Here is a 144179-nt window from a genome sequence, read left to right as displayed (position 1 = left end):
TTGATTTAAAAACAAATTTTATTTGTGTTTGTCTAAGACACTGCTTCACAAGTCACAAGAAGCACTGCTGCTGCCTTCAGTAGCTAGCTAGCAAATTTTGAAAATATAGTAGTCAGTTTAAAACTATGGTCATTCCTTCAAAGTCCACTCCCATTGTATAAGCTCAGTCAGTGTAACGTGCAACTCAACAGTTATTTTCAGATGAGATAAAACACCAACAAAATCTAAATTAAAACAAATAAGTTTATCATCAAAAATTCTTGAGGAAACAAAATGATTTGAGTACAACTACAATTATACATTAAAGTAAATTATATTTTCCTTCATAAAACACAGACTAGCCCTTTTATTGAATGTTCTCTTTGAAGCTTCCTCCCCAGAACCAGAGCTCCAATATGAACAAATGCACACATAACAGTCTTTATTCCAATTGAAGCCTTCTCAAAGCCTTAGCAAGATCCAGTGTACCAACATGTGAAATAAAACAAAAACAATATAAACCTCAACAGAAAAATGCCTTCAGCATCTAACAATCATTCAGCTTTATGATACTACCCATAAAATATACCCATTTAATAATTTACATTGCATGATATACCCTTTTGACAGAAACTTTAAAAAAAAACATCAGCCTGAAAATAAAGATTCTTTGTTGCAGACACCTCACTTCACAAATTAAGTCTGGTTGAGACTTACAATGAGTTTTCCTGACCTTGTCTAGAGGTAGACTACTCAAGAACAAAACATAAAACAGCAGCTAAAATGAATGGCTTTGGCTCTAACAATCACAATTTATATTAATGGAGCCTTTCAGTGACTACATTATATCTGCTCACAAACTCTCTCACCCAAAGCACTCCCTGTCCACCAACCTTTTCTTGTTTCTTGTTCCTTTCCCATCCAAATGTTCAAAAAAAAAAAAAAAAAATCAGATCTGTGACAGTAGGTAAAATGGAAAGATAATCCCATAACCTTTTGATAATTGAAGTGTGAGGTATTACTGCATTTTTCTTGGAGTCACTTTTCTGTGAGGGCTGAGCCCACATTCTCTCCCTCACTAACTTACTTTCCCCAACCTCTGCAGAGTCAGGTACCCATTGTCCAATGTCAACAGCTGTGCTGACACTTGTTATAAACCAGCTGAAGCCTCTTGGCTGTCCATATCCCCTCTGCAGAGTTAAGACAACCTCAATAATCTAAGATGTATGGAGATGAGATTTTATGGTTAATAGCACATCGCCTTCTATACATAGCTTTATTTGGCACATCTTTGTCAATTGCTTGCATATAGTCCTATACAGTTAGTGACTCAGGCCCTGTATACATGTAAATTGAACGAGGACAACTCCATTTACCTGCTACTCGTGGAGTGCTAGCTGCACTTACGGCCTATTCGCCTATTCAGATTCCGCATGCACAGAGCTCATCGGTCTCCATTAGCTTTCCGCGACTGGCAGTGGGGACTTCTACTATTTTTAGAAGTGGCGAAAACCCAATGGCATGTCAGTGAAGGTAAAGGAAGGCTAACTACTTCCTATTGTCACCTCGTTCTTCCTTCGAGCTGTCATCTCGAGGCGTCGATACTTAATTAGGAAGTGATTGTCTCAATGTTAGGTATTTGACCCTATTGTAGTCGATCCTGGCGTGATTGCATAATTACTAGAGCGGCATAGGAGATGAAGAAAATAAGCAAAGGAGCTGGCAAAAGGAATTCTCAGAGTAGATGAGTTTGTGATAAGTCAACTACAAAAGCGAGTTGCATCAGATGACGATATTAAATGTGCAAAAATTTAAAATGTTTATTAAATAAACATGTGAGCAATGCTAACTTCAGTGTTTCAACATTGCTTGTGGAGATCTCCCTCAAGCACTATGTTTTATTTGGTAATCATGGTGACACTGATTCAACATAAAAAAAAAGAGATTTCATGGGGAGTCATCACGCAAAAGGTGAATGTTTGTGGGTTGGCACAGAGAAGTCTCCTGAATGCAAAGATAAATGAAGAGCCTTGAAATGTAAATATTTACAAATATAGCCTGTTCAGTCAAAGCTTGTATTAAATTTGTTACATCATTACACTGATAACCCAGATGATGCATTATTTAACAGTTGAGAGCAAGTGACTAGTACACACCTCTCGATGGAGGAGTTAATGGCATTTAAAGAGTGTCTACACACATGCTAAACACACACAATGGCGTTTGGAGAGGGCAACATTGTAGTATATATTGACAACTGCTTAATAAATTTACTGAACATGGTGATCTGAACACACAAAATATAATGTCATTGACAAATGACAAGCATTATTAAATAATTATTAGGTTAACTATAAGTCTGCTAAGTTACAAAGCAAGTGCTCAGTTATAAAAAAAAGTGGTACATCATAAAAGAATGGCTTGTAAAAAAAAAATCCTACATCTAAGACCATACCCTTCACACACATACACACCTTTCACTTACTATTTTGCAGTTGAAATGATAAAGGAAAGGATTTTGTATATATTAAGTTTTCTGCATTGTGGCATAGCGTAAGGCTTGCCAATGATCTTACAACTAACATGGGCAATAGTGTTCAAACTGTTCCTATCATTAACCAGTGTTTGTATTTGTGGGAATTTGATTTGATAACCTTTTACTTAGTCTTTAAGAATTCTTGAAGAAATATTTTGTGTAATCTAGCAGTGCTTGTTTCATCCCTTACGTCTGTATTCATGCACATAGTTCATGTTTTTCAGGGTGTCATCACTTTCTGAAGCTTATGATTCAAGAATCTTAATTTTTTTCATCCTTTAAAGGGAATTGAGATATTAAAAATATATATATATATACATTCACACGTGTTACTGTATATCTTTATATGCAATGTCCCTCACTCACCTACACACATATTCACTGGTGAGTTTGAAACAGTTAATACATTAAAAGCTAATTTTTTGCCTCACTCATTTGTTCTTTCCTTCTTCTAGCCTTTTAATGCGTATCACATCACTGCATATGTAATCAAATAAATCAAAGTATATTAACATGTAAACAAAAGAAAAGTTTTGGAGGGAGATGTTTCTGCCCCTCTATGCTATTCTTACCTAAACACAGATGCATGCACATATATATACATACTTTTATCTGCTTATATATATATAACCCTTATGCATACACCTGCTTATATTTATATTTACCCATGCTCCACATGCATACTTATATCTGCTTATATATATATATAAAGTTAAACCCACCCCCACCCCTGACATTTACATAGATTTAACCCCTAAACTCATAGACTCATATCTGCTTATATATATATACCCCCCCCCCCCGACACATACTCATATCTCTATATATATATATGTGTATATATAAAATTCCCCCCCCACCACCACACATACTCATATATTTGTATATATATGTATAAGCCACATACACACACATATATATGACCCCCCCCACACACACACCCTATGTATATACAGGCAGTCCTCGGGTTACGTCAGTCCCGAGTTATGATGTTTCGTGGTTATGACACATCTCCCATTTACTGTATAAAGCCTTGTTTAAGTGGTTTTGTGTTGTAAACGTCACGGGAGCGCTTGTTTGGGGCAGTGGGTACCACTAACAGTGCTTGTTCCCTCCACCCCACATCCGAAATAAAATTTATTTTGAGTTGGAGCCTGAATTCAAGTTACTCAAGTTACTGTTGATAAATCCATTACTTTTGGAAATTCATAGCCCTGGTGTGTCTGCATCTTTGTCTTTTCAGCACAACCTTGATACGGTAATAAAATTTCTTTAGGCGCTTGCTGATACAAAACATTGGTGACTCTTGCCACAGTATGACTAATAATCGATTTGTATATATCAGTAAATTCGCCACACACTTCTTGAAAGCTTGATGTGGCAAAATAATGTAGAGTGATAAGCACTTGGAGTAAAGATGTTAGTGTACCTTGCAGATTGGTGACAGCGATCTTGCATGCCACTTCAGCGGTCAGTGCTAGAATGTTTCTCGTCTAAAATGAGTTTTGTAATGCAATTCTAAGTCGTCAAACACTTCAGACAGGTGTGATCTATCCTGAAACACCCGGTTTCGTCTCAACAATAGGCATTGTTGCCACTGAACACAATGAGGGTCGCCATGTTTCCTCTCAAGTAGCGAATTATTCTGCCCTGAAAGCACCAATAACTTTAAACGCAATCTGCCAGGCTGGAGAGGTTCTCCGGACTCCCATGCATACAAATTTTTAGCTGCTATTCACCCTGATCAGCGCTACATTCGTTTAAACCCCTTCTCTGGTCTACATGCATGTGGGTCCAGGTGTGAATTTACCTGGACTTTCTTTGGTTATAACTATAAAGAGAACACAATGTTTAAAGCATTTAGAGATGATTGTTGGTCAAAGGAAGACAGTAACAATATCAATCTACTTTATCATTTGGCAAAATTAGTTGATGTTTCATCCTGTTTTTGTTTGTATACAGTACAGCTGCACATTGTACTGTGTGGTGACCTTTAATGCAGGGGACATTGCCCCAGAACCTGCAGCTACCTGTACTTCTCCAACTACCAGTATCCATGAGTTAATCACCTACTTGCAGAGTCTTGAGTATGTATAGTTTTCCAGCAGCTCACCATTAAATAAAATGATGCTTATGCTCAGCTTCACACTTTGTTTTTAAAAGGGTTGACAGAGGCATAGAATATAGCTAGAAATTTTGGTTGAAAAAATAATGGTGCCATTAGTTAACAGTTTAAAGCATATTATCATTATTTATAAAAAAAACTGGCATGTTTTATCCTTAGGTATAGTGACTTATTAAAGACCAACCTGAATGGTTAACGTTTTTTGCATTACAAATAAGTCTAGGGTCTTAGACATCGATGATAATCGGTAACTATGGATAATGTTTAGTCTTGGTGTTAGTCTTTCCTACGCTTAGAGCCAATTTCTACCAACAGATAGCAATAATATGCTTGCAGCCTTAGACAAACATCTGTCTTACCTACCATGAGGTCATGTGAAGTCATTCTTTGTTGCCATCGCTATCAATTTTTAGCTCGGATGTGGTCTTTAAGATTTTAAATTTATATCAGACAAAGTATGTACATGCATGTGCAGTTTAGAGATTAAGGTGTCCATGGTTAAGTTGAAGGCATTGCATCTTCAGACTTGTTGGTGGTGCTGGACAAGGAAGCAGCCATATTGCCGAGGGACTCAGTACAGCTCTTCAGGTGTTTGATAACATCAAGACCATACGATACACAGGGTAAGAGGCCTTTAGGCCCTTTCAAAAACAGGACACTGAAAACCATGTTGGCTTTGTTTTAGTTTGTTCCTTGTTGCTCCTCTGAGGAGCATAGGGGCTTGTTTTGTTACTTTATATTGAAGAGGCAACATAAGCAATGTTTCTCTCATGGGTACATGTCTCGTGCATATATTTTTTATGAATTCATATAATCATACACAAAAATCTCTTTAATGCATTGGTAAAGCATAACTTTTGTAATGTATTTGTGAACTGCTACCAAATTCCACCTGCGTACAACACTTAACCTACTCTTCTTTATTACACAACATATTCTCTGTAGAGTTTCTTTGTTTAATTTGTTTTAAAGACCTCTTTAGTCTCACACGCTAAAGAAGTAAAAATAAATGTACCACTGTGTAGAAGACCAAGTCATTATTTCTCATTGTATTCTGTTCATGCAGAGTCACCACTCAGCGGCACTGCATCCTTGTGTGCAATTCACCACCATATCACATGGGAGCAGAAGAGAGCAATGATTACCGTGGCTTCAACAGTGAACAGCTTGCCAGTATGTTGGGAAAGGTAAAAAGAATATTTACGTTATTTACACAGATGCCATACAGTCCAGGGTTTTTGTGCTTGTCAGCTTTTAAGTTTGTGGATAATTTAAATATAGGATATTTGAATGGCCACTTTTTATTCCAGTTAATTCATTAATCCAGTCTTTCCATATTGATCTTTGTGGTTGTGGTGCTAGAGAGATCACATAAATCATCATTTATGCATCTCACTTGTTACAGCGTGGAATTCACTTCTCCATTATCTCTCCTCGAAAGATTCCAGTGCTTCAGAAAATGTTTGATGCTGTGAGTATGAAAGTTTCTTTTATGCCTAATTATTAAATACTTGTTTTTTTGAAAAAATTATAATTAGTCATTTCATAACAATTTAATAAAAAAAAATTTTAGAATAGTATTTGTAGTCTGGAGGTTACGTTGTCAGACGACCTCTTTCCTGCAAAACAAGAACCTATCATAGATGCAATAGTTACATGCCTACGATGGGTATGTACATTGCAGTTTTCAGGATAGCGATCATCAGCTTGACAGACCTGTTACAGCCTGAAGATAAAATCTAATCCGGAACACTTTTTAAGAATGAAACATTCTAGAACTTATAAACCACTTTATGAAATATGATTCAGTGGTAAATGTGTAAGAGATTAGGTAGTGTTAAAATTGCTTACAAGGAAAGAGATAAATATTTCAGTAAATATTTTCTCTTTATTTTCAGGTCTGTTTTATTGATGAAACCCATAATTGTCCTGAAAACTAACTTCATTGTCCTGCTGCTATTCTTTCACATTTTGCACAAGTACTAATGCTAAAAATTAATTTTAAACCTGTAATTTAAAAATAGCATTAATCACAGGGATGCATAGTTAAATGGCTCTGATCTTCAAAGATTTCCACATGTTAGACTGTGATAATATGTTTTTCCTGTGCATGCCTTTCCTGCTGTAACATGCATGGGAAAGAATATGCATAATCAAGAGTGCTGTTCTGCCCACTTCTCAGTTCTTGATAAACACTTTTCTATGGTGTTACTTGTTTACTGACACTTATGTTTATTGTATGGATGACTGTCAGTTAGTTTGTAGTCTTTTGTGTGCAGCACATTGAGCTCATATCCACATGGGAAAATGTGTTTTATAAATCCAATTATTATTAAGTGTACTTTGTTAGGCAGGAGCTGGGCAGGGAACATATACAGCTCATCCTCAGAAAGACTACACCACAGACCCTAGACATATGGTTTTGCTTCATGGATATCAGTTGCAAGGTATTCTTTTAGTGACATTTCTTTTGTTGTAACGTAAGAAAGAGTTTATTAATGGTGAAACAATAGCCTCCATTTCCTTTCCCATATTTTGAAGCCTCCTTTATTCAAAGAGGAATATTGTTGCCATTGATTTAAATGCACCTTTTCTGACTGAACCAGGTAGCTTTGAAGGGGTTTTTATTTTTGAAAAATACAAAGTGATGTAAGAGATATATCAGTTGCATTAAATTAGTCTTTGAATTTTTGTATGTGATAATTTACAACTGAGTTATGTTTTCTGTACATAGTGCATGCTGATTTAAATTAATTACTAGCATTTCAGTGGACTTTTATGAAATAGCTACAATACTATGTTATCAATGCTATATTAATTTGTATTGGTATTCCAGAGCAGTCTCATAGTCAGAAAGGTGAGGAAGACAAGCAGAGTGAGGTCAAGCTGACTGGACACAGTGGTGAGCATTTTTGCTCAACTTCTGTACACTTGCTTATTATGAGTAATGGGAACTCTCTTGCTTCCTTAGAAGTTACAAAAAGTATGTAACTTTTCACTAATATTGTCCATGAGGCTATAGGGGAGCAGATGAAAATAATGACCATCATGGCTTTAACAGCAAACAGTTAGTCAGTATGTCTACCTAACTAAAAAATAAAGAAAATTCATCCTTGAAAGCTTTTGTTGAGAGATGTGGTTTAAGATACTTGAATATCTCCTTGGCTGAGAGCCTTATAAGGATGTTTTACCTTTTTGGGTGGAATTTGTTAATTTTAGCTTCACAGTCATACAGCAGTATTGTGACTGAAAGATGTGAAGTGTTTTGTTTAAAAAGAAAAAGTACTATTTTATCTTCTGTAGACTGAAGTGGTTTCCACAAGTTTTGACAAAATAACTTTTATAAACAAAATATGGCTTTAGCTGTATAGTTGATCTCTTGTTCTTTGAATCATGTAGTTAATCTGAAAGATGTTGTCAGAGTCTCATATGCCCCACTCTCATGACACTGTTAGATCTATCTCACTGGCTGAACCTTTTTTGTTCCTCTGTTGTGAATGAATTCCAAAAAACAATCAGAAACAAAGAACTACTGCACTTCAAAGCATTTTGTAATTTCGTCTATCAGTCAAAGCTGGTAGTGCTGCACATTACTCTAACAGTGTTGCACATTCAGTGTAGTGCTAAGTAAGCTGTTTTCTTTGGTGTTAAGAGGTTAGTTATGAGACGGTTATCACTAAATGTGTATGCATGGGTTTGTATCTGTGTTTGTGTTTCCAGAAGCATTTTTGTGTGGGTCTATGCATATGTGTGTACATGCAGATTAATGTGTTTCATTGTGTTGCAGTTAGATACCACGGGTTTGTATGTGTGCCTGTGCGCGTGAGTGTGTTTCTTTCTGTGCATTGTGATTACCAAAGTATCAGTGAAATGTTTGTATATGTGTTTCTCAGTGCACAGTCCTGCCTCCTCACTGGCACCTCCTGATGCGCAGTTCAAAGTCCCGTCCACAGTTATTTCCAGCCAGCCCTGTGAGTCTATGCAAAAACTTGTTTCCTGTGCAAATTGTCATCTAGCCCCAATTCTCTTTGTGTTGCCATCACCACTCATGCGGTTAATTTTGAAAAAAGATTTCAATTTGCAATCTTCCTTTTATTTTGTTTTGCTTTGCTTTATTAGGCAGTTTGTAAAATTATATAACTAATCATTTTGCCTATGTGTTTATCCAAGACACAAACACCAGTTATATGTATGCATGTATTCTGTTTTGCTGTTGCTATACATACAGATAAACGTATGCAGGCATGCATGGAGTAAGTGAATTAAGTTAATAAATTCATGATGAATAATGACAACACAGATCATTCCATTAGTCTCTACCTAGAAACTTAAGTTTGTCAGCATGTATTTTCATGCAAACAATTTTCTCTGATCAAAATCTTTTGTCTAACTCGACTAGCTGTCTATGCATGTTGCTATTTCATTTTCCTTTAGTTTCACAAAATCACCCTTAGAAGACTTTTCTTTTGCAGTTGATTCCACTAAAGCGTTGATTTAGATTGAGTTTTCCTTGAGTTTAACTCTTCATTAGGTTTTTTCATACATTCTTATTCAACTTTATAGCACAAAGCATTGTTGCTCATGTTTGTTTCTGTAAATGTTCACTTCTTTTATGTTAACTGGACTGGTTACTGGAGGGACATTATGGTCCAGTTGTTATTGGGTGGTGATGGAGAGTGCAGTGACATTTTCATTGTCTGGTATGGCACAACCAACTGAAAGGTAATGTTTAGCTGGAGCAGCTGATGCATGCAGCTAGCAGAAGTACTGTCTTTGACCTACTCTCTGTAGGCACGATCTGTGCCCAGTACTGTTTGTGAAGGGCATGTATGATTGTGGCTAATGAATCACACCTAGCCAATGGCTTATTTTGTCACATCATCAGGGTCAGGCACAAACATGTAAAGGCCAGAACATCCAACCTGAGAAACAGTTTTTATGCTAATGAAATGGCCTCACTGAACTCCTCTCTGGCATGAGTTAGGGCCATGTCTCCTTGAACTCTATGGAGACTGCATATAGTGCAAGCGTGTGAGTGAGCATCCATGTGTGGATGCTGGCATGTGTGTTTGAGTGTGTGCATACAGTCAGTGGTGAAACTTAAATATGTGGATAGTGTATAGTGTATGCAAGAAAGTGAGTGTGTATGATGTGCATGCATATTCGCGTGTGCAGAAGGGGTGTAAGTTGCATGTGTGGGACTGGATTGAGAAGAAGAATTTTCTTTTTTATTTTCTTTTGCATTTCATTTCTTAGGTGTACATATAGTAGTGCATGTAGTGGCATCTGTGAGACTGTGTGTGTTTGTGAGTGTGATTGACATTTTTCAAGTAAGTGGGGACCATCATTAAGAAATATTGTGCTGTGTCTCTTGCCATATAAATAAGTTCTGTTCTTCTTTTTTGTGCTTGCATTAACTATGAAATGGCTACATGCATTACTGTTACCTTCATGGCCTTCCTCTAACATATTTTTCTCAACGATCAACAACTGATCCAGTTAATAGGTTACTCTATTCAGTTAGTTTTCTCTGTATCATCTTCTCACTATGTCATAATCACAATTTTTAGTTATTGTGCTGCAAAACAGCCATCTACCTACCATTAAATCTATTAACCGTGCACCTCAAGCACATTTGTTCAAAGAGCATTACTCCTTACACCAATCAACATACAGTCAAATCTCGCTACTATGCCACCTACCGGGACCGAGCAAAAGTGGCATAGTAGCGAGAGTGGCATAGTAGCGAGGGTTCATAAAAACAGCTTTATTTGTTCAAGTTACCTGTCAGTTTAAAGCTCTCAAGAATCGTCGTTCTTTCGGCGGATCTCATACATCTCGTTGTCTAGTCCAGTGGTTCTCAAAGTATTTCTGACCGCGGACCACTTTACTTAAGTAAAAATTATGGCGGGCCACCAAGCTCGTTCTTTGTAATTAAAATATTAATGCGAGGAAAGCATCACTTTAAACATCACTTTGCTGACATATGACGACTGTCAGCCACGGACCACCTGACATGCCTGCGGACCACACTTTGAGAACCACTGGTCTAGTTGATCGCACGCTTGCATCACACCGGGCTTCCTGCTTCTCTGTTGTAAGAACGGTGCTCCAAGCTAGCTGGGCTTCCTCGAATGGAACAATTTCCTCCTCGATCTCGTCCTCTTCGCTTTCCTCCCTGCACAGCATCTCTGCAATCTCCTCCATCGTGAAAGACCCGCCAGATGCGACGCGCTTCGCGGAATTTCACAACTCGTGCCTTTACAATAGTGGCATAGTAGCGAGAGTAGGAGGTGGCATAGTAAATTTATTTTACATTGAATTTATAGTCGGGACCGAGCAAAAGTGGCATAATAACGAGAGTGGCATAGTAGCGAGATTCAACTGTAGTTGTCAAAGCTGTGATTATAGTCAATTAACTTGTCTTTCTGCTTGTCTTTGTTTGGGATGGCACACAGGTCAATTTTTAGTTACTGTGCTGCAAAACAGTGGAACTCATCTGTTCCATATCAGCCATTCCACGCATTACAGCTAGCACACCTTAAAGGTGATAATCTCTGCCTTCGAGCAGACAGAGGTGACAACTCCCCCATTCCTAACAGTCTTCCTCTGCAAATTTATGACACTCTCCTTCACTTACTATTTGCTCCCTCATTTTTTTTTTTATTTCTTCTGTGTTTGTCTTTTATTTGTCTGCATAGTTGCCTCTTCTTCCATCCCTCATAATTTATGCTGTCCATGTTTCCTACTTAAGCACTGAGAGCATGCTCCTTCATGAATGTGATTATGCATACCTATATAAATCACAAATTTAATATTTATTATTTCATTTAGTAGATTTACCTCTTCCTCATACTCCCTGCCTCATCTCTCATGCATGCTTTGTGGGCATGCACTGCTTCTGATCTGATATTACTATTTTAACATGCTTTGATGTTCTTTGTTACTATCCTTTGTTTCTTGTATATTTCTTGTATCTTTTTAATAAACTGTTATAAAAGACCTTCCCACTAAGATAAGCTAGTGAAAGCTGCATTTTCAGAAAAAAAGTGTTTTACATTGCTACTTATAGACCCTGATTTCTTGGTAGCAAGCACCTGTGTACCAATTGTTACAAGGTCAAAACATGCCTGAGACAAATTTGAATTCATAATCTTTGAAAGAAGCAAGTGTAAGTTCTACCTTTTATGTTTCTGTTGTCCTTTTATTTATGAGGCAAATGTGAATAACAAGGTGTTTATTTACAGATCACATATGGCATGTGTTTATCAAAACAGTTTGGATTCATGTATGGTTGCAGTATGTCTAAGATTGTAGTACATGTAAACATAAGACGAAGCAACTGAAAACTTTGAAAGTACAGGTAGTCCTCGGGTTACGATGGTCTCGAGTTACATCGTTTCGTGGTTACCACAGCGCTCATTCCAACGTACGAGGTTTAGCGTCGTACACTGTTTATTACTGTTACAGCACTTACAGTACAGTATTTCATTATTAAATGTACTGTACTGCACAATATTTTACTGTACTTATGTTTATTGATAATTATGTAGGGTACTGTGTTAGGATAGGTGTTTGGATAGGCTAAGTGTTTGCAGTACTGTACTGTTATTATGGTACAGTACTGTATGAACGTATGATCCGTCTTACGTCGAAATTCGCTTTACGATGCCACGTAAGAACGGATGAACATCGTAAAAGGACTACCTGTATAAATTAATGATAAAAAAGTTCAGTGTGGCAAAACATGTCTGCCACTCCAACAAATAAAGTATTTGTATTGTGGATTCCAAGGTAGTTGACTCCCAAAATGAAGGAGTGATGAGTTGGTGGGTCATAATTTTTGTGATGAACCTGAAGATGATGGCTTCCTGTAGATAGTTGGGATGGATGAATAAAACCTAGGCTTACTACCTTGAAGCTAGGAGTGTCATCCATAGACACCAGCTAATCCTCCTCTCCAACCAAAAAGATTCTTTTGGTTTAATGCTACCAGCAGATAAAGTCACACTCTCATTTGAAACAAAAATTAACCATTTGTGAAGCACATGTCTAGGAGTATCACCATTACCAGATCTACTCAGGAAACATTGACAACCTGCAGTCAGATTGAAGCAGCATAACATTTGCAGTACAGGTGTTTTGTTACATGTCTTTTGTACTGTCAAATACTTGGTGAAAAGGACCATCTGGACAGGTGAAGAAATGCAACAGATAATGCATCAATGGAAAGATTTTGTTTCTGAAGGAATTCATGTACTTTTTAAGGATTGGAATAATTGATGAATGAAACAGAGATTTTGTAGATAAGTGATATTAATTTGTAAAATACAATGTAAATTTTAAAAAAATGGGATTTTCAGTTCACTCCCTCTTGTATTTTGTGTATTTCAGCCATTCATCAAAACACAGTCTCCCCAAGCATGATGCCTCCAAACATTCAGGCACAGTTTAACCAGGTTAATGCTTCTATCATACACCCTAGTCAACATCCATCCAAGCAGCCCCAAGGAATTTCACCCCAGATATCGTCCTTGCTTGCCCAACAACAGCCACAGCAGGGAGTGCCACAACTTAGCGAAGCACAAGCAGCTGCAGTTCGTGCCAGCATGATGGTGAGGAACATATTATGGGGATAAATGTTGATGAACATCATGATACTGAAATATGGTATGAAAACAGCTCTCATTGACCAAGTTAATAACTGTATTGACAGTAGATGTTCACCTCCAAGGTGAAGTTTTTGCCTGTGAATGAAAGTTAGTTCTTAATTATTTTTGTTTGGCTGTACCTCATTGTAAATTGTTCAATGGTGCTCATTGTAAGTGTCTAATCATTTCAGCCTAAAGGAGACATTACAAACCAGCCATACATGAGTAAGTGATTACTATGACTAGTCTCTTAATTTTTTTGTAAAAGGCATACTTAGTCTTAAGTGTTTAGATATGTATTTAGTTTTATACCCTTATTTTAATCTCTTTTTTAAAATAAGTGCTGCTATGCAGCTTAGTTATTTACAAGACTTTGTAGATGTGTTGACAGAATTGGAGTAGGAAAGTTAATATATAAATAAGAGCAGATGGACACAGAGTAGAAATTTTGTCATTGAAAGCAAGTTTTTTCCTATCTGATTTCACAGCTGGGGATGATTCATGTTTTGTGACAGCTCACCCGGGAGGCATGTCTCAGTCACCCATGATGGGTATGGGAGGCACTATGGCCATGTCCACCCAAGGAATGATGACTGCTCCTGTTGCACAGGTGGCTATGATCTCACCAGCTTCAGTGTTAGCACAACAGCATTCACAACAGCAGCAGCAACAACAACAACTTCTACAGCAACAACAGGTACTTGTCGCTATATGTTGTAGCCTTTCTACATTATTTTCTTTGCTGGCTCCTGGCCTATTTCTTGGAACTTCCCTTCCCATATGTCCCAGCTAGACAAGTCTGCTCCTCATCTGAAGACCGTCTCCTAACTATTCCTGTCACCAGAACAACAACATATGGTCACAGGAGTTTTAGTTATTGTGCAGTAAAACAATGGAACTCTCCCTTTCCATATCCACTATTGAATCCTTTAAATGTGTACTGAAAACACACCTCTTCCTTACTTTTAACAACACAATGCTAGTCTTTTTCACACCCTCCTCCCCTTTTCCACTTATTGCTACTTCCCTGCTCGTCTTCCTTTTGAAAAGTCATGATACTCTCCTTGTTTTATATTCTCTTTAGGTTTTTACATTTGTCTTTTATTCATCATCGGTACTGTTGTTTATCTTTCCTTCGTTCATATGTTATTTGCTTGTTCTTCTGTCCCTTGTATGTTGTCCATGTCTCTTGTTTTTAAGTGCTAACAACATGCTCCTTACAAGAGTGAGTATTCACTGTATAAATTTTCCATTTATTATTATTATGTGTTGTAGCCTTTTGGTGCTCATGATTTGTTTTCTAGTCTTATAATCTTGATCTGTTTATAGAATCAGTTTTGTTTCCTATTTAAACAATATCATTTTCTGGTTTGAAATGTAAATGTAGCCCCTGTTATAAACTGCAGCACCAGCAACAAATGAGTGTGGGCACCTCTCTCCCCATGTCTACCCAGCCCGTGGGGATGTCCATGAGTCAGCAGCCGTTTCAAACTATGACCAATATGACCATGCGACCTCCTGGTCCCCAGCAGGCTGTAAATCCCAATTTTCCTTCAGGAATGGCAGTCAGTTCAGGTGCAAGCAGTGTTTCTGTGGTCAGTAATGTTGGGCCTGGAGGGACTGTCGTGACCACAGATGCAAGGCAGTCACTGCCTCCACCAATGCGGGACCGCAAGATAGTGTGGACAGGTAAGGGGAGATACATGTGTGTGTCCAAGTATTTTATTGTTGTTTTATTTTCAGGGAGCATGTATAATTTGATAGTCATACAATTTTTGGGCAGTTCACTGTATCTTTTCAATGTAAATGATGCGTTAAAGATAAATCTCATGTGTTGAAAGATGTAATGCTGTTATTTTTCACACAAAATGAGACTCTGTAAACTTGTCACAGATGAAAGCATCATGTTAGATGTTGTAAGCATGTTGCAGGTGCCCTTGAATACCATGAAAAAACCAAGACAGCTCAGCAGCAAAGAATAACATGGCTTTTGACTTGTCGGATATCCATTGCTACCAATGAGCCAGACTTGTACGTTCATAGTTCTGTGCAAGATTATGGTTTTATTTCTGTGGCTGCATTAGGATACGAAATAGTCAGGAGCATACAGGATCTTATCCACCAGTTAGCTGTAGAAAAAGGTATCTGCTAGAGTTATTAAGTCAGGCACAGGTAGATACCATAAACTGTGCTTAGCTTAAAATAATGATAAATCAGATGATACCATAAACTGTGTACTTCATGTATTTAAAGGCAATATGCATTGCTAAAAATAGATGAGAAAAAGTACCATTTTTGTTGGTGAAATTCCTTTCTTTTTCATACTAACTAGATGATATGACTAATTGAACTTCACCCTACTAGCTACTTGATTCCAGCTGCCAACTCCTAGTTGGTCAAAGTTGACTAATGAACAGCAGTGCTACAAATTCAACATATCAATCAGTTGTAGCCATCTGGGAGTTGAATGGCTGCTCATCAGAGATGAGAAAACAGAGTTCATCTGGGTCCTACACTTTATAGGTAAAGGCATTGTTAGTGTACTCCTCTTGCCGAAGATGGGCCTCTGACTAGAAATCATGAGAGAAAAAAGCAGCAAGCTTTATTATGTCCAAAGGGCATACATAATCATCAAAGTCCAGGGTCACAGATTGTAGGTTAGGACTGCCTGCTGCCTTGTTGCTGATTATTACTCTGATCCTTATTGGTACCAGCACAAACAAGCCAGAAACCATCATGCTGACAGAGAGGCAATGCTTCTAATAATAATAGTAAATGCAAAATTTGTAAAGCGCATACTCACACTCCTAAGGAGCATGCTGTTAATGCCTATGAACAAGAAAGAGACATGGACAGCATACAAGGGTTAGGAAAAAAGACGAATAACACATGAACTAAGAAAGAATAAACAACAGTACTAATAATGAATAAAAACAAGTACAGAAAACGCAAAGAGGAACCAAATAACAAGAACTGAGAGTATCATGATAAAGACGAGCAGAGAAGTGTGTGAAAAAAGACTAGCATGGTGGGAAAGGGTGTTAGGAGTAATGTTTATAGAAGAGGTACATTTTCTGTGCACATTTAGAGGATATAATTGTGGATAGGTGGTGGATATGGAAAGGGAGAGAGTTCCATTGTTTTGCTGCACAATAAAAATCCTGTGGCCATATGTTGTGCTAGTGACAGGAAGAGTAAGGAGACGATCATCAGACAAGGAGCAGAGTTGTCTAGCTGGGACAAAGTAAAGTAGGAGAAAAAATATCTACAGCGTATTGAAAATCCTCTCTTATTGTGCCCCCTCACCCTCTACTACATCATATGCCTATTTTAAAGTCAGAACAACAAACAGGTGGTGGGAGGTGGAACAAACCAAGCAGGCTGCACAGCTACCAAAAGAAACAACATAAAATACAAGAAAGGTACAGTCAAGAGGATGAATGTTAGGACCCAAAGCCACCCAATTACCTATCAAGACTCGTAAGAATAGAGTATTAAAGTCTGATGCTGCTGGGGTTCCTTGGGACAGAGAGGAGGTAAAAAAGAGGAAGGTTTGAGCTGTTGTGCCAACATCCCTAGTCCCTCAGATGGCTGTAGTGATGTCTTCAAACTGCTGTTACTTGCTGACGAGGGACAAAGTATTTCTGTCTAGCCTTTTTTTTTTATAATCTTTTTCCATAGCTACATAATGAGACTGAATAGAGTGATGTGTTCTTTCCCACTATGGTTTGTTCCTGACCACCTTCATCTGTCTTTGGACCTGGAACAGCAAACATCACACACCGAGTTGACCGAACATGACAGGCAGTTGAGACAGTGAACATTTGAGTTGACAGGTGACTTCATTTCACCACAGGCAGGCAATGCAAGACTTCTCTATGACACTCTGCTAAGAAAAGGCAACTGAAAACATGACTGAGTTGGTTGTAGCCAAGCAAAAGACTAGCTAGACTGGGTGGGATTGGGAGATGAGTGGATTTTGTGTACTGTCTATTTATTGGTCAGCTTTGACCAATAGCAAGCAGACAGCTAGAGTTGGGTGACTAATAGGGTGGACTCTACATAATCGCACCATCTGGTACAGTACAAAGAAAAAATGTGAATAAAGGCTAATGTAAAACTATATCATCATCGTTGCTGTTGTTACTACTACTACAATCTTTGAAAATGTTGACTTAAGTGAGATAGGAGGGCTAATTGTGTCAGTGTGTGACAGCTTAGAACTCCTTCCACACCTACTTCAGAGTAGCATTGTAAATAGACTTATAACAGTAGCTTGATGTTTAAAAACTATTTTTAATTATTCAAGCACTGACCCAGTATGAACTATTTCAGGTCGACAGTCAACTGGCCAGAGAAGCTGTCACTACAGCTTCTTCCTCAGAATATGCTCTCAGAACTTCAGGCTTTGTGTCGGAATTCTCGCCAGGTTGCTTTTCATTTCTCCAATACTGATCAGGATGCCCTCAGAAATCTCCACAAACTTATGGGAACTGGATTTGTAAGTGAACGTGCATAACTTGAGTGATTGTGAACATTTTTAACAGTGCTGATGACGTTTAAGTTAGATCTGGCTCAGTGGGGTTGGAGATCACTCAGTTTTCCAGTCTTTTCCTGAAAAATGCACTAAAATGTTGATCAGCCTGTGTTATAGTCAACATCAAAAGCAACTGTAAAATTTAGTAGAAAGTCACTTTTGAAAAGAGAAAGGTAGACCGCTGGTGAGAGTACAACTCCTAGTAAGCAGGCTGTGGGAAGAAAATTTACCACAATGCACTGATTGGCTGAGAGGAGATATGTTAATGTTAAAAAAAAACTTTCTGTGGAATATTTTGGTACAGAATTTTATTTGCTGTTTTTGGTTCTGGAAAGGGTGTCTATAGTTTGCCCCTTTACATACTATGAATTTAGGACTACTACCTTAACTCTTTCTGTACTTAGGGAGAAAGTGCGCTGTGGTACCAGTAGACGAAGCTCTAAATGCCCGCAAATAAAATTTTGACTGGTACTTTAAAAAATTTATATCTACAACATAAACAATCATCTGTGATACTCCGTTTCAAAGAGCATTTTAAAAACTTTTACATGGTGTAAATTTTAAGAAATATAGGTTTTGTTTTCTGGTAGTAAAATTAAATGAAAGATTGTAACTTTATGTGACAGAGAATTCACTAATCGGGAAGTAGGTCAACCATTAGAAATTAACAAAAAAAATTATTTACATGATATAAACAAACATAAAGTACCAAACAAACATATTTTATTAAAATATACATTAGAATTTAAATATCACATGCTATTTTATTCTTATTTTCAGTTGTTTAGTACAAGTCCATGTTGAATTAAGTAACCGGTGACCGACTTTAGCATGCACTTGATCACAGAATCTTTTGCCTACTTTCAAACATAATGAAATACCTGATTGGCTGACTCCCCACCCCCACCCTTTTTCAGCTGTTGAAGGGAAGTAATCTATAGTGGAACAAATCCTAAATGTTCCAGAACTTGCCTCCCTTATATATTCATTCATTTACGCACAGGGTGATGTGTTCTAAGATGCCACCCCTAGGTAGTACATATCTGCACAAACCGGTCCGGGCGGCAGGGTGCCGGGTGGGGTCAAATATAAAGTCACCGACGAGTACAAGTTAAAAAGGTGTGCTCTCATGACTATATTGAGTCCAGTTAATCCTGGAAAAAGGTACTTTGTAAATGTGATTATTATTATGTCTGGGCACATGTGCTTGCATGCAGCTGCTGATAGCTGTCTTTGTTGTTGCTGCTGTTCAGGCTGGGTGCGTCCACTTTCCACCACAGTCAGCATCGGAAACTCGCATCATCCTTCTTTTGTTCAGTGCCAAGAAACGAGCATTCATTGGTCTCATTCCCAATGATCAGAGTGCATTTGTGCAAGGAATCAAAACAGTGCTGACCCAGCATAAGCAGAGAGTAAGTTGTGTACAAGTTCTTTTGTAGAATGTGTATGGCATAATGTGTCAGTGTACTGTTTGGAACTGCTATTAGCTTCAAGAAATAATGAAATAATAAGTAGTTTGATTTTGTTTTAACTTTCATCTTGTTTGGTGTAGCATTATATACATTAGGTAATCATGTTTCTTGCTTTGACAGAATACATGTCACTTTTGCATGAATATCTGTGTTTGTGTACAAATCTTTACATGTAGGACATTTTATATATTTTTGTGGTGCATACACATAAATACATGTAAATATACAATAGTAATAATAAGCACATATAGCACCTTTCTCTGGCAACAGCAGGACTCAAAGCTCTTTACAGTAATAAGAGTGCATTTGTATAGCGTTCTTTCCTGTCAAAAAAGACAAGCTTGGTGCACTACACAGGAAGGTTAAATAACAGTCCAATGGAGAAACAAAACACAAAGATGAAGCAGTGATGTGACACAACACCACAAAATGTGATGAGAGCCAGTTTCTCTTAGGAATTGGTGTGATGTAGCCTTAGTTGCTGGCATGGCATAAAACATAAACAACCAACCTTTTCTTAGGAAGAATGCAGTAAGAAGATCAAGCCAGGTGTAGATCAGTGTGAATAATACGAGTAGAAAAAAGTGATCTTCAACCAGTTAGCAGAAGGGAGCTCACCCCAATCACTGACAGACTATGGATCTGAAGATAATTTTTTTTATCAAGGCATCAAAGTAAAAAAGTTGAAGCTGAACTGAACCATTACATCTTCTAAACAAGTGTTTACAAAGCACTATCTTGATGCACAATGTCACGAAAGGGCTATAGTGTGGGTTTAAACATCTGTTCTTTTCTCTAGAAATGACGTAACTTTTCTGTAGAAATGACGTAACACACGAAAGAGCTGATGAGAACTTAGTCTCGTGAAGCGTGATTGGTTGTGGTGTGTCATGTGGCGTGACTGACCAATTGAACGCAGGTTGCCCTGCAAAGATCTAGAGGCAAGCTCAGCGCTTTTTGCTAGAGACTTTTGGGGAGAAGACATCAAAGTAACTTCGCAGTTCAAGTCTTCGCTTCCTTGTGTTCTACCATTAGCCTCAGACGACAAGAAATCTTGAGGAAATAAGGACACAACCCAAGATAGCAATTTAAGCCCACACAGACGTGCCTTTGTGTACCGGGAGAACAACTTTCAATCTACGTAACAACATGATGGACAAGTTGCTCTGGCCACCGGAATCGGCACTGATGTTCATGTGAGGAACGTCAGGCCTACTGGCAACCGTTCAAGGTGCAAAGGGTGCACGGGGACGATTCATGTGAGGAATCGTCCCAACCGTCTTCTTCGTACCTCTCTTGTCGCGTACTGGACAACAGAAGACCGATGTCCTAGAACACTATTTCTTCTGCGCCGCGATGAGAGAATTCTCCATACAGTGATAGCCATTGGACGAGTTCTCCATATGGCGATAGCCATTGGGCAAAAACAAGTGACAGAGTGTCTGTGTGTCCTGCAGAGACTAAGACTCCACGCAGCAAAGGCACTTGGACAGAGCTAAGTGGCGTGTGCATGAGAGTCATACAGGAAGAGTGATTGTGCAGTGTTGTGTGTGACAGTTAAGGATAGATCTGACTCACTAGTTATCTAGATTAGGATTAAGGATGTAGTTAGGTAATCTGAACGACCTAGGTAATTAGCCAAGTTAGGGAATCAGCTCATTTGAAAACTTACCTGTTCTTGTGTATTCCCTTTTATCATTGGCTATTTGATTAATAATTTCTTAAATATACTAAATTGTCTCTCGTTGTTATTTGGGGTGATGCATGCTGGGGGATCAACAAGTGCATTATCCTGTAGTAAGATGGCGGATGGGTGGAACCTACTTTGTCTTCGGTCTTGCCTGATGTGTTATTGTTGCTTCCCAAGGCTTTGCTGTCAACTTTAATTTGAAGCGTGCCTGGCTGCGACAGCTTGGATATGATGCTCTTTCCATCCTGGTGACCTCTGTTTTGGTTCTGTTGTGTGGGAGATGATCAGTGGTGACCGTTCTTTACAGTTTCATTTTCACTTTCGATCAGTGGAATTGTGTGACATAGTTCTGCTTCAGACAGATAGTATGGGTCTATGTGAATCTCTGTGATATACCGATTTGAGAGTGAATTTTCTATGAGTGTGGTGCCTACAGGCAGTAGTTGTGACTCTGTGGTCTTATACTTTATCAACATTTATTTTTGTGTGTGCTTCAGTACCCAGTCCGCTGCGTTTCTACGTCATTGTACATTGCCGTCGCTGATGACATCACCACATGACGGAGTAGAGACCGAACTATAACACTGAACCACTTCATGCTGAGCTTTTGAACTGTGTATAACCAACACCCGGTTACTGGCAATTGTTGCCCTTTCCGTCCATCCGACTATATCTCGTGTGTCTTGTGTCACGTGTCATAGTACCTGTCTCATTGTTTATCCACTACCGCTGTACTATCATTGTAACATTGTACTGTCAACATGAATGAGTTATCGTCATCAGAGGTGGTCATTGTGAAGTTTGATAGTGTGGCCTGTATCGATCAGCTATATACAGGTCACGGAGATACGACCACAGTGCATGTAGCTCAGCACTCATTAAGAGGACTGAAGACTGTACTGCAGGGCCAAGCACCTGATGATCTTACCCTTCATTTTTCCTACAATGCCCATGCGAACACCTGTTTTTCCTTTTCCTGATTTGTGGACCAGTGTTTGTGAGTGGTGTTCATGCGCTTTGAAGCAGCAGATCGTCTCTCACAATTGTGGTCCTTTTTAGCCGTCGGATCGTTTGATACTGTATAGATTTTGGTGTGAACTTTCCTTTTGGTTTTCTGCAGCTGCTAATGTGGATTTTATTGGTGTACTTTTATGTAAAATTTCGGCGCATTGAGCGTTTCTCCATGATACGGATTTTGCGCGTTATAAAACTCCATCATCATCATCATCATCAAGCTAATTAAAAAGTGTAGATCAGCAATTTAGTATAGGGGCATGCGGGAAATGTCGACGTGATTTGGTGGGGGTATCGACAGTGTGTTAAACCGGGTGACAGAGATCATACCCCCTACCAAATCCACGGACTCCTGCTCCAGAGTTTACAAACACAACAATTGTATAAGTGAATGGTACAAATCACATACTGTAAAGGAAGTGGCAGAATATGGAGACAGTCAACAAAAACTTTGACCTCATCTATTTCCATAAGGAAAAAGGCAGAAACCTACAGTTATTCTAGCACACAGAGGGACTAAAGGAAGATGAAGATCTGCAAGTTGATAATAATAAAACTAGGACAGATCATAGACAAAATAGAAAAAACACAGAGAAAGCTGCCCCATTCAGTCTGTTAGGTGAGGGGACATCACATGTACATACATGTACATCTGCAGTTCATTTAGCTGTCATCTGTCCAGTGCATGACCATTATCTATTATCTTTCTAGCTTTTAACTCTCTTGCATGTAAGTTACTTGTGTGCATAATCATTTGCATCTATAATCCATTTCTGTAGACAAAAGTGCATGTGTTCTTAGTAATTCATTACATATGCCGCGTGCGATACCATATACAAATATGATGTTACAAGTTGTGAGCATAGTGATATTTGTAGGCAAGAGAATGAAAGGGGCTGTTCACTCAGATGTTTGGAAATAGTATCTTGTATTGAGCTATACCCACTCATTCAGTCCAAAGTTCACTTCAAAAAAAAAATTAAGTAAACCTTTCATGCATTTCAAGGTATAGTGGGGTATACCTTTTTCCTAATGACTGGGTAAAGTTCTAGGATACACATCTACAAAAATCACCATGCATAGAATAATAATAGAATAAACCCTGAATGTCACATTTGTGTACAGATATATCTAATTAACATATGATTCCAGTTCTCTGGGTGAAGCTTTCACTATGTAAATGTATTCATGCACAATTTCTGACATCTGTTTAGTTGTTCTCTTTCTGTGCATGGTGATATTTGTACAGATGTATCTCAAGAGTGGAAGGGGGTACTCCCCTAGGTTTGTATTGTGCTTTACTCAGTCATCATTTTAAACCAATTAAACAAATTAGACCATTAAAATATTATATGCCCTCCACTTTTGTTATCTTGCCATCATAAATTGTAAATGTTGGGCAAGAGGCAAAGGTGGCGAAATAAAGGGGTAGGTAGTAATGATTCATAACTAGATTACCTCTAGTTCAGGGAAATCCATTCTGCTACAAATTGTAGAAAGAAGTAGGATTGGTGTATTTGTAAAAATGCCCATTCTAAATTTGTGTAAATCATTATATAACTTGTTCCTGGGCTATAGGAAAAAGGATTTTCAAACCTAGTAAAGTTGCTTCGAAAGGTGCATATTTTATCCAATTTCATAAAGTAGGGAAGAATATTTAAAGGTCACAGTGAGATAAACTCAGCATTTACACATTGCCTATGGAACACATTCTGCATGCAGTAAACAGAAAAGAAAAGAAGTGCAGTGAACTCAATCTCTATGTTTAGAGACCTTGAAGAGAAAAAGATTTTCAGCATTAATGACTTTCATGGAAGTATGAAGAGTTAAAGATTAATGTTTCACTTATTGATTGATCTAACTGCTTACTGACCTTAGAGATAGCAACTGATGTATTTTGTTTTTTGTAATATTTGGAAGTCCAAGAATGCTGGTTGATTACTCATTCTGTTCTTTTAGGATTGGAAACATTCTGTGCTCCATTTTGTTTTCTATTTGACCATTTTGTGGTAGATTTGTGTATACATGTCCACATTACACACTAGATACAGTTCCACTTGACTAGTTGATGGTAAATGTATGCATGTCCAGATTATAAAGTGAACAGACTAGATATGTATGTGTCTTGTGAAGTAGGCATGTCAGCATGTATTGTGATCATATTAGTAGATATTTGAGTGTTTTTTCTTTATTTCTTGAGAAGTAAATGTGAATGGAGTTATTTTCAGTTGTAGTGAGCTAGCAGTGTTGCATGTAGTGTTGTCTGTCTCTAGGCACAGCCCAAGCTACTTAACCAGTTGCATCTGGGTCTGGCACAGCCAGCTATGTCCTCCCTGGGCCTTGTTCACAAGGTAGGGAGGGAAAGTGTGCAGAAGAAACTACCTCTGTATTCATGACATATATGTAGCACTCTAGTGCCTTTTTAACAGGTTGCATTGACAGATGTATGGCTATATTTAGCAACATCTTCCATGACAGTCTTTTGGACATGGAAATGTATTCTTCCACCAGGAAAAGATCCTAATTATTACTTTAACATGTTTTTCGTTTAGTGTTTTCCCATAAACAAACATATCTAGAATTGCTTAATTGGTTTCATTAAACTTTTTCTTGCCAACATAGACTTGACACCTGAATGTTAACTGTTACAAAAACCATCCTTGCTAATGATACATTTATGTGTCCTTCTTCAAATAATGCAGTATTGTAGATATAAATTCTCTGGATCCACATTGACTCCTGAGTAGCCAGTCAATGTTTTGTTTTCTGTGTGCATTTCTGAACTGTATCTCATTAAGTTCAACAAGATTTGCTCTGGTTTTTTGGAGGTATGATGGGTGTTTTATACCTTCAATTGTTAACAAAATTATAGAAGATTTTAAAGAGGAGTTGGATAATCTCTAAAAATCTTATGGCTATATACCACTTCCTTGCTGTAAACTAGATGGAACTTAATCAGAAAAAAAAATAAAACAAAACTAAGCTGTGACAATCTCTGGGACATTTCTTATTGGTACAAAATGGTCACCAGACAGATCTAGAATTATGCAGTGTTCAGTTAAAATGCACTTGGGAAGTGTTCATCTGGATTTACCATACTATCAGCATCCTTGATGATGTGAAGGGTGAGTTTCTGACTGTTAAGTCCTTCTGGGATCCTATGCTGCATGAGTACTTGTTGGCAGGCCTCATTGTGAGTAGCCTGTGTAGACCAGAGCAGCTTGTAAGTGTGTAGGATTGATCACCTAATCACTTACTTTCTGCTGTGCTTTATCTTTCTTGCTGGCTGTTATACATACTATGGAAAACTGTTTTTTTCTTGCTTGACTCTTTCACCTTAGTTCTTGTCTAAGTTCTTTAACTTCAACATGGCCTTGTTAACTCATTTAGCTTGTTTAGCCATTCATTTTATAAGCTGCTGCAAACCATGCTTGTGTAATAACCCTATTTGTAGCATAATACTCCACAAGCTGCTTCTATTGTCTTTTGAGTGGTGTAAGAAAGATTTGGCCTTGTCACTTGTGTGATGTTTGTGGATTCAAATAGGTAATATTTTTAAACAATTGCATGAGGGCAGTACATGACAAGATTTGTAGTCTTTGTTGAAGAAAGGTATAATCAGTTACATAAGATCAATAGAATGATCAATAATAATGAAGAACAAAACAAAAATCTGTGTATAAAATAGTCTAAAAGTATAAGTGCAATAAATTCTCTAGGTATGCATTTCAAAGCATGATTGCTGCTGATCCATGTTAGGGTTGCTATATTAAGATCATTTATGCACACACCTATTAATTTTAATAGCTACAATTTTACAGCTTTGGGGAGAGATCTTTATGTTGGTTTTGTTTTCAGCAGAACATGCCCCAAGGTCAGGGTGCTGTGGGTCTGGATGCCAGTCCCCTTACTGGTGGCCAGGCAGCCATGGTCACTGCCACAGCAGGTCCAACAGGTGTGGGGGGACCAGCACAGGCCATGCTCAGCCCACAAGGACCTGGTGCTGCAGTGAGTAAACATGATGCTGTTGATACTTCTCTATTTTTTTTTTTTTTTTGCATATGACCATTTGGCATATGAGTGGGGCAATTAAACTTTCACAGTTTAGGCTTGTGGTTTGATGAGGAAAATGTTATTTTTGTTATGTATGTTATGCACAAACTAGAAACTGGTGTCAAACTTATTTTTGCTGGAAAGTCAAACTTTCTGGTTTTAAAAATGTTTGCACAAAGTTCAGCTAGATCTTTTAAAGGGCAGTTTTATTAGTGATGTAGCCCAGAAGAATAAACTATGATATCTAGGATAGATTAAAGAAAAACTTAGTGTATATAGTGCAAGCTTGCTTGCTTGGAGAATCAGCTTGTAGAAGTTCTGGGATTTCTTTCTTCTCTTGCTTTAGTGAATAGCAGAGTTACTGTGTCACATGCTGAGTATCTGAATGTTAGCATTCTTGCTTGATGACTGTGCTTTAGAGAGAATCAGGCTGCATTTATTAGGCTGACTAAGAGGTACAAGAAGAACAATAGCCAAGGTACCATTGCGAAACCCAGATGTCGATTTTGTGATAGAATCATGATTTTTATATATGGTCAATCTGGTGGTGCAACAGTTAGCATCTGTCACCAATACAGTCACAGCTGTCTGTCCTGGCTTCATTTTTTTGTCTCAGGCATGCTGTTCTTTCTTTGCGTGTGACATCTCTTGGCTGCATTTCTGTGATATAGACTTAGTTGCTGGCTCGACATAAAACACCAAATCTCCCCATGTTCTTCATACCCAGAATTGGGCTGAGTGTTCTTACAGTTAGGTTCACATCAGTCAAAACTGTTTTAACATTAGTTACATGTGGTATGATAGATGATAGACTGGTCATTTTGACAAGTCATTTGTGCAAGTTCATCATATTATCATTTATGTTGTAATGTTTCTGTATTTTGACACTTCCTGGGCTACATGTTTCGGGAGTTACATTGTTACCATGAAAGTAATCTTTTTCTTATATAAAATGGGGGAAAATTTGAACTTTTTCAGCCGAACATGCAGCTGATAGATCGCAATCTGCAAGCTGCCAAGCAGCGGGAGCTACAGTTTCAGCAACAAAAAACTCAGCAACAACAGCAGCAGCAAGTGGCTGCTGACCAAAAGAATCTGACCATGGCACGACAACAGCAGCAGCAACAACAACAGTTTATTGGTATGTACTTCCAGATCTACACACCCTGTCTGCTTTTGTGCAGTACGTATATTGAGATGTACACAGTCTGGCTGTGTTGTGCAGTCAGCATCTTGGTACTGTTGTGCATGCGCAATACAAATGGTGTGCAATTCAGATCAAAGGTTTGGAAGAAAAGGTGAGCAGTTAATAGACTGCATTTGGGAGTCTTGCAATTATTTCATTTTGTGTTGTGTGACTGGAGCATTAGTCTGAAGAAGTTTGATTGGAAACACTTTCCACAATCTTTTACAGCTGCCTAGAAGGCAGGCAGGTATATAATACTAAGTGCCTCTACAGTCTCTATGCACCGAAAAACCTTAAAGATGCACTAGCTGCCATACTATAAAGCTGAGGTCTTTCTGTGACTTATCAGACAGACTGCACCACAAATTCAACTTGCAGTTTCTTAGAGACCGCAGAAAGCAAGAATAGTTCAACTGCGAAGTTAAAAACAGGTTTGAGGTGCTGGAGGGACTCCTGGAAGAAATAGTGGCCAATCACTGGATAGGATTACAGCAGATGTGAAAGACTGCTTGCACAGGGGTTCTGGGAAAGAAAGAAAAAACAGCACAAGGAATGGCTGACTCTAGGGATCTGGCAAAAGATAGAGGAAAGGAAAGTGCTGAAGCAGAAAATCAACCAATGTCAAGACCAGCAGGAAAAAGTAGAGCTCAGAGCAAAGTACTGGGAGATAAACTGAGAAGTGAAGAAGAGTGCAAGAGGCAACAAGAGTCAGTTCGCACACAGAATGGCAGAAGAGACAGAACAAGCAGCTAGGCAAAATAACACAAAGAGACTATACAAAATTACAGGAATTCTGTATTGAAGGAAAAACACCAATGGGCGCAAGCCAGTTAAGAATAAGAATGGCAGCATCATTACCAGGGATACAGAACTAAGATCTCACTGGGCAGAACATTTTGAAGAAATACTGCACCAGCCACCACCAACAACCACTTTTGACCTTGCCCCAGCCGCCAAACAGCTCCAAGTGAACTCCAACCCACCAACCAAGGCAGAAATCATCAAAGCCATCAAGTCCTTAAATTTTGGCAAGGCGGCAGGGACGTCCAGAACCTATGGCTTGGTGTAGTTCCAGCCCTATGCTCCACTGGGGGTGATAAGGAACAAGAAGCTGCCATACTGAAATGAAGGCTGTTATGTGCTATTTGATTTGTCTGGCCTGTAATGTATTTTGATACAAGTACAAGTGTAAGATCAAGCTTTGTGAGCTGGTCTTATGTGGCATGTTCAGTTCTGATGTCACAAGACATTGCATGCAGTGGAATTTATGGAATTTGCTGTAAACTGTTTTAGTTTTATAAACTTTGATAGGTTAAAAAGCCTCAAACCATTATGGTTTTAGATAGGGAGAACAGTTTATTATAGGAATATAAAGAGGTTTTTATGGACTGGGTTTTTAGTATTTCTAGTTGCACAGCAATATAAAAATACAGCATACTACATGCCGTCATGCAGATTTTTTTTCATATTGCTATGAGTCTGAAATTAACAAGCAAAAGAGATATATCATGGCTGCTAAAAATCTTTTATATCCTTGCATTGTCAAAAACCTGGCATTTAGAATGATTCTGTTAAAGGTGATGTACAAAAAATGTTTTAGTTGAAGCACATGCAGTGACTTTATGCTTATAAAACATTAAAACTCATGGAAAGTGGTGTAGAGTAGGAGCAGAGGAGAGAGAACTAGTGAGGAAAAATGTTTTGTATATGGCACCTGATGTCACTGTAAAGCATCAAGACCACCAGTCAGGCCATTTTTTGGTAACCTGCGTTGTTCTGTGCTTTCTGTTTGCAATGTGTAGATCATGACATGCATTACCCAGGCCATCCATATATGTATCATCATGGTATGTCATTTACCTTATTCTCAGGTACTTTGGGTTTGTCTTTAAACCATTGCATGGGGGAAGGCTGGACTGTTTCAGTGCTGTTACCATATATTCTTTCACAGATTTGTGTCTTGTTGGTTGGTACTTATTCTCTGCTTGTTCTCACATTTTGAACTTTGAATGCTTTTTTTTCATATTCTTTCCCCTTGCTTGCATCCAGGGAGATGGTTTGAGAGCATTACTTAGGAACAGGGTATGGACTTTCAAAGACTGGAGCTGGTTGTGGAAACAGATGTGATATTAGTTGTGAAGGTTGTGTTGTTGTAGCTCATGGGCATTTCTTATATGAGGAGAGATTAGGAGATGCTTTAATGTACCTGAACAAACAATGCATGATTTTTTTCTTTGAGTGAGGTAAGTTGAAGGGCTGGTTTGGCTTTGTGGATGCTGGTGGGTGGATGGAGAGTCAAGACATGGTGTCTGTGGTGGAATGTAGAGAATGCTGATGAGCTGTAGAAAGGTATGGCCTTGCAAAAACAGTAGCAGCTTGTAGAAATAGAGATGGTGTTGCAGAAGAAAAAAAAAGCAGTTGGGAAGGGTGGAAGGGGTAACTGCAAGTGGCCATGAGGATGATAAGAACTTTACATTTTTGTGAATGAGAGAAAACTAATCAAGTCTTTTACAAAAAAAACCAAACAAACCCAGTGTTTAATCAGTGTTTCTCATCACAGCAAAATGTGCATTATACAATTCAGCATTTCAATAATTTTACTTCTGGATCTGGTGTGAGAATGAAAGCTGCCAGTCAGATGAAATGGTAAAAAAAGATCAGAAGATATATTCATGGTTTTTAGAATAGATAAGCTGTTAAGCATACTCTGCCATTTACAGTTTCCTCTATTGTTTTACGGTGATGTCATGTTCATGTCCTCTTGATGTGGCAGTGCTACCGATACTATTATAATTCTGCCTATAGATTTACTTTCAAAATATTGCTGACAAAGAGATAACAACTTTTAATGACTGGAATTTGTTGTTGGGGTAGGGTAGTTGTTGAATGGCCTTAGAAAGCTGATGGTGCTACCAACATGTGTTTGAATAATTGTGTGGGACTATATTGAGAATAGGGTTGGGAGTAAGGAATGTACATGTAAGAAATGTACATGTCAGGAGTAAAGAATGTACATGTTGCTAATATGTGTTTAGCCCAGCAGCAGCAGCAGCTGCGTCAGCAGGGTTTGGCAGCTCAGCGCATGCCTCTTCAGTCTGTACAGCAGCCCAATGCACAGCTTCGTCACTTGTTAATCAGTCAGCAGGTAGGTGCATTTGTGGTGGTGGTTTCTGTCATTAGCACATCTCAAGTTTGTAAAAGCAGGAAAAGCTGTTTCCACCTGTTCATTGTCCAGTGCTTCTTAACACTTGTGATAGTCTCACTCTCCTTACCCCCAACTCAATGTACACATATAGTTAATGATAAGTTAATAATTGATCTTTAGTTATGGCCATTATGCAGTTGTTAAAGAAAGTATAAAAAGTGTTTGTATATTTGCAGCAGCAGCAACAACAAATGCGTCAGCAGTTGCTTATGCAGCATGGGAGAGCACCTGTACCACAAACACAGCAAGGAGTCATGGGACCTGGTAATGCAGCACCTTTGCAGGCTATGACAATGGCACAGATGAGTGGACAGGGAACCCAGAGTTATGATGATTTTGCTTTTACAGACCTTGTGTAATGTGATTTTTGGGGTGGTGGTTCTGCATGGCACACTAAATGAACTGATCTTTGAGTAGGGTGAAAAAATGGAAGTGTTTTCCATGTTAAACTGCTCGAGAGAGTGAAATAAATTGTGTAGCAGTGAAATAAACTTGTGCATTGGACGGGCTGAGTTACATCTTGCTGCTGTATTCTGCTTATGTCTTTAAAACTTTATGCTGTCATTTGAAACTGCTGTTTCTTATAACACATATGCACATAAACAGTCCAGTCCATTTCATAGACAAGCACCATTAAAATGCAGTTGTATTAGTTACTGCAGACACAATAACCATTTCAAGCATGGGAGTCAGATGGGATGTTAGCATCTGATATTAGATGATGTGGAAAGGCTGCTGGAAGCATGTGGCATGGTAGTGTCCAATCCGAATATAAATCGTAGGTAGGTGGTGGTAACAGACTGGGAGAGCTCTGTTGTAGAACTTGAAGTAGTCTTATCAGAAGTTGTTTGATCTCTAATGGTCTCAGAAATAGTCGCAGATGAAGTGAGAAGATTATGGAATTTCTGCAGATTCCTTGCTGTCATCAGCAGCATTTGTTTTTGCCGTCGCGGCAGTACTTGCTGCTGAGTTGTCTTCAGAGCGACAGATACGCCTGTACGTTAGCACATCATTCTCTTGTCATACGCACTTCTTTGTGTTCACAAAGTCTAGGGCTCATGTGGAAAGCGAGTCACAACCCTCTCGCTCCACCGCCTTCTCCCCTCCTGAAGCAATCGAGCATCTGAGTGTTTGGTGGACGAGCCAGAAGCCTTTTTTCTTGCTTGCAAGTAGTGGTCAGTTTTTGACATGATAGTAGAGAATAATTCTCTCGTGGTCAGGTTATGGCGTGATAGTAGAAAATAATATATATCTCGTGGTAATAAAGTGACATGTTATGACGGGTAATTGAACGTTTCCCAAGAAGGAAGCATTGAACCTTGGGGGTGGGGTCCGATACAACAACTGAAAAGCTATCCTTACCGTTACACCTGGTCGAATTCTAGCAAAGGTAGTAAAGCAAGATTTGCGCCATGGAGTTGAAATCCTGAAGCCGAAACGTGTCCGTTTCATTACCAGTCACATTCACCATCTCCATGGCAACGTCTTCCGCGCACTAGAAAACCACAGGTGGTCGTTCACCACCTCCTGTGTAGCTTCCCAGTAGTAAACCGACTTTTCTGACCGCGAGACAAGGCAGTCCGTGTGTAATAAGACAAACGGCCACTTACCGTGCATACGCACGACGTATTACACACCAAGCACAACGCTCGACGAGCCCCTGTAGGTGACAATGAGGATGAAGAGATTTGTAGGTGAATCGAATGGAATAGGCGCAAGTTCAGAGGAATGTCACTGAGAGAGATATAAGATGATGAAGATTTTTTTTCCTTCACTAATTTGGCCATTTTTAGAGCAACTGCTTTTCTTATACATGACGTCTTTTTTCTGCTTCAAGTAACGTGGATTAAATGACGCACACTCTTGGCGACGAGCGACAACTCTCTGCTTTCATAGACGCCACCTCTAGGGGACAGATTATACAAACCACAACTTTCTTCCTGTCTTGCTAATCTTGGTTAGCAAATTCTTCCTTCTGGGTTACACTACAAATACTAAATGGCATTTGCCGGGCCCAAACATTCTCGAACCCAATCTCCATGGCCCATCTACCGGCCTAGACTGCGCCTATTGACAGTTACAAAAACCCCAACAAATTACTATATGTCGTCTGCCAGCTGTCCAGGCGATATACGTTCATGATAGCAATGGCATAGAGTTCATTAACGTACTACTGGTGGAAGCCCTAAGATAAGATAAGACTTTATTTGTCCCAGAGGGCAATTCTGTTGCAGGTCGATTAAAATTAAAATTCATACACAATTGCATGCACAAAACTATTCATGTCTCATTCATTCGCACAGCCCCATTCAAAAGTCGCACGGCTGAAACAACAAAAGACAGCCGCAATCTGTTTGTCCTGCATGCAGGCACACAAAATTGGCGGCCCGACGGGAGCCGGACAATTTCTGTCGACAGAGCATGCCTGTCATCACGAAGGATGGCAGAAGAGTCCGCCTATTATACAGATTTTGAAGAGAACTCTGAGTTGACCCATTGACTTTGGAGCAGGTGGATACCACACGATGTAAGCTGCTGAAATAAAGCTTTCGCCTATAAAACAATGCGAAGTTTATTGCTAGCTTGGAAAACTGCTGTTTATGGAAAGACATACCATGATTGAACTGTGTAACGACATCTCACAGAGTTAATAATACTCATTTCTGATTTCATTATGCTGTTTTTTAATTTTGAAATTTTTGGCTCCTGTGATGTTTTATGCATTTAATGCCTCTTTTTGATCCCGGAAATGCTCCTGTTAACGCTGTTTGTGATGCAAACAGCACCGGCTGTCTGCTTAGGTATCCTGGGGTTTAGACAGTGTATTAATATCAAACCGCACCTCTATCGATTATGCGTCCACAAATAAATATATGCATGTAATTTCTTTCCCGACACTTTTTTTTATTATTAATAAATAAGGAGGAAATATCGAACGAAAAGAACAAAAAGTAATCGTATGCAGTCAGAGCAGCAAAAGCCCGTGTTAAGATGGCTGCCGTTCGATCACTGAAAACCGGCCTACGATGCACGGCGGAGAAAGTGACGAAGGGCAGAAAAAAAAAATCAGATCCCGCACAATCTTGGTGATGGCGACGAGAGGTCTTTTGAAGCTGTCTGTGTGATTGTCGTAACAAGGGCCGAGTTCCTATAGACAGTTCATGGAGTGTACAATGTAGTCAAGCTTTGCATGAGGTCAATACTGGTGGCGTGAACACTCACCTTCAAAAGCCACGTTTCTATGTCATCGCACCACATGCCACTCTTGACTTCCGTCGTAACTGTTATCGCCTAACACCAGCGATTGTTCACAAAGGCCGCTTTTCCAGTACATTTTGTACATTTTTTTTCTCATTTACACACATCAGCGCCAGAAGTGTTATAGAGGTCTGGATTAGAAACAATAACACAAAATGCAGGACGCGCTCGGATAGGTGCTGGAGCGGTCGCTAAGGAACTGCTTGAAGCACAAAACATCTCAGTACCTCCTGTTTGCTGATGACAGTGGAACCAGAGCTAAAACAGCAGACAGCGTGTGTCAATAATCCCCTGCAGAGAAACAGTTTGCACCATCAGGGAGAGAGGGACCACAGGATGCTGTGTACGCTGATTGATCGTGCACAAAAGTAGACAACACGGCCGTCGTCAGCAAGACGCGTTATGTGCAGAACACACTTTTGACGACATCATCGTCGCCGCCGCCATCATCATCATCATCATCATCATCATCCAGATCAACGTGAAAATCGTTTTTGCCATTGCATATGCTTATAGGTACACACGAATTAAATCACGAGGTAATGCTAAAATTAAAAATCAAATATGATCATATAACAAATAAACCTGCATATTTCTCTAAAATTCTAGTTATAACATGTGAGAATCGGAAGAACACAATTGTCCAATTGCTGGAAGGTATCTGGGCGATGCTACCTTTATTACTCTTCTCAGCTAATCGTAAAATCTACTTTGTAGTCTTCGTGTCTAGTAGTTAAGCATAAACTTGGATAATACTGACATTGTGATGCCTAGCAGTGATGTGAATGTAGATAATCTTCCGGATATGAGTGTGCAACCGACGACGGTTCCGACTACTTTTGTACTGTTGTTTTCCTGTCAAGTCTATATTACTGAGCTAAACACAAGCAGTTGTCGATAAAAATTCAAATGCGATGTGAGCATTTGTTTTGCTAATAGTCGAAAAAGCATTATTTGGAATGGCAAAATACTTAATTTCAGATATCTTTCAAGGGATTTTGATGTGATTTGCTGTGGGATATACTATAATAATTTTTGCCAATGATGTGCTTATAAATCAGTAAGGAAGAAACTAAAACTGATCATTATGAAGCCATTATAGACTTATATGATTGTAGTTATAACAAGTTTGAGCAAGATTTGTCGGATCTGGTTTAGATTTTACAGGTGCTTTTTTAAAAAAAAATATGTTGGACGATTATAAATTGTCATAGAAGGGGGACACGAAGTTAACGACTCGGCACAGAGCTGTGGCCGAGTCGCACATGTTGAATGAGTAATAGTTTTTTTTTTTTTAAAGATAGCTGAAAGAGAAAGGAGGAAGACAATAATTATAATTAACCATCGCCGGCCAGCGCTTCAGAGAGACATGGATAGTGCAAAGACACTTCAAGTGGAGGCTGCTTCTTCTTAGATAGGCGCGGTATTCACATTTCTTTCGTACTTCACAAGTTGAATTTTTTCTTGTATTTTTATGTAGATTTTTATTAGTAATTTGTTGGGGTTTTTGTAACTGTCAATAGGCGCAGTCTAGGCCGGTAGATGGGCCATGGAGACTGAGTTCGAGAATGTTTGGGCCCGGCAAATGCCATTTAGTATTTGTAGTGTAACCCAGAAGGAAGAATTTGCTAACCCAATCTTAACACACATTTGCATGCTACACCTGAATACACATTCATACACCACTTAGCTTTAACATAGAATTGATCATTGTTGCATGGAGCATAATTGTACTTTACTTCACAGAATTGCTCTTTACTTCACGGAAGGCCCTCTCGATGCTTTATAGAAGAGTTGGTGGTGCGCGGACCGTTGATCTTTGTTGCTTGTCGACGACTTTTCCTTCGCACAAAGACCAGGGACACATGTCCTAGGGAATCGTGACGACTATTCACATTAGAACAGTACCCAGTGTTGTTACTCGAGCAGCCATATCCACAGAATAATCCCTCTTCCAAAGCAGAACTGCGACTGGTAGAAAAATAGAAACTCAACACTGTCTTAAGAGTTTGCTGCACACCTGTTGGCAAGTCGTGCTGTAACAATCACTATACCAAGTCCTTGTCTGGTGAGAAATGAACACACACTTACAGCAGAAACTTGACCAGTTAGAGTCATCAAAGTCATTCTTACGACTCGTGTGATACAAGAGCAAGGTGACGAAACGCTGGTTCGAGTTCCAGCACAATGTTAACTCGAGGTTTCAGAACCTTCGTGGAATTTAATTGGTCATTCTTACATCTACAGTCAGCTATTTGTACAACTTTTATAAACCATTCATGCTAGTATAAGACAAAGCCACCCAGCTTTTAATGTCCTTTAGTTACTCGAGATCCCCTTACTGACCCTGCCTTTCTAACGTGCGGCGGAGCCGATGACCTGTTATCTGTTAAATGGTTTATCTGATAGATGTGCATGTCCCGCTTCACTGGAATAAGCAGCCGGCACTAACACGTCCATTGATTACCAATCATCAAAACAGCCCGTCTGTCTAGAGTTGACATCTGTTCTGCTCAGGGATCACGTGGACCGGCATAAGAATATATTGCTCTTTTGTTGTTTTTTTTGTGTGACGACAATAACCTTGTTAATTTTCCCATCTTTTATTCAGCTGAATGTAGCAAAATTTGTAAGAAATCAATATTTTTAGTTAACAACAATGGCGCAGCCATTTTAAGGTTAAAACGAAACTCTCAACAACACTCAGATTATTTAAATATGAACATTGCATCATCTCTCTCTAATCTTTTACTTTTTCAGTATTAGAAAATATTCTCCATATTAGAAATACTCTAAACATTAAAACTAAGATTTTTCTAACCCATCTGCTTATAAGATAATCCTCTCTATCATATAGCTAAATTTAACACATATTTCACTTCCATAGCTACAACTGAATAACATCTCGCAAGACTGTTATACAGGGTGGGCTACTCTGCCACGCTCGGACCAGAGGCGAGCTACTTTTTAAATGGCCCATCCTGTACCAAAGCAGATTCTTTTTTCCCACAAAATCTACGATAATCCTAACCAGAGAAAGTATAAACCAATTAAGTATATGACATTATACATATTCAGATTATCAACTTATTTATTAGAAAAATAGAAATAAATGCTCATTAGGATAAACGTCTCAAAAAAACAAAAAAACAAAACAAAACAAAACAAAACAAAAAAAAAAACAGAAAAAAAAAAAAACAGAAAAAAAAAAACAGAAAAAAAAAAAAAAAATCAAGAAAGATGGTGTCCACACCGCATTTACCTTGTCTTTCCGTTCAAGGTTGGGCTTCAGTGGCATAAGAGATTGTCAGGAAAAATCAGTCAGAAATATACTCCATTGCGCAATAAAATAATCTTTGGATACCATTTAAACAACGTTTAAGTCTTAAAATGCGTATAACTCTACAAGTATATTGACATTTTTGGGTGTACCACAGAAGATATTTGAAGAAATTGCACAAACACTTTACAAATCTTATTCCAGTAAGACACAGTCACTTTACGATTCACACAGTCTTAACACAAATGTCATATTACTCGTCTTTATCTTGCAATACATGGCTTAAAAATAATCAATGTCTTTAACATTATTTTACTTACTCTTCCGACTTCATTCAACCCTTAAGCTTCAAATAAAAACATTACACGATTTCAACAAACTTAACCAAATTTTATGAATATCAGTGAATATCATGTCATACAAGATCTGTTTCTAAGAATCATAGAATATCTTTCTCACACTTTAAAATAGATAATAAATATCAGTGTTTTCAGTATTGTGTTTGAATGTGTGAATGTTTGAATGAATGAGAACCTATGGAAAAACATGCGAAACAGCTGTTTTCGTCAACTTCTTGTAATATTATCTTGTATGCAAATATTTTCACGAACACGAGTCTGTGTGTGTGTGTGAAAGAAATAGAGCGATTCAGCGACAAAACGATGGTAAGGATAAGTGAACAGTAAAGCCGCGGTTCTCAAACGGTGAACATGACTGGCCAACGGAACGGTTGCTGGACAAAAAGATCCAGAGTTGCAAGCTGAGCGTTTCGACTGAAAAAGAAAGATCTGGACGACAAGCTGGGCTTTTGCGTTCAAACTTCTAGGGAGAAGACATCAGTGATTTTCACATCTCAAGTCTTCGTTTGCACATGTCCTTCCATCAAGCTTCAGGCGAAAGAACCACCGAGAGAAAAAGGACATCACCCTAGGAAGTGAATTAAGCCACACAGTCGTACCTGTGCGTACGGAAGAGCAACTCCGTCCGACCTGATAACAACGTAACGGACAAGTTGTTCTGGGCAACGGGATCGGTGCTGCGTTCCATGCGAAGATCGTCAGGCGTCATGGCGACCCTTCGAGGTGCACCTTCCTCGTACTCCTCACGTCGCGTACCGGTCAACAGGAGATCGAAGTCTCAGAACAATATTTCTTCAGCGGCGCAACGAGAGAATTCTCCATACGACGCCAGCCATTGGGCAGACACGTGACCGTTGTGTGTGTGTCCTGCGAGACTAAGACTCCACACAGCAAAAGCTTGAACACAGCTAAATGGCGTGTGCATGAGGAGTGTACGGGAAGAGTGGGTGACAGTTAATTTTAAGGTTAGATCTCGCTCACTAGCTATCTAGACTAGAAGCAAGGGAAATAATTAGGTAACGGGGCGACATTGAGAACGAGCTAGAAGTAAGGAAACAACTCAGTTACAATTCACCTGTTCTTGTGTATTCTTTTTTTTTTTTTTTTTGTCGTTTGGTAATAATAATTAACGTTCTTTTAAAACACTAAATTGCTTCGTGTTTTCATTGGGGTTATGCGTGCTTGGGGGCTCGAGCTAACTAAAAGTTGATAATTAATAAGCAATTTAGTGTGGTAGCACGCGGGAAGTGTCGACGAGAATTTGGTGGGGGTATAGACGATGTGTTGGACGGTGATAGAAATCGTACCCCCTACCAAATCTACGGACCCCGCCCCAGGTTTGCGACATATGCTAACAAGGGGGGCGCGAAGGTGGTCATTTTTTAAGTTTCTTATACCGGTATTAGTGAAATTAGCTTACATTGCTGGCTAAGGGGGGCGTGCGGACGTACATTTGTTCGTCAGGGGGGGGGGGGGTGTCACAAGTAAAAGGTTGAGAACCGCTGCAGTAAAGGGTTAACAGAAAATGCATGAAAAATAGAGTTCTTTTAAAATCATTGCCGATTTGTAAGACGTGCGCGCGCGCGAACACACACTCACACTCATCACTACCAAAGCATGAAACATGCATCTTAGGCTGAAACAAATGTTACTATATTTAAACAGTTTCTACAATGTTTATATTTGACTAGAGCTCAGTGAAGTTAACATAAACTGCTGTTCAATTTTTGAAACGGATACGTCCTTTTGCGAGTGATGAGTGGTGGTGGTATGATGATGATGACAATGACGATGATGATGATGAAGACGACGACGACGACGACGACGACGATGATGATGCAATTTTAGGCTGATTTACAAATTAGTTTTAGAAATCATTGTTGATTATACGCCTCACTGTACAGCTGATAAATCTCACTGTAGGAAATGTAATCATTTGAATGCAATTCAGGAAAAGGATGTTATATTGATGTTACATTGTGATAATATTGCCTATGTTGTTGTGGGTCACACACACTGATGTCACAACGTTCAGTTATTTGCGTCCTTTTTTCGGCACTGCCTTTATCATATACGATGATGACTAGTAGTGAAATGTTATCATGTACTATTTTCATTTCTACGATTCCACAATCTGAAGGTACACTTCGCCAGTCTACATAGTGACTACACAAACTGGTGGTAGACACATGGCGAAATCTTAGCTACTACAGCAATGACCGTTTTCAGATCAGTGAACCGCGCACTGAAGTTTTATGTAGCGATAGAGAAAACGCACGACTGGACCCACGTCAGGTGTCACAACCAGAGCGACAAACACCACCAGGCACACCACACCGACACCTCCAGTCACAATGGCCGACGGTCGCCAGTCCTGGGCGCTGTTGTACTTGCGAGTCTGTTTTGACAGGGCACTCTTTTGCAGCAACAGCTCCTTTATAACCAATTCGGCCTTGGCCTCAGCTGTGTGAGAATGGTTCGCAGCGACACACGAACAGGCACACCTGTTGCTGGCTCGATGCGTCTGTCCTACACTTGGCTCCTTAGAAGACGTTCCTTGTGCATCCTCATAAGAACTCGATGTTAAAGATATAGGAGGCAGAAAGGATAATGTAGTTTGTGTACCCGAAGGTCCTTGTACCACTACACGCTGACCTGAACACAGAAAGAAATAAAGCGTTGAGTATCACTGGTTCTTATTTATTTTAAAGTATACAACATATGTACCTACCGCTCAACCTAGAGAACCTTTTCTCATAACAAATCGTGAGTGTTATATCACTAAGAGCATCGTATAGCTTGAGTAATGGCAAAGGTTGGAGGAAATATTACGTGAGGAATAATTTACGTAATGGGTCGGGTCTATAACCGTTTGGTTACTGTGCCGCATTCCTGGATATTGTACAAGTGGGTCCAATAACAAGCTTTGACCTTTGATGGTGTGCATGGCATGAATATCATGACGGGGTACCCTCTGGACAGTTCAATGGATCACAAGAGGCAGGGCTCTAGAGTACATTAATTTTATTAACGTGGGCGCCATTTTGTTCGTAAATGTGTGATGGGCTGTCAGGCAGACTGAACCAAATACGCACTGTCGCATACCCTTGCTCACCACTAGAACCTGGGTTCTTAAGAGCTAAGAGCATACTCCTCACTAGCAGAGGCGGCGTTAGGACCACGCGGGGCCTGGGGCCGACCATCTGCGCGGGGCCGGGGTAATGGAGTACGTGTATCAATATCCCTATTGATATGATGCCGGAAGCACTGATTTATATACAGTTAGATAGGCTGGATCAATTTCGCGAAATAACGCACGAATTTAGTGTTGTAATTGTTCGTAACCTTTGCCACCGTTTGTGACAGTAGCGGTTTTTTCTTAAAGCGAAATAATATGGTGACGACAACTTAATAAACTGCTTGTTATTATTGTCGGGTTTAACGTGAAGACATGGGTTCAATAATTTGCTTCATTAGAACTTAGAAGTGTTTTCTGAACGTCAATTGTTTTGTCACAACTTGTTTAACACAGCTGGCAATAATTCATAAAGATGACCTCGGGGCTGAAGCACGGGGCCCCTTCGAGAGCGGGGCATGTGGCGGCCGCCCCATTTGGCACCCCCAAACGCCGCCGCTGCTCACGAGTGTGAGTAGGCGCTTTACAAATTTTGCATTTATTATTATACAGTAAATATCACGCAAAATAATCACCGTTCTATGTAATAAACACCCCACTGTGTGAGAGATCTACTACTACACATTCAACACCCCTCAATGGAATGAGGGCCAACTGACCAAAGAAAGCTTTCTAGCGGTACCTGTAGTTGTTAAAGTCATTTCGGAAAATGTCTAATGAAGGGAGTGCTACTTTGTGGCTTGACACCCCCCCCCCCCCCCTCAGCTCACTTTCGTCCGTCACGTTTTTTATCTTGTTTGATTCCTACTGGAATTTCACTTCTACCGGCTTGTGCACAGATGGACATAAGTGGTACTGCAATGCATCTGACTGTGTGGAGTATCGTATTTCTGTGTGTTAGTGTCCGTGTACGTGTGACGTTTTTCTCTTCTCAAAGTGCGACTGGTCAAACTGGCGACGTAGCCATGCTGGTTTACACTTGAGGCTGTCTACTATCGTTCCGACAGAAGGCCACACAGGCCCCTGATGCCAATTTATGTGACATTCCAAAAAAGACCGGAGAAAAAAAAAAGAACTGAGAGGATCTTGAAGAGCGATAAGAAACAGACTGAGAAGGAGAGGGTGTCGACATACATTACCAGCCATCAGCCTGTCCAATGTGCTCACTTCAAAATAAACAGGACGAACTATCTGCACTGATTAAATTTGATGGGGACTACCGACGTTGTGACCTCTTTTGTCTCACTGGAACATGATTAACAGATGAGGTAACATTCGAACTAGAAGGATACACAACGATTTGATTTGACAGAAATGCACAAGCAACAAGTAAACATCTAAAGGGGAGGTTTGTGTATGCTTGTAAGTGAGAAATAGGCTACGAGCTACACAATATGGGAACAGTAAAGTACTCCCCATTATGAAATACTGACAGTGTCCTTCAGGCTACACTAACTCGTGAATTCGGCCAAATCACTGATACTAACCTGTGTGCCCGACCCAGACTTCAATCTCGCAGCTGAGCACATCGCGGACACATACAATCAAGCGGCGACGAGATCAGTAAACCAGCCTGTATTTTTGCTCGAGGATTTCAACCGCTGTGATGTCAGTAAGCTGCTTCCCTGTCTACATCAATACGTCATATGTCCCACCCGCCTTGACAGAACGCTTGACAGGTGTTTTGATTATGTGCTGGATGCTTATATTTCAAAGTGCCGGCAACCGCTTGGCAGATCAGACCACAACCTTGTTCATCTGCTACCCACGTACAGACAACTTCGGCGCGAAAAGCCAACATACTGTATTAGGAGCTGGACATTTGAAGCAACTGAGATGCTTAGAGGCTGCCTCGAGGCCACCGACTGAGATTTATTCTTCTCTAGCTGTGGAGCCAGCCTTGACTGTCTGGCAGACACGATCACATCTTATATCACCTGTGAAGGGTCTGTCATCCGTACCTAGCAGACTTGCAGCTATCCGAATAACAAACAATGGCTGAGTAAAGAGCTGAAACACTGTCGCAATGAAAATAAGATAGCTTTTATGCAGGGAGACAGAGCAAAAGAAAAAGAGGAGTTCAGAGCGAAAGCAAAAGCATCTAAGGTTGAATGCAGAAAGAAGGTAGAAAAGCGATTTATGAAGGGCAATGCAAGGGAAGAATAGAGGGGCCTAAACACCATGATGGGTAGAAAACAAAAGAAACAAACAGTGAAGTGTGCTGACCCACTCACGTTTGTTAATGAGCTCAACACTTTCTACTCACGATTTGACGTGAGAGACTTCAGTGAGGAAGTCGATAATGTCTGCTCTTCACTATCGGCAGCCTCTGTCACAGTCTTTGAAGGGGATATCATCAGAATTCTTTCTCATGCTAACCCACGTAAAGCCTCTGAACCTGACCAAGTGAGAGGCAAGGTTCTAAAGGAGTGTGCTAGTCAGCTATGGGGTGTCTTTACCAGACTTTTCCAGCTTTCCCTTGACTCTCAGTGTCCCCCGCTTATGGCGCACATCAACAATCATACCAGTGCCAAAGACGCTGAATGCTACAGACTTAAAAGATTGTAGGTGCCCCTCAAGGATGTGTGCTTCCCCATATCCTATTCTCTGTATTCGCAGATGAGATCACTATTAACAGTGCTATTCTCAGACTTGTTAAGTATGCAGATAACATGGCCCTGGTGGTCTGCTTCAAAGACGAGCAGTCCCTGTCACAGTGCCTTTCCTGCGTGGGAGAGCTGGAGGACTGGTTTGACCGCAGCTTTGGGAGAGCACACGATGGAAGAGATGGCAATACCCCACCTCTCCCCACTAATCCAAATGATGATGATGATGATGATGTAGTTTTATAGCGCGCCAGTATCCGCATCACAAAGATGCGCTCAATGCGCGGTGATCCCAGCAGCCACCAAACTGCAGGTCAAATGAAAACTTCAAAGTTTAAACAAGTGAGTCTTCAGATTTTCTTGAAAGATCCAATACTATCAGACTCCTTGGTCGAGAGGGGAAGCGAGTTCCACAAAAGCGGGGCTACATTGGAGAAGGATCTGAAACCCGCAGTCTTCTTATTAGCATTCCCTGACTGAACACTCGGTCGTTCAAGTCTGAAGTGTGCTGCTGAACGAAGGTTCCGCTGGGGTTGGTAACAGCGAATGAGTTCTTGCAGATGCAGGCGCAAGGTCGTGAAGACAGCCATAGGTTAAGGTTAACAATTATGCTCAATTCGCTTCTCCACAGGAAGCCAATGTAGGTCACGAAGTACAGGAGTAATATGGTCAGTTGTTTTCTTTCCTGCCACTATCCTCGCAGCCGTATTCTGCACTCGCTGTAGCCTCGACAACTCGCTCTTTGAAATCCCCCAGAGGCAGCTGTTGGCATAGTCTAATGTAGAACCGATGAGACACAGCAACTGCATTTGCAGTCTTCTTATTAAGACTGGGTCGGAGTCGTCCAAGAGTGCGGATATGGAAATAACATGCCTTGACTACAGAACTGACATGATCAGACATAGTTAGAAGATTGTCAACATAGAGTCCAAGGTTCCGTACGGAGCTGGAGAGAGGAATTCTAGCTTGACCCACTTGGATGGAGTCTAGAGAGACTTTACTAAGGCTAAGCTTGGAACCACATAGCATCGCCTCTGTCTTCTCATCATTAAGCTTGAGTTTATCCTCAGCATCCATGACTTGACCTCTAAGCAACAATCTTCTACAGCACAAACTGCCTCACGCACCGACTCACTGTCAGTACTAAATGAAAATAGAGTTCAGTGTCATCTGCAAACATCTTACGGTTCACATTATGCTTCTCAATGAGAGGACCAAGCTGAGATGTGTAAATAGAAAATAGAACCGGGCCAAAACAGAGCCCTGCGGGACACCGCACAGCAGTGGAACTGTCACTGAAGAAGCTTGATTGACCATCACCCTTTGTGTGCGATCACTGAGGTAGGAATGGAACCACTGCAAGGCGGAACCACCAATGCCCACCTCCATTTGGAGACGAGTCAGTAGAGTGGAGTGATCAATGACATCGAAGGCCGCACTCAGATCAAGGAGGACCACAAGAGTCACTTTCCCTGCATCCGCACTGCACAGAAGATCGTTCATAAGACGCAGAAGGGCTGTCTCACAGCTGTGCTTGGGTCTATACGCCGACTGGAATTTATCCAATAAGCTGTAGCGGTCCAGGTGGAATGTCAACTGCTGAGGAACGACACGCTCCACAAGTTTCGAAACAAAAGGCAAATTCGAAACAGGTCTATAGTTTTTACACAAGCTAGGGTCCAAGTTGTGCTTCTTTTAAGATAGGCTTGATCACAGCTGTTTTAAATTGTCTGGGTACAGAGGCAGAAAAGGCTAGCATTGACTATGCGAACTAGTACAGGAAGTAGAATGTCAAGGTGCTGGAGAAGAACACTAGTGGGATAGGATCATCCACAGACGTGGTTGGGCGACAACGCCGAACTAATTTCAATAGTTCATCCTCTGTCACTGGTTGAAAGTTAGAGAGGGGCATGCCACAAAACAAGTCACTGGTTTGCTCCACAGTAGCAACCGAGTCACTGAAGCTGTCCATGATGGTCTTTATCTTGTCTTCAAAGTAAGCACTTAGTGTACTGGCAGCGATCTGATCATCCATCTCTGGAAGAACAGGCTGAGTCACATCTTTACCCAGGAGACCATTCACAACTGCGAATCAAAGGACAGCAGGTACAGAGGGTTGCCTTGATACAGTGATAGACGGAAGAATATCCTTTAGCGATCACATGAACCAAGTGCGCAAAAAGGCCAAACAAAGATTGTATTTTTTGAGAAAACTCCGCAGCTTTAACCTCAGCTCTGGGGTGCTGGAGACTGTTTACATGTCTCTTGTTGAGAGCGTCCTGACATTTCACATTGTCGCCTGGTATAGTCACTTCCTCGCAAAAAACAAGGCAAAGCTGGCCAGAATCATTCACCAGGCAAGTAAAATTACTGGTACACCACAACTGTTACTTTCTGACTTGTATCTTCATGCAGTCAGAAAGATGGAACATAACATCATTTCAGACCAAACACACCCCCTTCATCCCAAATCTCAGCTGTTGCCCTTGGGCAGGCACTACAAAGCGCCACGTGCACGAAAAACTGCCTACCAGAGTTCCTTCGTACCAGCAGCCATCACCATCCTTCCTTCCTAAATGAGAGGCATAAGGACTCGTAGTACTTCCATACTACCTGGCATCCTCCTTAGGAGATTTCACAGAGAGAAGGTGTAGGTGTGCATGTGTGTTGAATGTCTTGTATCGGTATCTCTGGCAATTATCTTGTGTTATGCTCATATTATGCTTGTATATGTGGTTGGGCTTGTGAGAAAAAGAAAAAATTCTGTCTTTTCTTTCCTCGGATATAGAATAAAATTTGATTTGATTTGATTTGTCTTTAGAGAGGCAGATGTAGCAGAGGTGGTGCTTGTGGACGAAATACCAGACACAGCTGATGTGAAAGTTGATGTGAAAGTAGCAACAGCTGACGTAGATGATTCTATAGTACCAGCAGCAGCAGCCGTTGACATAGTTGATGTACTGGTTGCAGCACTGGAAACAACAGAAGTAGCTTTCGAAGTTATAATGGACGCCACAGACGTAGAGGATGGCGTAGTACCAGAGAGAGAAGAGGCTTGTATCGTGGTAGACTTCACAGAATTAGTAGCAGCAGCAGCTGACGTTGACCTGGTAGTCCCAGAACTGCTTGATAATGGGGCTGCTGGAAAGAAGACGATGATACTTTCATACCAGTCTGCACTCACGACCTCACAGAATGACAGTAAAAAAAATGTGAAAACTGTAAAGGCGTCGAGATGTTTAGAAATTTTGGTGACTGTTTCTGAACATTTCATTAAATTAAATTTGCCAGTCTTCCGTCGATTGGGCCACGCAAGTTTGTCGGTGGCCCATTTTTGCGACTTAAATTTGGCTTGCAGACTTAAATGTCAAACATTTTTGTTATGAGCCTAACAGCAGTTGCATGTTACTATATGTTACACATGTAAGTGTGTCGCGAAGAAACTAACCTACATTAATGGCTAATCGATGTACAAAATTATTCATTTAAAATGAGTGCGTTTAATTCCCAGTAAAACATCAATTATCAATTCAAATATTCTCTGTTAATTTTGCAATCTGGTTACCTTTTAAAAGGCTTTGAAAACAATGGTTTCGCAAAAAAGACAAGTAGTTTCTTTCACTTTTCTGCAAATCTTTGACCAAAACGTGTCTAGGGTGGCAAGAGCGAGGTTTATTTCTTTGTAAATCCGTTGTCACTGCTGCTCGGTCTGGCCAAAAAACGACTGCTCCTGACGCTGTCAGGTTGAACTTGGGGGCTTGGTAAAGCTTATATTCATTCCAAGCTTTTTTCTTTTCAAGGTGTTTCTTACAGGACAACAGGAGTGCAACATTTTTTCGTTATGATTGGGTTAAGCTCATTTTAAAATAATAATTCCCCAAATATAAGTAAATAATTAAAATATAAGTACATCCACTGGTGTTTGTTGCCATTATCTTTAAAATTTCCTAAATGAGTACGAACTCCATCTGAGTGTCGAAGAGCATATTCAGCAACAGCACATTGTGTCCTAATCGGTCTTCAATTGCATTTTTTCTCTTCGAATTCAGTTCATACACACGATGCTATTTTTAGAAATACCACTCCTGCGTCACGTCCTGTTTTATCTATAAATCCAAGTATGATTAAGAGAAAAACATTAACATCATATTTCTCTTACATAAAATACCACCGGAATGTATTTCTTATACTTTGTGCTCTATTTCTAGCGATTTTTGCTGAGAATTCGTGTTGTCCTTTAAATTTGCAGTTTTGCAGAAAGTCTTTCGCTGAAATAGGGCTCAAACGTTTTGAAAAAAATGAAAAGCAAGTTTTTTCATGAATGTTTTTAAGACGAAATATAGATCAGGTTTTTAAAAGCAGCATTTTCTAAGATAAAGGGAATTTATCAAACATCAAAAATGAGAGATTAGCATCTACTGTGCCAAAACTGCGTTGGGATACCTGTAACACAGAACTTCCCAAAGCTTGTTTTTGCAAACTTTCCTTACCTCCACATGCTTCTGTACTCTGGCAGAGGTAAGAAAACGGATTGTCGCAAGACCAGTCTTGCAGTCTATAGGTCGTGTCGCCGGATACCTTGACTTTTGTCATGGCCACACAGGCCTCAGTCTTCTTTGCCGCGCTCGACCATAGTCCATCAGGCACTGAAGCGTGTGTAGTTGTCCACTGATAGGCGCCTTAAAGCAGTAAGAAACTTCTGTCAGTTAGTTTTGTCATTTAAACGGCACTCGCTGCAATACCGACTGACCGACTCACGTATGCATTCACTTGCTCGCGCGGGGGCACACATACACACATTTAAGTGTGCATACAAACAAATCAGAGAAATGCACTCCTGCTTGTACAAATCTACATACTAGAGATGAGATTCAGAGACAAACCTTAACAATCAGGTAGAGACTACAGGACAGAAAAAGTACAAAAGTGCAGACAGGCAAAGAGATAGCTAACTAATTTACCACCTGATTGCACTTGTTGAGCACCCACCCACACCATTGAGTACTCCTTGCTTTCCGCTAAGGCGTCTAGAGTGCTGATGTCTGCCACTGTACTAGCCCAGCCTGTCTTGCAGAAACTCTCAAACTGATTGCCTTTTCTGGTCTGCTTTGCAACTCCGTAACAGTGGTTATCAACCCAGAACCAGTCTATGTCGTCTGCTACAACATGAACTGCAAAGACGATTGGAGTAGAACATACTGGGACGTGTTATCAGGCTTATTCTTACAATCATTTATTCAGACAGCACTGGCCAGTTTATTAAGAAGTCGTTTATACTTTTCTCTCCATCTTTTCGGTTCAGCTAACATTTAAAAAAAATCACCGGCAAGTTAGAACAAGGTGAAAGTTTATCTACTTTAGCAAACTAAGGATAAACTGGTTTATCTACCGTAGAAAATTAGATATAAATGAAACTTTTTTTTTAATTGTCAGAGACACGATTAATCGACTAAATTTTTCGGACGAATTCCGTCAATAACTGTTATTTTATTAAGGCCTAGATGTTATGCCTGTGCTATCTAAGGAAATTATTTACCTGAGGTAATAAACGACCACACCAAAAGCAGCGCCGTCATCCTGGATATCTCGGTAGACACTGCTGTGTGAACCCAGGTGCTGTCAGCATCCGAGACAGACGTCATTCTGCTGCTGAAAATAGCCTGCACGTTACTGGCTGGCCCGCTCGCTCACTTGCTTAACACGAGGTGCCAGCAACTGCCATAGGGGCTCAGCCACATGTAAAGGAGACAAAAGAAGTTTAAATACAAAAACAAAAAACAAAAAAAACAACAAAACAAAAAAACCCACAGCGACCTTTAGTCATGTGTTCATAAATAAAATATTGATTAAGCTGTCAACAATAGTGGCATAACGTTTCCTGTCGGAACCCTAGTAACTAAACGCATAGAACTGTCACAGGAATAGTGTATCCAGACGGCGCATGACTGTAACGAATTGTCTGACTTCACGGGCGCAGGTAGAAGCGCTTTCTCGATGATGAGGATAGGTGGACCTTGCCAGCGGTCGTCAATAATATCACTTGGCAAACTGTATTTGCCTCCCTCCGAGATGTTTGCATCCATAAAGAACCAGTTGATCAACTCACTCTTCTATCGATACTAACGTCTGCTCTCTACGTATATTTTCTCTATCGTCCTTGTTCGACTGAATTTCTTCAAACATCTCCGCGCTTCACGTTTTATTTAAGTAAACCCAAGTAAACAATTTGCTTTTTCTCAAAGAACACAGCATTGGGTCTATTAAAGGTAGCGAATTTAAAAAAAAATCTAGTTAACTACACACTTAGGAAAGCGGATAGCCGATGGTTAGAGCGCTGGCGTCCAAAGTGAGAGGCTCGTTGGTTCAATGCCCGAGTATCGCAGCAAACTTTCCCCCACTCCACCCAGCTGGCGGAATTGGGTAACTGACTCCACTAAAGGTTGGGGAAGGTAACGAAGCGAGGGAGAGGGATGGGCACCGCCCTCACGTAAAACTAGCCCCGAGAAAAATGAGGTCTTTAACACCACACTCCCTAACGACCTGAAAAGGACAGCTGACGAATTTACATTTTCTTATTTTTTTAAACAACAAACAGACAAATAAAGAAAGAAACAAGAAAGCAATAAAAATCAATATTTAGAAGTCAGAATGTTTCCAGTTTACTTAGCATAATGTTTTGTAACCATAGTTTAAAAAATTCAGCAAAGCACTTCCATAATAAACACTTCAATAAACGTCTTCAATAATTCAGTGTGTATGATTTACCACCTCACATGTGATAGAAAAGGATTGGAAATCGATCTTCATCAGATTCTTTAGAAAGTAAAAAACATAGGCCACCTATCAGTAACAGACTAAATAGAAATTAATTTTACTAACTGCACAGCTGTGAATGTATGATTGGGGTGTGCCTGTGTGTGTGTGAGATGGAGAAGTCGACTTTCTACTTAATTTCCAAGCATATTTCACATGGCTAGAGCTGCTGAGGAAAAAAAAGGTATTTAATTAAAAGGCCTCATCAAAGCATACATCCATCATTCTGACAGTTGTGATGCTCCATAGACAGTTTATTGAAAAAAATGATTGAGACTTTTATTGAGGGGCGTGAGCACTGGACAAGTTCGGGCTTGAGGTGGCTGTTAGTTGTTCTCAATCTCTTTGACGTTCATGCCTAGAATGCCAGGCTACATCTAAAAATTCTCTGTCGATTTCTCCGAAAGTTGGTTGCTTATAGGGTTAATAAGTTCAGCGCTTTCTGAACCAGCTTCCTATGATGACCATCTATCAGGCCTTCAGGCACCTTCACTAACTAGGTTTACGGACCTGCAGTTCGATGGTTTGCATGGTTCTCTGAGTTTATTGCAATCCACACCTGGGAAAAAGCACTGAACAATTGAAGATTATCCTGTCTAGAGGAATGGAAAATAAAACACTCAATTAGATATTCTAAAGTTAGTAATTATAATGTTTAATTAAATTACAAGTTACCACCAAATTTAATTTAAAAGCTGTTGTTCTCTCTCTTCTACCCGATAGCCTTAACTTTCATTCCGCATTTACTTCTCTTGGTATTTTCTTCTCTTGTCATAGAGATTTTTTATCTTTTATCTTAAACTCTAAGACAGGTTTGTCCACGGTTGATTTAGACGATACTGTCTGCGATGTAGATACCTGTAAACTGTAGAGACTACATATGAGGTTGTCGAGAGACAACTATTGACGTAGAGATAAGTATTGACGTTGTCGAGATAACTATTTGGACTCAGCAGACACGTGTTCACCATAGAGACATCACATTTTTGTGAAAATCTGTCTCACAATCTCTGCCAATATCGTCACGTTTTCAGCAACTACTTTACTGTCCTAATTAACATGAACTTTATGCGAATCCATGACTCGAACAGCGGCTGGACATGTCTGCACACAGCTCTGCAGCTCGCAATTACGATACTCCTCTAGTTTTTCATATGATAAAACGCAGATTTTGCCTCTGATTAAGCATCAACAGGCCTGACGAGGGGGGGGACAGGGGGGTCTGGTGTACCCGGGCCCCCGGCTGTCAAGGGGGCCCGGCCTTGGTCAGTGGATTTTTTTTTCGTCTTCTCCTTTTCTTTTTCTTTTAAAGAAAGGTCTAAGGACAGAACACCCAAGCATTACACATGCAGAAGTTGAGTTTGAGTGTAGATATTGAGATTCGAATTGTAAACATACATTATATACTGGGAAAATAATTTACGATTACAAGTACAAGGGGCCCGGAGAGGTCTGTCCCGGGGCCCGGGCTGGCTCTCGGCGGCCCTGAGCATCAATTGCCTTATCTAGGGAAGGGTTGGCCAAAGTTTTCTTTTTGTAACCGGTTTTAGAATTGTAGACTATGCGGAAAGCCTGTTACATGGCAAAAACTCACGCCAAGCAGCTACACAACAAATTTTGTGAAATATGCGTATATAATGTGTTCCCTTAAACACTTTTAATGCGAAAAGTGAAGCTGTTTGAATTCGCTCATGAACCTTTCACAATCTGGCAGCGCTTTCCGATGTGGCAATTCGCAGAACTGCAGCCAAATGCTCGCCTGTCATTTCCCCGCAAACGCAGATCGAACTTTTTCTGCTTCATGATTGAAAAAGTCAGTTCGCACACACAATTCAAACATCACCACGAAGGGTGAGCTGTTCTCAGCTGAGCACGTTGGACGGTTTCTTTCAAACCTTATAATTTTTCAGGAGTTTTTGTCTAATTATCTAAATTTAAAACTATTATGCAGCATATATGGTGTATATCAAAGTTATAAACAGCATGCCAAGGCATAATCTCCCGTTTCGAGCGACATGTGGCTCTTATCAGTTGTATGTGTCGCCGAGCTCGGTTCAGAAGTAAACACTATGCAGCCTTTGTAACCATCGTCTTCATAGTGGGTGCATTACTTCGATGTGGAGACGTAGAAAGCAACCCAGGCCCTGCAAAAAGATAGGCTCTGCTTACGAACATCAACATCGTTACCTAGACAGCGGGATGAACAACATGACTTGTCCACTAACTGCGTCGAAAACACATCACCAGAGCAACCGTCCATAGCAGATGTAATGAAAACTTTGAACTCCATAGACCAAAAAACTTGACAGCATGAATGATAAAGCGCAAGAACGATTAAATTAAATTCAATCCTCAGAGACATGACGGAAGTGATGAAAGAAAATATGGCATCGAAGGAGAAAATCTCTCAACTAGAACACAAACTAGACGACATAGAGGGAAGAAACAGACGTGAAAATCTATTAGTCTGTATATAAAATGGCACCATTGGTACTACATATCTTTGTTTCTTTGTACTGTTACAATTCAGCTGAAATGGGCCAAACATTTCTATTTTTATGTCATTGTCAGCAATAGAAGGGAAGAGAGACGAAGATGATATACCGTCATATGAAAAGCCGAGAACGGCAGACTGGACAAATATACTCACTTATAGCCTGATACATTTTGACTCAACTAATTCATTGTACAACATATCAGCAGTGTATACTGCTCCGTACATAAAACATTTATGTACAGGTACTTCCTATACTTTTTATTATTTGTGCAGATATACCTCAAAGACTGTCACTAGTGACAGCGTAACTTGTCAAAACTATAGGCAACTGTCACTGGCGATTTGTATTTTTTTCAGTTTCTCGTGACTCGGTTAGTAATTCAGTCAGCCGTTCTTTGGGAGACGCCTGCTAGATCTGAACACATACACACCACACTAACACAGACCACACACACACATTCTGAAAGGTACCCGTTGCATAAAAACGAAGGGCAAGACACACTTGCAATGTAAGTGTGACATTGGCCCCCCAAGTCCGCTTGTTTGTCGTCGACGATCTCCAGGAAGTCATTACATCGAAATCTTAATCTTTGATAGAGAGCTAAGTCATTCCATGAATCAGTGGGATTAGTTCGATCGCGAATTATTCTGTTTCTGCGAAGATTTCTTTCCGCTTATACAGTATCAAGTATGCCGCAGACATCTTTAGCGAGCCTCGCGCGAGTTAGAGGCGGGGAGGGTCGCCTCTACACTTACGGGTGGAATCGCCCGCTAGAGCATCCGACACTTGACACACGACTCAACCTTTACTGCTGGGCGGACCTCGAGGCGCGATGAAATTTCAGCCCCTGGCTCTGAGTGGGGCTCCAGCGCTGACACCCTCCCCACTTTCTCTCGTCCAGGCACAGTTTCCCCGGGCCCTCTGTAGGTGCGAAACCTGAGCAGCCCGTTGGTCACGTGGGCCCCTGCTCGCAGGTTCGCACCCTCGCTGCTCCGCAGGAAGGCGTGGCCGTACCCGGGCAGAGGAGGGTCAAGTGTCCACGCGCTGACAGGGCGTTGATGGTGCAGGTGGACGGGCGGACCTTGATGAAATGGCGAAGTGGGAGAGTGGAGATAAAAACTTAGACGAAGCTGAAGAAGGGGGGAGAAAGTGAAAGGGAGGGGATGCTGTCCAGTCCCGGAAGGAAGAGACTTGCGAAGGCGTTGCGAGCAACTGACGCGTGACGACAAGCGCCGCGGGTCAGGGCTCTTCGGCTCGCGAGACGGGTAGGGCTACGCACGGACGAGGTGAACTGTCCCTTGATTCCACCCCCACCCCTATCCGCGCGCGCACACACACACGACGACAGGCCAGCAAAGTACGCCAAGCACAGCACAAACAGCAAAAGAATCGTCGACTCGCGACATCCTGTAGCATCAGTTCTCATTTATATACGTTCTACAGCAGACGATCTCTTAGGGGCTGTGAAGATCAGCCATGTCAACGATCCTAGGATAATTATTAATTGGATGGACCCTCATTCCTCAACGATTTGGAGGAATCATAATTTCTCATCACAAGAGCTGTCATTCCTCAATCATTCAAAGGACACCTCATTCTTCAACAGTTTGGAGGAACTTTCATTCAAAATACTCAAATACCGAAATACTTAGTCATTCTTCATTTCTCAATTACAAACAGTATGTATGGCTGGAAAGTATTTCTTTTTTTTTTTTTTTTTTTTTTTTTACATTTTCATCTAGTCCCTCAATCTATCCATCTCATCCATCTGGATGGACTCCAAATAGGTAAAGATAAACCTCACAAACTCAAGGCTGAATTAACACTGAATTGTACGTGGTCCACCCTATCTACAACATGATGTGTTCATGGCTAATGCATGCTCTCTTTGTATACGGCCTTTAAACATCCCCGATAAATCATGTAGCAACTTTTGCCGACAGAACCCAGTAGAATCGTTTGGGAATGCCGTACTCTGTGCCCCAGTCATTCAAAAATAATACTAAACTGAGGTAGCCTACAACACAAGGATCGCATTGTCAAGTTGATGAACCTCCCGTATGCACCTTTAGGAGAGCTGTGACATTGCTGAATTTCCACGGCTGTATCCTCACATTTGGAGTAACAATAGCAATATAACACTACGGTTCTAATGACATTGCATTGATGCTGTAGTGCTACTCTACTACTAATTCTAGTTGTAGTAATATTACTGTCAAGTTGCAGCATCACTTCGTATGATGGGATTATTGACGAGAATCATCAGTTGAGGGAAGAGCACTGTTCTCTCAAAATTGTAGTCAGACGTAACTCCTACTGCAGGGCTAGATGGCGTTGTGTCTTATGTTACGTTAATGTTCTATGACATAACAGCTCAAAGTCTGGCCTAACATTCAGTATTTGTTCGATCCTGCTGCTGCCTCTGCTAACACATTGATGCCACAGTTTCCAGCACGACCATCGTAATTTTCATGGTGAAAAGTTGAGAAACTGCGTCTCCAGTCCAGTACCACACTGAAGTGTACAGCACCACACTGTGTAACACAACACTTAAGTATACAACACCACACTGAAGAAGAAGTCGCAGCCACGAGTACAGGAGTACTGCACCCATTCGGGTGTGCTTCATCCTCCCAGGTATACATCACCGAACTGCAGTGTACAGACAGACACGTGTACCGCAATTGGGGCATTACTTGGCAGCTTCAGTAGAGCGGAGAGAATGACTCTACACAAAAAAGCTATGAAAGTGAGATTGCCTAACACCGGCCCTGACCATAACCAACACCACAAGTGTAGAAAACCACAACCTAGTGTACACACTCAGGTGTACAACCAGATATACAACACTGTCCTGAGGTGTACAGCACCACACCTAGGTGTGTATTGCACTATATTCATTCATGCTTATAAAACTGCATGCTGTCAAAAACAATTTATCACAGAAGAAAGTCATGAAAACTTTACTCCTCCCTCCATTGCCATCATAACTCACAATTTTCTCAATAAGTCAATAAGTAATACCTAGCAATATCATTAGTCTCAAGTGGGACATAGAATCATCATTAGTAACAGACAGTACCATCATTAGTAATACATAATGTAGCGGGAGCGCTTGTGTAGGGCAGCGTGTACTGCTGACAGTGCTTGTTCCCTCCCCCTCGCATCCCCTTCCACCCAACGGCGCAGCGCGAGACGGACAGCAGCAGCGGGTGACGCAGCACCCAAACTGTCCAGTACAAATAGTGGGCAAAAATCAGTGCTTGCACCTGTTTCCCGGCACGGGAACTGGTCCTGCTTGTTGGATGATGGCAATGCCAGTGACAAGTACGCAAACACACAACTTGGGCCTCCTTGCATCACTTCTACCTTGTGTCTCTCTTACAGAGACTGAAGATGCTTAATCAGTTAACAAGAATACTGTGTCTCATCCATGCCAGACTCCCGCCAGTTTCCAATACAGTTTTTTTTTCTACACTTTTCCCCTTCTCTCTCCCCTCTTTAATGCTTAGCGATTACAGCTTGTGCAGTAAGGCTAGCGTTACCAACATTTATTTCATGGCCATGACGTCACTGACAAAGCGTCTTCCCTAACCGTCAGCGCCGCCACTGCAAGTTCAAAAGCAACACCGAGTGCTCTCCCTTCTCATGTGAGTCGCGCACTTGATGCTGCGCGTGTTGCTCTCACGTACAAACTCTCTTTTCTTGAAAAAAGTAAACGATCTGACTAGACATTCTAAGACAAGAATCGTCATTGGCACAGGGTTAAGCGTTTGTAAAAATATTCTTTATAACAGCTTTTCCACAACCAAATGCACAGCACTGCACCGAGATGTACAGTACCACACCCTGGTGTTTCTTGCAGCATTTCTATTCATGCTTCAAAAGCTGCTATAAAAACAATCAAGCAAAGAAAAAATGTCATGGGAATGTTTACTTTTCCTTTATAATATTAACGTCTAAAAATATCAACACTGACAGTTTTTCCAGTAGTTTTCTTGCATTTCTCATCAGTTTTGAACATAAACAACAGAGACTACATCAGAAGTTTCACTGATTTCCGCTTTGTAGTCAGTGATTTTATTTGAGTTCGGTTTTGACCTCCAGAGAAGCAAAGTATTGGAGCAGGCACACACTTCTATAATCTCTAACGTAATGAAGTCTCTGGTGCAGGCTACGTGTCTGAAGTCATGACGTGGGAATAGGAGATAAGGCAGGGGTGAGCCTGGCCGAACGACTCTCCCTCGGCAACTGCAGGCTCCATATCTTGCACATATTTATTTTCTCACATTCTGGGCAAGTGTATCACAAGTATCTCACAGGCGATTGGAGTATGCTTGTCTCCTTAAGGCAATTCATAATCCTTGAAATGAAACAAATTTCCAAATTATAAATTTCTCACTGATGATAACTAGCACACACACACACACACAGAGAAAAAGAGAGTGGTAGTCGGGACGACCACAATTCGTTCTGAAAGGCTCCTCGAGTATTGATCAGCTCGAGTGGCGAACACTTCTTCCCACAAGAAATAATGTAAATATATTAATTTGGTTTTGGCATCCCCCAAACGCTAACTACTTTGTATTAGTCATAAGTTGTTTTAAAAATGTTTTAAAAATTTAATCTTCTCAATACTATAAATCTAAAACTAAAAGTTTAAATTTAAAATGTGTGACCGCTTTTACTTCTTTATCTGCGTCATTTTTGATGGCCTCTTTATGTTTTAGTGTTGTCAATGTTGTTGACTTAACTATACCTTACTGAATGACTAATTTAGACACACGTATGCCACTCTAATGATTGACAATAAGTTTTTGCTAATTTAATTGGGTTTTTTTTGACTGTTTTTAATTCAACTGTTGTTATTATTGTTTTCCTCTTTCCTTTACTTTTAGCTCTGGAAACTTTTTTGGGTACCATGATGCCCCTATGGTATACATAATTATATTTACGTAAAACAAACCAAAACACGAGAATTTGAACACAGCATCAGGACAGGTCTTTATGCTTAAAATCGACAAGCAAAATGACACCTTTTCCTTTGGTTATATACTGGTCGAGAACCGAAATGTGCAAGCACGAAGCAGTTCGAGAGGTACCACTATATTTATGCAGGTGTGTGAAGAAGACATAATTATATAAAGACATATGCAGTTTAAAAAATATAATGTATTTAAAAAAAGTAAAAACTTAAGCAAATTAACGACACCAGAAAAAACGAAAATACAGACGCCACCCTACTTACGAAGATTGGAACATACAAACAGATTCTGTGCATGGAGATCTTTCTAAACTCTGAAATACTCATCACACGATTCTGGATTTATTTCTTGAAAATAAAACTTTGTCTTTGTTTAATTTGTGCTTCCTGAAGTTAATGCTAACTCTATCAACATCTAAGACATCTAAGGAATTATCCAAATACAGTCGAACTTCTGTAAGGTGGCCTTCAAAATTCCCTAACTCGAATTTTAGACATCAATTGGCTGGTTTCCCATTAATTAAAGCAATGTATATTCAACTCCCGTAGCTCGAATCGGCCTAGCCAAAAGCTTTCACAACTCAAATAATTTTAGGCCGGTCAGCCTGTTGAAATCATTTGAAAGTAGGTCGAAAAGTGTAAAATCGTGTATCCCTTCCCCCTGTGCGTCAGCGGTCCGGTGGCGCAACGGTTAGCGCCTGTCACCAATACAGTGAAGGTTGGCTGCCCAGAGTTCATTTCTCGTCTCGGGCACACTGTTCTTTCTCTGCACGTGGCATCTGTTTACAGGGCCTTGCCGTAATATAGCCTCAGCTGCTGGCACGGCGTAAAACACCCCCCCCCCCCACACACACACCTTGCACGTCCACATCCTTTCTGTATACTGTACAGGAAACACTCGTGCGATAATCGCGACTCTTGTCTCCGCAGGGTGCATGAGTGTCTTTAAAAGAATGACAAGAAAATAACACTTGGGTAACATTAAACGTTCATAGTTGCCGGACCCACTCGTTTCAAACCCTTCTCATTTGTTTTGTCATTCCCCCCCCCCCCCCACTAGAAACTCACTGTGGGTTAGTTTGATCGTTTCCACTGTCTGAAGAAGGCGCTCTTTTCTTGGTCACGACGAAACGGAAACTAAAGACATTGTCCCTACACGAAAAAGGGAAATTGATTCGTTCAGTACAGAAGTCACATTCCAAAAAGGACATTGCCGGTGCTTTTGGGATCTCGTCCAACAGTCTGTCTACAACTTTGACGAAACGGGATGTTATTTTACAAGCTGAAGAAGGTTCATGTGAAACAGATCGGAAGCGTATGAAAGAGGTGAAGTGTCCAAATCTCGAGGAAGCATTTCTGAAATGGATAACGATGGTCAGCGAGAAGAAAATTCCATTGTGAGGTCCTCTCGTGTGTAAAAAAGCAGTACAATTTGCAAACAAACTTGGTTGCAATGACTTCCAAGCCAGTGTGGGCTGGTTGTTCAAAAACAGAAATGGTATTGTGTTTAGAAACTTTTGTGGCGAAAGTGCATCCGATAACTACAGTGAAGATGATACATTCAGCCCAGATGAAATAGGTCTGTTCTTTAAGTGTCTTCTTGATAAACTTTGACATTTAAGAAAGATCCGTGCTTTGGTGGAAAATGCAGTAAGGAGCGTGTTACGCTTATGGTTGCATGCAACATGTCGGTAACGGGAAAACTTCCTCTTCTCTTTCTCATCGGCAAGTCTAAAAACCTCGCTGTTTCAAGAACGTAAAGTCTCTTCCAGCTCCGTACAAAAGCAAAAACGAAGCTTTGATGACAGGATGTTTGTATGAAGAGGGGCTTGGAAAAAAAAAATTGCTCGTCAGAAGCGACCGTGTGTTGCTGTTTGTTGACAACTGCACTGCACATCCAAACTTGCTGTCAGAACCATTGAATACTATTAAAGTTGTCTTTTTCCCTTAAAAATTGCAACATTTAGATCAGGGGATCATAAAGAACTTGAAGAACAAATACACGAGGAGCGTTCTCCAGCGAATCATTCAATCGCTGGGTAGCAATGACAAAACCGTGATGTGCATTTCACTCTTTGATTGTTGCTGAGATATTGCAGCTTCATGGACTGTCACACAGTCAACGATTCTGAGCTGTTTCAGGAAGGCCGGTTTCATCAAAAGCACAGCCGACATTGCAACAGCCGCTAACCGACGATGTTGACGACTCACTGACTAATGACTGGAAAGCAGCGACGAAAGGATTGGGCTTATCAGAAGACGTCATATTTGAGGACTACACTGACGTTGACGATGCGATATGCGTTGCATCACAGCCGACAGAAAAGAGATTGTTCAAAGTGTCAAAGAAAAGGACGACTGGTCAAAGATGGTAGAGAATTCGGATGAATCAGAGAGATTTCGAAGAATCGCTGTCACACTCCAATCTGAAGGAGGCAAGAACCATGCTGAGTGATGCTCGTTTGTTGATCGAGTTGCGCGAAGATGTACCCGTGAACATTTTTTTTACTCACTGTCATCTACTCGCTTATATCAAAAGAAATGAGAAATTCTCAGACATCCATAGCAGACTTTTTTTTATTGCTGGGAACAATGATGTGTGAGCAAGGTTCAAAAATAAAAATAAGTCCACAGTGAAAAAATGTTTTTTTTTTCGACGAACTTTCGTAACTCGAACCTTTCAAAATTCGATTTTGTTTCGTCGGTCCCTTGAAGCTTCGACTTATAGAAGTTCTATTGTAATATATTTAGAAAGAGATTAATTATTATTGAGTTATATTGTTTTATTCTATAATAAAAATAGGATCTTATGCTCTCGTAGTGTTCTGGAACTCTTGCAGTATAACCAAAGGGAGGCTAATGGATGTGCCTTGTCAAAACAGTTACTCCCGTGTCTGCGCGATCACGTGTCTAAAGTTTTCTCATAACGGGTACGCCTAGAGGATAGCAGTTTTCATTGCCTTTCACGTCTGCCCTTCGCATCGCAAATCTTCAATGCCTTCAACTCTTCTCCCCACACCCCAAACACACACACACAGATCTCGTGTTTGAAACAAGCGGTTCAAGCATCAGGCGTGGCCAGCTGGTGGTTTCATCGCGAAGCTTTACGACATCTGGGACAGCATAGGAATCGTCGACATCTTGCTTATATTATAAGGAGGGTGTTTGTGTGTGCGTGTGTGCGTGAGCGCTGGAGGTTGGGCTCCGCCATCCAAATACAGAAAGACCTTGCCTGCTGGCTTTGGACCGAACGCACGGATATCAGTCCGTGCCTGCAGCGGAGTGGCTCCTGCGCGCCTGGAAGCGGTGCGGGACGCTTGGAAGCGATGTCTATGAGCAACCAACAGGAGCCCATCCAGAAGGGAGATCCCGGTCTAAAATTAGACTTCACCACCGGGAGTGAGTAGGCACCGGCGTTGCGGTGTGGGTTGGATGCTAGCTGAATATGGCGGACTTGTAGGGACCGGCGCCGCTTGATGGTAAGAAAAGTTTTTTCCCCCTTTTACCTTGTTTTACATCTTGTTCTTCCTTCGTCTTGTCGTGGTGGTCTCCTGTGGCCAAATCGTCTTCGCTTTCATCTTTGCGACGTGCCTTCACAGTTTACTTCTTTTGAATGACTTGCAAAACTTTCGTCATCTCAACTTTAGCACGCTCCTGATGCCAGGCACATGCACAGAACGGTAAGTTGTTGCGGCAGGGGTTCTAATGATGCAGATGCCACACTTAGCCCAGTCAGCCGTAGCATGGAGCCATTAAGTTGGAGAAGCATCAAAGCATTTTTTTTCTTCTCTTCTTAAATATTGCGAGGTGAGAAGGGGAGTGACTTTGTGACCACTAGCTGGAGGTGCGGGCCTCAAGAGCTGGCGTGGTTTTTTTTTTTTTTTAATTGAAGTACTTGCCTATGTTCACACCAGGCTACAGCCTCCTCTCACCAACACTCTACGCGCAACCGACACGTTTGGCGGGTCAGAGCCTCTCGAGCCGACTTGTGTGTGGCAACCTCTGAGCTGGCATTTCGCTCTTTCTTTTTCAACAAATGAACATCACCATTACAGAACGCGTTGTTAAATGCTGTAACTACATCTTTATATGCTGTAATTATGTCGTTACCTGCAGTAATTACAACCACTAGATAAGCTTTGTGGTGTTGTTCGGGGAGAAACTATCAAATCAGCAGACAAATCCAACAAGAACAACAAAAGCTCAACTGATGGTTGACGTAATTACTGCGTGTAACGACAAGTTCTGTTATGCTGAGGTTCCTTTGAAAAAATGTGTTTCACCCCGAACACAGAACACATATCATATTTATGTAATATTCTGTTACCTCAGTGAAATCTGTAATTTGTCTGTTACATTAGTGAATCCTATAATTTGTCTGTTACATGAATGAAACCTATAATTTGATGTGTTAGTGAAACCTATAATTTACCTTCTTGACTTTCGAATTGTTTTTGCGTCTGAAGCCTAGACTCGCTTTTCGCACTTGTCAAAATTTGTGAAGAATGTGCGGTATTCATGTCAGCGGTAGCTGCTGGTGCCAGTGGTGCCAGCACGCAAACTACAGCCACTGCGCCTGGCGCCATAGCTGTGTTACACTGAGTGCCAGTCTGTCTGGTACTGTATGAAAAATGTTGCTGTTGTCACTGTATTTCTAGCATCTCATTAAGCCCGTTGCTTGCTTTTTCAGAGCCATGCTGTGATTCCAGTTACAGAGAACAAGTCATTCTAAGTTATTTACTTTCTAACTGTACTTCAACGCTTAGTCTTATTAGTAGAATTTTGCTATAAGTCCTCAGTCTTTCTTTTTCATTTTTCCCTGCATGCGATCCACCAAATAATTTTGATTCCACATATTGGACTTTGTAATGTTGAGTATACGCCTTTATGCATGTTGATTATACATATTTATCAAGTATTTTTTTGAAGTTGCTAAACTGTACTTTTATGACCGATCGACAAAGACGGAAATGACCGTGACAACAGGCGGGCAGCTGCGCAAAGAGATAAGAGCCGCATCACCAGAGATAAAAGATTACTTCTCGACCTCTTGGCTAAGATCACAGTGCATAGAGAAGTCAACATATACAGGCAAGAAAGACCGGTTGATATCTAACAAAAAGACAGAAAATGTATACTTGAAAACCATACAATTAAGCTATGTCAGCGTAGACATGGACATGCTATCCCAGAAGAAAAATCACTAACTATTATACTGATCCCACAGTAGGTTAAACTGCCATACAAATCCCACATTAAGTCTCTCTCACACACACAAAGCACGCATTGCTTTCATTCAAAAGGTAGCGAACCCTTATAGGGAGGCGGGAAGCATGAATCACTGGCAGCCTGGAGTTGGCCACAGCCTCGGGTTTGTGGGTGTGTCAAGTATATCTGCGGTTCACATGGCGTTTGCCAGCAGTCGTACGCTGCTGATAGGCCAGTGTCGACCAGACTTGCTGCCTCCCGCACGCCAAGAAAAACACGCGCCTTTCTCTCCCTCCACCCTCAAACCCAAGCTGTTTGAACGTATTGCTTACAGCGTGTAACTTGCTCTTGTCATTCACTCACAAACAGTATAAACATAATCATCTGCTGATCATCAGCAACGATATTACTTCATCTCGTCTCCGGCCATCAATATTTTCATCAGCTTAAGCTGTAGAACCTTAGACGATATTAAACATTTCCCAAGCGGTCTTGTCTCAATGGTTGATGAAGAACGGGAGACAAGCCTAGAAGTATACGCCATGTTGCTGACAAATGACGTTCACCGGTTGGTATGCGTTGTCGCAAGGGCCTGTCGCATGCTGTGCGCTAGTGCCTTCCTGCATTTTCACAGCCAAATGCAAGCAGTTCCTCCATACTGTGCAAGTGTTCGGGGCATACAGCTAACGCCATCTTACGGCGAGCAGCTATGGACGTAGGCGACAAAGCACGTGTTGCTTGAGATGTCTGGCAAATTAAACAGTTGTATCCCTTGATGTTCGACAGTACCAAATATTATTGAGTCGCGCAGCTATATCTTTATAGTCAGATCAATTATATATTATATGACATCATTTGTACAGTTGTGTCCTTTAGACTCAGTTCAAATATAGTACATTACCAAGCATTATTCGATTAACAGTTATGTTGCATAAAGTTAGACAGTACCAGGTATTACTAGGTCTATTTCCAAATATTTCTTTTTTTTTTTATTAAGATGGCGTCGAGTATTTTGTAAATATGTATCTTATGGTCAGTGGTTTCAGGTATTTAATATATAGCTACTGTCGGGTAGTAGCAAGCTTTATCATTCTACTAGTGACCTATAAGCTTGCACGTGTGAAACCTGGATGGCATTTTGGCTGTTTGTTGACATTATGACTGCTGGAGTCACCAATAAGACTAGTGCTTAATAATCCAGCAAACTACTTCGTAATCACGTTGGCGTTTAACAGCTCTACATGGCTCTGAAAAAATGTCCGCACTCTCCTCCCAGTCCCTCCCCGTTCAGCCTTTACCCATATCTAAATTCTGATATTTGGCCAGTCGCTTTTTATATCTAGTAAAACGCACAGCCAATGTCAGTATGTAACCGTCGCTCATGTCATCACAAGGATATTTCTAATTTTCTACTGCTGGTAGAGTTAATGAGGGATAACCTTACTAGCAAAAGCAGTGCAAGAAATAACAAAATCCTAGAATTCAACACAAAACACTTCTTTGACAGCCACTATCAAATTTAGTTTGTTGGAAAAGAGATCGGCACCACACATCTGCCTCTGAACGGAGTTGGTGTGACTTGTGGCTGGCCTTGTCTTTGGAGAACAACTTTTTCTCTTTTCGTCTGCTCGGCGTACGTATATCCGCATCGATGTACAGAAGGCTGCTTGTATCTCCAGCACTCCCGCCGACACACACTTAGGCACGACCCCGAAACATTCCACCCTTCAGGACTAAAGCTGAAAAGACTCTCGTCACCCTCCTTAGAAAACCAAAGAAAAAGTCGTTGAGGGAGTTTGGAGGGAACCATGAATCTGTCGAGATAGCCGAAAATGTTGACATGATTTCCAGATGTCGATGGAAGAAAGAGAGAGAGACTCCGAGTTAAGACAGACAAACGGCAGCTAAAATTAACATCACGCGGTTTATGTGAGAAATCTTGAGTTATATACAGATCGAACAATATATAGATATATTTTTTACTTCCAATAATCAGTTTCCACGATTCCACCTATTGGCGGTGTGGCCGGCCATGTTCAAAAGCCCGGATTCCACGAAGCAACAAGATAGCACGAAATGCAAGCAACAGAAGACGATAAAATGCTGAGCATGACAATCTTTCGCGGTGAGTAAACTATTTAACCGGCCGTGTAATCAAAAAACCAACAGCTGTCAAGGCCGTGTCAGACTTCTCTCCCCTATCCCCCTTCCCACCAACTGGACAGCTGGTGCGCAGATGTCACGGTATTTGCTGCTGGTCCAAATGAGCATCAGTAAAGTGCCGGTCCTGTCTCCTCTGAAGACAGCGGAAAGTATCTAGGTCGGTCAGAGGAAGCAACCATTTGACCGGCTGCCTAGACTTCAAAGTCGAAGATGCCTCGACTTTCACTCCTTGAATGTGGATATCTGACACTCAGTGTTTATGCTGGAGTGTTTATGATTGGAGGATTTTGTAAGAACAGATAGGGATATTGCCCTCGCACAGTGGGACTAGTGGCAGTGCCAGTATCGGAGCACGCGGTTTATGGCTGATCGTCCAATGCGCTCGCTAACACGTGACTACCGCATCTGGCGATACGACGCTGCCCTCTCACCACGTTCCCATCAACGCAATGGCGCTCGTCATTTTTTCCACGAAACAATGAATCGTTTGCGGGGATGAGGGGTAACTTTTTCTTACTCATGATGTACTGCCCTCTGAATGGCGTCATTCCCGATCACCAGTGACCTATCCCCACCCGTCACTACCTTAATCGATGTGTGTGTGTGTGCGCACGCGAGTGTTCTCGTGCGGTGCGTGTGCTCGGAGGATTGACAGATGTCCATCCGCCGATACATCTTCCGCCGACGAACCAGATCTTGCAGACCAAAGTACCCGGTTGTTCAGCTGTTGGAAACTAGTGGAAGGCTTTTAGCGCAGTCAAAACATGATTTTATTGAAAAGGCAGAGCCGGCGCTAAGGGAGGGTTCGAGAAGGGCGACCGCCCTAGGCCCCGCACCAGAGGGGGCCCCGCGAAAGGAGTCTGTGGTACGTTATACAGCCTACACTTACGGCTAAAGGCCTCACTTTAACATTCGCCCAGGGCCCCGCGAGGCCCCGCGTATTCCTAACGCCGGCTTTGTTGAAAGGTATTATAAAACATCTGTAGTGATTGGAATGTGATGATTCAAACTGGGAGATTACATTTAAAGAAAACATAAATCACTCAGGTTGAATAGTTACCCATCCTTTGAGATACTGCTGTCATCACTGAAACAGTGTAAGAGTTCATTTCTTTCTTTGTCTTTTTATGTTAGCTTAAACAAATTTTCTATAACCATACAAATATAATTCACATGCTCTCATTTCTCCAAATACGGTAAGTAAAGTGTTTAAGAATATCTGCGCCTAAAATTAAAGAATGTTTTGGGAACAAATCATTGACGCTATGATGGGAAATTTTACGCATTTTATTCGACTGTCTAAAGAGCGAAAAACCGAACTGAGACGTAGAACTTTCCCTCGCAATCGCCAAAGCCTTGAATAATCCGCACGGATGCATGAACATTTCAATCAGGTCTGTCCAACCTGCGGCCCGCTCATTTTGACCGGACACAGGGTGACATCACCCTGACGCCGCCACAGGCTTATGATTTCTTTATTTCTAATAGAATGTTACACTTTGGTATATCTCTGCATAATTTCATTTTTAACGTCGGCATGATTCTGGCAAAACCGCCATGTTCTGGCCCGCGAGATTTTATATCATGTCAAGTGCAGCCATCGAGAGAGAAAAAGTTGGGCACCACTTATCCATATCATACTGAATGTCAAAAAGGCAAGTAGTCGGCAGCAAGGTGCTAGCTCTTAGTTCTGTGGCTTATCTCCAGAGTGTATGTACTAAGGCAATTCAATCAAATGGAGAAGAGAGAATAAAATGATTTGGAAGTGCTAATATAACTTAATGATTGTCTCCATGTTAGACACGTGTATTTCCGAGATGACTTCGTTCTTGCGCTGTGGGTCCTCCACACTGTTCGCACTGTCTCCCCGCACTAGTTTCTTGTCAAGATCTGACTGCATTTCCACATTCTGCAACTGAAATCAGGAACTGTTTATAAAACTACAAATAATACTTATGCTATTTTTAAAATACAAGCTGAAATGCAAAGTAGGTAAAATGTCTTTACTGTATTTGAGGTTGAAGTCGCAGACTATCCCGTACAACACTGCTAAGGCCGTGCTCTTGTCACGTGACCACGACGTTATTGTGAAACTCCGCAGCAGACAAATCCTCACTTCGACCTCCTCCCCTCCCACCATCCCTAGTCAGTGCCAGAAAGCGAATCGGCTGTTGAACGTTTCCTTATTGTTTATACTGTACAGTACTGTTGCTGAAACAAACTGCGCTGTTCCTTCTTTCGCAATCAATTTCCTGTTGTTATCGAGTGCAAGGAAATAAACCCACCCCTCTCGTCAACTGTGGTGTTGACCTTCACCTCCACCCCCTCCCACCCAAGAGAACGCCTATCAGCTGCACTATTTTTCGAAGATTGACGTCTAGCACCACACACCCAGTGACGTAGGCAGGCCGGCCGGCCGTCTTCGGACTGTGCACCACATCGGAAGCTGCGTCAGAAGCAGTGCCCCGGCCCTCCCCTTGCTTACATGAACCTGATGAGAGCTGGCATTGTGCCACCTTGCCTATACGAGATAGATGGGATAGCGCCAAACACTCTTTTTAATACAACAGCAGAGGACAGCCGAAACACTTCATAGGTACAGCAGATTGACTGAGAACTGCACAACGCCAGGGACTTCGAGGTTTACTCGCCGACACCCAAAAAGATATTTTCATAAAAGGGCGATTAAGCATGTCCTGGCTGCTGCGTTTCATTTTCTTAACAATTTTCTTTAAAATTCTTCACCTTTTTTTCGGGTACTTTGTTTGAATGCACTCCCCCTTCCGAAAATCCTATTTTTTTATTCAGTGTTCAGTCTGTAGCAGCTTTATGCGCCACTAACATTTCGCAAACGTTGCCTACCCTGCTACCGGCCGCCCTCTCATGTGAATATGCTAGGAATTTTGAAAGTAACGACGGATATAAAATCTAGATTTTTTAAAAATCAACAGCCGACATCAGTCTGAGTAAACAAGTAACAAACCTGTACAAAGCCGACACGAACATTCGCGACTCACTCGTGGTATGTAGCAAATCACGCAGGCGTCGTGCCTTTTGTTGGATGCATTGGTAATTGCGGAAGATATGGAGATAAAGGCAGTAGCAACTTGTACGAGACCCGGTCATAAGCTAATATCGTTTACAAAGCAAGCTTTTCCCCTTGTCCTAATCGAAGTGTCCCGTAACCTTACGCCTCACTAAGTGTCTTAGTGTCCGCTGCTGCTCCTCCTAAGGCATTGGACTGATTGGAGGATGGACTCGGCGAGCAGAAATCAATAAGAGATACTGTACTGGTGCATGCAGCAGAGTGAGACACGTTGCTTTACTGGACTAAATAAAAACATTGCGCAAACAACAGTGAGGGAAACAGGCTGCAGTATTACACGAGATCCGCTGCATTAAAAGACTAGCAAGCGACCAAGCAGAGAGAAAAGTACATTTCTGTAGTGTTCTGTTTGAGCCAGTTTATAAAACCACTCTGTAGTGCAAGTATGGCAGGGTGCTATCCTCACAATGGTTTATGCTTTATAAACTACACCAAACTCTTTTTTTTTAAAAGTCCGAGTAAGCAGTAATTTTTGCAATCTTTTGTCTGCATCTATAATAGTTTTATCATCAGTTTTGAGGTATTCAAATTACTCATCACCCTTTCATCCAGTGACCTGTAGTGGCTGGGAGCAGACTGAGCCACTGGTGTGTGTACATTGCAGGGACCCCCATCGAATCAATAACTTTTCCCCTCTCGGTCAGACTTGCCTTTGCCCTGCGCTCTGCTCTGACCCCTGCTGTTCCCAGTTCCCAGACGCAGCGGGGCAGCACGCCACGAGAGCCACGTCTGCTTGCTCTAGTCCATCGCTCAGGGCTTTTTTCTATCTTTAAGCATTATCTCGTGGTTTTCCTTTCCTGGCGTCCCTCGCTTCTCGATGCTTTCTTCAATCGGCCGCATCCAAGAAGTCTCCGCAAGAAAGAATATGAAATTTGAGAATCTGCCGTGTTCTAGAAATTATCTACGGTAGTCAGCACGCCTGGTGGAACAACACAAGGCACTGGTCTGTTTGGGGCTTCGTCAGTCGCCAGTTCCGACTGCGCTTAGCAATCTCTGACAGAGAAATGTGAACTAAGGTAATAACGCCAATCAGGCTGGAAGTAGAATGCGACCTAAAGCAGTATGACCAACAGATGGCAACAACACACACCACAGCTTTCTCTTCGTCTGCATGTTGCCCCTGAGTGCTTGCTGTGCACATGCAGGGTTCATGCACCCCAGGAGGCTTATGCGCGTGACGAAGAGGGTTCACGCGCGTCACAAAGAGGATCCCTTCATGTCACAAGGATTGAAGGGATAGAAAATTACGTGCACGTTTCTGCCCACTCAATTTAAAGAGAACGTCAATTTCTAGTAACTTTTCCCCAGTGCTATATTAATCTAGCCTTTTTGAAGAAAGAGCAGGAATGTTTTCTAAGCAGATCAGATGTATTCTCGCCGAATTGTGGGAGGAGACTAGGTAAGCACCTTTCTCTCATTGCCATCATCACAATGCTCCATCATTATCCTCTAGTCCTCTGTCTTCAGCAAGCATACTTCTTCTTCTACCATATCCCACCTACCACCACTACCACCATCATCAAACCGTCGGCGCCATTTTTTTCCGGACGGTTAGAGCAGAATTTCTGCGAAGAAGGCGGCGAGGTCTGAGGTACGACAGGTAACAGTGCGCTAAATGCATGTCGGTAAAAATGACGTATCGACGTCAGATTCTGCCCACGCCGGCAGCCGTCAGCAGTCTAGCAGTGTAGGTTTTACCTCTGACCTGACGCCACAGAGCCAGAGAGGTACGCTGTGTAATCTCAGTGCTTCAAGCCTCTGGCTACAATCACAGACCCACTCCTTCCATCCTGCACATGTTGATACGGCGCTGCCTCCCAGCAAACCCACAATGTCGCTTGCGGCATCCCACACCCTCTACCACATGGTCTCACCCTCAACCTCTCTCTCCGTCTCCCTTTTTCAGCTGCCGCTACCGTGCTATCAGTCTCTTCCATCTAATTCTCCTAGAAGACTTTTTCGATCTGACAACACCCAGGCTACCACCACCCCACCACCTCACTCCACTTGCCCACCTCCCCGACGCCTTCTGCTGCTCGCGCTGCCGTTCTTGAGGCTCTCCTCTTTGTTCGTCAGTCTTGTAACGTGGCCCACTGATATTTGAACGGCCGAAGTTGTCTCCGGGTGCTCTCTCCCCCATCCCCGCTCAGGGTGTTGGCTGGCCCTTTTTCATGGCGTTGATGTCCCGCCCTAGGGGAAGTAATGGGTTAGACAAAGTTTCAAGGTGCTGGGAACTGTTTATAAAAGAACAGAAAGCTTATCCCAACGAAAAGAAATGACTCCTATTATTTAAATAGGCTAGCGGCGAAATTTTATGATTGTTTTTAATTTAAGAAAAAACGGATTTTCTGTTTGTCAATCAAAAAAGAGAGAAATGCAGTACAATAAAGCTAAGCTTGATGAAATTACCTAAAGGATCTTGCACCTTTTGATTTAACATCTTAATTATGAGAAGCAGTCAGAAAGCGAACAGTGCGCTCAATATTACTGATGTGTTGGTGAGATTCGAGACAGAAGAAAGTTACACTCTGGGACGTAAAGGGAAGTCAGTCGTTTGCTCTCTTCTTCCCTCTGTTATCCGTATTCTTCAACAAACATGGGGTTGCATTCGCCTGCACTTAACGGGCCAAATGTACTCATCGAAAAAAAAGTAGACCACGCACGCGTCATCGTCTTATGTTCATGCAGGGAAAGTGAGCAGAGCTGGGTTGTCTGAACAACTCAGTCCAGCTCGCATGAGATACTCACCAGGCGCCTCAGCTAGAAAATAAATGAAGGGGGTAAAAGCATGGCTACCTCCGATGGTTGCTGGCAGTTCACCAAACACAGACGAAGATCAAATGAAGATCAGTGACCATAGACCTCGAGCACAGGACGCCTGAGGTCAAGAGAAAGTCGCCTTCACCTTGTGCGATCACATGTCGTGTGTTTATCTCTATAGAGATATTGAAGTTATCGCCATTACAAGTAATGCCTGGAGTCACACATGTTGCTCATTACAGAGGAGACTGGCAAAATGGCTGACATTAAGCGCACATTTCCGACATGACAACCCGCAGGTGACTGTTGTAGACAGTTTTTTTCCCCTGTGTATATAAAAACAGAAAACTCATTTTAGAATACTTGCCAGCAGCAGGTCTAATAACGCTTATGGAGGAATCGAAACATCTTGTCACTCTCTAGTACTTAGTGCATTATGCGGGTAAAAGGACTGTAAGAAAGTGCTGAACCCTTAGCATTATGGCACCCTATGTGTACCCGTTTGTATTACCTTCGCACCTGTGTACAAACGCAAGAAGTGATTTTTGCAGCGAAGACCTTGTTACAGACCACCGTAGAGTTACACGAACTAAGAAGTGATGGGCGGGGCTAATCTAAGGTTACACTACCTGCTGGGCTTATGGGGTGTGCTGTAGCGATAAAGCAGGCTGCACTCATAAGGCCGTGCAGCCACACCCACACCCCCACCCCCCTGTTGCGCAAGCACTGAGCACACGAAGGAAGATGGAGGGAAGAGCTAGAGATCATAGGATTTAGAGTTCATTGCGCCACTTGCCAAAACAACACCCGGGCAGGCGGCTGACTGGAAAGTGTTGCTGCACGTCTTAGCTTTGACAACTGCTGCCTACTCATGCATCTCGCTTGGTTGCCACTTGCTTGCGCCGCTACTGATGGTCAAGGAGGAATCGATGATAGGTCAGCACACTCAGTATAGGCATCGGTATGAATGGCAGTGTGTGAAGACAGTCCCCATTGCACTGCACGCTTTAAAGTCAGCACTAGCGTCAAATTAACGTCTATTCTGTCATCTGTTACTTAACCAACAGTGCCCGGCGTTCATTGTGAGTGGGAAGACGACTTGAAAGTTTCACGAAAGCTAAAGAAGCTTGAAGCGGATCTGCTGGAGGTCAACAAAGTGAGCACACTACTGTCAAGTGCCTGCACTTACAGTGCACAGCGATGCTCAACGAGTTGAACCTTCCGACCGTGGAATCCATCCGGGCAGGGGCTCACCTAGCCGCGAACAGAAAGCGGGTGGAATGGAGATGGGTATTTTGATACGCAAAGGACTTGCTGAAGATTCATTCTGCCTAAGCCAAAATCCTCCTAGCCACGAGCAATAAATATCCGTGCAATAAGTCCTACCATCTTCCGATTCTTCGAGAACTAGTCAATCCAATCTCTGTCGCTAACCCCAGACACGTGTAACTGACATATTTCACATTTTTAGGTTCGCTTCGTGTGCTGCTTTTTATATTTTAGCCTTACAGCTGCACTTCATGTATGTTATTTACATACAACCTATTTGTGCATGACATATCGTGAGTTGAGGAAAAGCTAAACAAGTGAGCCTCGAAATAACTCAGGCACCACTACGTACCAAAACCATACAACAGATACGAGCCATCAGAAGGTGTAAACAGAGTCAGCATGTCACGATAACAAAGTGTCAGCATGTTGCAGGCAAACTATAATAATAATGGTAACTTATAACTTGCAGCATCACGACCAAGATAGGTCGCACGCTCTGCGCAGACCAATAATGATGACTGAAAGATAAGGGTTTTTGAAGAAAGGCTCTTTAAACACGTCTTTCCTTGGCGTCTCGGCTGTACTGCTCAGTAGTCAGTACTAGCAGTGACCATGAACGTTTCTTTCCCCAAGCTACTAACATCTTATTAAGGCATCGGAGCATTCACTTACCCGAATGATTAGCCCATAAATACAGATAGTTGGCCAATTAACACTGATCACTAGCCTACTCAAACAGCTCGACACCTCATCACCGCTTCTCCATATTCCATAGACACGTTTCAGCGTACCCGTACTCCTTTGACAGGCTCTACACTGACATGCCACTTCCTTATCCTACCACGAACTTGTATTACTGGACTGCTGGCAGACGATTTTTTTTCCAGTTAACTGCTAAAGCGAGGCAGTTGTGTACAAAGCTTCCGGTTTAGTCACATTCATTGTTTAGGTTCGTGGAGACTAACAGCGGAATACTTCGCAAGAGGCTAAGCGTTGGTCTCAGCACAAAGACAGCAATACATCTCTACACGTCTGTGATCCTGCTGACAGATTCCACTGACACCAACAAAGTCAGCGTCGTGAGAAGATTTCGTGTCTTCTTCAAAACCCAAAATGGGCTCATGCCACGGTATTTTGACCCTGGATATGTCATAGAGATCAAAGAAGCCGCTTTCATGGCTTTGGTCAATTCTGGGTGCGCATGGTGTCCGGTACACAGTCAATCTGTAAGCAAAAGTGGTATGTGCAGACATTGAACCAAGAAATCAGTTTAGCTTGAAGTTGACGGGGGATATATCATTTTCGGATTTTCAGAACGCCTACTCCGAATCGGTCATTATAGTAGATTCAAATAAAATGATGACTAAAGAAATAAATGTAAGTGACAACTAAAGACACTTCTTCATTACCCGTTACTTCCTCTTTTAATCTCTCTTTCTGTCTGTGAGAGAGAGAGAGTAAAGAGAGAAAGAGAGAGAAATACTGTTTGTAGAGGTGCCAGTTCCGCGTGTGAATTGCATGCGTAGAAACCGCGCAGTCCCGAGCGTGCGGGACAATGCCAGCGGTTGTGTGCTGCTGCGGTGACGTAAGGGCTTTGGAATGTGTTGTTGGTACATGTCAGCAGATACCAGTTTTTTTCTGTTTCAGCTTCATATCCATCTTTTCTCCCCCTCTCTTTTTAATTCCCTCTCCCTCTTATATTCTTTGTATAAAAGCTCGCTCGTGCGCTGGTCTAGCTAAGCTAGTACAGTTGTCACGTGACTGCAGTGTACATGATGGAGACGAACGTGCACATCTAGCACGTCAATGCACGACAAGTAACCCGTGGCCTGACTCCACGGTAGAACTTTCCAATGAAATTAAGGAGGAGTCGTGAAAATGTAGTTGTTTGCATTACACGTGTTCCGCAGGTGTGGCCTAGTGCGAGAGGGAAGTGCTGAGGCAAGCGCCACTTTCCAGGAGTAGGCGAATAAGAAAGGTCAGCGCTGAGAAGCATTACGTTTGGAACTGGTCATCTACGTCTACCGGAAACGTGAACAATGGGAGTGAGAGGTTATTTTGTGTAAGAGGGTCTTAGCAAAAGAGGGTTTGTCTTCTGGTAGTACACGAGGTATAGTACTTTCCTTATTGTGAATCATCGACGTCGACATCAAGATATTTGAATGAGTTCAGGTCAAAACTTTGACTTACCTGATTCAGGTATACGCTGGGTGGTTGGTATTGGTGGTATGGTACCATGACAACATCAGACACTACCCAACTTTCTCAGTTGTTTAACAGGTATACAACGAGTATTACCGCTGCCGGTTAGTTGGAGGTCTTTGCAGTAAACGAATAGCAGGCTTGGCATGTTGATCGTGTGTGTGTGTGGTTGAGAATTTATATAACTTGAAAAATTCGTTCGATACCCAACACTTCGGCCACGTTAAGTGTCATTTTAAGAACATAATTAGGTGATTAGCGTTTTTGTTTTTTTATCAGGAGTAGATAGAAATTGGCAAATAAATCTACTCTGTTAAGCAAGCTTTTTTCCGTTTATATTACTTGCTGCAAAGTACATGTTTCGCAGCTGTAATCAACGCGAGGAACCCTCTGATCTCTGGAAAGCAGTGCTATGTCACTCTAGTGTTGTGCTTTTCGCTATGGCTGTTGTTTACTGGGCACAATCTTGACTCTTCGTCCTCGAGAATGTGGTCGTGGTTTAAGTAGCAAAAGACGAAGTGTGTTATAACACTGAAGCGATGAAACTGAATGTACAAAATATTTTTGAAATATATACTTCGAGAAACTGAAGCATCTCGATGAATCGACGACGCAAACAGATTCCCCAACCGCCAAGTATTCTCGTTTTTTGTCGAATTCTGCGAGAGATGATGCATCTGATGAGATAATGGTACAAAACTTTAAAGTCAACATATATTAAGAATGCTTTTCAAGCTGCACTTATGTATAATCTTTTCTACATGTCGTTGATATATATCTATAAACCGTATCTAGCATTCACTTCTGGTGTTTCTTAGGCTTTTGAATTTGCAGCTTCTCTGTGAGTTTATCGTCAACGTTAGATATAATACTTCACTCGAGTCAAACTCATTGAAGTCAATAATTGACATGAGTGGCGTCAATGTGGCAAAAGAGAAAAATGACAATGAAAAGAAAACAGAGGACTGGTTCAGGTGAAATCTGTACATGTAGAATGGGTTCTTGAATAAAGGCTCTTTAAACACGTCTTTGCTTGGTGCCGCTGTACTGGTTAATAGTCAGTACTAGCAGTGAACATGAACGTTTCTTTCCCCAAGCTACACACATAAATCTGGGCATGATCGTGCATAACTCATTGACATTTTCGTCAATGACGCTACCGACTTCGGCTCCCCAGCTGCAGGCGAGTACGTCTCTTCCTTCTACCCTTTCTTCAGTCATCTAGGCAAGGTGAAGGATGACATCTGACCTGTAAGGGCGTTTTCATAAACTGTCCGCTCCATCCTTCACTCGTGTTTCTATTTTTAACTGGTCAGATTGACACTCTTCTTTCCCACACATTTCGTATTTTCACGTTTTAACGTTCGTAACTTGTGACACTTTGTTCCTTACTTGTAACGCCTTGTTCACTACGTTTGTATGGCGTCCGGTGGGGTAACGGTTATCACCTGTCACCAGTGCAGTCAGGAATAGCTGTCTTTGGTTCCAATCTCATCTGGGGCACGCTGTTCTTTCTCTGCAAGTAGCACATTATTATAGGGGCTGGCTGCTTTGCTGTGAAAGAGTCTTAGTGGCTGGCTCGGTATTAAACAAGTATTCTCCCCGCCAGGGACGGCCTTAGGGTATGTGCAAACTTTGCACCTGCACAGCGCCGCCAAACCCCAGGGGCCGCCACACCAATATACATGTATATCTAAAAGACAGTTGACGGCAATGTGGCCGAAAAACATTGTGTTTCTTCTTAATTAGTATGATGTGTTTACTAATGTTGCTAGAGTCGGACTAGTAAATTTTATGTAGTATTATAACATTCTGCCGTCATGATGATATCATGGGTCGCATCTTGGTTTTATTGACGGGCGGGCGAAGGGGCCACCGATTCTTTCTCTGCCCAGGGCCTAGAGCCTCCCCTGACCCCACCCTCTCAGTACCTTCGTATCATGTGACCCCTCATTCATTACGTTTGTATCTTGCGGTATAGGGAATTACGTTTCGGGTAAAAATTAGCCGGACATTTTACACATTCTCTATTACTCCCACCTGTTCACCGTTCAGGGTATTTTTTTAAAAACTAAATTAGCTTCTGAGAATATTATCTGTTCAGTTGCACCGCTTTCCCTTTGGCTAGGGAAGACTTGCTGAGCTGGCAAATTAGGCTGTAGCTTTCTTTTCCCCTTTTAAACGCCAACCTGAAATTGTAACAGAAATAAAGATTTTTTGGGCCCTTATTTTAAAAAAGTTAAGCATGCTGAAAGAGACATGGAAAAAAGTCGGGTAGCGTTCTACACGAGAGTTGCTTCTATTCCTGCAGTCACACGCGGAGCAAGAAGCTAAATATAGTAAAGCCCAGAAAGAGGTGGAAAAAGATACCTTTGCGTGTTGGAACTGTTTTCCAGCCTTTTGCAAACATCTGAAAATATCTATGAGTACGCGTACATGTTTTCATGGTGCCAGGTATGTACACAGCATTACGAGCACTTACATGTGTTGGTATGTGCTGATATGTGTTAGCATGTGCTTACGTTCTCAAGGACATGACCTCCAAGTAAACAGTCTTCAAGCAGAGCTTGCGAGCACATTGTTGTGCGTGTCTTGTTTAATCAGTTTTTCTATATTACCTGCAACAATAGCTGAGCTCTGCGAGGTTCCATCAACTCTCCAATCGTGCGCTGAAATTAGTCGCTCCATTACAGATCTCAATTTCCCGTACCCTCGTGTAGGTCTCGCATCAAGAGTGAGGTCAGCCCTGTTAAATGCCTCTCGGGTTTGTCAAAAATTAGGTCACATGCACAAGTCTCTAGAGTTCATGCAGACGCTCCTACCCCCAGGGTATAAAATAGTATTTCACGGCTGTCCGTGTTGCATCCGTACAATTAGGATGGTTGGTTGGCTGTTTTACGCCGTGCCAGCAGCTAAGGCAGGGTTAGTAAACAGGGTAGTGAACCCACGTGAACGATTGCCATGTCCAGAAATACATGTGGTCTTAGACAAGATTCCAACACCACGATTCTTCCTGATAACCAAATCTCGATTCTTACGTTACGGAGGACTGAAGCCCATCATTTTCTCTTTAGTGATAACAAACCACTGTTTTTCCACTACATTATCAGGTGCTTTTGAGAAAATACTCATTTCCTCAGACAGCACAATAGTGTTCTCTGAAAGAATATGGGCAATTCCTGCTTCTGTGGAATAGTGCTTGTGTGCATGCACTGCGTCTAAGCCTTCTCTGATAAAGCATGTGTGCATTTTTAAAAAATACTGTTTATGTTTCTTCTCATGTAAGATAATAACTGAGACACTGTCTTACACTTTAGTCGTGAGCAAAGCTGGAATTTTTCCTCGTATCGGCTTGGCAATATATTGGCTTAAGATTTGCGGCGCTGTCGCTCATGTTACCCATAATTCTACTGACTACAAAGCAGCAGGTTTCTGGTAACACTTGACTGTGCATTATCCTCGTGTAAATGGATCTTTCGCCACGATGTGAGTTAAAATAAGCATACTTGACAGCTTCTCTGGGTTTAGGGTGTTTGTGTCAGCAATTTTTAAGGCATAATGTTTAGCGGTGTTTTGTATCATCGTGATTTTGTGCTATTACTAGCCTTTACATTCTTCTTTTGACGTGTCATCCACTCATTGTCGTCAGTCACAATCTGATTCCGAACATCTCTTTACCTTTTCACGTGAACAGAAAGGAATCGAGACCGGTTCTAAAATAAGTATACATATGCAAGTGGCTGTACTCAAATGTACACAGCGCTAAATAGAACCGTGTAAATCGCTCGGGATTAAGCAATATAAATTTCACGTGTAGACAGACACTTCTGAGGTATCTTTATCCTCCTCGCACTGACAAGAAGTAATCCTGATTCATCTCTCTTGTGTACGCAAGGAAGTTGAAAACACATTCTAATTTTTCTAGCATGTGTATGTGCGATATTTGACTGCACGATGCCACCTGGCAGCAGTGGTGCAAGTAATGTCCCTGGAATGTCTGAAATTGGCGCGGAGAAGAAAATTCACTAGTATTGCCCTGTGTTACTAATGGGGCACGGGAAGGCCACTCCTGCTACTTCCGTAGATACGCAGGGTGAAGCTGTGCGGATATTCTCGGCGTTAAAACATGACGCCAAGTGACTTCAACACAGCGACTTTGCAAACAACGTGTAAGTGGAACTCACAAGGAGACGATGGGAAGCCAGTGCGTGGCTGCTTTTTTTTTCTTTCTCAACGGCAACACTAGCTAAGAAGTTAAGTTAGGATGAAATATTGCAGTCTGCTTTTCTTTAGCCGTTCTTCAAATTCGATGCCAAAATTGCCATCAGACCTTGAAGATGCACTGCTCAAAAAGAAAGGTGGAGAAATGTTCCAAAATGTCCGTCTTCTTCCTTTCTTACCACAGCCCAAGCCAACTCCGAAAAAAATAAACCAAATAAAAGATTTTTTTTTTCAAATCTTGCTAGTGTATTGACACTGTATCTCAGTCACTATGGCTACGGAAAGCCCTGTATGTTTCAGTTTGAAGTCTGTCGTTTGTCACTATGTGTAGGCAGCCTTAGAACAATGATAGTGATATTCTCTGGTATGGACATGGCTATGCCTACCTCATCGTCCACACCCCTGATAGTCGCTTTCTCTGACTTTCTGCACATGCACTCTTTTGCCTGTCGGCCTTCCAGCCAGACTGCCCTTACCATTAAAATTTTACCTATATGTTATTGAGCCAGTAAGTCTTTACACATTGCCTAAATGCTGTCTAGTGAGTCAATCTATACCTTTTACAATTGCACGTATACCATTTTAGCCGCTCAGGATTTCAGCCTTTCTACACCGCCATCGTCATTAGCATACAATCAAGACGACAACCCCCATCGGCCGATTTCCCTACGACCTGTTAGCTAGTCATAAGGTTAGAAGAGGAAACGCGGTGAGCTATTTCTGTGGAAGTTACTGCCTCTGAAACAATAGTATCCTCGAACTTCATTCAGTCATTAAGCAAGTTTTTGTTCTCTTCCCTTCCTGTTTATCAATGGCTGATTGAAAGAAACGTAGCTGGACGTAATCATTCAGACTTCACTCCAGATAGGAAAACATGTACCAAGTTTCTAGTTTATAATCGTAGCTGTTGTATATAATTGTTCGTGGACTAACCTCTTTAAATTATACGACAAAGCAATTGGGTTAAGTGTGGTAATATATCTCCATCGATTTTCTAAGTTTTGGTTCAGTACTGGCAGGATCATAAAATTTGACTCCAGCTGACCCTCTCCCAGCTGTACCTTCCTCTCTGCCATGCTTAATTCATATTTTCTGAAAACTCAGAACTCTTTCACGCTTTGTTTCAGAACAGTTTCAGCTGTGACAGAACACAAGCAACACGGATTACGTGACCCAGCAGTGTGCTGCTCACTAGTGGATTACAGCGGATTCGACAACTTGCCTTCCTGGAGCGCCTCGTCAGCACCAGCTTGCGCTCTCCGAGGGCAAGACAGTTTGACAGTTTTGATCACACTGAGGACAAAACATTTCTAGCTGTACTTTGAGGACAAGACAGCTCCTAGCTTTATCTTGTATAAGAACATCGTGCATGTGTTTTGCTGGAGTGTGAAGTATCGTGACGAATTTGATATATTACCGAAATGGAGAAACTCTGTGGATTATATCCATGTTGTATCTTACTAGGTGAGTATTCCAAGAAAGCTCTGGATTATATAAACCTTACAGGTGAGTAATAATAATAATAATGAGAACATCTGTATAGTGTCTCTCCAGCATCTGCCAGACTCAAGGCGCTTAACAATATATTTAAGGAAAGTCTGTATACTGACAAGAGTTTACTGGTTGCTTGCACTGCTTGCACAAAACCAGCAGCGATTCAAGCAGCAAGTCTCTGGGCTAGATGGTTGATGAAGGGTCTCATGGGATATCCCTCAGGGCTGTTGTTCTCGTTGCCATGGTTATAGCCATTGTACCAAGGGACCCATAGCAGCTTGTAGACCCATAGCAGCTTGTAGCTAGTATAAGACGTGAGGTCGTTGACAGCTAAGACAGGTGAGATAAAGTCAGTCTTCATCACCTTCACACTCGTCAGTAGTGATATTTGGCCGTCTCACATATGGCGAGCTGCGACAGATCTTCCTTCTCACCAGCACCAGCCTTTCCTGTGAGGTGACCACAAATTCAGCCCAGAAAGACGTTTTAGGGCAACACATTTTAAAACACCACAATCCTGGCAATGACGAAGCGAACACGACAACAGACCAGAAACATGGATGGAACAAGATATACTGGATGGCACGAAACCCATCTTATGACCAGAAGACATTGCCGAGGAGCAGAGATCGAAGATCTAAACTTCACATGTCCGTCAATCAAAAAATGGAAAAAAGTAACATGGTTTACAACGTCGAAAAAGTTTAAGTGTCAATTAAGTTTATAATCCTGTTAAGTCAAAATCCCAAAACAAGATGGAAGCGAAGAACATGACACAGAAGCCGTTAGTGGATGAAAATATTGATTGGAAGAAACGATGCAGCACAAGTAGTGAAGAACAATCCAGAACAGATGAGAACGGCGCAAAAAAAAAAACCAACAAAAAACCCATCATAAACCGATAAAATACGCTAAAACTTGACGTAGATCCATGGACGAAACGGAACGACAGAGAGCTAGTCTCCTTCGTCTAGTTAGGCGAAGGGACATCACTCTTATTTAGTTCTGGAGTTATTATTCTTGGATCGTCTAGAAATTCGGACAGTGTTTATCGTAAATCTGTCGGCAGTTTTCTGTCGTCCTTCCACTCCATCTTCATCCCCTATTAGCGTTCACCAGCTCGTGTTTTCAGATTCTCGTGGCGATCGTCGTACGCTGAGGTAGTGGGTACCGCGAATTGGATGCCGTAGAAAATCCTTCTACCCCCTGACATTGTTGCTATTCTTGAAGACTCCAAGAACTGAACGAAAATTAGATTTCACCTTTATACTTGCTCTGTGTAGCTAATGGAATACCTTACATCCAGTTAAAACAAAATGGCCAACACGATTCTGGTGTATGGAAGCAAGTTTTTATCTGCTGGAAATGCTAGGCCTTCAAAACTTGGTAATACGATGAAAGCTTTCATTCAATGCATCATTGCCATTCACATCTTGAAACTATTACGGATTTAAAGTATCCTGACAGGCGCATGTGGTAATCGCAAAAGGTAAGATTTTGACTTCTTCATAAAGAATGCTGTCGCTTGTATTGTCTTCCATAGACGAAAAGTGAACCATGGTGCACGATCTTCTGCAAGCTACATAGGCTGTCAGTCCGAGCTGGCATTGATTACAAGAAGGCTATGCTGTGTTACCAATGTCTTCATGGCTTTGCCCCAGCATACCTGTCAGAGCAACTGACGCCTTACCACCCAAGTGGTCTGCTTTTGTCTACTCCCCTCAGTGCCATGCATCAAACCGAAGTCGGCAAACACTCCTTCGATCTCTTTCTCTGGCCCCACTGTTTAGAATTATCTGCCCCTGTGTTATGTCTACATTCAAAGCTTTCAAGTTTGACCTCAAAACCCACCTATTTTAAAAAAAAAAGTAAACCATCTTTCATAATTTAGCAAACTCTTCCGTTTCCTCCTAAGTTCATTTTCGTCTCAGCAATTCTTTCATTTTTGTCACAGTATCGTCGATTTGCTGATGATTGTGTTTCTTCGTTGTGTAATTAACTGTACGTTGTTTCATTTGTAATCTTTCGTGCACAGCACAATGAGCTCGCCTCCACACATGAAAATGTGCTCTACAGTCATTGTCAACATTTCCATGTCAAAAGCCCTCAGTGACACGTTGAAATGTTATAAATGAGATATGCTTAACTGTAACGATTAATCAAAAGCATTCATACATTTGTAAAAGATGGAAAAATCTGTGTTAAAAATCTCATGTAAAGCAGTACTAATCACTGTTGGGCATTCAAGAACCCTTTCATTGCAGTTCGTTGTTGTTGTTGATGATGATGAAGAAGAAAAACAAGTGCAACATCCATCTTTTAAATCCATGAAATCTAGCATCCATCTTCTCCAGGACAATGAATTTTGACTGGGATAAATGTGAAGATACAGCAGTGATCATAGCTCTTAATTTTTATGCATTTAACACTTTTTCATTTTTGGTAAACATTATTGATTATCAACATCAAAGTCTTGTGTACTTTATTGTGCAGCTACATTCCTGATAGTTTGGACAGCAGCCGCACAGCAGATAGAATGGGTTCAGGAACCAGACACTACTTATTACATCGTCAAAAGGCAGCCGGCGAACATCACGTGCGAAGCCTATGGAGCCTCCAAGATCACGTTTACCTGTGTCGGCTCACAGATTCCACCAGTGTCACAAAAGACATACGAATCTTTTGATGAAGCTAGGCAGCAGACACGTGTTCGTTCTAGTATACAAGTGACAAGGTCAGATATTGCCAACCAGGAAGACAGCTTCTGGTGCGAGTGCAATGCCTGGGTTGATGACCGTTCCATCTTGAGCACCAGCCGACGAGGAACAGTTGCTGTGGCGTGTAAGTAATCCCAGGCCCCATTACAAAGTTTGTGTTCTTCTTTTGTAGATGGGTTTATGGCATAAGTTTTATATGAATATTGAAAGTGCAATGGATTATATTTATGTCATCTTAGTTACGAAGGTTAATACTCAAGGGAGTTCACCTAGTGCATTTACTGATTTCTTACATTTTTATGAGATTTGAAGACAGATCTGCTTATTCTCAATCACACAGTAATAAGAATTAAAGGAGTAGGTTTAAGGGAACCAGATGGTTAGAGCCCTGGCATCTAAAGGTAAGCCTGGTCCTGAGAACAGTGAAGTCTCCAACATCTCACTCTAGTGATCTGAAAAGGTCAGAGAATGACCTTTACCTTCATCTCACACATCACATGTCACCCTATGACTGCTGTCCACACAGATCAAATTTCATTAGTACAATCCATCACCAATTCCACACACAAGCATAGGAAACTAAAAATAAAGGTATGCCTTTGGAAAATTGATATTACTGCCAGGATACCTCAAAATGGGATTTAGTATATATACGTCAGCTCTGCTTTCTTTTGCAGGCAACTATTTGGAGAATCACTTAATTTTTCCTGTACTTGTGAGTGATTAATTTATGAATAATTCCTTCTTAATTTCATCTCTCTAGTCACTGCTTGGAGGCTAAATGTATATGCATCATTTGTCAATTCATCTTGCAGATCTGAAAAAAGATTTTGTGAAAGAACCAGTTAACCAGATAGCAAAACTGGGTGAAATGGTTGTTTTCAGCTGCATTCCACCAGATGGGCAGCCATTTCCAGAGGTACATCAATGATAAGGCTACCCTCTTTACATACACACATAGAGCATAGATACATGTATGTCCCTAATTGTTTATTCACAAATAAATGGTGGGAAAGCTTATAAATTGGAGGTGTTCTTTTTATAAGGATATAACAGAAAAATTACAGAGTTGTTTACTGCAGAAAAATTTAAAGTAATAAAATATCAAGTACTGGAATCTAGGTTCCTTTAGTCAGTCAAGTTATTTTTTTTACAAATTTATTAAATATTATTGCAATCATACAAATATTAAAAGTGGTTCAATCACTCAAGTAGTAATTTAATACTATAATTTAGCTAAGCAATAACTTCATGTGTGTGTTTATTCTTTATTAGGTCCTATGGCGAAAAGACCAGAAAAGAGTGGAGCCTGGCGCTGACAAGAACTTTCTAGTAGAGACTGATGGCAGCTTAACAATAATCAGAGTTCGACAGCAGGATGTGGGGACTTACCAATGTGTGGCCAGGAATGATGCAGGTCGAAGGGAAAGCAGGGATGTTCAGCTGACTGTTCAAGGTGAGCAGTAGATCTGGCAATCTGCAGTCTGATAAGACCATTCGGGAAAAAGCCCTGTGCTCACCACATAAATATAGTCTTCTTGATTTTGCTACAGAAGAGTATTTGCAACAGGCAGCTAATAGTGCTTAAACTACTACTTTCCACTTTAGCTTGGAGTATAATAGGCAGCTCTTGCTGATGTAGGACATAGTAACTTTTGCAAAAGAGGTAGCTATTGCTTAGATAGAAATGCTTTTCTACATTCTTCTTACTTCTTATATAGAAGTAACATGTTTTGCTTCCTGTAATTTAGCTGAAGTTTTGTAATCACTTGAAAAAATGATATAAAAGTAACATCATTCACACTTCTGTGCATGTGTACACTCACCCAGCTACATTATAACCATTAGCCAGCAACATGCTCTAAATTTGTCTGAACTCTCATGTCTCCTCTGGAATGCTTGTTGCGTGACGCAGTCGGGCATCGCAGGACTCGCTCTCTCACACACTCGCAATCACACAGACTTCCACGCGCCCGAAAGGAGCAACGAAGCCAACCACTCCTCAATGGACACAAAACACGTGCACGAGGGGACAATACAACATGTAAGATTATTGGCGGTTGCCAAAATACGACTCACCAACTTAAAAGAAAAAGGAAAAGAAAACAAACATTACATCAAGCATTACATCAAAAATACAAAGTAAACCAACCGGAGTTGAGTCCCTCCCCGATACAAAAAAGCATTACCCAACATACACAAACATTTAGATACACCCCCCTCTCCCCCCGGACAAACTAATGGTCCAGCACGACACTGAGTGTTCACTATCAAATCAAATCAAATCAGACTTTATTGTCTGTCGAGGAGACCCAAGACAGAACTTTTCCTTTTGCTCACAAGGGCAGGCATACATACTCATACATACATATAACACACACAGTTAGGAGTAAAGATATATTATTATTTGTTCGAAACATTCAACATTGTGATGGCTGTGATGCAGCACCCTCTTCTCATCAGACTGTGTTTGATTCCCGCTGAGTCCTTGTGCCTTTGTTTAGGATGGTGATGGCTGCTGGCACAAAGGACCTTTGGTAGGCAGCTTTCCGCACACGTGGCACTTTATAGCGCCTGCCTGAGGGCAATAGCTGGAAGTTGGGATGGAGAGGGTGTGTTGGGTCTGAAATGATGTTATGTGCCATCTTTCTGACTGCATGAAGGTACAAGTCAGAAAGTGGCAGCTGTGATTTATCAGGATGGGGGAAAGCACACATCCCTGAGGGGTACCCGTGTTGAGGATCTGCTCATCTGATAGAATTATTCCATCCCCTGACAGATTTACTCCTTCAGACGAGCTGCTGGACCCTACAGTACCTGTCGGTGGAACTCTGAGACCCACCCGCGCTGTAGTCGATCCTTCAGGAATGATCGGATCCATAGAACCAGGCCGGTGTTTACATCCAGGTCTTGTAGGCGCTTTACTAGAAGGTGTGGCTGGACTGTGTTGAAGGCAACACAGCAACAACACAGCCTATCCGCCTCCCTGACCACTGCCCGAGGCAATGTGAAGCTGACACCACCACATCCAGTAACCACATCACACCCTCGCCTACTGCCCTGCGGTATGGTGATTACACAGTCCGTCCTCACGACGACTTGTCTGATGCAATGCGATGGTGATGTCACCACTTCCAGTGACCCATCACAATCTCGATGACGTCTCCCTGCACCTCAGCTCTTCTCTGTCCATCACGATCCGATTCCAGGTCTTCAATATATAGTTCCCATCTAGCCCTGGGGCTCCCGCTCTTCTTATGTGAATGGGCCCCCCGCCCTCCTGTCTTACGTCAAGACCCGCGACGACATATCCTGTTGATTACATCCCCCATATTAGATGTCCTCTGTGGTGGGTCTATTACCCGTCTCAGTTGTGAGACGTGCCACGTGTTGGCCCCTCCCTCTTCACCAGCCCCCGGGCGACCTCCACCACCCTTACCTCAACCACCCAAGAAGCAAGTGACATGCGACAATGCTGCAGATTTATTTTTAATGTATGCTGCATCTGCTCTGTACAAGCAAGTGATTGGTGTTTTGTTTTTTTAGCATAATTTAAAACCTATAGCTCTATTTCAGAGAAACCCAAAAGGTACAGAAATCTGCAGCACACCTGGTGCTTAAAACAAAGAGGGCTGTATTACTCTTCTCCTGTGTTCTCTGGCCTGGCTGCTTCTTTATGCTTGCATTCGGTACAAGTTGTCTGTGCTCTGCTTTAATTTCTTTGAAGGCACTTGTCTTTCCCTACGTATCAACCAGAACCCTTTGCTCTTTGTCTGACCAGTGTATGCTATCTGCTTCCGTCACCAAAACAATAAAATAAGCTTGTTAGCCTTGGTACAGCAAAGCAGTGAAAATCCATTCCCTTTTATATCTGCCACTTACCTACCTTTGAGTCTTTTAAATTTAAAAACATATCTTCTCCATGCATATCTTCTCCATGAGCACTACTCCTAAACATGGTCTATTGCAACCCTGAGCCCACTTTTCTGTCTATTGATCAGTCTGTCCAAAATTTTTGTTGTTACTTTTTGTCATGACTGTTACTTCTGTATGTCACTTTCTTTTGTACTTCACCCTTACCCTTCTTTTGTTTATACTTTTGTCCAGCTCTTCTCCTTCATGTACTACACATCAATCTAGCTTTTGTATCAAGCACATTCCTTTATGAGCATGATTAGATGCTATAGAAATTGCACATTTATTATTATTAAAATAGCATGATATATAATTATATATAGTATCCATTTGTGCTTAATGCTGACTTAACAGGTGAAGCTGAGTCCAGTGATGAAGTTCAGACAACAGTATCCCCAACAGATACAGCCAAGCCACGTCCTCAGCGTGACAGTGGTTCACCACAGTTCTTGGAGGAACCCCCAGTGGAAGTTTATGTTACACCCAATGAACCTGTCAGCATTGTGTGTGATGTCAAAGGTGAGGTGTCAACATAACCTTTTAAATTTTTCACTGAATCCATTGAGATCAAGAATAGCAGTTTTGTTGTGATTCAATTGTTGGGTTTTAAAAGGCATTTCTTTAAACTTCCAGATATGAAAATAAGTACAATTTGTTCCCCTTTTCATTCACATACTGTTAGAATGCTCATCATGCTAACAGTTACTCTAAAGCAGTGGTTCTCAAAGTGTGGCATAAGTCAGGTGGTCCGCGGCTGACAGTCGTCATATGTCAGCAAAGTGATGTTTAAAGTGATGCATTCCTCGCATTAACATTTTAATTACAGAGAACTAGGTATACGTAGTTTTATGTCATCTTATTACTATATTACTGTTACAAAAGGACATTTAGTTTTGAATTAAAATGAAACAAATGCGGCAATTTAAATTTGAAATTCATAGTACAGACTGATTTTTAGGCCTTGGTGGTCCGCCATAGTTTTTATTTAAGTAAAGTGGTCCACAGTCCAAAAAACTTTGAGAACCACTGCTCTAAAGTTTAACTGACTAAAGGAGACTGATCTATCTTTCTGTCTACTCCCTTGATCTACATCAACTTTGTGTCTCCAGTTTCATTTTGCATTTTGTTGAACTGTATACCTCTGTTTTTCGTTGTTCCTAAGCCTTTTCCAAGTTGTTTCCACTTGTTTTTCCCTGTAGACCATATCTTTCACTAATAGTCTGTGTGAAGCCAGCATATTGTTTATATGGTCCATCAAGCTGCAGTCTGGGCCGGAGGCAGACCCTAACTTTTTATTGCATAGGGATTGTTTGAGCTCTTTCATAGTTATTCTGTTTGTTAGTTTGAGAGTATCTTCTTTGTTTGAAGGGGGGGGGGGGGGTGGGGGAGGTAGAAAATTGCCTTCTGCCTGTTCTCTGTATATCTTAAAGTCAGGGTCTAGGTTTGAGTCTGAGCTGGTTTCTTGGAATTGCTCAACCAAAAGGTTTGCTTTTTCTAAATTTGTCTCACATTTGGTACCTTCTTTTAACTAGGTGGGCATGTTGGACCTTGGTCCTTGATTTAGTCTTTTAATCTCTTTCCAGCTGTTATTTAGGCTGGCATTTAGGAGATTCCCCATTTTAAAAGGTAGCTACTGCTGCAGCTATGGGTTATATTAAGGTGTTAAACAAATAGAAAAAAGGAATATAAATCACAAAAACAAAAGGCAAAACAGACCAAATGCAAAAAAAAAAAAAAAAATACTATAATAACAAAAAATAATTTTTAAAGAATAAAATAAAATACGATGCAAAGAGAGAGAGAGAGAGAGAGAGAGAGAAAGAGAAAAATAAAGAAAAAATTAAAAATTAAAGAAAGCGAAACAAACGATTCAAAAGGAGGAAAAATTTAAGAACAATTTTTTTAAACCTGAGCTGCTGAAGTTTGATTATTTGTTAGTTTATGCTACAGCAAAGACAAGAATATTGATGACATACCGGTTTGTTCACCACCCGACTGCGCCTGGAGGCTGTCAACTATGGCGAAACAGAACTGCGTGGTTGAAATTCAAATGATGATTTCACTGATGATGCTGATTCTTTGCTGGCTGATTTTCGCATGAAGGAAAACTCCCTGCCCTCTTGACCTTTCGTCTTCTCCTTTTATATCCCCCTGGAGGGATAATGTGCCATGGGTAGCCGGCCGTACAGGACAGAAGCACTGGCTGTGCTACTGTGTCCACCTGGGAGGGGGGTTGGGTGCTACCCCGTCCTCCTCTCGTAGCCTTCTCCATCTCCCCTGGACCCAAAACAAACCTGCGTGCCAATCAGCGCTACCTGCCCCAGCTACCAATCAGTTGGCCTTCAGCTGGCATCTTAGCCAGCCTCTACCACATAAGCACCTATAAATTTTGCCTATAATTGCCCTTGCAGATTAATAAAGTTGTATCGTAGAGGATTTTAGGGGATTATTATTATTATTTTGAGTAATTATCATTGGAAATGACTGTTTTCTTTTAAGCTTGATGATTTAAAAAATAAAATGAAATTACGTGTGAATCAAATCGAGATACTGTTTGAACAGAATGAGCAGCAGAAGTAGACCAATGAAAAATAATCAACAAAATAACCTAATTTATGGATTAACTGTCCTTTACCTTATCTTTGATACCACATAGGGGCAGACATTTTGACTTTCCGATGCAATAATCAGCGAGTAACAAAGCCACTGGATGAGAACAATGATCGTACATTAAAGGCCATCCGGAGTGTTCTCAACTGGACTTTTGCTGAGGTGGAGAACTTCATAAACACCTATAGTGAAGATTCTTTTGAGGTACGTGTCAAGTCTGATTTATCTTATATCAGGGCGTGAACAAGTAGAGAGCATGAATAATAATTTCCATGTTCCCTTGAACATGCTAGTGTTAAAAAAGGAGCATGAACCTGATTTAAGGTAAACTCTTTATGAAAAAATGCTATTCTTATTATTTGTTTTACATTAATCCGCTGGTGAAAAATAACCAACAATGTGTGACACTGTTATAGAAACTTAATGAACACAAATTCTTAAGAAAATGGTTTATCTGTGTCGGCACTGAAAGTGCTTGGCTGTAATTTTATCATCTGTGAGGAAAATACATTGTCTGCAAATCTAAGGTGGTGTAAATATTTAAATTCAGAAATCTTCCTTAGGATCATTAGCTCAATCACCACAACAGTGTTTTTGACTTACAATTTGCATAATTAATTCTAAAATAGCTTTTATATATAAACATAGTTTTGTAACCCTATGTGATTTGTTGCATTAGGTTGTGTTCCCTTATTTTTGGTTTAATGCTTGGAAACAAATGATAAAACAAGTAAACTGAATTGATCAATCACTGCATAAAACTTCATGTGAAGTGGTGATGATATCTTTTTACATTAGCATACCTTTTTTTAATTACAAAAAGCATTCTCCATTTTTTTCTTTTACTTTGTATATCCCAGTTCAAAGGGGATATTTATTTCCAATGTCTGTACACCAACACCAGCTAGGCACTTTATATGATGATCTCTAAAAGAGAGAGAGAAAAGAAAGAACATAAAATTCAGTGTTTACCACATGCCTAAGAAAGTATATGCCTCGTTTTTAGTGAAAAGAGATTATATCCTTACACAAGAGCTATTCGGGAATCTCTTATAAGTTGAATTCACTATTCTCTGCTTTTACTGTTTGGTGAATCATGTTTTAATTAATCATTGTCTTTAAATATTCTTTGCCAAGCAAAAAGATATGCTGAGGGTAAGATTTTCTTTTTATGCAGTAATTCTTCATTGTTGCTATTTTTATACAAATAGGAAATAGGCACGCTTATGTCATGTAAAAATCAGCATCATTTGGAGAGTTTTGTGCTGTTTTCAGGATATAATCACTTTATTTAATGTTAGCAACAACACTAAGAATAATAAATATAGCAGTAACATTTAAACAATGATATTTAATAAGCACATTACAAAGTAAACTATAAATTACAAAAGTAACACAATTTCTAATCATCATTATATTTTGTAGCATGACATCAAATACAAACAAAACAGAAATCTGTATGGATATATCACATTCTCTTTAATAGTACTGAGTTTCCAATAGCATTTAGACATCCCCTTAAAAAGTTATCGGTCTTCAAGAGCCTTGTGACAGTACCAACTGTAGGGTTATCTCACTCCTTATCTGTCAGACCTTCAGTCAACACAGGAGTGAGACCATTGCCAAACATCTCTCTATAGTAATAAACTAAGTGCTTAAGATGACAACAAAGCAGCCATAAGACATAAAAAAATTTGGAAGATTTGGTGGTGCAAGCGCCTCAGTCAGGATACCAAGCTGAAGCTCTTCAGCACAAATATTTTTCCTCCTTATAGGTCCTACAGATTCTGTGTATCAGGCAGCCAGACCATCTAGATAAAAGTAGGTTACTCAATGCATAGTGTCAACCAGCTTCCCATGTCATAGTTTGAAACCCCCAGGGAAGAATGAGAATTTGAATCTCCAACTATCACAGAATATTAGACTTGGGGCTGAAGATTACTGGGCTGAAAGGGGGCAGACCAAAGAGACTAAAATAGGACAGAGACAGGTGGATGTGATGTACGAGACTTATTCTTTGATTAGAATGAAGGAGAAAGATGATTTTGGAACCCAATTTAAAACAATTCAATCCAAGTGTGCAGAAATAGCCCAGTGTAAAATTTCCAACAAAGAAGGGCTCACAAACTCATAAATATGTCTAAAAAGCTGGAATATTTCAAACTAATAATGTAGGAAAATGGATGGTATAAAAGATGTTATAATACTTTGGGAATAAGTTACGAAAGTTTCTTGAGTCAGCACTTTGAAATAATATAAATGACACATCAAGAGTGTGGTAACTGATTTAGAGAAATTGTGATGGATAGAGGTGCACATCTAATTTTAGTGTCTGACATGCTTTAGTGATATGATGCTTCACTGTGAATTTACAGCTAAAGTAAAATTAAAATTCAAGATCTGTTGCCATCACTAAGTATAAGAAGATAGTGTCAGTTTTTAATCAGTTTTTATTCAATATCAATGGGCAGCACAGGAACAGAAATTGTTATGCTAACCAAGGTTTGCTATGTATATATTCAGGGTTATCCTTTCCAAAGTTTTAGATGCAAACATTGTTTTCAACTAATTGACACTTTTTGATACCATTTTTATCTAGCAAGGATTTTTAGAACCCTTTTCTAAAACTACATCTACTTAAAGAGCATTCTGCTTGCATCCACAATCAAAATTAGAGTGTTTACATGTTAAGTAGCACAACATTCAAACCTAAGAAGATGAATTTCTTCACAAAAAATGTTCAAAAGGGTGAGAGGATTTTCAGGAATTCATGGCAAAGAATAGCAGCATAAAGCTCCTAAAGTCGCAGAGTGTAGTGCTTAATAGTTCCATTTTTGGTGAATATGTGAATGAACTTTGGCTTACATTGACTTTTGCCTTGAAATATTAGTTTATTCAAAATTTTCTCTGTAGTTGTTAGTCTTCGTTTACACATTAATTATTATTATGACTGTAACCTTTTTTAATGTCAACTTTCATTCTTTGTCCATAATATATCATATTGTCCTCTTTATTTTCTGGATTTGCTTTTTGTAATGTCCTAAATATAATTAGCATGTCAGCAGTTTTACTTTTTAATCTTTTGTACATTTCACCATTTTTCTCTTTTTTGTCCTTATGGAAGTCCAGCCTGTCTGTCTGCCTGCTTTGTATTATATTACAAGTTGTAACCTGTCTTCTCTTCACACAAACACTTTTATCTTTGCACAAGTTTTGCTGTTTTTATGGCCTAAGTATATGTGTCCATATCTGTAACTGTTTTCTTAGCTCTGAATATTTGCTAATTATTGACAGAGGATTCAGAAATGAATTTTCTAATCCATGACAGACATTGTATTCTCTTTGTATGCATTCAGTTCAAAATAAAATATCCCTAGCTAGTTTTAGTTTTTAAATCATGACACAAAACTGATATGCACATGCTTAGTGTATAGGTGTGCACATGCACATTTAAAGTTGCAAGTATGTGATTATCCTACATTGAGGACCTGTGCTTACATGCATGGAGGGAAAGAAGTCTTAAACAATTATATAAAAAAAAAATAAATAAATAAATAAAACCCGAAAAATATTTTCATTTACTGCTGTCACAGTCTGGAAAAGTTAAAATTTTTTAAATTTGCTTTTATAATGATATTAGCTCATATTGATCTAGTGCTTTTGCTATAATTTCTTCCTTTCAGTTACCGAAGTCATATTTTGCAGCTTACTGCCTGTTTGACACTTTCTTTCCAGAAAAAAACCTATTTAGTAATGATGATAATCGTGATCCTGTTGACCATCATTATTCATTTTATCTTTTTTGTATATGTCTATATGTAATCTACTTTTTCTCTTAAGACTCTTACTGTTGTTTTGCTGTAGTTTCACTTTAAATGAATACATTCCACTGTAAAGCTACACTACTTATCATGTCCCCATCGAATGTTCCAGAAACCATCCCCCCTTTTTCCTACTGTCTCCACATGACCGTTCCCAGCCCTCGTGGCGGCCGTAGTTACCCCCACCGCGTCCTGTCTCGTTATGTCCTTCCCAAGTGGCTGAAGCAGCTTGGTAACTTCTGGTATAACAATAGGTCCAGTAGCCAGTAGCTACGGGTAGACAGTTCAAGGCTGGCTTTTACATACGCAGCCGGCATGAGAAAGGGACAGTCCTGGGTGCTGTTCAGCTTCTACCCTCTACAAAAACAAAGACATAACTTAGTACACTACTGGAGTGCTGGACTACAGTAATATCATATAATAGCCCAACCTTTAATTCTGTTCAAATAAAAGTGTTCAAATGATTTCATTTCCCAAAATATGTTTTGTTCCCATTGGCTTCGATGACAGATGCTACTTGGAAACACCATGATTACTGTTGATCTGCAAGCTTTATTGTATGTTTCTGGTAAGATATGATCTTGCTCAAGATAAAAACAGGTACTGATAATTTTATGCAAATTGTAGCACCATAGACCAAGTTAGATGGATATTAAATTGACTAATGACTTGAATGCACATTTTTTCCTGATGCCTGTGGTAAATTGCTAGAATATTTTTTTTTTCAGTCAGAATGACTTGTTAATCATTTATAACTTTTTTTAATAGAAGGGCTAATGAAACATTACTATGTTATACTGGACTAGAACCCAGTAAACACCCAGTAAGCATAATGGTTAATAGTATTTTTGTGACTCCAGATAAATTTTGCATGTCTTATTTCATTTTCCAAACTAGACTTATAGCCCCATGTGATTGTTTCATTGCATTATTTCCAGTGCATGTGTGTGGCATGGTACACTGAGGTGGCTAACAATAAGGTTGGCTGGAAGTCACTGCAGAGTAGAGAAGGACGAATTTTGTTGGCTTGTGAGTATTTTCTGACTTATTATAGTCTTAATTATAACATTGTAGACAATGTCATATAGAAACAAAGCATCATGGCTAATCTTGGAAAAAAGTCATTGGTCTCTGACTGATGGCTGATTGGTTAGTTGATTTATTTATTCATTGATTGGTTGAGTCATCAATCTGCAGATCTCAAGGATGATTTCAAAGCTCAGCCCCGTAATGCAGTTGTGGAGGTTGGCAGTGATGCTACATTTGCTTGCAGCCCTCCTGAAGGAAAGCCAAATCCATGGGTGAGAATGGTGTTATATACATGATTAATTTGTATGTGTGAGTGAATATATGGCAGAAATTAATGCCCGCGATGGCTTATAACCATTTTTGCTGATGAATATGCTGGTCAGTTGTAAAAAGCTGAAATTTGATCAGATTTATATCTACTATTTCTTTTGGCTGAATAATACAGGAACAACCTGTGGAAAGCAAAAAAGCCCCAAAATTTGACCAGCTTGTGCCTTCTTGCTACGTACCCCTAAAAACCAAACAAAAATAAAAACTCTTAATAACCATCATATGAGGAGCCTTGTTTCTGGCATTCTTATGCAAAGAACTATATTTTTTTAATTTGAAAGAACATATTTTTGAGTGAGAAGATAGAGCATGTTGTCTGTATGTAACAACCAATTCAATTCAAATGTTATTATTTGTGGCAAGAACAGAAATTGTTTATGGGCTCACAACAGTTATTATTCTGTAATGAACACACTGAATATAACTTGAAACTTACACATCCATCTAGGAAACAAAGAAGTAGCACTTAATCCATGTTTTGATAAAATTGAATATTTCACAAGTTTGAAGTTTAATTTCTTGCATAGGTGTACTGGGTATTTGAGCAACAGCGACTGGACCCCAGGACAGATGCACGCTACAGTGTGAGCACCAATGGTTCGCTCACTATTCACAGAGTCTCCAGTGCTGATGCTGGTCGCTACTACTGCATGGCTGAAAATGCCATGGGAACTAGAAGAAGTGATATTGCTCGTCTAACTGTATCAGGCTGGTGTACTCCTTTATTTTTAATAGCTGTACAAATTTAATTATGCTCATAAGCAAAAACAATCTAATCAATTTCCCTGAACTTTTTTCCAAATAGTGTAACTGTCATTACATTAATTAGCATCAATAAAGCACCTTCAAGCCAAACTGTATTTTGTTATGTGTGATTTTGCACTTAATTTGCACTTAATCCACGTACATGATGTGCCTCTGGCAATCATCACTTGGGATGGGGAGGGCGGTTTGAATATGTGAGTGTGTGAGGTGTCAGTTGTGTTTAATGAGAGCTCCCAAGAAAGGAAAATTTCTGTCTCTGTTGTGGATAGAAGTGGACAATAAAGACATATTGTAAAACACAGTATTCATAATCTGCTGCTGGGTGAACTGTTACAGATGAGCCAGTAGTCACAACAGCAGAACCGATGGTTCGTACTACAGAGGCCTATGAACCGACATTCCCTCCCATCATTCCTTCTTCACCTGTATTTACGCGGGATCTTCCATCCTTTACCTACCTCAGCAGTGATGGTGAAGCCACTCTGGTGTGTTCTGTCATTTCAGCTGACACTTTGACATTTAGGTGTAATGGTCAGCGTTTGACTGAAGATACTCAGGTATGTTTGCTGTCATTATAATTTTGTGGCTAAGTTTCCTCTGTGTTTCAGTTATTATTTCGGGCTGGTCTTTGGTGTGTGGGTTGTTTTATGTATTGTCACAAATTTCTTTGGTATGCAGATGACATTATTAATGGGCAGCTGAGCATTGGGGAATGAGAGCATCCGTTCTGAAAAAGATACGGGGGAAATAGTTGGCTTATGTTCACAGAAAAATATTGCTTATTAGTCATGGGACAGTAATTCTGCTCAACAGAGATGACTCAGGCTCAAACATTTGACTACAGGTCATTTCTTGACCAGAACATTTTATTGGTAAAATTTGTCTGCATCTTGTATGAAAAATAATGCTAAAATATGATTTTAGTTTTTGGTGTTTTGTTGGTGGATACATGTCATGGCTCATGTCACCAGTCAGTGGAATAACCAAAGTAGAAAAAGAGATGTTCCCAGGTTCTGATATGTAACATGATAAAAAACATGTCAACTTTTTTTTGTAAAAAAGTTATGGTTCTTAAATACAGCTGCTTGAACAAAGAAAAGACAGTGTAATTGTTTTTTAACAATTTTTTTCCTTTTTGCTGTCTTCTTTCATCAGTTAAAAATATATCTATTTCAAACAAAGTGCATCATTGTCTATGTGACTTTCTTAATTTTGGATCAATAAATCTGATTTATGTACAGATTTTCAAAACTGACTATATAAAATGAAAACTGATTCATTCAGCAAATGCAAGTCTGCTTGACAAACATTTTCTAGATGACAGGGGTGCCCAACCTATGGCCCGTGAAGATGCCACATCTGGCCCGCTCATTTTAGCTAGACACAACATAATTTCATTTTTAACGTTGTCATGATTCTGGCAAAACCGTCATATTCTGGCCCGTGAGATTCTATATCATGTCCAATCCGGCCCTCGGGCAAGAAAAGGTTAGGCACTATTGATCAAATAAGGACAAAAATAATAACAAATAATAACAACCAAATAAGGGGATTGTGTGAAAACAAAATGCTCCATGAAAATGAGATTAAAATAATCAGTTTTCACATACTTTCATATTTTTTTTTAAAAAGGAGAATTCCCAAGAGAATGTGAAGACAAACACTGGACAAAAAACTGGTTCTATTCAACTGATCTTATTATAGGGACCTAGCTTCTTACTTCCATTATTTTTATACATTTTTGTAAATATACTAAACATATAAAATACACATATTTGAACACTTATCTAGCACTGAATCTAACGAAAAAGATTAACAGTCTCACAAAAATTATATACAAATAAAATAAAAATCATCTTGTATCTGGTTTTCAGGCTGTCAGCAGAAAAACTGACCCCACCAGTGGCAAACAGTTGTTGACAGCAACAACCACAGTCACTAATTTAGATATTGAAGATTCTCAAGAACAAAATTATAAGTGCCAGTGTTTTGCATGGTATCTTCAAGATGGACAGTGGAAATACATTACAGGAACTGAAGTGACAGTTATTCCACCTTGTAAGAACAGTTCCTTATCAGTAAAAATGTCATATAAATAATTTTGCTGAAGTTCAATAAATATTTAGTTACACTTTATCTAATTAGTTTATTTATTTGAACTTTTTGAAACCCTTTGTGCTACAAAGGTGATGTACAGATATTGAAAGTCCAATAGCATCTTAATTTTAAATGTTGTTTTTCTATGAAGTACATAAACATAAATGTGTGATGCCAATTCAAGGATCCCAACAGGTCATATGTCTCAGTTTTCTAGGTTTGACTGTTTAATTGACATACCTGCATTGTTCTGCATTCTAGCTTTGGATGTAGATTTTGCCTACGAACCACAGGGTGGTATGTTTTCCCTAGGAGACACAGCAGAATTTCCATGTCAACCTCCATCTGGAAACCCCACACCTGAGGTAACCTTCACCTACTTTTGTCTTATTTTGCACATCAATGGCTGTAAAATTTGCGGTTGTGAAATATAATATTTCTTTAGGTCAGTCTCTGTAGCTATAATGATATGTTGATATTCATTTGTTACATTCAGTTTTTATTTTGAACTAATATCTGTTGCTGGATTTTGATTAAATCAGATTTCCTGGCTGAAGAATGGCCAAGTGGTTGTCCCAGGTGCAGATTCCCACATAGTTATTCTTGAAGAGGGGACACTGATGATCGAGTCTGTAAAGCAGGAGGATGCAGGGGAATATGTTTGTGTTGCCACCAATGCTGCAGGCACTGTGCAGTCTAGGCCTGCTGTTCTGGAGGTTTATGGTGAGCTCAGGGAGAAAGACAGAGTGTACGTGTGCATGCACATGTGTGTGCATACCTTTATATACATATGCATGCATGTGGACATACAAATGTAACATGATTTCCCACTGCTAATCCCATTTTAAACTAAGTTGTATGCACAGTTAAAAGTGTAATTGCTTCGTTTCTTAAAAACAGTATTATTGGTAGATTTGGTTGCTTTTCATTGAAATGCACTTAGTTACGTTAAAAAAAGACTAGTGTGTTTGAGTGCCAGTGAACTGTACATTGTTTTTACTCTTCTTGTAGGTACTCCTGAAAGACGTACAACAGCTGCTCGCAGAACAACCACCACCATGACTCCCACTATGACTTCTATTACCCACACAGCTCCCCCTAGCACCAGCTCCTTCACAATACCTGTCTCAAGCACCACACCAGTACAATCTCCTTCCACTGCTACCAGTACACCTTATTATGTTTACACCCCAACAGATGTACCATCACCTGAACCAGGTAGCACAAGTTTTCCTGCACTGACATTACCTTTCTTTGCCAACCAGCCTCTACAAAGAAACTACATTCAGGGCGATGAGCCAGCATCACTGACCTGTGTAGCAGTTGGTGCATCTATGCTTGTATTCTTTTGCAATGGTCAAAGGATCGTCCAAGATGGCGCTCAGTTTAAGGTGAGGATTAAAATTTTGTCTCCATTCTTGACATTAATACTGTATTTTTCCTCATCTGTCATCATTATCATCATCATTTTTACTGTCGTTGTTAGTAGGATGCTAAATTGCCTATCCTAACTTTAGTAAAACTGACATACTCTGTGCAGTTGGTGCAGGTGCAGAAGGTTTTTGAATACCTCAAAGACATTACAACTGAAGATTTAAATACTTCAGTTAAATAATAATTTTTCATTTTATTTTTTACATTTCACTGTCTGAGATTTGGCTGGCCTGTTTGTTGATCTTTCACTGCACAGAATGTCAGATAATTGAAAGCAGATTGATAGACTACAGAATGACAGAAGCGAATAAAAAATTATGCTATTTGATGCTGGTGAAAAACGAGACAGTAATGCTCTGTGGCATCAGCGACTGTTGTGTAGGACTTCCATCTTCTATGTCTTTGGTATAATGTAGTTTTGGTAGAAATAACTCAAATCTTTCAAAACTTGGCAGGTGTATTAATCAAGGGTTATCAGGCATATATTCTACAAGATGACAATACAGTGCTATGTACTGCCTTATGCACTTTTGAAAAAAATTACTGTCTTTTGAACAAAATTATAAACAGTTGAAAAATGGCTGCAGTAAACATAATTTCTTTAAGTGTTGCTCAAAAAATAAGTGCTGTCCACAACAGGTTTAGCCAAGAAAAGGAATAAAACTGAAAGTTTAAATAGTTAACGAATATATAAAATAAACAAGTAAATATTTATCAAATTTATAACTAATAAAAAAACAAGAAGCAGTAAGGCTGATTATAGTTTTATAGTATTCTTTGTCTCGTGCATATTGCTTTAAAATGTGTTGCAGTGACATAATCTGTGCAAAGTGCCACATGATATGGTGTTGAAGAGTTTACATAGTGATTGTTATATCTTCTCTCTCATTACCAACACTCAACTTTGATTGAACCTATATACATGTATTTATTTACACTTATATGAGTTTCATTGTATGCTCTATGGCTTGACACGTCCTTGCTCTACACTGTTCAACTGCTAACTCCTAGTCTCTGTATCCCGGCTTTATCCCCTTTCTGAGACATCTTCTCACTCAGACAGGGTCAAGGTCCTCTGTCTAAACTATCTATTGATAGTTATTTCTCTAGGATACAACAGTGATGAACATCAAATATGCAATCTCTTACTAAACAAATAAAAATAAACAAAATGTCTGTTTGTCAAAGGCATACAGTTTGAAGGACTTTGGTGAACTTCTATGTGTACAGTATTGTAACATTTTTGTAAATTTTCTTTTCATAATATTACTGAATGAGATAAAAGAGCAAAATAATGACAGAAATAAAAAAAAGAACTAAAACTCTGGGCTATATGGAGAATTGTGTAAGGGACCTCATCTACACAGCTGACAAAGCATTCATTCTTGCTTTTACATTGTTTTCATTTGCCACCACACCAACACAAATTTCTTTATCTTCCACCTAAACTCAGTTATCCATCCATCATATCCATCCTTGTCTGTCACCATACAAATATAATATTATTTGGGTTTCAGACAACAGACCCTGTATCAGGCTTAGCTTTGGTGGAGAATACCATCAAGATTAAAAAGGATAGCCTGTCAGATGCTCAGAGTGATGCCCCTTATAAGTGTCAGTGTCGTGCTTACTTCAGAGAGACTGATACTTCAGAATGGAAATATGAAGCTACGGATGACTTTTTTGTTGAGGTTGCCTGTGAGTAATAATCAGGTCTATTGATGTTTTAGACAAAAATCTAGAAATCCTGCAGAAAAAAGTTTTAATTTTAAGGCTTTTATTCAGGATTCTTGAAATATACTGAACATGTTGTAAAACCCAATGCTGTTTCCTATTTTTTAAGAGTTTGTTACTGTTAGCTAACAATTCTAATTTTAAGTTCCTGAGGCAACATGCAAAAGTGAATGTTAGTTGGTTATGGCAGTACTTTCAGTTGTAGGTGCACCCACTTGCTTACATTGTCTGGTTCAGAAAGCTTTAGAACTCAGTTATCAGGCCCTGATTTTTTTTATCTATAGTCTTATAATCAAAAGCTGTGTAGAAACTGACACATACCAAAACCAATAGCTACATTTTCTTTGTGTCTGAAAAGAGTAGTTTCTGCAGTACTATTTCTTGAGTAAAGTATCCTGAAAGAAGAAGAGGAACTGTTTCAATAATTTTCATTAAGACTAAACTAATAAAGTGTTCTTTGAATAGTCGTTATAATGCTTTTGGCATGGAACCTGAGCTCCATCTGACAGTTTTGGGCATCATTTATTAGGTGCTACATTTCGATCATTTTCATTTACTATGATATATGTGTATATATATATATGCATGTGTGCATGTGTATGCAAATTCAGGTGTGATTTCTTTTTACTTCAGACCTAAATAAGAAATTTGTAAAAGAACCTGTCAGTGAGATTGTTCAGGAAGGTAGGACTGTTGAACTACAGTGTTCCCCACCACAAGGTGTTCCTACTCCTTCGGTATGTGATCCTCTTTCTCTGTTATGTTTTTTTGTTGTCATTAGTGTGAGTGTAAAATCAGTTTTGCAATTTGTATGAGCAAAATAGAAATTGTTACTGAAAACGAAATACGTGCTAACCTTTATCTCTAAGTACAAAGTTATTCTTGATTGTTTAAAATATTAAAAATTAGATTTTGCTAAAATGTAGTTATACACTTACAAGTATTGCCATTATCCACATTTAATAAAGCAATATTGACAGGAAACTGAACATAACGTAGGCTCAGCTTCACAACATGCTGATATTCCTCACTCAAACAAATTGAGGTCTCCCTGACCAGTCAGCTTGACCGATAACAACCTGACTGAGCATCCCATCTCACACACACAAGCATATAGTCACGAGCCCTTCTCCACAGATATGTAAAAACTAGTTCTTTACACCTGCTAAAGGTTCTGTCATGTCGGCTGCAGTACTACAGGCATCAATCAGTTGGCATACACTTTTTTGTTGACAAGGACATACTGTGTATTTGTATGCTTGGTGGTGAAGAAATGGAAGGAGAAAATTTGTCTTGTATGTTTGTTTAATATGTGTTAATACAGTATTCTTGTTCTGTTTTTGATTTTGACCCTCCAACATCCAAACAGTAGGTTATGTTGACTATGATTTACTTGTTGTTATTGGAGGGTGTGTGTGTATGCATATGCACCATGCTTGATTAGAATGCATGGGTCTGATACTGGTTCCTTACTCTGTGTGAAAATGCCTGGAAGGGTTAAGAAGCCAGGATAAAAATATCCTGCATATATCATTCATATGTAGCAACTCTCTAGCAAAGCAAAGTGCAAGAAAAGAAGATTTTAAACTTAAATTTAAATTCCAGAACAAACCCTTTTCTACAGGAGAGAGATTTAGTATGTCCTTTGCTTACTGTGCAAAATGATCCATAATGGGCTCTGGTGCTAATTTACCATTTTTACTTACAACGTAGAAACAGAGGGGCCTTTGTTGGTTTCTGTGTGTTTGGTTTGTTGTCATTTTAACTGATAAAAGGACTAACTGATGTGCTTTGCAGTATGTGGATACCACACAAAGTTTTTTCTTAAGTGAGGGGTGGGTGGTTGTGGGAGATTTGAATCTTAGTGTAATAGTTCAAGTCCTTTAATACAATACATCTTTATTGTCTAGGTCTGGTTGCAACAGAGATAGAAATTTTTCTTTGTTGCTGGGAACTCCCACAGTCAACTTCGAAAAATATACATAATAAACTGAAGAGATTACTCAGGCAGTTATACTCATGCTGAACCCCCTCATATGACACAATTGTCAGATACACTTCCTCTTACTCTCTTACACACACACACATTCAGACTAGGTACATTTGGGAGATCTGTTTAAGAGTGCTATTGTGGTCGGTAAAAATGACACAAGGAAGTTTTCTTCAAACCATGAGTGTAATTTCTGAACTTGGAGGAAATACCTTGCCAGTGACTCCTCATCCTTGAGTCTAGCAACCAACGCCATATCGTCTGCAAACTTAATCAGTGATAGGAAACAATTTGAGAATTCCATCCTGACTTCACTAGAATAAACAGAGAACAGTATCGGGGACAAAACACACCCCTGTGGGGCTCCGGTATTTACGATCAGAGTGTTCGAGATTGTGCCTCCCAAGCTGACCCTTTGTGGCCGGTCCCCAAGAAACACCCTCATCCAGAGCACTAGGGTTGAGTTAACGTTTAGTGCTAGGAGACGTAAAAGCAAGTGTGGCTGAATGGTATTAAATGCAGATGAAAAGTCCATGAATAGAATACGGGCGTATGTACCAGTGCCATCCAGGTGGCTTACTACCAGGTTGTAGAGAGTCAAACATGCGTCATTCACTCCTCTTTTCGCTTTATACGCAAACTGGTAGGGGTCGCGTCGATCTTCAATGGCAGGGATTAATTGGTGGCAAACAACTCTCTCCATGCACTTAGCAAGAATAGGAGTCAAGGCAACTGGTCGGAAGTCATTTAGTTCTTTTGCCATGTGATTTTTTTGAAATTCCTGAACATTATCAACTTTACTCTTGATTTGTCAGAGACTAACACTCATCATATCTCTGCACTGCATAGAGTTAGGAGAATCCAGAAGGGCACACCGAAACCAGTAATAGTTAAGTTTATCTCCAGAAACGACAAAGAAAGAGTTATTAAAGCGCACTGCCGCTTGAAGGGATCAGGGATCATTATCTCCAAAGATTCTACTCAGTTAAACATGCAATCGCCTAAAACAACACGACAGAGTAGTAGATGCATGGTCAGCAGCAGGTGGTAGGTTGTTTGCAAAACTACTGGAAGTTTGTCGCAGAGATAAAAAGGGGTTACACTAGCCCCATTGACAGAAAACTGATTGGATTAAATAACGAAAAAGAAAGAAGTCATCACCAGAAGATGAGCGAGGGCAACCCGCAGCCCTCTTCCCAGGATAGGCTTCGGTTTCAACTTTTTCATCGGCACAACTTCATCAGCAGCTGAATCATAAGAACAAGGAAAGAGCTCAGCGGGAACTGTCAACACATCACTTGCAGTCTGCTCTATCCACCCATTTTATTCCAATAGAGAAGCGGACACCTTCATCAGCCACGAAAAGAGTTTCGCCCCAGCCATGTCAACGAACAGAAGTGGATGGGGTGTACAGGAGATAATGAGTGTGTTTGAAAAGGATGTTACCTGTGCAAAAATGAATTCTGTTGCCATGCAGGTGATGATTTTGTAGACTATATGCAGAGCAGAAGAAGGCCTCAAAAATTTTTTTCAACACCAGCTCTGCTGGTAAGTGCACCTTAGATGTGCAAGTGTGCATCAGCTATAAGTGTCATCTGTGAGAGAAAACATACATATATGCACTGTCTCATACAGCTGCTTTATTTCTTAGCTACACCTTAGTGCGCTTCTCTTAGCTTCTGATATCAAACTTGTGTACTTTAAAAAAATTATTTCACCTTTCACTTGGCACATACCCACACACACACATGAATTTAAATATATGTTTATTATTATCTTTACTGATATTTAACTCAAATTGTTTTCTTCTGGTAAATACAGGTGTTTTGGTTGAAGGACAGTTACCGTATTGTGGAGAATAATAAGTATCGTTTCACACCAGAATCAAGTCTCTTGATAGAATCATTTGGGCCAGATGATGAAGGCAGCTACATATGTCAGGCAGAAAATATTGTGGCCACCAGATACAGCCAACCAGCATCCCTCAGTCTCTCAAGTAAGAATTAAAAAAAACATTTGGAAGTATTTTAAGTAAATGATGAGAGCAGGTGTAGCATAGCATTGTGTGTGTGAGAGAGAGAGAGTAAAAACTAATGCACTCTTTTAGATGTGTGGTGTGTGTATAACCCTGCACTCTTTGAAATCTATATTTGTGTATGTGTATGTGTGTGTGCTTTTAAGCACTCTTTCAAATGTTTTGGTGCATATGTAGATGTGTGGAAATACATTATGCAGTTATGCACTCTTTCAAATATTGAGATATGTGTGTGCGTGCTGGTGTGTATTCACATTTATATTTCTGTTTGTATACACAATTGTGTTGGGAACTGTTTTGAGATGAGAGACCAAATGAAGAGATTTACAAGTTAACTGGCTCCTGTCATAAAATGCCTTGCATGGTTTTCCTGTCTTTATATGGTTTTTTTTTCATCATTTCTTGCTCTCTCTAGCTTAAGTGTTTGGTAATGCCACAGTCAAATGCTTGTCATCAAAACAGCCAGGATCAGGAGCGGTAGTTTAGATGTTGTCTCTGTAACACTGATATTCTTTCTGGAGGTTGTACCTTTGTGTTTGCTATGATGTACCCACAAGCCAGTCTTTATGTATTTGTTCTTCTTCTCCTTTCTTATTTCTTTCATCCTTACCATCCATCTTTGTTGGTGAAGGTAATATACAAACTAATACTACTACATCATGGCCATCTTCCACTACATCATGGCCATCTTCCACTACATCATGGCCACCTTACACTACAGCTCCCTCCACCACACCTGAAGCCTCCAGTGAGCCAGAACCAGAATCTACTGACAGTTCTTCTGAGCCTGAGCCAGCACCTGAGCCTCCTAAGTGGTTAACTCAGCCAGAGGCCTTGTACTATATTGTGAAGTCCAAGCCTGTCACAATTACATGCAAGGCAATGTCAGCCTCTCGAATAACCTTCAGCTGCAACACAGAATACATTTCTGAGTCTCTAGTGCAGTACCAGGTGAGCTGTTTGTAGTGAACATTCACTTTTTGTATTTGACCTATGGATATGTCAATTCTGACTTCATTGTTGAATTGTTAAACACCCACTTTTTGATACGTGTAATACATGTAGTTGTTATTTGTAAAAGTCTAGCTCTGTAGATTGTGTGTATCATTGTTTATAATAATATGAGTAAATGCCTACATTTGTACATTCTGTATGTGTATATGTGTGCATGCACATACACAAATAAAAGATGGCTTTCTTGTTTTTAACAGACCATTGAGGATGAAGAAGGGCCTATTCTGGTAGCCAGTGTGGACATTTCACGAGAAGAGGTGGAGAACTATAATGCTGCAAATGGAGGTGACAATTTCTGGTGTCAGTGCAATGTACCCTATCAAGTTCCTGGCATGGTAGATCCTCAGGAGCTGACCAGCTCCAAGGCCACGGTGCAGGTTGCCTGTGAGTACTGAAATATATAGTAGAAGATGTATTGAGAGTTCTAGTAGAAAAGCAGTAGATCATGAGGTGTTTATGAGTATTTGAATGTGTAACAGGATGGATAAAGAAAGATAGGTAAAGTGAATATTAAGAGTGTTTAGAGCAGCAGTAAGTTATGAGGTATTTTTGCATTTGTATCTCTAACAAGCCTGTATTTTTTTATCATCTTACATCCATATTGTAGCATCATAAATTCTGCTTTTACTCCTATCAGCACTATGTTGCAGCCTGTAACTTTTTGGTGGACTTTCATATGGACATCTATTTTCAGACCTTAAGAAAGCATTTGGTCGTGAGCCATTTAATGTTACTGTTCCTGAGGGCAAGTTCCTGTCTCTTCCTTGTGACCCTCCAGAAGGCAACCCAGAGCCTGAGGTAAATAGGCCCCTTAACAGATGACCTAAGGGGGAGGAGGGGGAAAGAGATATCAGTTATCTTTAGCCCAGTAAGACAATCTTTGGGGTTATATTTTTGAATTACTTTTTATGGAAAATAATGCAGGTCATATATTGCTCAGATCAAAGGAGACCAAGAAGTTTTGAGTGTTTAAATGTTACATTATTTGGCACAAGCTGCTTTATTTTATGCTTCCTTTTATTTTATGCCTTGAGCTGGGTGGTTGTTATAATCGGACTGACCAAGTGTGTTCCCAGCCTGCAAAAGCTGTGTAGGAGTGGGATCTTCATGGGTAGAAAGTGATGGATTGGCAGGTAGCCCACATTCTGGTGGTATTGAAGTAGTGAGCTTCACATTGTAGGGCCCATTTTAAACCAAAGTATAGGGCATAGAGTTGGGGCCTATGAACTTTTGCTGGCTAAGTTCTTTCTTTTTGCATCTGTGGTGTCCATGAGATTAACCTAATATGTGGTTTTGTTCATGCTGTTGTTTTCAGTATCCAGGGTTTTGACGTGTTTTTGAATGACAAGCTATATACATAGCCTATACAGGCTATAAAGACCCATTTTATTTTTGTTGTTAATACCATGACCTGGATCTGGTTGTGGCTCAAAGAAAAACTGATAAGTCCAGCTTCTGAGCCACAGTGCTTTTTTAGTTGTTTAAATACAATACATATGCCTTTTTACATTATACTTTATGCCCTTTCTGGAAATATTTCTTCAGGTGTATTGGATGTTCAACAATGAGCGCATTGAGGAGCATATCCTAGCACCGGACAAGGCCCTTGTCATAAATGGTGTAAAAACTGAGAATGAAGGAGTCTATGTATGTGTAGCGGAAAACATTGCTAACAAACGACTCAGCAGACCAGCAATCATCACAGTCACCAGCTTTTCAGGTATTTTCTATGCAAAGAGCTTAATTTCTTGTCACATCAGTTAGTCATTTTTTCATAAATTTGAACACTGTCTTACTTAAATATGGAGTTGTTAAAGATAATTTAGTGCTGAGTTGTGAGTGTGCTTAGAGATTTCTCACAGTTAAAATAAACGCAGCCTCTTTATCTTTTTGCTAGTGCCAGCTGCAATATAAATCAGTCATTTTTTCTTTTTTATCAAAACAAAAATATGATTGTGCTATAGGTAATCATCACTGATCCTTTTCCAAATGGAGTTTATTCCTCAACTGGTGAAAAGGATAATGGTTAAAACACTAAGATTAAGATGACACTGATATTAAAGTCTCCAAGAATCCAGACTAGATACTTAAGTGATAAATAAGAGCTAAATAAATTCTGAATGACAATTGATTGGTGCAAAAACACTAAGAAACAACTATGACCATAAGACTATGTGTTCTGCTGATTATACATTTTGTTTATCCCAGTGAACAAAACACTTTTTTAGGAAGTCCTTTGGATATAGGTAATTTCTGTCAAAAAAAGTGCTGTGTTAGGATCTATTCTGGTAGGAAGTGTTGATTTTTGCAAAGTTTGGATCGCAAACATGGATTTCTATAAAATTTGAATTATATCTTTTATTTATTTGTTAATGGCTTTAATTTTTTATAAATTTGCCAATCTAGATAACTGAGATCATTATAGCATCACATGTTCAGATACTTCACCCATAACAATTAATCCAAACAACATTTAACATTATGAGTGTCACAGGCAGTGATTTTCTTGACATTTCTAAGAAAGACAAAGTAGTATGGAGTAAGCCATTGAGGGACACCCTGTCATTCTTCCAAATTTAGTGAGCATCTGTGTTAAGTTGCCTCTTGACAGCATTGCTTTGTCCATTTCAGAATAATAAAAATAAGGATACTTTATGATAATGATAATGAATATAGGCTTAGAGTTTAAAGAGCACTCCATTTCAGATGTCAGGAAATAAGATGATTGATGAGACACCCTTATCTCATGTGTCAGTGCTCATGTTTTGTTGTTAAATAAATGGATTGATGACAGTAGGCCCATTATGCTTTCTGCATGTAGACAAATATTTTGAATCATTAAGACACTGGGGATGGTTCTACATGATGAGTATGTCTTGTGTGTCAGGAAGAAGTGAAACTCAGCTAGTAATTAATAAGATATGACAGTACACTGTGTTCCATTGCAATATAACTGTGCTGTTTCATGTCATGACCATCAGGGGTTGATGACAATACCTGCATGACAATGCTCAAGCAGTGTGGAGAAGTTATGCCTAAACCAAAGGAAGACCCATCCACCTGCCAGTAAGTTCTTAGTGCTGCATTGTCTTTATCAAAACCTTTTCTTCACTTTTCTTTATTTTTTGGGAACTAATTTTTACTTATTTGGCTTATCCAGTTTTTATCATAAACTACTTAGTAATTATAATTTAAAAAAATTATATTTGGAATTGTGTAGAAAAATTTGGTGAAATGAAAGTTTTCTTAATATGGCACTAACTGACCATTCCAGTCTTCTCTTTTCTAAGTTGGTATTGTACAAGTCAGTTGATCATCTGTCTTTATAAGTGAAATGACTCATACACCATCCCAACTGATTCTGTGTTAAGTTGCATTACATAAAAATTGTTAGAGTACAGTACACCACCCATGCCTGTATTTTGATGACTTTGGCAGCTCTGCACTATTTAATCCATCATATTGGGTTTTTTGCCCTTATAGTGTTTCTGGCCAATGATCTTTTTTTTGGGTCAGCTTATTTTTCATTTTCATTGAACTAATGTTATAATTTCCTATTGGGAATTAGGTATAATAATTTTGGTGAGGTGGAAGAGATGCTGTTGCAGTCTTAAACATAGTATTCTCTCTTGAGCAGTTGTTTGTCTTTCATACTTAATAGTTTTGAGTTTTGTATTTAGTGCTATGACCTACATGAATTGCTATTCATATCTGAACATGTGTTATTTATTAATAGAGACTGTTGATTCTTGTTTGTCCTTTGTGCTATGACAAAATTGAAATACACATTAATTAATGTTAGTTAATGTAGTTGATTAAGATTAATTAACTAAACCAAAGCTCAGTCATCTTTATTAACAGTGCAAGTATTTTCTTTCTCTCAGAAAGCTTACACAGTATAAAGAGTGTTTGAAGAACTTCAAGGATAGTTGTGCAGTTGTCCTCAGACAAGAGTCATTTGAGGCTGCAAGCCGATCCAGTGAAATGGTTGAGAAAGATTGTTCAAGCTCACGTGAGTGCTTAACACAGTCTTGAGTATGTGTTCATTATTAAATTTTAAGGTTTTAAGATTTTGTTTATATATATTTTCTAATATGTCATGTTTCTATATCTATATACTTTAAGTTTTGATATTATAGATCTGTCATTTTACTGAATTATTTTTCCACTTTTATTTTACTACTAGAGATTTGCACATCTGTATTTCCAAGTGCATATGATAACAATAATAGCTTTATACCTCAAAGGGGAACCCCCGACACCAGGACAAAGGTAAACATGTAAGAAAAGTAAGCAAAAAGAGAAGTTAAGAAAAAAAGGAATAGGAGAAAGAATGCAAGTAGTTGGCTTGATAAGCCCCCTGTGGGACCCCGGGGTATGCTTGCCTAGCAAGCATTGTAAGAATAGGGTCCCTGCCATCCAGCCAGGCATGTCGTAAGAGGCGACTAAGGTGGACACCTCACCTAGAGGTAAAATAGGTTGTGGTAGGGCTAACAACCCCACCATGTAAAAAAAGCATGTTACAGAAACTAAAACCAGAGAACTCGTCACAGATGGCGGAGGTAATGAAGCACACCAGGAGACTGGACTAATGACGGACGACAGCCAAACCCGAAAGGGAGCTGGCGCCCCGACAGCGGATTTACTGAAGCCGAGGCAAAAGTTGAGGGTGGGGTGCTGGAACGTCCAGACCTTGTACCAGACTGGCAGGATGCTCCAATTAGTCAAGGAGTTTGACAACTACAACTTGGACATCCTGGGAGTCAGTGAGGTCAGATGGACTGGCACGGGAAAGAGGAGACTAGCGTCAGGACATACCATCTTGTTCTCAGGAAGATCAGACGCTCAGCACTCTGAAGGAGTAGCTCTACTCCTCAACAAGAAAACGGAAAAGTCACTGCTGGAATGGAAACCTTATGGACCCAGGCTTTTGAGAGCAAGATTCCATTCAAAGTACACCAAGCTGACAGTGCTAGCTTGCTATGCACCAACAAATGACTCTGAGGCAGAAGACAAGGATGCTTTTTACGATCAGCTCCAGGCAGCCTCAGAGAGCATTCCAGCCCACGACATGTTGCTCATCATCGGCGATCTCAATGCCAAGGTGGGAAGTGACAACACCTGCAGGGAGCATGTCATGGGCAAACATGGAATCGGAACCATCAATGACAACGGAGAGAGACTGGCAGATTTTTGTGAAGAAAACAACCTACTGATTGGTGGCACACTCTTCCAACACAAAGACATCCACAAGGCAACATGGACATCACCAGATGGGATCACAAAGAACCAGATAGACCATGTCATCATCAACCGAAAATGGAGGAGTTCACTTCAAGATGTTAGAGCCTACAGAGGAGCAGACATTGCCAGTGACCACACTCTTGTGATAGCCACAGTTTCTCTGAAGCTGCGTCGATCACGAGGAAAACAGGCACGTCAGCAGAGAGTGGACTCCGGCAAACTGAAAAATCCAGCCACCGAAAGGGCCTTTGCTATGGAAGTAAAGAACAGGTTCCAGGCATTAGGAGACCAACAAGAGATGACCTTAGACGACTTCAATCGAGTCTTACGGGAATCAGGAGAGAAAATACTGGGCTTCCAACGGAAAAAGAAAGAACAGTGGATCAGAGAAGAGACATGGAAGAAGATAGAAGAGAGAAAGTCAGCCAAACAAAGAATCGACAGCACCAGATCTGAACGCCTGAAGGAACAACTCAGACAAAGATATACAAAACTAAACAAAGAGGTAAAGAGGATGGCAAAAACCGACAAAAGAGACCATATAGAGAAACTGGCAGATGAAGCAGAAAATGCAGCAAGTAAAAATGACCTGAAGACACTGTACAAGATAAACAAACAGCTAAACAACGGGCTTAAGAACAGTGATGTGCCAGTGAAAGACGTGAACGGTAATGTCGTTGAGGGAGAGACAGGAAAACTACAGCGCTGGAAGGAACATTTTGAGTCGGTTCTGAACAGACCAGATCCCCCTCAGCTTGCAGACATCCAGCCAGCAGCTATAGACCTTGACATCTGCACAGACTCGCGAAGCCCTGAAGAAGTGACAGCAGCAGTCAAGACAATGAAGAGCGGCAAAGCACCAGGGGCAGATGGAATAACAGCAGAGATGTTGAAAGCAGATATAAATGTGACAGCGCCCAAGCTGACTGAAATCTTCAGGCAAATTTGGGAATCAGGGCAGCTCCCTGTTGCGTGGAAGACAGGGCTCATCTTCAAGTTACCCAAGAAAGGAGATCTTGGAGACTGCAATAATTGGAGGGGCATAACACTTCTTTCCCTCACCAGCAAGGTCTTCAGCAAGATTGTTTTGTCAAGACTGACGGCAACTCTTGAGAAAGACTTCCGACCACAGCAAGCAGGATTTCGCCCTGGGCGATCCTGCTCCGAACACATCTTCATTCTGCGACAGATTCTGGAGCAGAGCAACGAATGGAACACACCGCTGTACATCAATTTCATCGACCTGGAGAAGGCTTTTGACAGCATCCACCGCGAGTCCTTATGGAAGATTCTGAGGCATTACGGAGTCCCTGCAAAACTTGTTCAGGTCATTGCAATGCTGTACAGCGATTTCAAATCCCAGGTTGTCTGTGATACGGAGCTCACAGACCCCTTCAACGTCAGTACCGGGGTGAAGCAGGACTGCATTCTGTCGCTGTTCCTCTTCATCCTGGCCATGGACTGGATCATGAAGACTTCCACCGACAGTGAGAGGAGAGGGATCAGATGGACCATGACTATGACAGCAACAACAGCACTGGAAGACTTGGACTTTGCTGATGACATTGCCCTGCTGTCACACCGCCACCAAGACATGCAGGAAAAAACAAAGGCCTTCTCAGAAACAGCTGGAAACCTTGGCTTGAAGGTCAGCACAAAGAAAACGAAAAGTATGAGAGTGAACGCCAGAGTCCAAGACAGCATCAAACTAAAGGGAGAAGAGATTGAGGAAGTTGACAGTTTCTCCTATCTTGGGTCCAAAATGTCAAACACCGGGGATGCGGAGGTGTCGATTCGAGCCCGACTGGCGAAAGCCAGCCAGGCCTTCGCCTCACTCAAGAGCACATGGAAGGCAAAAAACATCAGCCAGAAGATCAAGCTGAGAATCTTCAAGTCAAATGTGATCAGCACCCTCCTTTACGGATCAGAATCTTGGAAGATGACCAAAACCATCAGTAACAAGCTTGACATCTTCCAAAACAGATGCCTCAGGCGCATACTTAACATCTTTTGGCCAAACACCATCACCAACGAAGAACTCCACCAAAGAACTGAAACCGAGTCCATCACCACGCAGGTTCAACGAAGGCATTGGCGATGGATTGGACATGTGCTCCGCCAGCAGACAGCAGACCTCTCCACAGTCGTCCTACGATGGACTCCAGACGGCCGAAAACGAGGCCACCCAAAGGAAACTTGGAGAAGAACAGTGGAAAGGGAGATGAAGGGAAAGGGCTGGACATGGGGTCACCTAGAGCGGGTTTCAGCCGATCGACATCGGTGGCGGACTCTGGTTGAGGCCTTATGTGCAACCTGATGCACGAAGAGGAATAGATAGATAGATAGGCTTGATAAGGCAAGACCTTAAAAATAATGTGGGTTAAGGGCGGATAACCATGGTGGGGATAATGATTGTATGGTATGGATATATGGATAATGATTGCATAGATTCTATAGTTGTGTGGATAATGATTGTGCAGTTGCAGTTTTGTACTATGTCAGCAACAGATGCTGTTTCATGGCGAGCAATGGACAGGTTGACATAACAATATTTGAAGAAGATAAACATTATTCTTTTTTGAAATATGTACAATAAGAAGCTTTTTAATGAACAGGGCCTATTATATTAGGTGAAACATTTGGACTTAAGATAAGCTATGATTGATTTGGATGAAGACTTTACAAAAAGTTCATTGAGAGTCTGGGCTGTGAAATAGTGTTGATGAACTGTTGAGAGTTTGGGACAGGTAAGGAGTAAATGTTTTATAGGTAACATGTCATGACACCAAGGACAGAGTGGGGAGTTTTCTCCTATAAGTAAAAGACGATGAGTGATACATGTGTGTCCAGTTTTTAGCCTCTTTAAGGCCTCCTGTTCTTGTCGGCTCAGAGATTTCTGGGTTATGCAATCAGAGGGTTTTGGAAAATTGAGTGAAGTTTGTTGTGTTCCATGGAATCCCATTGGAGTTGCCAAAGCTGTGAAATTTATACTTTTTACAGAGGCATACCAGTCTGATGCAAAAGTTGTCTGGACTGTAAGTGGTTTTGAATGGTCTTTTTTGCTGCCTCATCAGCTTGAGTGTTTCCTGGAATAGTTACATGGCTATAGGGACTCAAATCTGTTATGAATAGAGAAGTTCAAAAAAACTGCACCAATAGAGGGTGATCCAAACAATGAGAGTGAAGTGCGAGTAAGGATGATAAAGAGTCAGAAATGATCAAGAAGGTCTTAACTCTAGATGTGCAAATGTACTGCAAAGCAAGTAGTAGAGCTTTTAACTCCACAGAGAAGATAGAGCATATGGCCCTCCAAGTGAACTGTCAGAGGTAGTGTGGAGGTGTTCATGGGGACTGATGCGGCTGCCACAGTTATTTTTTCAGGATTTTTTGAACCATCAGCAAAAAACGCCTGACAAAAGCCTAGATAGTCTGTGATTATTTCTCTAAAATTCTGCACATAGACTATATTAGGAGTTTTGGATTTCTTTAATTTGGAGAGGTTAGAACGAATTTCCGGTACAGGAAGTAGCCATGGTGGGGTCTTGGTCAGAGTAAATAGTGCTGTTGTTTTGGGGTCCATTCCCAATTTCTGGAGATGGGGATAAACCCATATGAGTAGAGGGTTTTGTTCATTGCATTGCATGCCCTATACTTATCCAAAAACTGAAGGGAAAAAACTAGGTGAAAAGCAGGGTTTTTGGGAAGAGCTTGAAGTTTCTAGACATAGGACAAAATTAATTTTAGTCATCATAAGCCTAGCGGTGGTTCACCCACTTCTGCCTATAGGCTGTGTATGGGGGTAGTCCTGAATACTCCAAGCCAAATTCTGAGGCCATAATGATGTACAGTGTCTAGTCTTTTTAGATATGATGTTCTGGAAGGGTTAGTCCAATCTAGAGCACACTAGAGAGCGATATAGACAGAATAAAGTAATTTGGTCTGCAACTCATTTTGTTTTGCAATTCACTCTCAGGATATCCAGGGCCTTCAGACAGGAAGCCTGAAGATGGTGGATGTGGCTCTGGAAAGAGAGTTTGTGATAAATAATACCTTAGAAATGGATCTCTTTCACTACTCTGAGTGCCACTCTGTTTACCAGGATAAAAGGTTTAGGAAATGGACCTCTTAATTTTGATTGTATGGATGTATGGATAACTGAAATCAACTTGTCTAGATGCTTATGTAGGAGTTCAGTTGGAAGCACATCAAGACGGCAGGATATTGCTGGGGCTTTGATGCTAGCATGTTTTTGCTTTTAGGTGAGGTGTGCCAGGAACTGATGACCTGCCAAAGTGAGTATTCTCAGCAAAGTGTGCCCAACACCTCTGCAGATTCCATGCCAATGGTTGCACTGTGCTTGTGAGTGTTACTAATAGTTTTTAATAATTACTGATTATGACTGGTGAAGGAAAATCACTTTTTTTGTGCTGCCCATGTGTTTATCTGTATACACTCATACATGCTTGTGTGCCTATTTATTTTTTTTTTGTGTGTGTATGTGTCTTATAAGATGAGAAGAATAATATAATTTATTGCATTAAAATTGGATAAACAGAAAAGTAGTAGAATGTGCCTAAATATCGGTATTCAGAGTCTAAAGTCATCAGGTGGTAGAGGTTAAGGAGATGAATGCTTAGCATTTAAGGTTTGTGTATATTGCAGGGGTATTAAAACATTCCTGCGTTGTGCTGATGAAGCTGCAGAAGATTGCAATATTCCACAGGATAGCTCAGAAACCTCTCTCACAACTATTGCTGTCTGGTTTGAGCAATATTGTGAAAAAGGTAATACGTTATTAGTTGGTAAATATTTTGATAGCTTATCTTAGACACGCTGTGAGTTGATCTTGTATATATCTCTCAGGCCACTTTCTGTCTGTATTCCTTTCTTTGCATACTCCTATGGAAAGAAACCTATGTACATTTACTTGCATGCATGAACCCTTACACAAATGTGTGTGCAGGTGTGTGTGAGAGAGGGACTTGAGTATGATATAAAAGGTTGACATCTACAGGAAACTTTTACAGTCTGCTGAATACACTGTATGCTATTTATAAGTGCAGTGTATACAGTACTCTTATGCTTTTGTGTTTATAAACTGTACTTGTTAATTGGTGTTTGATGATGATGATGGTAAGTTGTAAATTATTACTATCTGTACATCATTCTAATGAAGACCAGCTAGTACTGTTTGCATGCCAGATGAAATGGCTACTGTAGGCTTAGTCTCAACTTCCACCCCTTCCTTTAAAGAAAGAAATGTTTAGGAAAGATTTTTCCTTATTTAAGCACCATTCTCAAATAGCTGTGATAGATCTTAGATTGGTATTGGATGTAACTTGACCAACTAGACCAGATGTGATGTTGTTGGCAGTTGTGGATGATGAGTGGGCAACCAGGTGTAGTCAACTATCCAGCTGTGATCTTCCTATCCAGCAGACAACAGTGCTTGCAAACCTTGTTCAGACCTCCCTGTGGTGCAAGTAAGTGCATGAAGACTATATATATATATTTTTTTTACCTATATGTGAGTAGTTTTTGTGCAGCAGCACATTTCTCATCATCTTCAACATGACCTAAAAATAAACCAGCATGTTGCAAGACATGTTTTCCTTTCAACACCACTAGTAACAATAAAATTTAAATTTGAATTTTTTTCAGCCTCTTAACTAATACAAAAAAACCTTTAGGTAATTGTTTTCTTTACATAATTAGAAAATTATGTAGAAACTACATTTCAGAATAAATTTATCAATACATAATGTGAAAGACATACAGAACACATAGGAAAATGAAATTACTGGTAAACACATAACCAAATTGACAGATTAGTTAAAACAAATATGTAAATAAAATGATAGATGTGTAGAAGAAATATTTGATTGATGTGACAGATATTTAAAAAAAGTAAATGTTATGATGTGTAGGAGATGTGTAAATGAAGTGATAGGTGTGCGGCAGAAGTATATCAGAGAGATGTGTGCTGGCGAAGCATATAAATGACATGACAGGTAAAAGAAGTATATAAATGAAGTGACACTACTCCAGCTCTCTTCTCTAAATGTGACAGAGTAGAAGTGTGTAAATAACATGGTATATGCAGACTAAAAATATAAAATAACATTGGCAGGTATGTAGACCAGACAATGACTTGTACTCGAGATGCCCTGGCTCAGTGTGACCTTCCTGGCACCAGAAGTGACCTTGATCACTTGTCTGATCTTGCTGCTAAGACTTGTCCAGCGTCTCCTGGTAAGTCTATGACAATGCCTTTCTCACTCTAAGAAAATACAGAGTGCTTACTTTCACTGATGATAGTGTTGAAAGTATAAAAATTTCTGTTGTAGCAAGTATTTCTTCTCAATGACGCCCATTATAACAGAGATATGAAGCATTACATAAATATACTTGTTAGCATATCACACGATCACAGGTACAAATATACTTGTTAGCATATCACACATCACAGGCACATATGCTATGGAAGATGTAGCAACCTAGTACTGTGAGCTTTCATTTCTAATCTCGCTCATTTATATGCATTCTGTGGTATGAAGAACATGAACAAATTAGGCTTGCTTTAATGTGGTATTTGGTGTGTCTAGAACCAGAAGGGAAAGAGGACAGCAAAGTGGGAGATGCCACACGAGAGGGAGATGGTGATGATGATGAAGAAGACATGGACAATGATGGTGATGATGAGGATAATGAAGAAGGAAAGCCAGAGGGGACTGATGAGACTGTCATCGATGACAAGACAGACACAGGGGAGAGTGTTGGCGGTGGTGAGTAACATTCACTAGGTATAATTTCTTTGAGAATATTACAGTGAAAGAACTAACACCTTGTATATTGAGTTGACATCATGCTGTTTTAATAGAAGGGAGATATGTGTTATGTTGTTTTGAATGAAAAGGTCTAGTGACTTCTAGGGATTGAATAAAACTAACTGCATATACATTGTGTTACTTAGTTTCCATGCAGAGAAGCTATGAAGATGAGCGAGAGAATAAGTGGAAGCAGAAAAGAAGTGAGGGAGGGAAGAGGAAGAAACCATGAAGACTGAAATTTTCAGAAGCCAAATCTATCAGTTTCCCAGTGGTACTCTCTTCATCTTTTTAAAGAATGCCAAATGTAAAAACTGCTCAATATTTTTTTTTTTTTTCAGAGAACGGTTCAAGGTGCCCATATGCTTCTTTGATGCTGACATCACTCCTTCCAGTTGCATTTCTTTGGCTGACATGTAGGTAGAGTGTACGAGGAGCAGTGAATGCGTTAAAATATGCAATTGTGAATGTCTGTCTGTTCGTCTGCCTGACTGTTAGTTCCTACACATGACTTACATAGTTACTGTCTGTAAATGTCAACTGGCATATTTTAAGCGTGTTGTTAATATATTGTTGCGTTATTTGTTTATGGCAGTGTTTTCATTCATTGTAAAGACCTTTTTTGAAATTTTTTAATGCTTGTAGTCTGTATGACATCCATTGTCCAATTGAAATAATTCTAGGAAAGTTAATTTTATTCTGTTTGCAAAGTTTTGAATTCACTGGTTTTCTCATTATTTGATATTAAAACCTGTTTCATTGAAAACTGTGTCCCAGGAAAAGAGATATCAGTAGATAGCAGGATTTCAGCAGTTGACTTCAAAAATATTCATTTTTTCTTGTGCAAATCATAATTGTTGCTTTTTTTTCTTCATAGCTATAAAGTTGCAAAGTGTCCTTGTTAAGACCCATCCTGAGAAACTGTGGCCTCCTGTATGATATACAAATTCATTTAAATATACAGTAAGACAGTGCAGTACCTATAATGTCATATTTAGGATTATTGTGCATGGTTTATTATACAGGTTAACTTTTTAGCTCTTCTCTGACATCTTTGCCAGAAAGACAGTGAGGAAGGACTTATTTCACTGAAGCCGCATGTCAGAGGCGGTAGTTGACCCGGCACTTTGACGCCCTCAGCATAAGATGTGCATATTTCTTGCAATAATATCAGCAGTTTCATCATAACAAACACACTACCCTACAGCTATTCTTTGTGCTGACGTCATGAAGGAAGCCTTAGAAGTTTCTAGCACACCACCCCTCTACTTGTTTTCCTCTCCTCAGTCCCTCTTCCTCTAGCAAGGGCATTTGCAGTGGTGTGAATGGGGCTTGACATCAAAGACTGTTGCAACCTGTGTAGCCGTCACTAACATATTATTACCAGTTGTGTCTGTTCTTGTTCTCACTAGTGTGATAATTAATGCTCCGCCACCATCGCTCATCTCGCTCGCTCTGCCCTTCTCGCGCCTGCTTGTCTTCACTACCTTCTCCATTCAGGTGATTTTGTAATAAAATTATCTTGTAAATAGCTTTGTTTAAGTGTGTGCCTACCTACTTGTGAGTGTGTAAGAGAGAGAGGTGAGCTTGGCAGATCAACGGTTCAGCTTGTAATAAGGAATATAGACCCATTGTCCTTAACCTCTTCTGAAGTACTTGGTTACTATACTTCTCCTAAAAAAAAAAGTTTAAAGGTTTAGAAGGATGCCGCTGTTTTTTTCTAATGGTTATAAAAGCTCGGTGAAGTATATTCGTAATGATTTTAAAAGCTCGGTGCAAAATACTGTTTTCCAAAATCTGGGTGAACACACTCCTTCCGTTCTTGAAACATAAGTGTACAAACTGACCACGCACTCAAAGAGTTCAACGCCACAAACATTATGATTGTGCATGAATACGTTTACTATGTCATGGTTTGAGCCAAATGGGAGGGCTGTTAATTACGTTTTTCCGTATACAAAATTGATGTCACAAGTATGTTTAATCTACTGGCGAAAACACCCAGTCTGTATATATTCATTAACAGTGCCTTTAGTAAAATTAAGACAAAGAGCGGGAAAACTTATTGAGTAGAAAACTGGTTGCAGAGTATAACACGAAGTTAAAGTATTAAGATATAATGTGTAGCAAAAACACGCAAATAACCATCTGTGCACGAGACTGCAGATCGTATGGCCGTTTCATCATAAAGACCTCTCGTCAGTCTATAATCATCATCATCGGTCATCAACATCATCAATCCAAGTATTATCTGTGTACTAATCTCAGCAAAAAAGATCGCCAGCTTTGTAAGATTATTCCGTTTATGTGTTTTCATATAAGAATAATTCCAGCTGTTTTAATACGGAGGGAACATTAAAGTATTTAATTAGCCATGTTATATATGCGAAGAATTAATAGGATCTGAACAAATGAAGATCTAACATTTTCATTAAAAAAATTGATGGATTTCTTGAATTTGTGAATAAGAATTCTAAAATTAGTTGTAGGTTTATTCAGCAGCTGAATGAAAAAAAAAAGTTAATCTGAGATAAAACGTAGAGTCAGGGATCTTAATTATTATATAAGGTGTTGTACAACACAAATACGGAACACACACACAAGTAAAATGCAAGACGGTAGGCTTTTTTTTTCAAGGGCCAAGTTTTTCGATGAAGCCTAAACGATATTACGAAAAGAAAGGGAATAAAGAATGACTGAAGGTGTCACGTCGAGACAACGTATGAAGCGACAAACGCAAGGTAAAATAACGGGTTTGTCCTGTTCGAGTTGTTCAGCAGGCTATAACAGGGGGTCGCGGGACCATCTGCTAGAAATGGTCACCATTTTTACAATGCTGAAGATAGCAATAGCTTTTCACACAGTGACCCTTTCTCTTTCCGCCACACTTACATTTAACCGTTGCACTATACAGTGAAAATTGCAGATGATATGCAAAATACGTCTCTAACGCTGTAAGAACTTCTACTTAAAAAGGGGATCGAAAATAATGGCCATTTCTTCAATGATAATTTGCGTAATTCTTTACTGTTTTGACAACTGCGTCAAACCATAGAGTCTGTGTCCGTGGTCAAACGGCGTGAGTGTTTTACAATAACTGAGCTACGACATTAAAAAATTATATGTTTTACAATAAATGATCTACGACAGGACATAAAATGTGTTTTACAATGACTGTTCCACGAGATAAGACATTGTGTGTTTTACAACGATTGATCTACGGCTCTGTACAAAATTTATGTTTTACGATGATATAACAAACAGTAAGTTTTACAATTACCTACGACAAAAATTGAGCATTCTATAGTTTCTGATAGTGATTATATATGCAAAGGGGAAACAGCGTATCTGTAATATGTAATCTGGTCGTCATTGTGTAACATCAACTAAAACAAACACAAAAGTTTGATTTCATTTAGTGGCACCCGTGTTGTTGGAAAAATCCTTCCTAGAAGTTAATACCAAACTGCACTTTGAGGTCGTGAGAACTTCGTCAGATGGGTCAGCAAGCAGACACACAGGAGTGTTGAAAGAAGGCCTGATGGGACCGCACATTCAACAACATTCTGAAGACGGCGACATGCACCTTTAAGTGGATCGGAAGAGCAGCTATAATACTGAATATTGACACTAGATACATTTTCTTAAAGACGTGCCTAGTATCCTAAAACTGACACAGCTGCCAATCTATTGATAGCATCACTAGCAAAAAAAAGCTGCTTTGTATTTAGTTCCAATTCAAAAGTATTATGTCTAAACAGGAATTTGAGTGTGATATCTTAGAAGCAAGCAAAGACGGCATTTGTTAAAACATATTTTCAAATGTATAATAAATATTTGGGAAAACACATAAGTACGCATCTCACGAAGTTGTCCGTTGACGTAAGCAATGAAATCAGAACTGGATATCTTTCTTCGCCCTAACTCGTGGAACTTTGGTGATGGATGTGTTCACTGGTCAAGTTCCCAAGGGCAGGTAAGGATGTAACTTGTGTTGCCGAGTATTTATGTGTGTGTGTTTTTTTAAGAACATTTATTTTCCATAAACATGTTACAGGCTTAACATGTTATATACTTAAACACACGCTGAACAAGTTAGATACTTAGACAAATCATATTCATTGCAATATAACAAACATACATAACAATATAACAAACAGTAGTGCCAGAAATCTTGGACATATTTACATTTCCAAAAATATGTTGAATGTTTTCTTTTTCACATTTGCAGCAGTCCTAAATATCATCCTACTCGAGACTCATATTAAATAGTTATTTTTGTCCCCAGTATTCTATGCAGGAGTCTAATTTGAAGCCATTTCAATCTACTATCCAATATCTAATAACTAGCATTGGATACTTTTCTTTTTCTTTTTTTTAAATATATAAAAAATTATTTTTCATTTAGGCATCAAACCTATTACAGGCTTAACACATTATATGCTTAAGCCAGGGATGCCCAACCTACGGCCCGCGAAACTTCTGCCCACAGTACAGGAAATCGGCATGTTAGTAATAAAAAAAATATATAAAAAAACCCAAAACAAAACAAAAAATAAACCGAAAAAAAAGGAAGAAGAAGTATTTATCCCTACGTAGTGGCGCCTCTCAATCTGTTTTTCGATAGACGAACATTTCGATTCAGTGCTCCGACTTGCCAAATGCTCTACGATGCAGCCAGACATTCAGAAGTTGGTTTCGGGAAAACAACTTCAAATATCCCACTAATTACTACAAAATTAATGGTAAGTACACATTTTTTCTAATAAAAATGCTCTATTTTTTTCTTTTTTGTATTTTTGCGGTGAAGCGGCCCGTGACTCGCATGTCGGAAATGTATATGGCCCCCAGGCCGAAAAAGGTTGGGCATCACTGGCTTAAGCCATTCACACTGTTGCAATATAACATATATAACAATATAACAGACACATAAGGTAATGTATGTCAACATGTATGTATAAAAGTCTAGCCAATGCTTAAATTCTGGTCGACAAGTTGCATATAAGGTAGCCAATGTTTCACAATTTTTTCTTCTTTCATTTCCAGGCGTGCATTAAAAAATTCAAATTTATATCTATGTTGCAGTATCTGAATGAATGGTTGCAACTGAGGTGTGTGTGTGGTTTTTTTTGCAAGAGTATATGCATGATTTAGCAAGCAGTAAGATTAAATCCAGTACGGCATCTGTCTTTAAGTTATACTGCATCCAAATAAAACTTGTTCACTTAAAATCATCCTTGTCATAATCCCACATTTGTTCGACACATAATTTTGAAAGTTTTGCCAGAAATCTTGGACATATTTACATTTCCAAAAAGTATGTTGACTGTTTTTCTACTAGGTTGGTCACTTAATTTCCCCTGTTCTCACATTCTGGTTTAAATGTGTTAAGTGCACCGTAAAGGGATTTCGTGAGACACAGACACAGACAGCACAGAAAAGTCAGTACTGAGCCCGCACATCTGTAACGTTGAACTGGGCGTCAGCTGACGGACACTGCTGGGACATGCTGCTCGTGCATTGACGGTCCACACAAACAGAAGACAAGTAGGGGTGAAGCTGAAGACCATGTACATAGAAACAGATGAGAAACGGCGTACTGCTGTGTCACGTACATCTACTTCGTATGTACACAAGATGGACACGACGCTGATACACTGTTCTCCTACTCGCATATCTGCAAGCCACTGTGTCCTTCACCTCAAAGAGCTGTGTTTTCTTCTTGGTTGAAATGGCGGTTTCTGTTGGTCAGAGCATCCACTTCTGGTGTTTCAAAGCCAAGTTGATTGCCGTTTGGCTGGAATGACTCACTTCTCACAAAACCTGCAAATATAAAATATATAAAAACGAGAAGCGTGCAAGACAGTTGTACATTAATGCAATTAATTTTCTGTACAAAGAACCATCTAGAGAGATTGATTCCTGTAGTAGCAGTCAACGCATTTCTCCACTAGTGAGGAAATAAAAAGTCAAATTCGTAGCATATACGCGCACTTACTGTTCCAGAGTGAGTGTGTGTGTGTGTGGTGAGGGGGGAAAGAACAACTCATATGAAAGTGGTAGGTAATTAATAATGACACTCCGCATATCACGACTTATTTATATGTAATCCCTTAATTTTTATTTATATAAGACACATTTCAGTTTTTAAATTTTATTTAAAATTGTGCTAAGCGAAAAAATTGAAAAAATCCCCAACTGAATAAATTCTAGTTGGAAAATATGTAACAACCAAAAACCTTGACCTCATATAGTGAACATAGTCAACACAGGTGCTTGACAAATGAAATATGAAACCATGAATAACATACAAATGGTATGCTAACTTAAAGTGAAATAAAAACGATGATCTCGAACGATTAACCCTTCTATAACAAATACCCATAAAAAGTGAAAGAAGTAAAAAAAATAACAAAGTCAACATCTTGTGTGCCTTAATGATTGGTGAAAAACTGAAATAGGTTCCATAGGGCTCATAACTGTGAAACAGACTGAAAACAATCCTGTGCGGCTCATGGCTGGCGAAATAAACTGATAAAGCTCTGTGGCAGGTGTACATGCTCATGCAAATGTGTGCAATCCAGCACTGTGTTCTGTTTCAATGCCATTACATCAATTCTAAACTGTATTTCACCACTACTACATCCAGCCTAGATACAATCTCCGTTTCACTACCACTGCATCTTGACACAATCTCTCCTCCAAACGTCAAAAAACATTTGTGTGCAAAATGCAGTGCCCCACACTCACTGTTTAATTTTTAATATGGGAAATCTGAAATTTATGCTAAGTAAAGCTTCTTTAATGATGTTGCTATTGACAGTAAATACTTAAAAAATTAAGAAATAGCATAAGTTTTATCTTGAACTTAAAAAAACCCAAAGCAGTTATTAGCAAGTCCTTTTGGAACACAACAGTGGTCATGCAAATAGCACTGCCAAAAGTAGACACTGTGAAAAACTAGCTATACAAGAAAAGTTAAGTAGCAGAAGAAGAACCTTTTTCAAATGGCCCTGTCCTTCTAAGTTCCAACAAGGGTGATGAATCTAAAGTAAAATGAACATTACCAAAACAAAACAAAAGAGAGTAAAATTTATAATAAACTATTCCCCTTAAGGTCATAATAAAAATAAAGGAGTTGCCTCTTTCCATGCAATGGCAGAGGACACCCATAATAAAATCGCATATAAGACCACACATCCAGTAACTCCAATCCCCTACCTAAACAGCTTAAAAGCTAACACTAACGTCACTGGCGGATCTTTTGCTGTTTTGGTAATTTAATAACATGTTTATTTATATAGCACTTTCCCCTACCAGTAAAGATGGGCTCAAAACGCTTTACTAAAAATAAAAGCACACAAACATAATAATAATGGATGCTGGTCTCAAAAACAATCACTGAAAAATAGCCTAATTCTAACAGTAAGATCATCAGGTTAGTTTTACAATCACTGAGAAACAGCCAGATTATATTCAAGAATTTCCGGACTGAAATACTGGAGGCAACCATCAGCATGTTGGGGTAGTCATAGACAATTCACAAGCGCTGGCCTCCCACAACTGTGGAGAGAGAGAGATTGTGGAGGCCAATGAGACATACTTGTCGTCTATCTGATATTAAAACATAACTAGCCTTCACACTCCTATGTATGACACCTTTGCTATGGAAGTATTCCAGAGCATGCAGTACACCCCGCAAGTATATATATATGACTGCTAGCTCCGGCAGGCCGCTGTGAAAACGGGCATGCAGCGGCGATGGCAACAACCATAGCTGATAACAGGCATGATTGTCCACAGTAATACAGTAATGTGGGAGAAGTCTCATGTTGTAGCTGCTTGGTTAATTAATACAACTTCTTTCCGTACATAAGAGAAATCGCGATCAATGTTTTCTAGATAAGTCCGTTTAACAACCATCTGTTGGCGAGTGCTGAGCTAGATGCACTGTGGTTATCTTTGTGATCTTTGTCTATTCCTGTATATAGCTGACAGACACAGGCCACACTGTCAAACTGCACGATGACCATTTGTGATGACGATGACTCATTGATGCTGAGAGTGACCCTCACCGTGCTCTCTGCCAAATGTGGGCAGGTGATGTCGTAAGGCTGACTTGCTGGTGGACAACCAGACAGCTGAGATTAGGAACAAGTACAATGCTTTGTGACTGATTTGTCTGACATAACGTTTGTCTGTCTTTAGCTTCTTGTCACTCTGGAATCTATAAACCTGACGAGCTACTTTCTTTAGCAACACGTCTGCCCCGGGGCCCGTGCTGGCTCCCAACGGCCTGAGTTCAGATCAGTTCAATATCGGTAAAGTTTCCAGTGAATTAATCAACTAAGCCATAAAATGCTACACAAAACTCAGTATCTTATCCTGTTAATTGTTTCGTCAATCAGAAGAGCCCACAATATGTTTAGAGGGTTCTTTTCAGTGATGGCATTTCATAGAAATCTAGTGCAAGTTCATACTGTCCTCAAAGCTCGACAACTTATGCCAAACGAATCCCACAAATTAAGCTTATATACGCTTATCTACAAAATTGTGTTCATGCAATGTGTCGAAAATGTTTTTATTTTTGTGAGGGTAAGTATCTAGCACTCCACCTGCTGGAGAGTTCATGGCATTATAATCTTTGAGGCAACCAAAGTGCTATTTCAAGCTGATTTACAGGCTGGCAGGACAGACTCTCCTTCAGTGAGCCAGCAATTGTCCGTATGCATGAGACTGGCCAAGAGACTTTTAGTACTTTTTAACAGTTCGCTATGTTTAAAAACTGTATACTTGTCCCTGTTGGATTTTTTAATACTGAATAGCTTGATGTGCCTCTGATAGCTGTTCTTCACAAATAAAGATAACTTGTAAAAGTTTCCATTAACAAGTGATACTAGTCTTTCAAGACTTTCTTAGTTACGTTTTCACCCTTAGTTAGCCCTGGACAGTGAATGTTCTGTTATTAGTGTGCGAAGGTCACTAATTAAATCAAATACTAGTTCTTTCCTTTAAATCAGCTCTCTGAGAGGCAGCTTTCAAAGAAAATTGAAAAGGCCTGTCATTGGTGAGGCAGTTAATGGGATGTGTCGAGCAAGGCTGGCATTTGAGCTTTGGTTTTGTACTATGCATGCGATACTTGTGAAAATTCAATGCAACGTTACTGAAAGCAAGAATTGAGTTCAAACTTGGATATAATGCAAAATAATTGGAAAAAATGGAAATACATAAATTTCATCCATTAAGGAACAATCGATGAATGTAGCCACAGCGTGTATGTACAGCGTAACGATCAACATATTGTGGCAAAAATCTCTAGCTGGCGGGAGAAGCAAGGACAACAATGGAGGTTTTTATTAGGATGAAATATGTTTTCTGCGAAAATGTCAACGCCAACGTGCAAATTAATTGCTAATCGCAATTGCTATGTCTTCAAAACAGGATGTTTATGAAAATCGGCTAGACCAAAAGCCGCAGTATAACAGAGGTTTAAACAGAAAATATCTAGCTGTCGGACTCCCGACATTACCTTGGGCAGTATACCGACTGTTGACTATTCAGATCAAGATCAGCAATCAGCTGCTGCTTGACTCTACTTTGTATTGTGTTTATTGAATCTCCCTTTCCTCTTATCATCTGTCTGTGCCTGTTTTCCTCTTGTTCTGGTATTTTATTAAAGCCCAATAATAATAAATAACTAGTACTACAACTAATAAAAGAATTCTTTCTGCAAAAACATTACAAACACACACAGAAAGAAAGAAATGTACAAGGATTAGCTGAAGGCGCACACCATATCTTACCTTCATTTATCTGCCCGTTACGTTTTTTGCCTGAAAGCAATAAAATGCGATTAATGCAGTTTCACTCTGCATAACTATCTTTTTTGCCTCGAAAATAAACAAGCATTAACTATTTAGTTTAAGCAATAAACATGCAACATTACTCAACAAAGCATGAACATTACTTCTGCTATTATTTGAAGTAAAAGTGTGAAACCAAAGGCATTCACTCAGCCAGGAAGCGCCGCGAAACGGCCAATCGAGAATCAAGAATTGCTGATGTGGGTTCAGCAGCAATGGCTCTTCTTTCCTTTGGCTGTAAAACAAAACTTTCTCCTGAATGCTTTTAGATCAGATCCATACTGATTGGGCTTGTAGCATTCATTTATTGCTGCATTTGCTTCGCAAAATGTATTTTCTGAGAAAAATATGGTTTTGGTATGTCGTACAACTCATGGTGCCATGTCTGGAGAAACAGGACAGTCAGGGAGGGACTCTCACAACTGTTACAAAAGATGTTATTATGAATCGAGAACCTTCTATTCCCGTCTCCTTGTCTACAGATACTGAAGGGCTACCCTGCCGAGATAAGAAAAAAAATTGAGCAAGTTTCCTTAAGTTGAGCAAGTTTCCTTCCACCATCTTACTGACTCTTCATCGCCCCAAAGTGGGGATGGGGGGTAGGGGTGGGTCATAGCGAACCGAGCAACGTCTCCCAGAAAAGATAATTACGCAATCAGTTGATGTTTATTAGTTGACAGCACTTGGCGAAGATACAGCACAAATTCGATGGTTATTGATACTTTAGTACCACTTCATGCCTTTGTGATGTTTTCCTGCTCTGTTCGATCAGCGCATAAGATTTTCTTCTTTGCTGCATTGATTCCTCTCACGATCCTTGGCTGTTGCTGATGGTCTTCTCCGTCCGTCTGTCTGTCTGTCTGTCTGTCTGTCTGTCTGTCTGTCTGTCTGTCTGTCTGTCTGTCTGTCTGTCTTCCTTTCGCTCTCTCTTGTGTCTGCCTGTGGAGCTGCATATGTGTGTGTGTCGTCTTTTTACTTGTGCACGGTGATGCAGCAGCTCCAGAGGTACAAGAACTAACTAGAAGTAAAAGAGATATTCTAACATTGTCTCTCTTCTGTATTTGTATTTCTGTGTTGTCTGTTTAGATCCAGATATGGCAGAGGAACAAACTGGTGAGCGACCATCAGAGATATATCTAAACATACGCACAAATGTCAACAGCAGTTGAGTGAACACCACCGGGCATCAAGTAGACGCAGTCAGACATAATTCCACAACAGAGAAGACTACAGCATTAAAAAAATGCTAAAGAATCCCATCGGACTCAAGAAAACAGACAAGACAGGATGCAGACGAAATATGACGAATACGATTTCTAGGTATGTGTCACATCAAAGGTTACGGTTTCTTAATATTTATTAAGTCAAAGGTTACAGCTTGTTGGTATCTATGACCTCAAACGTTCACCATCTCCTTTCCCACACACTGATCATTTTTTTTATCAAAACTACAACAGTATGTATTAACAAGAAAAGCATTATGCGCTTACCTGGAATTTGTACTGAAAAAGTTCCCCCTGTTTTGAAAAGAAAATGAGAGTAAGCGAATGACAATAATCATCAAAGCATCAGCGATAAGTTTTGAAAGTAAGTGATCTTAAAATCAAGGTATGCTGTACGGTTGTTGTCGCTTGTCTCTGAGCCTTTTCCATTGATTGGTCACTACGGTTGATGACAATGATATCACTGACGAGGATTATGTTTTTGTTTATATTGTTCATAGTATAGAGGCATCAGATTATTCGGCTGATAGTTTGAGCTTATATTCTGTTAAGTGTCATTCACAAAGGTAATTGACCTGCCCCATGCACTGAGAACCAGATGGTCCCTGACTACTTTAGTTGACATGTCCCCGCTCAGTTTACTTATTGCTACTTGAAATAAAGTGTGTTTCCTTTGAGTCCCTTATCTATGGCTACCTGGTTTACCTGACCTCCCTGAGTATTTTATTTGTGGCTGCCTGAAATATAACTTACCTTGCAAGAAGTGCTCCAATTGCCCTGACTCCAAAATACGAATAATAGTCTCAATGTGTCCATGACCGTAAGATTCCAGAGGGTAAGATGGCTCGCCATGTTTTGGTATGTCAAGACCTGCACAAAACACCACGATAACATAACATACTGTAGTGGTTACATGTAATATAGCGTGAAGCCGAATGTCATCAGGTCATCACTGTAGTCTTACCTATAGAGTTTGTAACGAGTTTATAACCGTAAAAATCTAATATAAATTAGGTCTGTAGTAACATATAGTGTCGTGACTTTTTGTCTACTCATGATTTTTTCAGAGTTAAAGGTCTACCACAATGCATACACCTTAAAAAAATTACTGTTAAGTTAATATTTTTTTAAAGCATCCGTCTGAGCTCTGTACAAGATATTTTTTTCTTAAATCACTGGGGTTGATCTCAGTATTATTTGTCTCTATCACGAGATACTGGTTTTCTTTATCACAAGATGCTGCTTCTCCATCACAAGATACTGCTTCTCAGTACCCGAGTAAATATTCCCTCGAGTTACAAGATACCTGCCTACAAACACCAACTTGCACAGAAAGAGGTCTACACCATGAAGTTACAAATTCCCATTGTCTGCGAATGTGACAGCGTAGGCATATCCTAGTACATCTCTGATGTCATGATTTTTTTTGTTACGCCTTTCTGTGCAGGGTGATGCTTTTAGGCCTATCATTTCGGATGTCTTTGCAGCTTGTAGACACCAGGGACAAAAAGTACTTTATTCCATCTAACGATGTAATCACTTGAGCAGTAGGCCGGTCTTACCTTTTCGTTCCATTTCCTCGGACACCCTGAGGTAGCCTGTCAACTTCAAGACAATGAAGATGAGAAAACACAGTAAACCACTCCAAGCTGCGATGGCGCACAGCCCCACCAGTTGCCAGGCCAGCTTCTGTTTCCAGCAGGAAATGAAACAGTGAACTTAGTGACCGTGTGTACTTATTTTTATGACTAGGACCTCACATCATTATCAGCAGCAGCAGCAGCAGCAGCAGCAGCAGCAGCAGCAGCAGCAGCAGCAGCAGCAGCAGCAGCAAAAAGGGATGTGTATTTGTGTTCATACACTTTCTGCCGTCATACTCTTTACGTTGATAAACGTTCTGTCCGTCATCTACTTCATATTCATACACTTTCTGTCCTATCATTATTTTCTGATTTCATACCTTCTGTCACATTTTTATCTATCTTCATCTTCATATACTTACTGTCCTATCACCCCCTTTATGTTCATTATCTTTATATCCTATTATCTGAAGTATATTCATGTACGTTCTATCATCCTCTTTCGATTCCGCATTTTCTATGACAATATTTTGACATCTTTCTTCTATGTCATATCACAATCTTTAAGTTCGTATGCTTTCATTCCTTTCATTCTCCTATTTCGTTTCTTCTACACCCTTCACTTTATATTTTTTCTCTGTTCAACCCCTAGTCCTCATCTCACAGCATTGTGAAGACCCTAGTGTCTAATCAGAGACAGTTTCTGAAATCAGAACTAATGACGTGAGGAGTGCAGAAGAACAGAAACTGAGACCACCAGTCATAGTTGGAAGAATTTGGACTTGGGAATAGCCACTAGATCACAAGCTCAAATTTTTGACAACTTTCCCAGTTACATCATAAAAACATGGTTACATGCACAGCACACGAGAAGAATGGGTAGCCTAACAACACGTTTATTATTCAACACGCTGAAAGTCAGATCAAGTAACAACACCATTCATTATTTACACTCAGTCACTTCCAACTACACAGGGATGGATTTGCTTTCATGTTCGGAGGCAGAGCCCTTTATTTTCTCTGTATTCAGCGAACAAGAAGTATTAGCAAACTGATCAATCACTAGTCACCACGCGATGTCTACATTTGTCAGCAGAAACCGCTTTGCTGCATACTCATGACGGCCATTGATCGCCACATCTTTGTTAACAGCAGGTAGAAGCAAATCTCCCATTTCTCGAATTCGCTGAACCGTTCACGGCTATGCAATTTTCTAGAAAGCAGAGAAAGTTTGCTCGATTGACCTTCTCTAAAGCTAGCTGACAGTCAACATCAATGATGTGGTGATCTCGTCTAACAGTTTTGGAAGATAACAGCGGTAGCTGACTTTTTTTCTCTTTGAAACACATGAACCGTGAAGTCAGGATGATGCACCATTTTGACAGTCATTAATCTCAGCATGTTCGAGTTGGTATCCATGAGTATATGTGTCTCAAGTCTCCTGGGAGCTCGTCAAACTGTTCACCTGCACGCTCTTTTGGTAATTAATGAGCAGAAGCCACTCGTCTTGTTCATCTGTTTCATTACTAGACCATTATGAGATTGCAACTTGATGACAGCAGCAGGAAAAACTTTCTTACAAGGAATTCTTCTAAAAGCATATTGCTATCTTCTGAAATACCCCATTACTGTGTCACTCTTCTAAATAAGTTTTTTTAAATAATTAAGATAATGCATATATATTGCCACCAAATCCTCTCATGCGTAAGATGGCGATGGCGCTGTGGAATAATCAAAGAAAACCTCCGGTGGAATCCTCGTGAAAGCTTTAAAAAAGCCATATATAAATAAGTGCATTTAAGACGAATTGAGAATGTGATAGAAGATATGTCTCGTGGTTCCGCGCTGTATCACCGTTTCTTCTTGCAGCAAATTACTGCTTCAGGAGCAATTTCAAGTAGATAGAAATGTTAAAAAAGTGTGTTCTTGCTCGTGATCAGTTGACGTCAGGATGGTTAAAAAAAAAAAAACGTTTAAAATGTTTCATGAGCTCTCCTTCCACGGAGTATAGAGTATAGTACAAAATTTATATCATCAGAGGAAAACATGTAAACAGAACTTACCAGCCCGGAGACTTTGTCCCAGTGGAGGAAGATACCAGTATCTTTGTCCAGAAAGGCCACAGCAATGAGCCCCCATGCACCTCCTCCAAAGTGTACTAAAGGACGTTTTTAAACATTTAGTTCACGTTGCAGAATAGTACATCAGTACAAAAATTAACATTTACATAGCACGTATAACATAAAACGTATTTAACAATTGTCGTATACAGCAGAAGGCATATAATTACCAAAACATCTTATTTCGAAATTTTTTTTAAAAAGGTTAGTAAATATTTATTTTCGATAAGGTACATATAGGGCAGTCATTGTTTTACAATATCTTCTTTTGTTTCCACGCTTGCATCAAAAGTTCCATTTTCATATAGATATGAAATATATAGATATGAAAATGAGCCGTTGTATTTGGGGGATTTTATAAAGCATTTCTTTTCAAATTACTACCTCATCCGAATAAAACACTATGCTCCCTATGGAAAAAATGCCGAGCCAAATTTGTCTTATAACTGACGTTTTATGCGTGGACATAAAAATCTTTTACCAGCTCTGTTTTCCTATATGTTCCTATATGATTTCTGAATGTCATTATCAAGATGCCTTGGCGGATTTGGAGTAATAGTTTTAACTTTATTGTTATTCATCTTAACTGAATTAACTGTCTTTTGATCATACTTTGTACAGCATCCTAAATTTAGCAAGCGTGCTGTCATAATGAAATTGTGTACATGTTTTTAAATTATTAGTAAATCAAACGCCAACAATTTTGAATGTTTCTGAAATACATTCCATCTGTAAGTGGGGTAAGTACTTAACTAATTTAATTTAATTTAATTTATGCACTTGTAACGCGCAGCATTACGACCGAGATAGGTCGCACTACGAACTAATATCCCTGGACAGCTGGCAGATGATTTTTCCCCCCAGTTAGATGCTAAAACGAGGCATTAGACGACATAGCTTCCGGTTTATTTACATTTCAGATTAACTACTAAAACGAGGAATTAGATGACATGGCTTCCGGTTTATTCACATTCTTTGTTACGGCTCGCCGAGACTAACAGCGGATCAATTCGCAAGAGGCTAAGAGTGAGTCTCGGCATACAGACATCAGTCCATAAGTACACGTCCATGGTCGCACTCTCTGCGTTGACCAGTAATGATAAAGGAAGACAATGGAAGGTTAGGCACACTGAACAGATGTGGTGAATACAGTCCTGCCATTGCATGGAATCTTCGATAAGTCAATAAAGTGTCTTGGAGATGTGTGCACCTAAATACTAAAAGGCTAAACCTCCATTGATAAGATGACAAGTGGATAGAAGCAGGGAAAGATCGTTGTGAATTCCTGCATCAGACGCACTTAACTCTTAAGCGTGGAAGTGCAACATCGCATGCCACGAACGAGCATATAACAATAAAATTTATGGGGCAGCTATCAAAACTTACGATTTCGTTTCTACATGCGAAAAAATATGCAGGATTTTTTTTTAAAAAAAGGGTTAAATGCCAATATAATGCTGAGTTCATAAACCTGTGACAGCAATAACGTTGAAGGTTTTGTCAACCGGCTACAGTATGCACAAATAGAAACCAGGGTCCTATAGGAACATTAACGAGCGAGAGGAAAAGAAAAATAGCGATGAGAACCGATGAAAATAATGTGAATCTGAAGACTTGAAGTGGAAGATGAATAAAAAGAAGGGAAATGAGGAGGAAATAAAAAGAAAAGAAGAAGAGAAAAATATGTGACACACAAGACCATGAGGCGACAAACAACGTAACATGACAAAGAGCAGAGGTGCAAAGTGTGACATCTTAGACAGTGAGCCACTGACCCGCAATTGCGTCCAGAGGGTCGTCCACGTATAGTTTGACCACCAGCCAGGAGAGGAACTTGTAGGAAATGGCGGCCACAAAACCCACCACTGCTGCCCCCCATGGATAGTACTTGTCACACCCGGCACAGATCGCCACCTGCCCAAAACACATTACAACACTTGATTGTCGGACTATAGCGCAGCATCATATCTTTTCCTGACAGTGGTTGTCAAACCTTGCTGAGATATAAACACATTACAACACGTGACTGTCCGACTAAAGTGTAGCATCATGTTTTTTCGTGACATGGTTGATCACACTATTTATGTCTGTCCATACGCTAATGATCACTATGTACACGTGCTTTGTACATCTAGGGTGAACGTTCTCTATATGTGCTCTTAAAGCGAGGACGACCATTCTGTACATGCTCTTCTAGAGCGAGGTTGGTGTTCTAAGAAGCTGACATATATCATGTGATACTCACCATGCCGGCAAGGGCACCATTGAGGGTAACGAGGAGACTCCAGGTGGAGTTGCCGAACACCCCCGTCCTCCCCAGGATGAGGGTGAAGGAGGCGGAGGCGGAGGCGGAAATGATGGTGTTCACCACAGCGATGCTGGCGCTGGCGCCGCTGCCTTGGCCGCTGATGTTCAGTTGCGAGCCGCCGTTGAAGGCCAGGAAACCAAAGCAAAGAATGAAGCCTCCCAGGGCTGCCAGCTGCCACAGACAGTGTGTGGAGAGTTACTAACACAACAACACACACCACAGCTCACAGGACGCAGCGGCCAAGAATTATTCACAGAAAAACGTGCATATTGTACGATTTTACTTTTAGAGTTGTGAATTTGTATACCTTTTATATATTAGTTTTTCCTGATCATAATAGCTAGGAATTTCAATGCACAAAATGAATAAATAAGGGGGTGTCCCCTGACTGCATCCTCTTCTTATTTGGAACTATGCCGATAATGTGCAATTCATTGACACATTTGATTATTTGTATAAAAGGTGGTAATCCGTTTACAGAAAAGGGGGCTAAAGCCAAAGAAATGTAGAATATCAAGCATAGAACTCCAGCTAACACTACCGAAGGCTTTTTCATATTAGTAAACCAGGCTGTTCATTTACGTGAGATATTCAATCACGTCATATATCAGTTTAATATTATCCCCAAGATATCTTCCACGGATAAAGCCAGACTGATCCTCGTGGATAAGAGATAGTAAAGCTTATATATCACATTTAAGAGAGTGATTGGTCTCCAGTTCTTAATTTAATCTCTAGGCTTATCTGCTTTAGGTATACATATAATTACACCTTTTTGTGTAGCTGATAACTCTCCTTTTAGAAAGTCTTCCTTTAGTGATCTAATAATGGAAGTACCAAGCTATTTTCAAAAAACCTTAAAAAACTCCACAGTACATCCATCGCTCCCTGGGCATTTACCATTACTCACGCTTTTTACAACCTGACCTGCTACAACTAAAGTGATTGTTCCTTCTAGTAAATTAAGCTGAAGAAATTGGTGGGAGACAGAGAAAGACTTCAGCTTCCGGAGAAGGAAGAGGCGTTGTTGAGCCTTCGTCACGACATGTTGAGTGTTGACATCCCAGCAAAGTCGCCTATCGAAGATGGTGCTCAGGTATTTAAAAGCAGAAACAATTTCCACCTCCTTGTCATGGATGACACATACAGAACATGGTGGAGAATTCCGACGGAAATCAAAGACAATCTCTTTCGTCTTACTCACATTAAGCTCTAGAAAGTTGTCATCGCACCAGACAATGAATTCCTCCAAAGCTACTCCGTGGGTATGCACTGGCCCGCTAAGGAGAGACTGCAGTGCAGTGTCCATACCCAAAATAATAGATTATTTAGACAAACTGGGCCCTGCAGCTTTCCCCTTTATAAATGAAAACAGCTTCTGGACAGATGTATTAAAAGCGTGCAGGATATTTGGAGAGAGTAAAGTATGTGAAAAACATAAAGAAATTTTATTAGGACCTATCTTTTGTAATGACAGAATTACGATTGGTAATAAGCCAATTCTATAAAGGAGATGGGTGGAGAAAATAAACACTTAATGGATGAAAGAGGAAACTTTTTATCCTATCAAGCTGTTAAAAATGAATATGATGTTAACATTAACTGTCTCTTTTAATGGTTGCATAAAGGCCATATATATATACACATGTGTATATATATATAAATTTAAATATAACAGAATCACCTTCCTTTACATATGACACAAACAAAACTCTTAGAATAACTCGATCAATGCAGAAAGGAGCAAGACTATACTGTAATAGAATGATATCTAACTTATGTATGCCACATTGTTCTTTGAAATGGGAGAAAGGGTAAACAGAAATGTTAATTGGTATGTCATACTTAAGACAATGTCTAACATAAAAGATATTAAATTATAATGGCTTCAAATCAGAGTGCTACATAGAATTCTGAGGTCAAAAGAAATATTATTGCACATGAAACTAGATGATGATCTCTGCGGCCTTTGCAGAGATGAAAAAGCAAATATTTAGCGTATATTTTGGAATCGTAAATACGATTACGATTTTTTTTTTATAGAAACAAAGATGTCTAGTAGACAAATGTACAAATGCTCCAACGATAACTATCAGTGAACATCTTGTCCTATTTGGATGCATTAATAACGCTTTATTTGTATGAGATGTAAAAAGAACACAGACTTTGTTGTGTAAGATTTTGCATAGTTGGCTTGCTTGTCAGATGGATGTTCTTTCAAATGACTGTTATCTTATGTGCATATGTTTATTTAATACTGTAAAACATTGTATTTTATGTGTTATGTATCTGTGAGACAAAATAAATGTTATTTAAAAAATGCTCTGTTGTGTTGCTGATGTCTGTGGGATTTACCGGCACAGAATGACCGCGCAGGCCAAGCACCGTCTTGGTCTCGGAGTGAAAGCGCCCGATGCGAGGTCCATGAGAATGGCGCCGATGATGGATGAGGCTCCACCCACCACGTGCACCACGCCGCTGCCAGCGAAATCCTGCGAGACAGAGAACATGACCAAAAATAAATAAATAAAAATAATAATGATTGTTTTCCTTTCACGAGTAAATTAGGTGTATTTAAGCCTTTATCATTCTTCGACAACGTGTTAATCTTTCTTGATTGCTATAGCTATAATGAAAGAAAACACAGGGTTTAGATATCATTGTCAACAAAACGTTCAACTTTTTACACGGACACATTATGTACATAAAGCTATACCTGGAAACCAACTGTAACGCTTTTTCCATCGATGATATAATCCTGTCCTAACTTCAGCCAACCGCCAGAGCTCCATGCCCAGTGGGTCACGACAGGGTAGATGAACCCTGCGCAAGAAATATAAATTAGAGGCAGCCAAGTAATAGGTTTAAGTTCGATATTATTTAGAAAATAGCGAAAAACAGGTTGTAAATGTTAGTGCAATAATACGGTGGCATGTGGGAAGGACTATGCAGCATCTTATATCCTTTGCAGAGCCAGCGCTAGAGGGGGATGCGGGGCCTTTGGAAGCCGGCACAACAGGGCAATAAACAGTTTCGAACTGTCTCATTCTGACGGGGAACTTGTTATCGCGGGGCTTTGGGCGGTCGGACATGCTCCCCCTCCCCCCATCGCCGACTCTGTCTTTTGTATGTGAGCCTGCACGAGGCCAAACCCTTCGTGCACCAATCAAGAACGCTCTTTGCAAATACCTCGCGTGGTATAAAGTTACACAGCAGGTTACAAAGATCAATACCAAAAATAAAACTTACAACAATAAGAATGTTTATGTATGAAAGATCTCACCTGTCATAAAAAAGCTGTAGACAAAGAAAGCCAAAAATTCACAGCGCTCTGCCACAGCTCCAGACACAATGGTGGCGGCGGTGGCTGCAAAGCAATACTGGAAAAAGAACTCTGCGTACTTGACGTCAGGCGGGTCGGACAGGGCGAAGTACCCTCTCTCGTAGCCGATGAACTTGTTTCCCTCACCAAAGGCAAATGCATAGCCGAAAAGCCAGTAGGCTATACCTGCCACAACTAGACACAGAAACCCCGCCATTAGTGAGGTGGCTGAACAGTGGCAGTAGTAATTATACGAGGCTATCCTTTCTTTGGGGCTTAATGGGGACATCAAGTCAACTGTGTTGTCAACGAATGTGTTTACAAGATTCCATACACGTCCCATGACATCGTTATCACTGCTTTAGAAAACTACAGCCATTACGGAGTCTTGATACCGTTTAACTACGATGATTAATAATAATAATGGGGATTTGTAATGCGCAGCACCACTACCAAGATAGATCGCCCTCGCTGCGCACATTATACATTTCTCCTTTTACGCCATAATGTTCCGGGGCAAAGACTTACCCTCCCTTCTTAATTATGGCCCTGGAGGCTATACACCTGTACCCGTAGCAGAAAACCCACATCATCAGATATCATAGAAAATGCGACTACAGGCATTCAAGACTCTCACACGATAGAGAGACTTATCACTCTAGCATTACTCTGTGTGTGTAAGAGAAGGAGAGGGATTTGGTTCTGAGTTCGTATGTACATGGGTAACGAACAAGTAAATTAGCTACTTAATGCTCGGGTCAAGCCAAGCAGCATACTTACATGAATCTATCAGATTCTTTATCAGGATGTTGGTAGTGTTCTTGCTCCTCACTGACCCCGCCTCAAGAAACGCAAAGCCACATTGCATTACTGCACACAAACATGAAAGATGCAAGCAGAACAGTGTGAATGTAACATTGACGACAAACAACACTGCAATGTTCTATTGTCCTTGCTGTAGTATAGTATAGTGTCCTGCATTTGAAGTGAGCAAAGATACTGAATACTATCTTTGGTAGGATTAACATGACGATCTCTCTACGCCCCACTGTTTAGCAGTGAGAGTTTGCAAAGAAAGACAACGAACACTTCCGTTTCGACATAGCACAGGAAAACATACAGAACAAATCGGCATTATAATAACAAAATAATCGACTTCAAGATAGAGATGGTACCCCGATAACAATTCCATCTCACATGTTCTTCACACATCGCTTTGAAACAAACTCCCTTGTACAAAACTAAGCTTGTAGAAACAAACTCACTTAGTCGGAAGGACGAGAGTGGGATAGTTTACTTAGAACCAACTCATGAAAGAGGCACTAACTTACATCCATGGAAGGGGAAGTGGTCAAGTCCAGTATCCCTACTCCCCCCCCCGGCCACCAGAAAGAGAAAACTCAATAACAGTTTCTCCGTCCCTCCAGTTTTGGTCTGACTATCGTGGCTGCTATTCGCGTTGCTCATGCTTGTACACAAGATGTTCAGACCTCAAAGCGAAATAATTTGAAACCATCTTTTGTTGTTACAGAAGGCTAAAGAAAAGCGCTTGCAAGCACATTCAACTACGCATTTAACTCATTAGGTGTAATGATGTTTGTGCAAGTTTGTGAAATAACACTTAGCGCATACACTGAGAACCCGAACATCGAGGGCATAATTATACACACATCGCAATACTCGAGATTCTTGAAGAAACACGGAAGTAAAGTTGCTTTATTTCAGACACTGACGCCCATTGTTAGAGAAAGTCCGGATCCGGTATAGACGCTCGAATATTGGAGTAGACAGTACAGCAAGCAGTGCAGTTACATCACGTGACCGCACGCCCACGCTAGTCAGCAGGTTGTCTGGCTATGTCAACAGTCTGGTCGCCGAGTGAGAAAATGCAGAGGTACAAAAGGGATAGCTACGGAAGCAGGTAAAGTTTACCACACTTCCCTCACTCGATCTATCCCGGAAGCTGACCTTTTTTTTTTTGTGTGTGTAAAGGTCACAGTGAAGGGAAAAAAACTTCGGGAGCCTTAGGGAAGAATGACGTCAGCAACCTTGACAGTCCGCTTACCAAACCTCCGTTTCAATTTTGTCAGCTCTGAAATTTTTTTATGGCGCTAAGCTCAACAACTTTTAAACACTATGAAGGGCTGCATAAAGTTAACTGACCACAGGTAGAAGTAAATTAAATTAAGGCCCAGAACAACCGAGACAATGTAAATTGTTCAGTAGGTTAGATTAGAAAGTCTGCCGAGCAATGTCTCTTTGGTATTGTGGTGACACTAAATAAACCAACCAACCATGGCGGTTTTGCCAGAATCACGATGTTAAAAATGAAACCATGTTGTGTCTTCTTAAAAGGAGAGGGCTGGATGAGGCACCTTCGCGGGCCGTAGGTTGGGCACCTTGCTGAGTCTTGGGACGATTCGTAACGTCAGTGTTGAGAATTTTCGGGATACGGGTCCTTCTCTCTAAATATATGTCAGAGGGAAGGGATGTTCTCCGGGCACTCTTGTTTCCTCGTCAACCTTAAAATCACTTTCTTATTAAGTAAAACAAACGAACAACATTAGGGTCCTCCCCCTGTAACAGCGTCGACAAGGGTCTGAGCTGACATACAACGCTCCCTACTGGCGCTGCACAGCGATATTCCCAAAGAACAGGAAGAAAAATAGTTCAGTTATAAACATGTACAAAGTATACTACAAGCACATATAAAAGCTGCCCATATGTACAAATGTATATAAAGAAATAAATATACAAATGTGTACAGCCAGAGTACATTTACAAATATGTGCAGAACGCATGAATAAATATGTAAAGTACACAAACGAATGAGTATATAGTTCATGTACAAATATTAAATATAATTAAACAGGTGAACAATCGGACAATAGTCTCACAGAATGAGATGAAAACGATCATAACATCTTAAACACTGTTATTTTATTTTTGAACTCATGAAATAACATTGCCGAAACTAGCCATTTCTTTTGTAGCGAAATCATAAAGTAAAATAATAATAAATAAATATAACGTACAAGGGTTTTACTTAAAAAAAACAACAACAAAAAACAAACACTTAGGACGGGAAGGGTGTTCGCGCTATGCGAAGGACGGACAACAGCGAATCCATTTGATGCATTGACATCACCAGTTGACCTGGAAAGTGAAAGTTGTCTGCACATTAACATTTCAAACTGCTCGTTAGTACACTAGCCGTTGTTAAAACACCTCAGTCGTTAAACGGCTCTTATATGGGGATAATGGAAACACCATGATTTCCAAACGGTACCCCATCGATAGATGCTGCAAAATTTCGATTTGCGAACTGTAGTGCGAACGTGTAACTACCTTTCTATTTTTATTTCAAAGAGAGGTCTTTATTTTTCTTTATTTTTGTGCATCTACCGATCAATATAATCATTCTTTAAACACAAAAAGTAGATGTTTTCGAGCTTGTAAGAGCCGCCTTGGCTTTCCTCCATTTTACATTCGATGCAAACGAGTTTGTGGTAACTAGAGTGGCTCTCCATGCGCTGTACTGCAGACCGGTCTCATCCCGGATGTTTGTTTAGTGTTTATTTTTATCTAGATCCGACATTTGGAGACCTGTACGTGGGATGAAGCAGGATCGCTGTCGCCTGCACCCGGAACTACACACCTGGTGTGTCTCTGAACCCATCTATCAACTTTCAGGAACTAACGAGGTCAGGTAGATTAAAAAAAAATCCTTTAATGACAGAAAATACGATATTGTAAAAATGTAAGTGCTCGTTCATGCCACTAAAGCTATTTCTGTGAGTTCATTCAATCCAAGCAGCAATGCTCTGGTGATTTTTGTTTTATCAAAATCCTCTCTCGTCTCCTAGAGTAATTCTCAAATAACCACTTACTACTCTCTTGGATTCTCCTGTTGATTAAACCTGATGATGATTTACAGTAACACTGATCTCTAGGCTTGCCTTTAATTATCGTGAATAACACACACGAATCGCGCTGTAAAGACTCCTTTCATAGCACCAAAGCCTCGAACTTATCGTATTAAAGACCTTCTTTTGATGATCTTAATAATAATGCTTTCACTCACCGTTTTCAACTAACCAGTCGCCAGTAAAGCCTGTCTGACAAGCGTCAAGAAAATGTCAGTTGTTGTTAAAAGTACAAACACATAGGAAATTGCTGTTTTGTTGTTAAAAGACCTTTTAATCTAAGCGCTTGAGAGGGAATCTGCGGTATATTGACTGATTATTTTTAAATGGTTGTCCACAAGACCCTGAAAATTACAGACATGTTTGGTACTACGGATATACTAAGGAAACGTCTGCTTAGGAACAAGAAGTATGCCAGTTGCACTTCAACTTGATTCCAAAACAACTTTTACAGTCTCTTTCTCTGAGCCTACTTCGAGTCATTATCGCAAACTAAAAACACTGTACACTGGACACGGACGACTCAAGAAGAATAAAACAGGGTGGGTAGAAGTACCTGGAGATAAAACCTAGATAAATGTGACCGCCACTATATGTGTAGCCAACAATAAACAGCTGTTTATTAGTGTCAAAACTTCGCCTTGTAAGCACAATGAACCCGTGTTTACTATTTCGCTTTAATGGCATGTGTCTTCACTGCGATCAGGATGAGAACAGCATTCTGAGCGTTCGACAGAGACAAGAGCTGGTTGAAAAAAACGTTCTACTTTATGAATTTAAAAGATCGCCAATGAATGTTGAAGTTGGCAGAGTACGCTTCCCCGTCCAGACACTGGCCGGAATGAGTCATTTGTCGAACTCCTAGTCGAACGTAATGCAGTGGAATATCTCCAAAATAAACTCGATGAAAGATTAAAGACAGTAAAATCGTTTTTGCTAATACATGAAAGGCGTTCCATAGTTTTATAACGACAGAAAAATGAGCTAACTTGAAATAATTGGGCAAGCATTTGTTCCATGTTAAATGTCGTTGTACTTACTGTAAACAAGCATGCCATTGACCAGTAAATAAAACTGGTCGACGTTGGACATTAGTTGCTCCAGCTGGCCGGATAGGTGGTCGTACAGCTGGCTGTCCATCTCGCTGGAGGGCGTTGAAGTGTAGTTGGACTCCACAGTAGTGGTATTCATTGTCTTCTGTTGACGATGTTCGTAGAACAAACAGGTGTTTCAAATATAGAAAGTCCGTTTTCTGAACGGATAATATATCCGTCGGATGTTTTGATTGTCGCTGACTGGTAAAACCTTCAGCCGAACATTCTGCAGAGTCACAACACGAGTCTCTCTTTGACTGCTGCCACCGACTTTCGCGAAGTTGGTGATTCCGGATTTATCGGAGGTAAGAGAGTGCAGGCCGACTGACAGAATAGGGGAGAGTAATTCGAGATAAGACCACTTTAGGATGACCACGATACTCTTGTGTCTGGTTATACTGATAAAACACACGCTGCGGAAGGACTGCCGAATAAAATACCTACTTTATTCGCTAAGCGGCGAGAGAACACCTGTCTTGAGGCGCATCGTCTCTTAATGTGTACAGGTGAAGTCAGGGGAGTGTCTTTATACACAAGCCGAACCCCAAACGTGTCTCGAGGCCTGACACCCGCTCGCGCAGTCGCCAAGCTGCCATGGCATCCACTACACGGTGGGTAGGTGGGTAGGTGGGCAGGGGACGGACACGTGCTAGCCGACTGTCTGCCTGATAACAGCCTTGGTCAATGACCCGTGCCCACACGCTAATGCGTTTTACCACACACACACAGACATTATAGTAAACAGCTAAAAAAAAAAAAAGTGTAGATGACAGATTTTCGCGTTGCTCCAAAGCCCTCACATCCACATTGCTGGGTTTGCTTTTTATGTAGAAACTGCTGTGGGTATAGTAGCAATGTTGACAAAGATAAGGCACGGTGACCGGCGAATAGGGCCAATTCACGGGGATAAGTTTAGTAATTATGTTGATCTCATAACTGTCATTATGTGTAGCAGTGCCTAGAAATACTGTACACAATGAAATCGCCTCTTGCTGGGCTTTCAACACGCCACGCAGTCTTGGGTGTTTGAGTGGGGAGGGTTATAGGGAGAAACGGGATCGACGCACAGGAAAGGGGAAGTGTTTATAGAGCAGATCCCCTACCCTCCCTTTTTTAACATTGTCAATTCGCTGTTGACTGCCGTCCCAAGTAAAGCGTAACGAATGCTCACTACATATTTTTAACCCACTTTGCATTAAGGCCCATCCCACAAGGTATGAGTGGGGCACCAAGAGTGGAGATTTTCTCTAATTTTCTCTTTACAACTATACAATGCATTTTGTACTTATAGAATTCATTCTATAGCTATACCGTGCATTAAATATATCATGCATTTTATTTTTATGTATAGAATCAGGGCTTCTGCTAAGGCT

General features: G+C 40.2%; 4 protein-coding genes across 18 annotated transcripts in view; 2 read left to right on the top strand and 2 right to left on the bottom strand.

Moving 5' to 3' along the window:
* LOC112559080 (mediator of RNA polymerase II transcription subunit 25-like) overlaps positions 1–30952 on the top strand; it is a 31532-nt gene extending 580 nt beyond the window's left edge. Inside the window, exons 3-22 of one of the 12 annotated variants that reach the window (XM_025229979.1) lie at positions 4478–4602; positions 5165–5263; positions 5707–5827; positions 6046–6111; positions 6991–7087; positions 7477–7542; positions 8534–8611; positions 13035–13255; positions 13483–13516; positions 13807–13988; positions 14698–14980; positions 15223–15322; positions 17627–17792; positions 19082–19240; positions 24278–24355; positions 25866–26012; positions 27036–27198; positions 29046–29114; positions 30279–30388; positions 30622–30952. In XM_025229979.1, the coding sequence (XP_025085764.1) occupies positions 4478–4602; positions 5165–5263; positions 5707–5827; positions 6046–6111; positions 6991–7087; positions 7477–7542; positions 8534–8611; positions 13035–13255; positions 13483–13516; positions 13807–13988; positions 14698–14980; positions 15223–15322; positions 17627–17792; positions 19082–19240; positions 24278–24355; positions 25866–26012; positions 27036–27198; positions 29046–29114; positions 30279–30388; positions 30622–30807 (2550 nt within the window). In that variant the 3' untranslated portion in view covers positions 30808–30952. Of the gene's footprint in view, positions 1–4477; positions 4603–5164; positions 5264–5706; positions 5828–6045; positions 6112–6990; positions 7088–7476; positions 7543–8533; positions 8612–13034; positions 13256–13482; positions 13517–13806; positions 13989–14697; positions 14981–15222; positions 15323–17626; positions 17793–19081; positions 19241–24277; positions 24356–25862; positions 26013–27035; positions 27199–29045; positions 29115–30278; positions 30389–30621 lie in introns of all 12 variants that reach the window. The other 11 variants (XM_025229983.1, XM_025229982.1, XM_025229981.1 and 8 more) reach the window with 11 other exon arrangements.
* Positions 30953–38931: 7979 nt separating this feature from the next.
* LOC112559549 lies at positions 38932–42838 on the bottom strand. Its single transcript, XM_025230881.1, has 2 exons — positions 42748–42838; positions 38932–40000 (listed from the first exon to the last, which is right to left on the bottom strand). The coding sequence occupies exons 1-2, from the start codon at positions 42836–42838 to the stop codon at positions 39576–39578; spliced, it is 516 nt and encodes a 171-aa protein (XP_025086666.1). The 3' UTR covers positions 38932–39575.
* Positions 42839–60625: 17787 nt separating this feature from the next.
* On the top strand, positions 60626–118903 carry LOC112559255 (hemicentin-2-like). 4 transcript variants are annotated; one of them, XM_025230350.1, is made up of 31 exons: positions 60626–60861; positions 79447–79778; positions 82302–82649; positions 83341–83444; positions 83801–83981; positions 86795–86959; positions 89097–89254; positions 90188–90205; positions 93810–93900; positions 94069–94172; positions 94758–94938; positions 95332–95552; positions 96870–97053; positions 97354–97457; positions 97635–97815; positions 98104–98483; positions 100044–100224; positions 100894–100997; positions 104072–104246; positions 104917–105236; positions 105497–105683; positions 105994–106097; positions 106845–107019; positions 108281–108365; positions 109184–109311; positions 114803–114902; positions 115206–115327; positions 115918–116026; positions 116674–116795; positions 117149–117328; positions 117712–118903. In XM_025230350.1, the coding sequence occupies exons 2-31, from the start codon at positions 79736–79738 to the stop codon at positions 117792–117794; spliced, it is 4638 nt and encodes a 1545-aa protein (XP_025086135.1). In that variant the 5' UTR covers positions 60626–60861; positions 79447–79735; the 3' UTR covers positions 117795–118903. The 4 variants fall into 4 exon arrangements, with proteins under 4 accessions (XP_025086135.1, XP_025086134.1, XP_025086138.1 ...); XM_025230349.1 differs by having other exon boundaries at positions 79442–79778; XM_025230352.1 differs by lacking the exon at positions 60626–60861 and adding an exon at positions 61043–61062 and having other exon boundaries at positions 79442–79778.
* A 3590-nt stretch (positions 118904–122493) lies between these two features.
* Positions 122494–143522, bottom strand: LOC112560050 (putative ammonium transporter 1). Its single transcript, XM_025231618.1, is given in 14 exon segments — positions 122494–123193; positions 127174–127203; positions 128724–128750; positions 129210–129326; positions 130019–130145; positions 132100–132194; positions 133932–134070; positions 134402–134635; positions 136820–136890; positions 136893–136956; positions 137181–137287; positions 137748–137981; positions 138567–138656; positions 142753–143522. Coding segments are annotated over 14 exon segments (1608 nt in total). The 5' UTR covers positions 142904–143522; the 3' UTR covers positions 122494–123071.
* Between the last annotated feature and the right edge of the window lie 657 nt (positions 143523–144179).

Source organism: Pomacea canaliculata, linkage group LG3 (assembly GCF_003073045.1).
Source record: "Pomacea canaliculata isolate SZHN2017 linkage group LG3, ASM307304v1, whole genome shotgun sequence".
In the NCBI taxonomy this organism is placed as follows: Eukaryota; Metazoa; Mollusca; class Gastropoda; order Architaenioglossa; family Ampullariidae; genus Pomacea; species Pomacea canaliculata.
Note: the sequence above shows the minus strand (reverse complement) of the source record. Positions and strands in the feature narration are given on the sequence as shown.

What these genes read in the sequence shown, in the direction of transcription:
- LOC112559549 (XM_025230881.1), bottom strand. Translation starts at nt 42,838, where the DNA reads ATGATATCCCCTTCAAAGACTGTGACAGAGGCTGCCGATAGTGAAGAG. An exon ending in GAAGTCTCTCACGTCAAATC is followed by an intron (nt 40,001 to 42,747) that starts GTGAGTAGAAAG and finishes TTCTGTGTTCAG; the next exon opens with GTCAGCGTGTAGTGGTACAA.
- LOC112559255 (XM_025230350.1), top strand. Translation starts at nt 79,736, where the DNA reads ATGGAGAAACTCTGTGGATTATATCCATGTTGTATCTTACTAG. An exon ending in TGTTCAGCTGACTGTTCAAG is followed by an intron (nt 83,982 to 86,794) that starts GTGAGCAGTAGA and finishes CTGACTTAACAG; the next exon opens with GTGAAGCTGAGTCCAGTGAT. An exon ending in AAGGCAACCCAGAGCCTGAG is followed by an intron (nt 106,098 to 106,844) that starts GTAAATAGGCCC and finishes ATATTTCTTCAG; the next exon opens with GTGTATTGGATGTTCAACAA.